Below are 121,896 nucleotides of genomic sequence, written 5' to 3'. Positions count from 1 at the left end.
CCAATTGTGCAGCGTTGATAAGTGTATGTGCAACAAAACAGTAATGCGCTTTACATTTTCTGTGACTTTTTTTCTCTCCCGTTCCATGACATTGTCCTTATAGGTTTTATCAATAACTTTCAAAAGACAACTGTAAGCAATTTTGTATTATAATATAAATGTGTGTATCTTGCTTAAGTTGAACTGACAAGAATTTGTAGTTGTTTCATAACATTTTCTTCAACATTTCATCAGACATTAGTAACTGCGTTGTATAGTTACGTATCCGGTCGCATGAAATGTGTAGTTTCATTTGAATTGACAGAAATTCTTACTTGCCCTTATTGGATTCTTCTCAAAATTTGCACAGCTAATTGAAATGACTTTGTAATTCTTCGTACGTTATTGTAAAACTGCACGTGTTTATACCAATGTATTTCAGTTAACTGGATCACTAAATTACAATAGCGAGCATCTTATTATGCAATGTCTTCTGTATAATGACGAATATGTAAAATGACTTATTGCTGACAGCTTTTTGCACTTGTGTGCATGTATGTAAAGTTACTTGTATTTCAACTTACATACCACATACACTATGTCATCAAAAGTATCCGGACACTTCCAAAAACATGCATTTTTCATATTAGGTGCATTGTGCTGCCACCTACTTCCAAGTACTCCATATCAGCGACCTCAGTAGTTATTAAACATCGTGAGAGAGCAGAATGGTGCGCTCCGCGGAACTCACGGACTTCGAACGTGGTCTGGTGACTGGGTGTCACTTGTGTCACACGTCTGAACCCGAGATTTCCACTGTTTCCGATGTAATAGCGAAGTGGAAACATGAAGGGACACGTACAGCACGAAAGCGTCAAGACCGACCTCGTCTGTTTACCGACAAAGGCTGCCGACAGTTGAAGAGGGTCGTTGAGTGTAATAAGGAGACGTCTATCCAGACGATCACACAGGATTTCCAAACTGCATCAGGATCCACTGCAAGTATGATGACAATTAGGCGAGAGGTAAGAAAACTTGGATTTCATGCCCGAGCGGCTGCTCATAAGCCACACATCACGCCGGTAAATGCCTTACGACGGCTCGTTTGGTGTAAGGAGGATAAACATTGGACGACTGAACAGTGGAAAAACGGTTTGTGGAGTGACAAATCACGCCACACAATGTGGCGATCCGATGGCAGGGTGTGCGTGAGGCGAATACCGATTGAACCTCATCTGCCAGCGTGTCTAGTGCCAACAGTAAAGCCGACCAGAGTGGCCGAGCGGTTCTAGGCGCTACAGTCTGGAACCGCGCGACCGCTACGATCGCAGGTTCGAATCCTGCCTCGGGCATGGATGTGTGTGATGTCCTTAGGTTAGTTAGGCTTAAGTAGTTCTAAGTTCTAGGGGACTGATGATTTCAGAAGTTAAGTCCCATAGTGCTCAGAGCCTTTTGAACCATTTGAACCAACAGTAAAACTCGGAGGCGGTGGTGTTACGGCGCGGTCGTGTTTTTCGTGGAGGGGCTTGCACCCTTTGTTGTTTTGGGTGTTTCTTATCACAGATCAGGCCTTCTTGCTTCCCACTGTTGAAGATCAATTCGGGGATGGCTATTGCTTCATTCAACACGATCGAGCACCTGTTCATAATGCACGGCCTGTGGCAGAATAGTTACATACGAATAACATCCCTGTACTGGACTCGCCTGAATCTTGTAGAACACCTTTGGGATGTTTTGGAATGCCGACTTTGCGCCAGGCCTCATCGACCGACATCGACACGTCTCATCAGCGCAGCACTGCGTGAAGAATGGGCTGCCATTTCCCAAGAAACCTTCCAGTACCTGATTGAGAGCTTATGAGGGTGGGCCAAGACCATACCGAATACCAGCATTACCGATAGAGGGCGCCATGAACTTGTAAGTCATTTCCGGCCAGGTGTCTAGATACTTTTGATCACATAGTGTAGGTATCAAATTGTCACTGTTCACTAATATCTTGTATATATCGTTACCAACCCCAGGTGTTTATAACAACATATTTTGTACCATGCTCTTGTGATTGTTGTTGTGGGGACTCTTTTGAGGGACTCATACTATTGTATCAGCAGAAATCACTTTGCAAAATTCTTGTTTAATAGTAGAGAAGTAATGAAAGATAGCTATAATATTTGCTCTGTAGATTTGTAGGTAGTCGTAGCCAGAAATGTGACAAAATTGTGGATTTGGGAAATACACTCAACCTCTAAAATCTTATATTCTTTGGTCAGAGAGGTTACTTCTTTCAAAGAGAGTAGTAGTGCATGCTATTCAGTCAGGATACGTACTTGGTTTGAAAGGGATGGAAGTTGGCCTACCGTGTAGTAGAAGCAGCATTCTTTAAAAAGGATCTTATGCTACTATGTTTTGAGGAAACAAATTGAGGTTATTTTAATGGAGAATGTTAGAAGGCCAATTTTAAGGTATTCCAGTATTTTTATATTTTTATAACTATATAACTTCTTATTATTAGAACACTGCGCATGGCTGAAGTGTACTGCAAAAATCTTATAATTCAGCATACCGTTTTGTCTTACAGTTGAAACAAGCGTCAAGGAGAATAATTGTACACAGGAAATTATTAAAGCATATTTTTGCTAACTTGTTTAGATCTTTTTGAAAAGGTGTAGTGTTGTCATGGCTTCATTAAGGATATTTCAACTTGGATAATGTTCTCATTTTATCAGTCATTTGGTTTCATGACCGTATTTCCGTACTCGCATTACACATCGCGAGTTCTTCATTGAAAAGAATTTTGGTGAAAATTGGTAAGATACCGTCTTGCATTGCACATCGGAAGTACGGCAAAGGAAACCTAATTTTTAACAGTTACATCATTATTCCTAGTAGCAACCGGTTGCAGGACAGACGAGTGTTCCGTGCGGACAGGTATGATAATAAATTTAACAAAAAAAGATCATGTCACTTGTAAGGCACGGGGATTGTAAGAGTGTATTTGTAAGAATAATTTCAGTCACTTCAGATAATACCAGTACAAAGTTTCAGTAAAGTGCTTTATTGTGAGTTTTCAAACAGTTTTATCAGAAAGTCAGATGCGTTAGTTTTTATATTTATTTGCTCTGTAATTAGAATAACAATTCTTTTACAGTAATTGTTTACAAGACTAAGATAAAGATTAGCTATATTCGGTGACGAAATTTTTATCTGAATCATGTTCCCCCTGGAATGCTCTTCATGAATGATAGCACAAGAGGTCGAATCATCAGACTGAGGTACGAATCTGGAGTCTGGATGGATGGGATAACTACGAAAGTGCTTTTGCTGTATATGAAATTGGACCCCATGTATAGCTGCAGTGTGTCTAGCACGCAGATGGATTGTGTGCAGGCCGTCAACTGGCCGCTTCCTTCTAACCAACACAGGGCAATCACTGGCACCAAAGTAGATCAAGATTTCACCGTAAAATACAACAGACCTCCCCCTGATCACCAGTTAGCTCTCGCTTGGCACCGTTGAAGTCGCAAACGGCGGTGGTTTGGGGTCAGTGGAATACTCGCTACAGGGTGTTTGACTCGGAGCTGTCCTTTAAATAAGTGATTTGTGAGAGTTTTTTGGATCAATGTGGTGACGACTGGTCCTCAAAATGCTGCTGCACATGCAGTATGATGCGTCAGAGCCATATGTCGAACATGATAGTCTGCGCTCTCAGTTGTGCGAAGTGGCCGTATGGAGTCCAGTCTTCTAGCGACCGTACATTCTCGTGACCACAAGTGCCAGCAGTAACGTACAGTGGCTTTGTACTGCCAAGTCTTTCTACAATACCGCATAAAGAAAATACAGCTTCTCCGAACCCACTTACACGACCTCGTTCAGTCCCAGCGTGTTGTTGATGATGGCGTCTTTGTCGCCTTAAAGGCATTCTTGACTAACAACAGGTCACACGTCCAGACTCAAAGATAACTAACGCTCATGACCATTGGAACGTGTATTTAAGGGAAACCTGATTTCCATCCACACTGTGGTGTTACTAACGCCACTCTTGCACAACTGGCGAGAAATTTGAATAGACATTTTCTTTCAGATGTAGAAACACGTCTACCAGCTTTCGTTAATGTTGCACAACTCCTTGGTGCTGCGATTTTTCTCAGTCAGTGAGTTTTGATACTTATCTATGAAATGTTATAATTTAATGGAGCTACAATGTACGCATAAAAAAGAAGCGTTCTCCACTGCAGTAATCAGCCTCTACTCTCATGTGTGCTCCATAGATGCGCTTTCAGTGTCAAATCTTAGTTCGTGTTATCGAACCTGCTTGTGTACTGATACTCTACTCAGGAATCCACCCAAAGAAAGCAGTTATCTCAGATATTGACACTGTCGTGGCTTCAATATAACTTAGCAAACCCGTGGCCTTCTATGGCAGTTACGTGAACGCAAGAAGGTCTTCCTCTCTCTGCCCGCACTCTCCCGGTGCCAATGAACAAGTTAGCGGCTGACAACCCCGCCATTGAGTGCCCATAAACGACAAGCACCCCATATTAAAGCATTGTTGAGTCGGATGTACATCATGCACGTACTAGTTTTTATGGATGACGCTGTCCGTTATTAAGTGAAGTTTCTGAAAATATTCGAAATGTAACAGGTCAATGACATGATGTGCCTACTTTTCCTTAGACGTTACTGGTGAGCAGCGGTTTGAGAATGACGAAACGCTCATGATCTGGGGAAAAATTGTGGATGCCGTTACTAAAAAGCATCATTTCTCAATCTGGTATTCGCAACCCCACGCAGGTGATGTTAGATGGGGTCGCAAAATAGCCTAAACAATAATGAAATCATTTTGTAAGAAACTTGATTTATTATAAACATTGTGATTAAAAGGACACATATTACGAACCTAAATTAATGTGATGCTTGCAGTTGTTTCTCATTTAAAAGCTTTGCTATAAGTGGATCTACGTTGAAAACATACAAAAGCAAATTGTTTTCGAATGGTAAAAGACGATTCCTGTAATTAGTTCATAGAGCACCCGTAGACAAAAAACCTTTTTTCACGGAGATAAGACGTGGGGAAGGGTATCAATGTTTTCAATAATCCTGTGATAGTGAAGGGCAGTTGAAAGAGCCCAACGCCAGTGGGAGACGACACAGTCGCATGCGTAGAATGGGTTGCCACTGCGTTACCCAGTGAAACCATTATCACAGAAGCCTACAAAGTTTAACATCTCTTGAAGTACATAGTGGAGGACATTTATCAAACGCTCAGTTTGAAGGATTTCACCCCAACCGAGACTTTATCAAGTGATAACAACGCATCGAGGCATTGCTCCAGACAAGAATTTGCCGAAAGACGTTCGACAAACTTACGAATGCCCTACCGTTGCGAGTTGTGGAAGATTTCACGAAATCATAGCACTAATACGGCAATAGTAAAAGGCCGTGACTTCGTGATGTCTGTTAATTTGGAAACGAGACGGCTGTAAGTAGCGCCATTGAATAACGAGTAAAGGTAGAAAGAAGTGGCACCCCTATTTGGATGAGTGGTTCACTGATCATCGGCACCAGTTTCTACAACGCAGACCGTATTCAAGAATGGAGCCCCGGACATGACACTCAACACCCAGGCAACATCGTAGGTTTTCGACGAAACAGCTGCAGTTGGTACCCTCACAAATTTGATAGCCTCCAATAAACACTAACATTTGAAAAAGCGTGAGCAACACTTCGATTTGTTTCCATTGTGAATGCCGTTTCTATAAAGAATCATTTCTGAGCTCGGGTTTCTCCATTCCCACGGGGGAGATATATAAGGGGAGTCGCCAAATACGCTAAACAATAATGAAATCTTTTATGAGAAACATAATCTGTCTTAAACATTATCGTACAATTATTGTGATTGTTAAGAAGAGAAATTAACGTGATGGTTGCATTTGTTTTTCATTTAAAAGCTTTGTCATAAGTGGATCTACGTTAGAAACATACAAAAGCAAATTGTTTTCGAGTGATAAAGGACTATTGAGGTATTTAGTTCATAGGGCAACCATATACGAAAACCTTTTTTCACTGAGATATGACTTGGCGAGAGGGATTAATATTTTCAATGCTTCTGTGACTACATTTCCGTATTCTTTTCGACGAACAAGCCAAAACGTATTTAAATGTCCACATTTAATATGCAGTTGTAGCGTTTAATCAGCAGATACTTCTATGAGCTGGTCGCGAATCTCAATTTATAACCTAATAGCTAAACAGATTCAGTACCCACCTCTTATACTAATCAGTTTTCATTTCGACAAATACTCATCTCATAAGTTTTCTGTCACGCAAAAGCATCCTCGCAGACCAAACTGTCGTGTATAATAGCGTCTTGTTTATTAAAATATGTCTCAGTATAATCCGAAGTGAGTGGGTACATATCTGAATTTTAGCTTTGAAATCGAAAAATGATATATCAAGCCTCTGAATGAAATAATGAACTTGGTCTGTCAGTAATGCAATGTTTTTGTCACATCATTGCAGATGCGCATAAAAGTCTGTGATCTGAGGCTTTCCCGGCTTATATGCGGCTTCCATGAACAAACTTGTTCATGGAGTACTTCGAGAACAGAAAATTGGAAACCGCCGAATTAAAATCTGTTTGTTTCTTTCGGCATGTCAGTGACGTTTTTGTCATTTTGACACATGGATCCGAAAAACCACACAAATTCTTATAGCATTTCAGTTCTATCGATGAAAACATCCATTTTACCATGGAAATAGAAACAGATAACAAACTTCCTTTACTCGACATCCTAGTTCAGCGGATGCCCGATGTATTGCTTGCACACAGTGTATACCGTACGCACACAGTGTATGTAAGCATAAGTATGAGTATCTGCGTGGCTACAGCTGTCACCTTCCCTCGCAGTAGAACAGTGTGGCCATCACGGGGCGTACTCCATTTCATACGAACGAAGTCTGACGGCAGAGCTGCAACACTTGGAATCCGTCTTCAACGAGAATAGATGCAGCAACCAGCATATTCTGACAGACCTGTAAGCAAGAGCGACATGGACGCCGAAAAGATGAAAGAAGATGATAAGAACGATTTTATACGCATATATACAAAAGGAAAGAAACACCAAATAAGAAAAGCTTTTCCTTCGTCACAACGAGGACAATAATTTTGTACCTCTTGCGTTTAAAAAAAAAAGATCACGTTTACAAAATGTATGAGAAATTGCTACTGTCTGCTTGAACGCAAGCACAGCATGGCTCATTGTACGTTGTGTAGTAGTGGCCCCTCCCGGTGAGGGTAGGATCGACAAGCCCAACCACTGCAAGTGCGGCGAAGATTATCATCTGATGACGTCACATGTTCAACATTCGTCAGCACTTTTGGGGTATTATCTACGTCTTTCCGAGGTTTTTCAAATGTTAATAAGAATGTTCCTGTGTTTACTGTTGTGGGCAAGGGGGGGGGGGCGGTGGCGGAGCTAAGAAGGTTGAGAATCGCTGCTATTACGCTGAAAGCAGTCAAAGAACAGGACAATTCCACCTTCTACCGTGCAGTAACAGGACGAAGCCCCACCCCTTGCCATAATTAGGGTCACTCTGCAGCGTTTCGAAGTGCTTCCCCGAAGTCATTCAGTTTTCAGCCGCCCTCCCTGCCGCCGAAATCAGAGAAACTAAATGAGGCATCCATTATGAGCATCTAGACAGAAATTCCTTCATAGAAGACAGTTGTCAAGATGTTTATTACCAAAAAATAAACAGTTTACAAAGATATGCCACTATATATTACAAATGAGGACTATCTGTCAAAGCTGAATGTGTGAGACTTCGAGGGGCAGCGATTATCTTGAGAACCTAACATGAAGGGAGGAGAACAGTGCATGGCATTTACTAGTCTTGGAAGACGAATTCCGCGGGCAAAGAAGAGAGCTGCAGCAAACCTTATGGCCCAGGCAGAAGCATGAAGAACGCAAGGCCCGTTTGGAAAGAGTCGCTTGAGACAGTTCCTATACAAATACATTGATTTCAGTGCAGTATCAGTTTTCACGAGCTGTAATACAGCTACAGAATATCCAGGTACATCATTTTACGCGTCCTTAGAATGAAACTTCAGTGAATTTTTGTGACAGTGTGTGCAAAAGTTATTAACAGAGTAACATCACAGCAAGATTTCCCGTTTCCACAGGTCATAAAAACCTCAATTACAAACACATCTAGCTACAGAGCTTTACAATGTCACAAATTAAATATGATGACTATTAGTGACTAAACTTTCACGTCAATAAAGCTTGTGTTTCTAAGACTTCAGTAAAAACAAGTGCTATCAATCGCAATATCTCATTACAGTACGTTTATACTTGATACGAGAAGTGCTTGTCGTAAACACAAACACAAAAGCCTACTTACAAAGTCCAAGAACAACTATTAAGTGAAAAATCTACATAGTACTCTAGCAGAAACCGCAAAAGTAAGATTAGATTAGTTAGGGAGGATTAAATCAACTGTTTTTCACGCTATGCATACGCGGTAGGAACGGGGAGATATCTTAACATGTAGTTGTTACAAAGTACCGTCTGTCTTGCTCTTCACAATGGTTTTCAGCATATTAATATAGATATAACTATTATTATTTTGTATGGCAGAATGGATAGTGCTAACGTACAGTTTGTGAACAGAAGTGAGTTGATTCAGACAGCACTACTAAAAATTATACGGCAGGTTATGAAATTGGTGGACGTCATAAAGAGCGATAGGAAACGTCAGAGTACACATACTGTTTATATTAACACGGAAAAGTTTTGTGTATGTTTCGTGGGTCTTAACTATCTCCGAAGAACTTGCCACTTACATTTTAGGCTAGTGATGAGCGTTGAAAGATGCGCATATTTATATCTTACGTCCCATCCTTTTACTTGGATATTTTATATTAACTTAATGATAAATTTGAATCATTGTTTATTTTTATAATTTGCGAAGTAGTCTAAAAATGGGCCTCAGTGCTCTCCTCCTACGCAGTGAACTATCGCTGGACAAGGAAAATTATCATTATTAAAACTAGTGTCAGCTCCTGGAGGAGGGGCGCAACTTATTGGGACAAGGGCGACAATGCGATTGTCATGCTGAGTTAGCGAAGCATTTAATTTATTTTTGAATCAGTTTTCACTTCTACTTCTGCACAAGGATGGTGATACTGTGGAAATTACAATAATTTTAACTTATCGAATGACTTCACTCCTGGAAATCAATTCTCTGAGCAAGTGCCGAAATTAACTTTCTAGTAAAACGAATCACGTCTTTAACTGACTTACAGGATTAATTGTACAGTTCTGTTTCCTGGTCATGTTCAACACAGTTTGAGAAACAGAAAACGTGATGTGATCCAACCAACCATCTAAATTCAGATTTTATAAGTGACACATGTTTATATCTCGATGGAAGACTGTTCTTGTTCTTGTCGTAGCACTGAGCTTTGTGCTTACAGAAAATAGATCGCTGCTTGAACTGTGGATAAGCCATCTCTCTGCAACATCAGTCCCTCAGAACTAATACAGCCCTGCAGCCTAGGGTTTGGACCATTTTCTATGTACAGAACAATGGGCACTAAATTTAGTGTATGGAATTGCCTAAGTTCTTCAGTAGTCACTGAAAATGGACAACTCAAATTGTTCCTGTCTAAAAACAGCACAGCGTCCCTACGCAAAAAACGAAATCACTAGTAGACACTTTCTTGGTCTGCAGAGCAAAATGGAAATTTCCTCATGGTATAGTTGACAGTGGTGTACGGTTTCGGTGAATACGCAAATGTTTCCGAATATTTGTCAGTAGCACATTGTGGCTAAAGCTGTACATAAACATCGATACGCCCAATACATTGTCTATTAATATGACAGAGAACGCAGAAAACACCTTCCGCCGGGTGAACATATGTGTGCTTTCTTCTACGGAACCCCTATTCCGCACACGTATACAGCGGCGTAGGAAACATTCAACTTATTCGTTTTTTTCGGTATTTGAAGGGTATGATCTGTGTCCTAACAAAAATTTACAGCAGGTAGCCTGCGTCAAAACTAGCATGTTGATCTGTACTTTTGCAGTAAGTAAGTAATGCCATTTCCGTTTTTAAAGCAGTAAATTTTACATATTTCATGCAACAGCTGGAGGCTAATATACTTGTAGCTCTGCAAAATGACTAGCGTCAATAATGTAGGCATATCTAAACACCCAAAGAGAGCCTCTCACAACTCAAAAGGTGTTATACCGTTGTTTTACTTAACGCGAAAATACAGATAGCCCTTACCTTAATGGAGTGTACAAAACAGTCTCGATTTTCTTTCCGCGTCAAAGCTTTTCGAAGATGTTTTCTAGTCGACAGGTGATATAGTATCATAAAAACAGGAAAAAAAATCACGTGACACATATTTACTAAAAGAGAAAAAAAATGGAAAATTTGCGCACCGTAGAAAGAATGGGATAAAAATTTCTAAGAAATCTTATAAAAGTTAAGATTTGCGCCTGCATGAGGTATCTCTTGAGTCTTCTGTCAGCATCTGGTGTTTATTAAAAGACATTACGTTTTCCTATTCGTACTGTCCTTTCTCAGCTCAGTAGCGTGTCACGTATCAGATAAATAACACAGGCCTGGTAGGCTATCTAATCACGCTATAGCCACTTCAAGCCGATGTCCATATAAGAGGTGCTGTCACTGAGCGACTTCACTGATCGCCCCCTGACAATACCCAGTTTTGCAACGGTTGCTGTCCTCATCCGTGGGGAGCTCATACAGCCATGGAGCCGAGCCGTCTGTCGTGCATATCGTTAATGTTCCTTACTTTAGCAGTACTTGTCAAGGTAAAACACCAGTATCTCTATTTGTCAAGTCGCAACGACTATCAGTTCACAAAGTGAACTATGGGATGTTTTCATTTTATATGGACTTCTAGGGGTGTTTGTTTAGATGTTCGTGCAGAAGCTGAATAACAAAAAATAGTGAGAAGACGGGTTTTGTTTTAGGAATATATTGGTATATTCTTCGTACTGTTACAAACATAGAGCATGTCAATGAAACTGAAAACAGTTTTGTTTTAGATGGTGAATGATTCAACCAGGCACAAATATTTTTTGAGTGGTTTATTTTAGTGCCATAAGGGGTTTCTGTTATTTTCTGTTACATACATGTTTCGATCAACAGCATGTCGTCTGCTCCCACACTACACAAGATTATTTGAGTATTCATTGCTACTATATAACTTGGTTCATTAATATAAATACTTTAAAATGATTGCATTTATTTAGATATGATGTGAAACAGTTGTGTTCAGCTACATAAGTTTCAGTAGATGGCGATCTGTTTTGTTGTGGTCTGTGTCACTTACGCACGTGTACATAACTATATTGCTTTATATTTAAATAAATGCAAGCACATCAGCGTATTATTATTAATGAAACAACTTATAAAGTGGCTCTAAATGCTCAGATATTCTCTTGCAGTGTGGGAGCAGATAACATGCTACTGATAAAAACGTATACGTAACAGAAAAATATCCATCTGAAGATGGGCATCGTAGTCGAAACCGGTTGGTCATTGACCAACCTTCATTAATAAGGTTATGTTGTTCACAAGATTCAACATCGATAGTATGATACTTTTGTTTCGCAAGAGATCGGTTCACTTTCATTTTCGAGAATGCTTAACAACGTTTTTCAAATTTTGCTACTTTCGCATATCGTCTCAACGATGTTAAACTGTTTGCAAGGGTTACACGTAACAGTATAAACAAACATTTTGTGAAGTCAAGCCTTAACAGTCATTAGTTGAGATAACTTCAGTTTTCTTCTGTGGTTTAAAGGAAGCATTTCAAGAAGGAACGACTAGGCAGGCGTACAGAGAGAGATGGACAAGGTCCTTGATATATCCAATAATAATATCGACCAGACTGCATTCTAGCTGTAATTATCGAGTATGCCAGGTAAAATCTGCCCATTGCTTATCCCCGTCATCATGGTCCTGCGAAGGTAATGTACTGGATGGGTCGACCAACAGTTTTCTTTAATGAACTTGAGCCTAGTGTGATTGATAATCAACATAAAGCAAAAATCATATGACGAAGCAAATCTTTAAATTGTTCAAAAATCGATGCAACGTGATCACTGCTACTTCACTGACCACCTCATTCATTCAACAATAGTACCAGTGCAGCTTATCTGCTGCAGTAGTCTATGATTAATGACGTATATCAACTACTTGTACCTACTGTAGTTTAGCATCCCACTGCCAGTCGCACCACTGAACTGCGACGATACTGTTAAACCAATAACAGCGGCGTTCTTAAAGGAATCATAAACGTCCAGCACCGTGTCTTGTACTACTGGTTTCAAAATAACCTACATATTCCACCCGATAGTATTGACGACAGTATCTCATAATTGACTATCGATGCAAAGCCATTCGCGACAAAAAACAACAGTCTTATTGACCCTAACTATAAATTTACATCACTCGAATTCCATTTCTCTTAACATAAGACATGCATGTGACAATAGTTCAGTATTACTCATCGCTTGGTAACTCCATTGATGCAGTACCATCCTTCCGAAATTGTGTTATAGATTCCTCAAAGGCATCCGTTTTTCTTGAATGCTGAAACCACTTTAATGCATTACCCCACACTATACTACCATGAACTGAGTCTTCATAGCAACTAAAGACCATTTTAGTGTAATGGGTTTCATCGGGGGAGGCAATTCATTTCGATAATTCCAAAACTATATCGCATATGAACCACAGAAGTCATTGTGTAATATTCATATTCAATGAAATAATAGAAGAAAGAAAAATATTCAGTTGATGTTGGAGGCGAAAAGATCATGATTTACACATGTAGCTGTAATCCAAACGCATAAAACTGAATTAGTGTAACTGAAACATAAATCATAATTTTAAATCCTCTATAACTTCTAAAATATTCTTTTAAATTTCAGGAAAGTCTTACTAATTCTGTATTATAAGAAGGCAGACAGGTTTCAGGGTGTAATACTGGATTCAACTCTGGTTACTACCACATTAAAACACATTCAAATTTCATATGCGGCAGACACAGAAACTCTTCTACGTTAACTATAATATATAAAAAGAGGAAGAGCTAGCTTCCAAGAAGTGTAGTTCTATTGTTGTAATTATTTCTCTACTTCCTTTTATCACGCCACAGGAAGTTATAGATTTCTGCACATTTAGTGTAGTTGTGCTAACTGGGTATGTTCTCATAGACCTATAATGCTTTGAGTTTTGCGAAATGTAGAGTGATAGTGTGAGAACATATCAGAAGACACTCTTTTGCGACTGCGATTAGTTGTTTCGAAAATAAATACTGAGCTACGAAGAAAAGTTTTATTTCTGTACCTTCCATGCACATGGCTATAAAACTTATCAGCACAGTTCAACTTCACGATCCGGAACTTGGAATCAGTTGTAGCCATTAATGTCATCTCATTTCATTGAAGTAATGTACAAGTTCGATCTATACAGTGGTGCTGCTATGCTGACGAGTATTCAAATTTATTAATCGACCCTGAGCTTGCATAACTCTACAACCTGGACATCTGACCGAGTCACCGTTTCTGTGATAGTTGTTTTCAGTCGGCTGATCGTCACAATTTGCGAGTCTGCAGCATGCTATTGGTTCTAAATAGGTCCGTAACTTCTGTTATAATTAAAATAAATGGATGTAGTTCCGTCGTCAGTTGTATTGAGAAGTATCATAATTTTTTCACGATTGTGATTGGTTTCGGATAAAAGTCTCTATTTTCAAACCATCCCTATCATAAGTAGGACAATACAAGCGATAGCCTGTATACAAAAACTGTCCCTGGAGTGTTGACCAAAGTGCGACTACAGCCGACTCAACAACAGTATTCTGACTACATAGGACGGATATTAGAAAAGCAGTTCTCTAACGTCCGTTTTATGAGTATGTTGTTGAGTCGGCCATAGTGCCGCTTTGATTATCACTGATGGGAGAGTTTTGTGCGGCCTATCGTCTGTATTGTTCTACTTACGATAAGGAGTAAGTGTCCGAAACTATTAAGCATTAAGAAATAAAAAAGATACTTCTCAGTGCAGCTTATGACGGAGCTGCAACCATTTAGAAACAAAAAGATAGTTCTTAGTGCAACCATTTATCCCATCACAGTTTGCTTTTGGTTTAAGAAGCATCAGTCAATGTTCTTAGCAAACATAATTTATTAGAGCTGCAGTAAGAGTGCAACTCAACGATCTGCTGTGAACGAAGAAACGATTACATCACCGTCTCCATACTCAGATTAGACTTAAACATTTTACCCTGGAACACAAAGTATGTTGAAAGCGTCCTATCATTAAGAGATATTTGACTTTTATTTCAGTCCATCATCAAACTCTGAGAGAAACGGTGCTTATCATAAACAACCTCAAAAAACAATAATTTCAAATCTCAGGCAGGTTACTTTTAAAAATGCACATGAGATATGAAGGCAAATTTGTTGTTCTACTGATGAGGATACTGAAATTATTTGTTCGCATGCAACGAAGAGAACCAAGAACTGCGGAGGTAAAATGCTTCGGAAAGATAGTAGTTTGGGGAATGAGATTTTTTATTTTATCGAAGTCTTTTGATGACGCAAAATTTTAGAAGACGGCCAAGTTTTAAAGAGTAATCATCTTCCCCTTATTGTCTCTCGCATGGATTCTATTAAATTCCACCTTTGTTTCAGGCACAGGAAGTGTTGGTGACAGTCGAGCAGGGCAATCTACGAGGTACCACAGCCACGAGCGTCTACAACACCTCCTACACTGCGTTTCTGGGCATCCCGTACGCCACTCCGCCGTTAGGGAGACTGCGGTTCCAGGTAACTGTTCAGGTCACTGGCAGCACAGATGGATGTTTATCGAAACTACATCGGTCTCAATATATCACGGAATCTTAACGTAAATAGCGATAGTCAAATAACAAAGGTAGACAAGTTGTGAAACTTGGCTACGTCGTAGCGAATTAGTGAAAATGAAATTTCAAAAACACAGTTTCATACAAGGAATTCGTGTTATACATTAGAAAATATTTCAAACATATCAAATCGGGTTCGTCAGTTTGGCACAGTACAAGTAATATCAGTACGAAGAGCGACTATCCTGCACATTTCTGTACGTTCTGTGATGTACGATACTATTGAAAGACGGTGTGCAAAGTACTTTTTTCAAATAAGTTGTACATTGTTCCAGTTCGGTGGTGATAAAAATGTAGTTATTAATATGACAGAGATATTCGTTAAGTTAGTTACATTATCGCTAATATTTCATTGTAGACAGAGAAAAAATGACAAAAATCAATTCTTTTAAGCACTAAATATAAAAGTAGCCCAAGACACAAAACACACGAATTTCTAAAATAAAAGAAATTAAATGAAATAAAACACAGCCGTCATAGCCCCATTCACATTTCAAGTTACTCAGCACAGAAGAATGCATCTTACTGAACACTGATCGCCCAGCATACTCGCCTGTACTTAACAAAATTAAGCTACCTATGCAACAAAACATAAACAAAAATGCATGTAGATGAGGTGGTTACGGTATTAACTTCACTGGTAATAAAGAAAGGTGTTACAGCTGCTATAGAAGTTGCAGAAACAGGAACGTAACTGCTTCCACATGGTCATTTGTTACAGGTATTGGTAAACCTGTTCACATCCACAACATAAGAATTTCCCTATTAAGTAAAGGCAAGTGCACAGAAAAACAACTCATATAAGCAAATATACGTACACTGATGTTATCGAAATAACATGTTTCAACAGGAAGCCATTCTACGAAGCGTAGACAGCGACAACTTTCAGGACATGGTGTAATAAACCCATAAATTACTTCAGTCTCGGTGCCACACACAGCCTGTCATCGTTACCCATTTTAACAAATCCTGACCTTGAAATACTTCATGAACTGAATGACGAATGTAGAATAAATCTCTACGAAAATCCTTACTCCTGGAACTTTAACAAGCAGTTTTCTACATAAACCTTCTCTCTTAGTTAATAACTGACATTTGAGGTGGTGCCTATATACGTGAATACAGTGTTGTATATTTTCGCAGGTTTACTTATTCCACAGTTTTTAGTATACTTAGTGCTTTCAAGGCTCTAAACCTTTTTTTTAATAAGTAATTATGTCATGCACAATATATTTCTGTTTTTATTGTCAGTGGTGAAAAGTTGTGACAGCAGCAGGTTATTCATTTTCTGAGAAAATTCATGGTTAATACGACTGTCCCCGATATATTCAGTCTACACATTGAGCAAGCAGTAAACAACACAAAGCAAGTAGGAATACGAAGCGACATTGCATCGTTTTTAGTCACTGACCATCAAGTTGTGTGATATTTCCCCACAAAAATATTATATGTAGTCAGAACAATGGTAGACTTCATTCTGCCTCAGAATAATATTGTTGTCACGTGGGGAAAATCACAACGGCTGCAGTGGAAGTCTGTTCAGCTTTCATATAAGATATAATCTTAACAAGTTCCCGCTGTAACTGACTCTGGACAGTTTACTATTGTTCTTACCGTTGTTCTGAAACTAAGGGTTGATATCGCTGTATGAGAGTGACAAGTTGAGTGATGGTTGATCGTGTTAAAATATAGCACAATGGCATGAAGTATGTCGCGGTGCGCAGCAAGATTAATCGGACTCCGAGTAACAAACAATTTAGACTGCAGGTGCTAAGAAAAAGGAAGCAAATATGCATATAGTACCACGCTGATGGCGCGTAATCGTATAGTACTTAAATAAACGGCAAAAATTGTTTTATCACCATTGCCTACACCCAGGGGCAGGAGCAAACTCATAGCTTCATGCCATTTTTTTTTTTTTTTTTTTTTTTTTTTGGTTTGATGCGGCCCGCCACGAATTCCTTTCCGGTGCTAACCCCTTCATCTCAGAGTAGCACTTGCAACCTACGTCCTCAATTATTTGCTTGACGTATTCCAATCTCTGTCTTCCTCTACAGTTTTTGCCCTCTACAGCTCCCTCTAGTACCATGGAAGTCATTCCCTCATGTCTTAGCAGATGTCCTATTATCCTGTCCCTTCTCCTTATCAGTGTTTTCCACATATTCCTTTCCTCTCCGATTCTGCGTAGAACCTCCTCATTCCTTACCTTATCAGTCCACCTAATTTTCAACATTCGTCTATAGCACCACATCTCAAATGCTTCGATTCTCTTCTGTTCCGGTTTTCCCACAGTCCATGTTTCACTACCATACAATGCTGTACTCCAGACGTACATCCTCAGAAATTTCTTCCTCAAATTAAGGCCGGTATTTGATATTAGTAGACTTCTCTTGGCCATAGCCATCTTCTAATCCTTGCCCTCTTCCTAAACACCGATCTTCCGCATCCTACCCCCGTCCCCATCCACCAATCCATCCCGCCGCCTCCCACTCCACTTTCTAAGCTACATTCTCTTTTTCGTAGACCATGCGTTCCCAATTTTTGGAAGTAAGCCAGTCAGTGATTATTACCCGACACAATGACTTAGCTAAACCAGCAGCAGTTCAGTTACCTTACAAAAGCCCCCGCTTCTCCATTTATTGCACGTATGCCAATCGGAGAGCATCTAAGCTAATTAGCTTATACATTTAGAACTGTGCTAACAGTTCAGTAATTTACTATTCATTCTCATTTCTCAAATGCATATTAAGACCTCATATCCTTTTCTTGGATACAGGACAAGCAGAGGGTTTCCTATGGCAAGGATGAGGGGAATAGAACATCGTTCTCGTCCAGTGGAGTCGGCAATTGCATTATGTATTCATGCCACTTGACATGTCCACGCCATCGCCAATTGTTAGTTCGTTTCTCGTAGCAGGGGGAGGGCGTCCTAAAACGGTGAACATTACACTATGAAAAGCTGTAAATGATATTAGTGGCCAAAGATTTCCAAATGGATTCAGTTTGGGACTCTAGCCACGCCGTTCCATTTAAGGAATGTTATTATTCACAGTCCATTGCCTTGAACAATTATGTCATGCCTACACAGTCATCGTCTCTGAATTGTTTCTCAAATGTACGCAATAAACTGCTGTAAAATGTGTTCGTATGTATCCTCATTTAGCGTTTTCTGAAGCAAAATATGGGGTCCATATCCTAAGAACGAAAACCACCCGTACACTGTAACGCTACCTCTTCTGTACGTTACTGCAAGTAACACATGATGGCAAGTAGTGTTCTCCAGAAATTCACCAAGCCCAAAATCTTCTATCAGATTTCCACAGGGTATAGCGTAAGTCATCATTCTAAGTCACTCGCCTCTAGTCATCATTCGTCCAGCGGTGTCGCTCCTTTCAGTACCTTAAGCACCCCTCAGAGCTACCTGTACAAATGTGTGGTTTATGAGGAGCAGCACGAGCATTGCACTCCCTTCCTTTCAACTTCCTATTCACAGCATTGTGCTAGTTGGACTGTTGGTTGGACATTGGAAAGCAGAAGTGATCCCTTTCGCCGATGTCAAGAGGTTTTTTGCAACTACCCTCCGCAATGTTCGACAGTCCCTATCCGGCAGTAAATGAGGTCTACCTGGCCTTGATTTATCTGTGTTTAATCCTTCGCGTTTCCGCTTTGGAAGGTCCCTGATGGATTGGTTACTCAGGTGACACACGGTGACTGGTCCACGTCTGAAGCTACTGATCTCTACCGACTAACCAATTCTGCTGTTGCTGCTTCTCTACTGACAACACAACACTCCTCGCTTCCTTTTATATCGGTTGGTCCCCCTCTCTTCACAACTACTGCACAATTTCGCATTACAAAGGGTGTCAGCATACTTTTAACCAGATAGTGTATTTGAGTTATTTGACAAATGAAATAAATCTAACAGAGCTTCCGCATTGTCTTTTATTCTATTAGGACTTAACAAAAATGCATTCTCTTCAGTGAAAATGACCTGACAAGCTTAAACAACGAAAGGAAATCGAGATCTATCGTCTCTTCAATATTTTTATGCCAGTCGTTGCAGTTCCGCTTCCCTGAAACGTTTCATTACGTAAAGCTTAAGTTTGTAAGTAGGCTGTTGAGGGTTTTATGTTGGTAACGCCATGTAGTGCTGTGTATGAAAATCGCTGACTGCGCTGTGTGCAGTCTGTGGCTGGTAGGACTCGTTGTTGGAATACTCCTTTGTGTAGTGTTGGGCAGTTGGAAGTGAACAGCACGTAGCGTTGTGCAGTTGGAGGTAAGCCGCCAGCAGTGGTGGATGTAGAGACAGAGATGACAGAGTTTTGAGAGGATAATATAAACGGACGATTTGGACGTGTGTGCGCCAGAAAAAGGAAATTTTTAAAGATGGATGTTATGAATTGATAGATATATATATATGATGACTTTTAAACATTATTAAGGTAAATACATTGTTTGTTCTCTATCAAAATCTTTCATTTGCTTACTATGCCTATCAGTAGTCAGTGCCTTCAGTAGTTAGAATCTTTTATTTAGCTGGCAGTAGTGGTGCCCGCTGTATTGCAGTAGTTCGAGTAACAAAGATTTTTGTGAGGTACGTGATTCATGAAAGGTATAGGTTATTGTTAGTTAGGGCCATTCTTTTGTAGGGATTATTGAATGTCAGATTGCGTTGAGCTAAAAATCTTGTGTGTCAGTTTAGTGATAATCAGAATAAGTAAAGAGAGAACTGTCTGAGTATGTTGTGTATTACTCAGCTGTTTCTGTATCAAATAACGTAAGAGTTTTTCCTGCACTGTCACTCAGTAATTTTTTAAAGGGGAGGTTTCAAGCTCCACTAACGAATTAAAAATTACTGCTTTGCAGGCTCCACAGCCGGCTGAAAACTGGGAAGGAGTGCGTAATGCCACCCAGTATGGCAGTGACTGTATCCAACCTGACGGCAGCGGCTCCGAGGACTGCCTCTACCTGAACGTGTACGTACCTGGTGTTCCGGAGGAGGGCGCGCAGCTGCCTGTCATGTTCTGGGTGTACGGCGGTGGGTTCAGAGGTGGCAGTGGTTCTGACGAGGAATACGGCCCAGACTTCCTCGTCTCCTACGGAGTCATACTCGTCACTATTAATTATCGCCTAGGACAACTTGGTAAGTATTGTTTCCTGATATTCTGCATTAGTTGCTGCCAATGATCCCAGCTTTGAGTGCAGCCACTGCTTACACATCGTATAAAGTCATCAACAATCGAGGCCGAGGGTAACTGCTTATAAGAGTTACCTTTACTCTCTTAACGGCCTTATCAAAGAGGGAAAAGCAATGGATGGAATTTTAGGGCCTCAGCTGCTCTTGGGAGGGGGGGGGGGGGGGGGGGGCGGGGGTAAGGGGGTTGGAGGTGAACTGCCACTAATGATTGAAAAATCGTCAATAAGAGAGTGGTGAAGCCGATTGAAACCACTGCATTATGGACTTAATTTAACGAAATAATTAGGCAAAATAATTCACGTGAGGAAGGCCGGACGTCATTGGCCAACGGGAACAATATTTCGGCATGTGAACCCAATGCCATCTTCAGGTGGGCTGAGGATGTGAACGCCTTTTCAGCCAGTCACCCGTTGTCTAGTTTGCCATGACTTACACCAGGACAATTTGAAGAATCATAACATGTAATTTGTATCTGTAGGATTTATGGTCACTAATTTACAAATCGCCATGACAATCTCTCCATTGTCAAAAATTTCCGGGTTAGTCCTCTATCTGGATCTCTCAGACGAGACTGCAGAGAGTGAGATGATCTTGGCAGAAAGACTGACAAACCAACAAAACTTCGACTTGTCGGAGTGTGGAACGCCAGAAGTCTGAATGTGGCAGGGAAGCTTTAAAGTCTGAAACTGATATGAAATAGTTGAATCTAGTTGTGGAAGGTGTCTGTGAATAGAACTGTAAAGAAGGTAAGGGTTTTCGCTGAGATGAAAGTGGAATACAAGCGCAAGCTGAAAATGGTGAAATGGTAACAGCATATGTTAAGAATAGGAAGGTCAGCAAAGAGTGAGTCACTGTGCTGAGCTAAGTAATATTATTTAAAAAGATATTCTCATCGCCTTTCTTAGCTTGTTCATTTATAAAATCCACAATTTCATTTACGACTGGTAGCCATATTCATGTAGGAAAAAGGGAGAAATTAATGTTCCAATAAAGTTTCGCTATGAAATTTTCGATCTATTCCACCTATAATTTTCCTAACATGGAAGTGAAGTTGCGGAATTTATAAATAAATAAGTTACGTAAAATGACGATAATATCCTTTAAATGTTTTACGTAACAATGAACTAATTCGAAGAAAGACTAATTCTGTTCATTGATAGGGCTGTTCCCACAAGAGTAACAACCAAACGGGAACCACAATTATATGTCATGCATACACGCCGGCGTCACAAGCAGACATGAAATGCTTTCGTAGTCACGAATATGGACAACCATGAGGTGTGTAATTGAACAACGATAATGAAAATTTGTACCAAACCAGGACTCGAACCCCCCTCGCTTATCGCGAGCAGTCGCCCAACCATTAGAGTACCCAAGCGCGTCTCACGACCAGACTTAAACTTCCACATATCGTCAACCATGCGTTTACAACCCATAAACCGAGCGAGGTGTCTCAGCGGTTAGAACACTGGACTCGTATTCGGGAGGACGACGGTTCAAACACCCGTCCGGCCATCTTCATGAAGGTTTTTCGTGATTTCCCTAAATCACTTCAGACAAATGCTGGGATGATTCCAGTGAAAGGGTACGGTGAATTGCTTCCCTGTCCTTCCCTAATTCGATGGGAGCGATGGCCTCGCTGTTTGCTCTCCTCCCCCCCCCCCCCCAAATCAACCAATTAACCAACCCGTACACGTACATCCATTACGAATATTCCTCGTACATCTATTATATATGATCCTGTACATGGAAGAAATTTTAATTGAAAGTCGCTTGCCTAGTGTCAAGCAGAAGATGGAAAACGTGGAGCATGTTAGGGAAGTGAATGGGAAACTCTGTGTGTAAAGGGAGATGAAACCTGATATATACAATACAGAAATAGATTTAAATGGTCGTAGCGCGCAATAAGTTAACCATTGATGAAACAAGTTGCATAAGATTTCCATAGTGCTTGGTCTAGGGTCGCTAGTCTATCATCCAGTACATGGAGACATCACGTCTAGGTTCACTTTAATGTCATTTCAGGTAAACTCTACCGTTTTGTTACCTTATAGTCAAGGGAAGGCAATATTCGGTTACGATTGTGGACAGGGCCGTAATCATTTACTACTGGTTGCCTTCTACAGCTACACGCATTTATTCTTAAAACAGTAATTCCAGATTCGACAATAAACAAAAAATACCACACCTTAGTAATGAAGAAATAAACAACTGTGTAAATAATAGTGTTGTCAGTGGGATGCAATTTAGCAAATCACCATAAAATACAGATACAGACAATGTTTAAAAAAAAAAACAAGCCACTGTGATCACGGCTGAAGGCCTTACATGCCGAGAATTACCATAAATTAAGAATGTTTAAGAAATCGCAGCAATTACAACTTACAGGTATTAAAATATAAAAAAGTAAGTGGCCACAAACACAGCAGAAGGTACCAGACGCCAGGAATGACAGTAAATACGGTTTTAAGACTTACTGCTAAAATACAAATATCAATTTTTTTTTCAATGCAAATGACCACAATCGCGGCTGAAGGCCTTACACACCAGAAACGGCAATTAAATAAAAAAATTTGACACCTGCTGTAAAACAGCAAATACAAGCCGAGGTTATTTAAAAGGAACAAGCAACTGAGCACAAAACGGTGAAATAAGATGATGGTTACCTTGTAACACAACGCTTACACTACTAGATTGATTCCAGAAGGCGGCCGGAACTATTAACTAGACGTACATAACCTTTAATGTAGGCATTACAAGGTATGGTAATAAATAATATAATATTAAAACACAAGGACCAGTCACAGACGATGCTCCAGGAATCAACCATTGAGAAGGTCCGGCAACAAACACTTTTCCGAGCGATGAGATAGGCAGCCAAGAGTTGCATTCACTTCACAAGATGGTAACTCAGATTAGTGGCAGTCTAACGAATGACTAATGACAATCTTGGTGAAGCTACCTGACGTCCAATACATCAAATGCAGGAATGGAACAACACGCCAAAGCCGGAACCGGCGGACTGCACTACTCCCCAGAATACTGTGCTTAGAGCGCCCGGAACGGGAAAGGGATCATTACCACCAGAATGTAAGAATCACAAACGGGCTACAATCAAGAAAGCTATCAAAACTACGCGCCTTACCGGACAGCGGCGGCAAGGCGAGGAAACGTACACCGCCGTTACATACACTAACACCCAGGGCAGGAAACAGTGGCGTTAGCGGCCACCAGGCAGAAAAAAACATCGCTGGTTGAACTTAACAAAGCCTAACAAGCTGAACACAGTAAATAGTGATAAAATCGAGGAAGGCTAATCAGATCCGCCTTCCCCAAGCACTCCAGTCGCTGCTCTTCGCGTCGGCGACACTACGAGCAGCAACACGAACCCAAGTCACTGGAGAAGCGCGGGATATCACAATGGTGGAGGTTTCTCTACTTGAACTGAAATGCACTCATCTTAAAGCCTGCAGGATCTGGTTTACGACGACGTCGTGCGCCCTCGTGACCACATCCCCTCCATCCCGCAGTCCATACGCGCCGCCATAGGTGCCGGCGTGTTCTCGCACTGCGCGGACCTGGCTCCTCCTGAGTCCCCAACCGAACTGCCACACTCGGAAAAAAACGACGCCCCAAAGATAGGGCATCAGTTATTACATGTCGATAACCGACACTGCTGCCACTAACGGACAGGCAACGCTTGCGAAACGAGTGGTGCCAGTCAAGACGAGAAGAAGACAAACAACCGGAATCATGCCAAGTAAAGGACATATGGATATGATGATTGTAAAGGTAGTATGGTGGAAAAGCATTTATTAACGTATGCTTGGGACAGCCAATAGAACTAATGAAAACAGTCTCACTGTCAGATCATCTTCAAGTATCTTAGGTGATCTGGCGATAAGAAGCATAATACAGTTAATTCCGTCAACAGCAAGTGTATGTTTCCTGACAAACAGCGCAATATCTGTACAGATTGTGGGTGACGAGTCCGCACCGAGTAACGTACATTTGGTGTCAACCATGTCCTTAATTCGTAATTTTTATGTAATACTTACATGTTTCATACGTGCCTAACGCTCCCAGAAACTCATAAACGGTATTTTCTTCCCTTAGCAAGCCACCATATCACCACACTCAATACTCGGTAGTTATTTTCTTTTCTTTTGAAAGCAGCTGGAAACTTGGCAGTGTAAATGAACTAGGAAGTACATACATGGGAGACACCAAAAAGACAGAAGCTCAGACCATCCTTGTGCATTATACTGCTGTCATTGAGACTTTTCATTGTTTTTCTCCAACAGCCTTAACTGCGTAAATAAAATGGCGCTTCGCTTCAAGAAATGTCACAAGAATGAGGAATTACGAGGAACGTTTAATAATTAATGCAACAAAATATTTTTATTGGCCAGTTACGGTTGAGTAATACGGAATTGCTAGTGGAGTGTCGTGGAATATTCTCACTTCAGCCCCTATAATTTCATGAAATTCCGATAGGTGGCGGCACTATACGTAGCCTTCACAATGCTTTCTGCAGCGGAGATGCGTTCCAAGCAGAAAGTAGTCACTGACTTTCGTTTGGTGGAAAACCAGAAGGTCGTAAATATTCGTATGCTGTTGCAGAACGTCTACGGGGACCTTACAATGAACAAAAACTTAGTGAGCCGTTGGGAGATGCACCTGGTATCATCCCAACAAAGTCGCACAAACCTGTCCGATCAGCCGCGTGCTGCTTGGCCCCATACAGCTGTGAGTGGTGCAATGTTGGAAAGTGCGGACATACTCATTCAAGGTGATCCACGGATCTTAGTCAATCACCTCGCTCCGCAACTGGACTTCTTTTTCGATAGACACACTCGTCCACCAGTTGGGGTACCCAAAGGTGTTTTCCCACTTGGTTGTTCCACCTTCCGACTTTCATCTGTCTGGCCTAATTAGTCCGTGGGAAGTAGCACGTGGATGATTGGGAGATTACTCACGAGGCGAAACATTGCCCCAGATATCGACAAGTAGAGTGGTACTATGCAGTATACCGGCCCATCCAGTGAGGTGGTGTCAGGCTGTCGCATTGAACGAAGATTTTGTTTGAAAATAGTGTTTTGTAGCCGAAAATATGTGCAGTGATATAATGTATTTGAATTCTAAATAAAACTGGCCTGCTTCCAGAAAAAAGTGTTGCATTATAACTGCGATTAAACGTCATTTTTCGGCACTCCGTGTTACATAGGAATATCTTGATCAAAAATTTTACCTTAATATTCACACCAAGTTTCAAAAACATCATATTGATGCCTGTGCTATAGAAATATACTTTTACATATAAAACACATCCGCTACATGAATCTCTACATTTTATTTGTTAAGGTGATTTGGTAACGAACCGCCTTCTAGTGCTTGTTAAGATTTTTTTTAGGGATCTCACAACACTGCCAGCCGATCAGAACTTGTTTTCCATGTTTACGTACATGTTTCTCTATTCTTGTCATTCGACTACCGTGTTGGATACACCAGGCTTTTCATTTTATATTATGAAATATTGTATTCTAATTATTTTTCGGAATGTTGCATTCTGCGACGATATTTCTTGCTTGATCTTGCTTTGTGTATGGTGCATGAATAGTTCAAGTACTTTTGGACAACATCACAGATCTTAGACTGCGACAATCCTGTCATCGATGGGTCAGTAGACATCCCTGCCTAAATTCCATCAGTCTCTTTCACGATTATTCAGATTAATCATAGATGTTGGTATTGTATAACTGAAACCACTGCAAATGGTCATAGACACCAAATGCAATAGGCAAGTGTAGTATTTACAAGTGAAGACAATAGATTTTTATACAGTCCTGTTTTAACCTTTTGTTGTTTGAAATATCGATCAAAATGCTCAAACTCGTGAAGACATTATGTAATAACAACAGCTGAAACCTGTATGCAGCAGTAAGAGCGACCTCTGGCACTCAGCAGAGTTTTCCCCAGCTATGTGGCCGAACTTTTCGTACATCTGGCTTACGCCTCTCCCTCTCTCTCTTTCTCTCTGTGACACCCGATCGCTCACATCCTGAACACACGTACCTGAAAAACCCCTTCCTCTCTTCTCGGAACTGCCATCCACTGCAAACGACAACTACATTTCAAGTAATTACTGGAAACAGATCTTAGAGGCTGGATTGTTATGTGAATAATCAACAAAAGAACTGCAATAAGGACATTTCCATGCGTCAGTAACTATCAGTCAGCAATGTGGGTTTCTGCTGTGAATTACGTTCTCATGTCATGAATCTCATGGCTGATTCCAGGTTTCCTGAGCACGGGAGACGCTGTCGCCCCTGGCAACGCGGGCCTCAAGGACCAGAGGCTGGCGCTGACCTGGGTACAGAGAAACATCGCCAGCTTTGGCGGCGACCCACAGCAGATCACGATATTCGGACACAGTGCCGGTGGGATGTCTATCTCTCTGCACTTCGTCTCACCGATGTCCGCAGGTCAGGAGAACTTCTAGCAGCGTCTCTTTCCACCTTTACAGAGTTTCGTCTGAAGATTTCACAACAGGTGTTCCTTTGATGTGGTTCTAAATTCCGAATACGAACTCTAGATAAAGGAGCATGCTACGTATCAATCATAGCAACATGCCGACACTGGGTCAACAAAAAATGCCGGAATAGCATGAAGATATGCAGTATCGACAGCCATCCTGTTGAACTAGATATTGGGTTAGGTTGTTGCTACGGCAGTTTTACGTGCACATAGCGCACAGTATACGTTTCGTACAGTAATATTATGCAAGATTAAATGTGTGTGAATTCGTAAGGGACTAAACTGCTTAGGTCTTTGGTCCATAGACTTACACACTGCTTAAACTAACTTTTTCTAAGGACAACACACACACCCATGCCCGAGGGAGGACTCGAACCCCCGGCGGGAATGCAAGATTATCGACAGTCCAAGAGTGATTGGATAGGAGTAGCATAGAACCCGTAGCTTCGTCTCATGATTCTGAACAATATTCCAAGAAATCGGAAACATTCAGCAGTCGAACGTCTACGGCCGACTTCATGTGACAATGCAATGGAAAGCCATACCCGTTGCCTTAAATGCCCGAAGACGTCCAACCAGCACAACACGTCCTACGACCAGAGACCAAGCAGCCAACTACGGATCACACATTGCAAACTTACCACTGTCAAAGGCTTGAAAGTGCTGTCACCTTGATTCTTATGTAATAGTTCACATGGGGTGGTGCAGAATGTAGCACTGATACACGTCACATGTGCTTTCCCACTCTCGTCGAATCTTGCAAATTAGTTTGTCCCTTATAGCAAAGCAGAGAGTGATCCTAGGTCCTTCTATGTGTCAGTAGTGTATCTATCGAGGATATTACTGGCTCCCTTTGCCCTCATATGCGGTACAGAAATGCCACTGACTTTAAATGTAAGTGTCAATGCGAGTTTCCTACAGGTAGGACAATGACGTCACAATCCAAGATTGTGTAGCAATGACTTCACCATCATCAAATAACAAACCTAGATCTTACCTTCCCCTCCCCCTCCCTCCGCCTCCCACTTCCCATCTCGTCTTTATCTATTCTCCCATAGTATTAAAACTAAACAACCAATCATCCTACGGCATTTCACTGTAAATCAAAATTAAATCAAAATGTAGCCCTAGAGTAGCCATCCAAAGCAGCTGCCAGTCTACTTTTTTTTTTAAACGTTGCATATTTAAAATACATTAGCTACACACACACACACACACACACACACACACACACACACACACACACACACCTGTCAAACTTAGCATATAACATGATTGTAGCTCTGAAATTATGTGCCCAATGCTGTTTTCATGCCTAAATAAAACAATTTAAGTAATTCAGCTTTTTAGGCTCACACATGATGTAAGATACAGTGCACCCTCAAATTATATATTTCTACATCTGAGTGGTTCTATGATGCTTTTCAAGTCTGACAACAGTATCTGCACGTCCAAAACATGTAAAGGGTGTCATTTAAATGTGAGTAGGTAATTGGTGGTTCATAGAAGGAAATCATATCACGCAGCGTTTTTACAAGATTTTGAGTAATGCTACACCTTAGCGAACACCATCTTAGCGAGTACTACAGTAGAAAATATAAGCGATGCTATTAACACAATAAGACTGTCTTTTATTTGCAATTAAAGTAAATGTAACAGAGGTTATGTACAAATCGAAAATTTGAAGTATTCTGCGACATTTACCAATCAGCAGAACAGTGCAGAACTCTCTGAATCGTTTACACACTGCATTTTCTACCAAATAACACCAAAATCTAAACAAAATATTCAATGTAAGAAAAAGATAAAAATAAAAATAAAAGCACATTCAAAGTAGCCAAAAGCGAAACGAAATGACTAAACAATAATTTAGGAAGGAAGATAGAGTTGTTTTGATGTGCTTTTAACTATGATACAGCACTTAAACTGCATCGATTCGTAATACGCTAGGAGACCTCTTTTAATAAGTACATTAATCACAACTCGACAGAAGACAGTGATGGAACAAGACAGAGGTTAAACATAGCCGAAGATGATGGTGCAACAAGGCACCGATCAGATATGCTTGCAACCAATATATGTAAAATTTTGAGTTCAAACCACATGTGGCACTGTTGTCATAAATTAATTATTCCATAAGGTTTTCGAGAAATACACATGGCTTCTGTATTGTTTTAGTGACAAAAATTATAGATAAGCAGAACGTGTTGATGACTAAAGTTTGATTGTAGTACCAGATGTCGCAATCGCAAAGGCCTTCCAAATTGAATATTCCCACATTTAAATTGTTTGTAGTACATGTGGCTTATTTATTGCCAGTACTGAAATATACTCACGTGAAAAAGGCATGGAATGCCTCCTAATATTGTGTCGGAAGTCCTTTTGCCTGGCGTATTGCAGCAGCTCGATGAGGTACGGACTGAACAAATGCAGGAAGTCCACTGCAGGAATATTGAGCGATGCTGTCTCTATAGCCGTCCTTTTCAGTTGCCGCTATCCGCCTCTGGAACAAACTGCCCCTTACCTTGCGCAAAATTCGATCTGCTTTTAAGAAGAAGTTGAAGCATTTCCTACTATCATCCTCACAAAGTTCTCCACAAAATTAATGTACAAGGACAATCCTCTCATCTGTTAAATAGCAAAGCTAGCGTCTCCTATCTTGCTCCTGAGATGCCTTCCTCTTTCATCTATCTCTATTAGCCACGCAATCTTCTTTTCCTTTATATTTCCTTAATTATGTTTCATCATGTCTCTATTCTTCTCCTCCCTTGACCATGAGTCTCCCTCATACTCCCCGCTGCTAGCACTCCTATCTAAAATCTGTCTCTTCAATAATGTCTAATTATAACAGTACTTGTGACCTAAGAATATAAACTCTATATGTATGTATTTTTCCAGGTGTACCTTTCAAATTGTTTATTTCACTTTTTGTAGTAGATGTAGTTTAACATGCCTACTAAAACATATGAATGTAAAATAAGTAGAATGCCTGGTTAGATGTAAGAGAGGGCCTGATGGCCCTAATCTTGCCAGGTTAAATAAATCAATAAATAAATAAATAAATAATTGCGAGTGTTGTCGATGTTCTCTCGAGGAGACATCGACTTAAAGTAGCACTCTGCCTGCGGGCAAGAAGGTTCGCATGATTCAATGAAGCAGAGAGAAATATTGGTAATAGCGTAGCTTATGGTAGGGTCTCGTATGCCAGACAAGCCTCTTGCAGAGGATTCAGGCAAAGAGTGTCACACAACGTCTCGTATTTCTCTTTACCCAACCCTATGTTTTCCCTTCTTGAACTGGTAACATAGTACAGGGGGTACAGCCTCTCCAATGGAGTAAGCACTGAGGGAAAATCCCGGTACTCCAGGTTGTGGGTTTGCCGTGGGTTTGACATCCTACCTCAGAATAAACAGCTTTTGCTATGTTTCCCAAATAAAATAAAAAGCCTGACAGATCAAAAGGCATCAGTTCTGGTTAAGAACAAGGACTGATTCGTGGGACATGGAATAAACAGGGGTTAGCAGGAGAAATTAAGAAATTCATTAAAGAAATGGAAGTACTGCAAATGTATATCCTGGTAACGACAAAAAGAAAAAAAGAAAAGATCTGGACAAGAAGTAATTGGTAATTATATTCTACTTTGGATTGATGTGGAAAAAACTGACAGAGCAGAAGCAGCCATTGCAGTTCTAATTAGAAGAAAATGGAAACAAAGAATAGTTAATTGGAAATGAATGAGTGAAACGACAATAAGTCTAAAAATAAAAATTCATTGAAGAAAACTGGAATTAATTTGGGATGTACATCCCTATCGACGATGTGCCTGATAAGGAGAGGGATTTCTTAGATGATTTACAAGACATAATTGATGAATGTCTAGAGGAATAGTAATTTTTAGTAAAACTGGACTGAAATGGACAAATTGGTAAAAGATTAAATGATGATGATCTATGACCATAGGGAGAGGATGGAGTAAAGCCGATTCTGGTGCACTCGTGATATCAGATTGATATGCTAACTAATTAAACTGATAAATCAAACCACCCCTCCATCTCTCAGTCCCATTAACCTACCAGCCTACTAAGTGAAGTTATGATCCATTAGGGACGATCAGTCCTCAGGTACCCCCACCCCTCCCTCTCCCACTCCTCTCCCACTGTCACTCTGTGAAAAGGCGCACTTGTTCAGTTCTGAGCCACCAGTCCTAGGAAATCCCACAGCCATCCCCTCCCCTCCCTCACTTCACCCTCCAAACTCCATCTGGAAACTGATGCAGAAAGACTCAGTCTGTGCTAGCGAGGAAGGATCTCACGACAGAAAATTCAAATCAATGTCAATAGCATATTACTCCATATTCAGTTTGTGGGAGATAAGGCTCCTCCCTGGTAGGAAATAATTCAGTTGCAGTACCTCCCCTAATATGATGTCATCCGGCATCCTACTTCTGATAATAGTGCAGTTATGTCAGAATCCTTACTGTATTGATGCCAATGTTTTCCAAAACTATTGAGGTCCATTTGATTGATCGCTTGCATATTTGGCAGGACCTATCTCATCAAAATGATTGATTGTGCGAAATAATGTAATTTGCAGGACAAACACTCGTCATACGTCCGAGCTTTTATGTGGACTGCCTAGTGTTTACACAAGCACCCCTCCCTCCCACCACTGTCCATATCTGGCGAAAAAAAGCCTTCCAATCACATCTTTACACCACAGGGCAAACAAACCAGGAATCTCAGCCGCGCTGGACACGTCGGTTTCCCGTGGGCACAGGTTGGGAGACTTAGCCGCACACAGGGCTGGCTCATGTGGAGCACAGACCAAAAGTTGTGCTAATCCAAAAACAAAGCATCAGGAGACAGAAACCACTTGCGCAGTTGTGCCAACAGGGAAGAGGTTGTACGAATTATTAGCTTTCCACTGCCACAAATATCAGGCGTGATGTCCTGCCCTGGTTACAGTGCAACCGTTTGATGGTGGGAATAACTCTAACAAAGGCCTAAACATTTCAAATTCCACCCTGTTTAGCATGAATACCTCAAACAGACTCTATAAAATACACACACATTAACAGCTTCAAGGGGATGCTAGGTGCTAGAAAAATAAGTCCCTTCCTGGACTTCACTGGAACCATCGCGACAACATGTCTGCTTGCCACAGTGTCCATAAGCCTTGCGTCCAGGTCCACGGACGAGTAGCAAAGGATCCCAGCACCCCACGTGACATCGGTGATCATATTACAATGACTGACATGGTCCACACCTATGTACGTACGAAGACAAAAGCAAATCAAGTAATTAAATTTCCGTCACAAGTAGATCGTAGCAGTAAATTTATTCGAGGTCTTTTGTGCACTGACATTTGAGAACACAAGCACCGTTCTCCACCGCAACGTTGTCACCTTACGTGAAACATATCTGGAGAAAAATGCCTCCTGATTGCACACACTCATGATCACGAAGCTTGAGCTGCTTCAGGCTTGCAGGGAACCATGGAGGCCAAGACACAAACCAGACTGTGGGAATTCCAAGCAGAACAATTTACATGGTGGGTGGGGGGAAATAATCGTGCAGTGCAGACACTCGTCATTTTGAATTTTCTAATGAAACGCGTACTTTCGCTTCTGTCACAGCTCAAGCAGTATACTGGCTACTTCGCTATTCAGCCAACATAACTGCCATGTCCTACATAACAGGACTAGAGTACTAAACTCATTTTTGCCGCATCACGAAGTGCTACGGGCACGCTCTCCCTCTCTCACAGGATCACTCCTCACTTTCGAACTCACTTAAACTAACCAAATGCTTTGTCACATATGAAGTCTCTGAGGTAACAGAACATAGGAGTTGCAAATATCACGTTTATAGTGTGTACGACTTAATAAAGTCAGTAATATAGCTGTCTTTATTACGATGGTCATTTCCCCCTGTGTAGCTTGGGGACTGAAATTTCGTTAAAAGATAACGCCACAACGAAAAAACGCCTGTAGCCGCTCAACTCGTGGATCATGTCCATGTTCTCTAGCCCTAACTTCCACCCACCAGGCATGTCATTGATGTCAAATTCATTGACAAATTAACGAAACTGATCGTGACAGCTACTTCGCATGCTTTGTAAAGGAAAGAAAATGACTAGTATTAGTACAAAGTACCCTCCACCACGCACCGTGCTGTGACTTGCTGAGTATCTTAGTAGATGTAGGACCGGGAAATTTCGGTGTATGGATCAAATAATCTTCACCAATAGCAGCCGAAGACATCCGCCACAAGAAATCACCGTCTTTGCTGGCCGGAGTGGCCGTGCGGTTCTGGGCGTTACAGGTTGGAACCCAGCGACCGCTACGGTCGCAGGTTCGAATCCTGCTTCGTGCATGGATGTGTGTGATGTCCTTAGGTTAGTTAGGTTTAATTAGTTCTAAGTTCTAGGCGACTGATGACCTCAGAAGTTAAGTCGCATAGTGCTCAGAGCGAGCCATTCACATTCGTTGTGCCAACGGCCTTGTCTAAGAAGGCGGAGCACCATACAGACCTTCAGCTCACTCTATTGGCCTTGGTGAGCGAAACTGTCTTTCAGGAATCAGCAATGATCACTAGCATTAGGGTGCAGAAGAGAATGGAAATCACTGAATTGAAGACACACAAAGTCTATCCACAGGGCTTCTCGCCTGAAACTGAGAAGTGTCCTGATGACCTCTTTACCAAAATATTCCGGTTGGCTCCCCCACTGATCTGTGGAAGGGTTCTGCTAGTGGGAGGCGACCGTCAGAAGAAGATAAAACTACCAAAGACGTGCCGGCCGAAGTGGCCGTGCGGTTAAAGGCGCTGCAGTCTGGAACCGCAAGGCCGCTACGGTCGCAGGTTCGAATCCTGCCTCGGGCATGGATGTTTGTGATGTCCTTAGGTTAGTTAGGTTTAACTAGTTCTAAGTTCTAGGGGACTAATGACCTCAGCAGTTGAGTCCCATAGTGCTCAGAGCCATTTGAACCAACCAAAGACGTAATAACATCCTACGAGTTGGAGCATGCTATGTCAGAAGCTTCAACGCAACAGGTACAAATGGCTTTGAGCACTATGGGACTTAATATCTGAGGTCATCAGTACCCTAGAACTTAGAACTACTTAAACCTAACTGACCTAAGGACATCGCACATATTCATGCCCGAGGCGGGATTCGAACCTGCGACCGTTGCGGTCGCGCGGTTCCAGACTGAAGCGCCTAGAACGCAACAGGAAATATAGAAAACCGGCAAGGGGGAATGCAAAGGCTCAGTCTAGACACATAGGAGATCAGTGAAGTGAAATGAAATGAGGATAAGGATTTCCGGTCAGGCGAATATAGAATAATATCAATAACGGCATATTGTGGTATAACAGAAGTAGTACTCGCTATGAGAACATTTTAATGGTAGGGCTGTTCTCATCAGATTCCATAACAAAACCAACGGCGACAACGATACTTCAGGTATACATGCCAACGTCGCAAGCAGAAACGAAGCGATGCCAAAAGTATATTAGGATATTAAATGGATAATTCAATACGTAACCGGAAATTGTAATAATTGTCGGGGGATTGGAACACGATTCTAGGGAAGGAACAGAAGACAGAATTACGGGCAGCTATGGGCTTGGCAGTAGTAATGATAGGGTAGAAGGACTAATTGAGTTCTGCAATAAATTTCAGAATCTGATAGAGATTGCTCTGTTCAAGAATCACAAGGGGAGAAGGTGTACTTCGAGAAGACACGGAGGCAGGGAAATATTCCAGCTAGATTACATCGTAGTCACACAGTGATTCCGAAATCAGATACGGCATTCTACGGTGTACACGGTTGCAGATACAGATTCAGGTTACGATTTACTAATGATGAAGATTAGTCTAAGGTTTAAGAGAGTTACCCGGAAGAATCAGTGAGGAAGGAAGAGTGCTGACGACTGATGGGACACGTTTGTAGTTCGCTAAGGATGTGAATACTGCGATAAGAAATACCAGAGTACACAGTTCTGTTGAAGAGTAGGGGACGTCTGAAAAGGGCAGTCACGGATGTTGGCCAGACATGCGTGCAAGGAAGGTAACTGCCAAGAAAGCTTCGGTAACAGAAGAAATATTTCCACTGATACACAAAAGAAAGAAGTACAAAAATGTTAATGGAAAGAGGAGAATACAGCAATATAAGTCATTTAGGAATGAAATAGATAGAGGGCCAACACAGCAAAGACGAAATAGGTACAGGAAAGATGAGAAGAAATCTAAAAAGAAATCATCTTCGGGAAGACTGGGTCAGAATGCAGAAAAGACGAAACAGCCTTTGGTGAAATTAAAAGAACCAGCGATAGCGTTAAGAGTGCAATGGGAATTCCACTGTTAACCGCAGAAGAGTTCTGTAGGAACAATGCAGTGAAGGCCTCTACGGAGAGGAGAATTTGTCTGATGACGTGACAGAAGAAGAAGTTGGTGTCAATATCGCAGACATAGGTGATCCAATGTCAGAATTAAAAAGACCTTTGGAAGAACTGATGTCAAATAAATCAGAAGGGACAGATTACATTCCATCGGAATTTCTAAAAGCTTTGGGGGAAGTGTGAGCTACACAACTATTCAGGTTGGTGTGTAGAATCTATGAGACTGGCGATATACCATCCAACTTTTGGAAAAATGTCATTCACACAATTCCGAAGAACTAAAGGGTAGGTAAGCCGAGATTTATCTGACAGTCAGCATAACTGCTCATCCATCCAGGCTGATGAGAAGAATAAAATAGAGAAGGATGAAAAAGAAAACTTAGGATCTGTTAGATAACAATGAGTTTTGCTTTAGGAAAGTTAACGTCACCATAGAGGTAGTGTTGACATTGCGCTTGATAGTAGCGGTAGGGCTGAGGAATAATCGAGACACCTTCACAAAATATGTCTATCAGGAAAAAGCATTCGACAATGTAAAATATAGCAAGATATTCGAAATACTGAGAAAAATAGGAATAAGCCATTAGGGAAAGACAGGCAATGAACAATGTGTACTAGAGCCCAGAGGGGAAAGTAAGATTGGAAGACAAAAAACGAAGAGCTCGGATTAACAGTGATGTAGTCAGGGATGCAGTCTTTCGCTCTTACTACTTAACCTATTCGTCAAAGAAGCAGTGATGAAAATGAAACAGAGATTCAGGAGTGGAATAAATATTCTCCGTTAAATGATATCAATAAGTATCGCTGATGACATTACTATCTTCACCGAAAGTGAAGAAGAATTATAAGATAGGTTGGACAGAATTAGCTGTGTGATGAGTACAGAATGTGGACTGACAATAAAGCGGAATCATACAAAGGTGTTGAGATGTAGCAGATATGAGAGTAGCGAGTAACTTAACATCAAAATTGATGATCACGAAATAGATGGAGGTATGGAATTCTGCTACGTAGGAAGCAAAATAACCCATGGAGGACGAAGCAAAGAGGAAATAAAAAGCAGACTATCACAGGCGAAGAGGGTGTTTCTGGTCCAGAGGAGTCTATTGGCGTGAAATATACGCCTTTATTTTAGGAAAAAATTTCTGAGGCTGTGTGTTTGCAGTACAGCATTACATGGCAGTAAATCATGGACAGTGAGATACGGGAAATAGAGAATCGAAGCGTCCGAGATGTGGATTGAAAAAATAATAAATGACGTTCTTCACAGAATCGTGGAAGAGAGGAACACATGGAATACGCTGACAACAAGAAGGGATAGAGAGTTTGTTTATCTTCGCTAGTGTGAAACACATTTCTGCCGAATAAGTGCTCGTAGCACTTAAAGTATGGTATTCAGAGCCCAAGTTTACTAACCAATTTTTTCTAGTTTTGGTGCATACTGTCTCCTCCCAAAATATGGAAGCAAAGACCTTTCGGCTGAAGAGGTCCACCATCAGAGGTATCCGAACGCTTTTTGCTTATAACTTTATACTCGATCGTTTCCGGACGAGGGCCCCATATCGCAAATGGGTACAGTTACCCTTCTCATCATCCCTGAAAGATCATAACATAGTCACGGAATCACCCTGCATGCTAAATAAACTCTGGAGAGGTTAGGGCACTCACTCCATTCTACGTATGCAAGTATAGCAGAATCTAGAGTGCCATGGTACAGCCTGCATTGTCTGGCCATGATAATCAGCTGTATGTTACCCGTTTGACAAACTAACGGTCTGTTTGTTTACCTTTTTTATCTTTTTCTTAGCAAAATTTGAAAATAAATTGTAAATAACCTTTAAGCTTCCTTTTATTTCGACTTTAACGTGACATCTCTCGTTAATGTTCTTTGAAAATAATACTTCGTTCCTGCTAGTAGCAATAGGTAAACGTTAGCTTCCTTTCTTGGAAATAATGTACCCAACAATGGTTTTAAGCTTGTAGCAAAATCGTTTTGTTTTCTCAATGCGTAATCGCCATGACCTTGTGTTGGGTTAATCTTCTGGATAACGTATGACTACTGTCACGCTATTGATTAAATTATGTGGTACTGCTGTAGCATAATCTTAGAAGTAATGTGGAGTTATATCTGATTCTCTTCGCTGGGCTCCGTAGCTTCCTTCACTACATAATAGGGTTTTGTACGTTGAAATCCTCTCACGCTTGCTATTGGTCTATAAATAAGCGTTTCTTGATTGATTTCTAGAAAGTAGAAGAGTGGACTCTACTGTGGAAATATACAACAGAAAAAACAATAATGTAGTTCGGGCCCTATACCTACTAATTACATACTCACAAACGAGCTGTTACTACCATGAGGCTACGTATCTAAATTTTATTCCTCATCACTACCACCATGATCCTGACATTTCAAATGGTTCAAATGGCTCTGAGCACTATGGGACTCAACTGCTGTGGTCATTAGTCCCCTAGAAGTTAGAACTACTTAAACCTAACCAACCTAAGGACATCACACACATCCATGCCAGAGGCAGGATTCGAACCTGCGACCGTAGCAGTCGCACAGTTCCGGACTGCGCGCCTAGAACCGCGAGACCACCGCGGCCGGCGATCCTGACATTTCCTCGGTTTCTTATGACCTCTTCATTTTGGTGTTAGAGGACTGTAGCAACAGTTACGCGGCTGCTTGGTTATTATGATGCTGCGATCTGTCTTCCCAAGAATGATGACGGATATATTGTGTCGGTGGCGCGTCATTTCCCTCTGGTGACGGCGTGTTACACTTTCTCTGCGCGCCGCTATCGTTAGGATCGTTTCGTCATTCCGTATTCACTCAAAATTATGCCAAACTTCTAAGTTCTTGTTGTTGCCAGCCAGTCCATCTAACTGATCCAGTGTTCATGTTAACATTAGTTTTACACGTTTCAGTTAATTTTTTTACCCGTAATGTCGTCATAATGATGTAGATCAAATAGGTTTCCTGAAGAAGATCTTGCAAGTACAGGTTGTATTACAAATAAGTTAGGAAAAACTCTTCATAGCTGCTGCTGTTTTTTACGTTGCTGTACCTGTATTCATTTTGGTTTCATAAGTTGTACATTGTGACCCTATTCTCATCACCCTCGACAGAGCTCCTTGTAATCTGCTGTGACATAGACAGTACGCTTTTTGTCATCACATACTTCAGGTAGTAGTTTGCCATGAGATTGTTTAGCAAATGCAACAACGTCTGTTCCTCTGATCGAGAAGCTATGACATTTGCTAATTCTGAGATAATTGCAAAAATTTTCTAAGTTGTCGTATCGTCCCCTCAGTGCATACCAAACTTCAAGCCGATGCTTGATTTCTGCCTTCGTCTGCTTTTCATAATTAGTCGCTGTTTCTGTGGAATGAAACCAGTTTACTGTTAATTGATTTTAATTCCCAAACTACTCTGCTTTCAGTTTTGCCCCAAATTGCGTTCAGTTCGAGATGAATGTCACCCACATCCTCGTTGCATTTAGTTTCCCGTTGCACTACTTTAGAGCTTTATGTGACTTTTGACTATATTCTCTGTTTCAGAATCCAGTAGCTTGTGACTAGAATCACATTTTAATAATTAATTTAATAATTTGTTTATGTTTAACTGAACTCCATTGGATGCCATACACTTTGTCTTAATTTCACGAGCTCCTAATGTCTGCTCAGCATTAGACGATTCTTTAAGCGCTGCACCATTTACCGATTTTGGCTGTGTTCACATTCATTAATTAACTTTCAGATTTCTATATGGATTTCCGGTTTGAATGTAACTAATTTTTGATTGGTTTTCTTAGTAAACTTACTGATATTTTGATTAATGTATTATATTTTAGTTGGGCCTGACTGATAGCTCATTTGTAACTCTTTGTTATCTTTTCACGTTGCATATTGGAATATTAGATGTATTTTTGTACACTTCCAACGTATTTTGACTCGTTGCACAGAAATCCCTCTGGAACATTGTCTAATGATCTTGACTTTTAGTAGCACTTACATTTGATATTTTACTGTCGCTGTCCATATCGACTGTATCTGCTGACACAGAAGCATGAGTTTAAAAAGTTATATTTGGGGAAACGTCAATAACATCTTGTGAAATACCATGTGAAATGACATCAAACAGTTGTTCCTCTAGTTCACTGGCACCAACTTCGCAGTTCCGGAAGTATTTTTTGTGGTGATACTTCGTTATGTAAGTCGACGCGTGGTCATCACCATCTCTTCCTAGCAAGTACTGTACAAATCGGTTCCTCAAAACCACTAGTCTCATCATTCAAGATGATAATTATTTGTAAAATTTAACAAAAATGCAAAGTACAACAACAACCTAACTGCCTACAAGTTGCAACTCTAAAACACATTGCGCTGTAAACAGGCATAGCGCTATATTACAAGTGCTGTATATTGCTGTTGACACTAAAGAAATGTTATGTTTACTGTAGTTTCTCTCTGTTTAGGGCCTCGGAAAACTGTGGAAGCTGTGGCAACGTGTAGTGGAGGGAGACGGAAGCCTGTTTAATGTGACAGACAGGAAACAAAAGGTGGCGACTCTAATGGACTGTCTGCATCTTGTGCTTTGGGAAGCAGCGGAACTCTTGTTCCATAAACAAAATGCGCGACTCGTAGAAATATTGCTGTGAAGCGAGTTTCTCTTCCCTGGCAGTCAGTTCAGTTCACATGAGTATTTCACGTAAATTTCCGTTTCGAAACGTTCGACACACGTGACTTTCATTATCATATCAGCATCACTTAAGTTTATCAGCGTGTTGCAACACATTCTCTTTCAAGTTATTGGTTTTAAGATCGCTGTTTCTCGCTAGTAACCTCACAGCTTTGTACTATGTCTTGGCGTTAGAATTTTATAAGTCACACAAACCAATAAGGTTCAATTGGTTCAAATGGCTCTGAGCACTATGGGACTTAACATCTGAGGTCATCAGTCACCTAGAACTTAGAACTACCTAAACCTAACTAACCTAAGGATATCACACTATCCATGCACGAGGCAGGATTCGAACCTGTGACCGTAGCAGCCGCGCGGTTCCGGAATGTAGCGCCTAGAACCGTTCGGCCCCCGCAGCCGACAACAAATAAGGAAGGCGCATATCAAAAATTCGTTATTATCGATCTTTGGATAGACTGAAAACATCAGCTAAATTAGTTGCAAATAAAGGTTTATTGGAACCTTTTACCTAGGTTTCAACAATACGAAAATTTTCGTCTTCAGAAGGTGTAATGAACCCTAAAAATTAAATTAATCATTACCAAACTATTTTAAACACAGCAAAATAATAACTGTAGGCAAATGATCATATAATATTGTTGTTCACTTGTTACATCAGACGCTCATTGTGTACACTGAATAAAGCCAAACGGCTCTTGCCATATTCGATTTCCATCTTAAGAACACAAAGAAGGATGTCGAATATAACAACAGCCGTTTAGCTTTATTCAATGTACATAATCAGCATATCATGTAAAAAGTGAGTACTTCAAATATGTGACAGGAGAATAACACCGAAACACTAATAATCAAGAAAAAAATGCAGAAAAGGAGCATGTAATGATCCGATGAGCTGTACATTTCTCAAAAATCTTGAAATAAATCTTTTAATTTTACTGAGGTGATTAAAGTAATGAACTAGCAATATGCCCATGTGCAGATGGCTGGTTGTACCGCGTGCACAAGGCACAAAACGGCGGTGCATTGGTGGAGCTCTCATGTATGCTCACGAGATGTTGTTATATCCACACGACGGGATTTAACAGACACTGAACATGGAATGGCAGTTGGAGCTAGACGAATGGGGGATCAAATTTCGGAACATGGTTGAGGAACTCAGTACTCCTAGATCCACAGTCTCAAGACTATGCCTACAACACCAAATTTCAGGCATTATCTCTCCCCACGGACAACGCAGTGGCCAGTGGCCTTCACTTAACGACCGAGAGAAGCGGCGTTTGCATAGAGTTTTCAGTGCTAATAGACAAATAACGGCCGGCCGGAGAGGCCATGCGGTTCTAGGCGCTACAGTCTGGAACCGAACGACCGCTACGGTCGCAGGTTCGAATCCTGCCTCGGGCATGCATGTGTGTGATGTCCTTTGGTTAGTTAGGTTTAAGTAGTTCTAAGTTCTAGGGTACTGATGACCTCAGCAGTTAAGTCCCACAGTCCTCAGAGCCATTTGAACCATTTTACAAATAACACTGGGTGAACTAACCGTAGAAATGAATGTGGGACTTAAGACGAACTTACCTGAGGACAGTGTGGCAAAATTTGGCTTTAATGCGACGTGGCAGCAGACGACCGACGCGATTGCCTTTGTTAAATGCACGACATGGGCTGCAGCGCCTTTCCTGGTCTCGTGACCTTATTGGATGGACCCTAGGCGACTGGAAAACCGTGACCTCAGCTGAATCTCGATGTCAGTTGGTAAAAGCTGATGGTAGGATTCGAGAGTGGCTCTGACCCACGAAACCATGAATGTAAGTTGTCAACAAGTCACAGTGAAAGCTGGTGGTATAGGCTGTGATTATATGAAATGACTGGGTCCGCTGGTCCAACTAAACCGATCAATGACTGGAAATCGCTATGCCCGACTACTTGGAGACCATCCCCATTGTTAGAACTGTTTAACCGGACACCAGCAAGGAATCGATTTGTGCCGAGTACAACAGACCATTTTTCTCGTTACGTGGAGATAGTGGCGAGTTTGGACCAGAAAGCAGTCACAGTCATGCAAGCATTGGTGAATAGATCGTTATTGAAGTTTGGGATGCAAGAGACGAGAATAATGGATCAAGAGAAGTTTGGGAAGCAAGATAATAACGGATCAAGAAATGAACTTCATGTCAGACCTGATGAAGGACTTGTGTACTTCATGCTCAGTCAAACAGAAGGACGGAGCGGATTCATCGATCAAGAGGACGCTTAGTTATTATGTCAACTCCCCCCATTTGGACTGGGATATGTGTTTATCTTATGTGCTGAGTGCTTATAATCCGAAAGTGCAGTCGAGCACAGTGTTGTACCAGCACAGAGTTCACACCATTCGAGGCGGTTATAGTAAAACGGTGCCATCGCCATACGATCTGATTAAGCTGAAATGGTGCCGGAGTGGAGAGTGGGTCTGAGAGTTTGCGAGAACTGTGAGAGGAGTTTGGAAGAGAGTCCAAAATACAAACACCAAAGCAATGGAGATACAGGATAGTGCAGCAAAGCGCACATGAACTTTACCTTAATACAATGTGAGTCAGTCGTGGCTGCTGTTGTGAATCCATATACTGAGAAAGAGAGAAAAAAAAAGAGCTTTTGACACAATACCAGGGCTTCAGCCAAGAGACTGAAACCACGTCACCTGTGAATGTGAAGCTACAGTTATCAATAACTTCAACGATCGTACATGTCTGACCCTTACGGCCATTCAAGAGTGCACCAGAATAGATCTGAGGGGGAATGTCGGTAAGACCAAAGAAGAGAGTAAAAGACAAAGAGGAAAATGAGCAACAGGAAAAGGAAGACCATACACTTGGTATAACCGGTTCTATAATTCCTAGGAGGCAGTCAATGGTTGTATTATTATTCTTGCGACCGTATTGTGTAAATCGTTTTGGGTAGGATCATATGTGCATGTTATGGTAAGGATTATCTTGATTTATTGTGTGAGAGATGCTGATCAGAGACAACATGTTTCTAGGAGGAGGGGAATGGTAATGGTTCCAGTCCTCAGAGCGACATTCAGCGAGGGTGAGGAAGTGAGGATGCCAGTTTTGGCAGTGCTGTACCTCTTCTCCTGGAACAATCACCTGGGTGGAGGAGTTTCGTTATCAGGCAGCATGTTGTGGTATCATCTAGCCACAAGTGGACATTGTTCGCTATTTAGTCTGTGGGAACTACAAAACAAATTAAAGGGCTTGGAAGAGGTACTCTCGGGTTTGAAACAGTTAACGAGCAGTAATGGAGCATTTAATGATGTGTCAAATCGTTAAAAGAAGTGGCTCGTGGCATATGCGTGATTGAGAAAGCAAATGCATGCAGCAGTAAGGGGTAGCGTCACATGAACTGCTGAGGGAGAGAAAGGGATGCATAGATGCCAGAGCAGCGGATGCAGATGTCGTAAGTGAGTTAAATAGGACAGTGGAAGGCGCGAGAGCAGATTGTGAGTTTGGAGAGCGGCATGCTGAATAACACATGTATGCGTCGACAACTAATTAGAGTGGTAATGGACTATGGCAGAGCAACAGCTAGAATTCTAAACCAGTATTTGGAGGTCGTCCAAACACTAATGCAAGTGGTGGATTGGAGAATAAATTTAACATTACTTCTGCTGTCAGTAGGGAATACCGTAGTATTTGAGATGTAAGAGTGGCGTTAAAGGGCTTCCAAGAAGCTAATCGTGACAGAATTCATGGTTAATTGGGTCTGATCCTATTGTCACCTGAGCAACATCTGGATAGACTGAGGAAAGTACAGCAAGAACTACCGCCACAACTGCAGTTCATAGCCGAGCCTAACAGTCAAAACGTGACTTTCTACTGTCATTGAGCAACTGTGGAACGCAGCATGAATGCAGCCAGTTGTGCACGTTATGAAAGTTTCCAGTGGTGGAAAAACATGCATTCTATAATAATGCATGACATTACCAACAACTTTAATCTTTGCACAATTCAGTGCACCCTTAAACCATACGGACACAGAGTCTGATTCATTTACTTTACGACGATTCCTCGGCCTAAGAACCAACGGCATTGTAGACATATAGTAAGATGTAGCACAATCTCTGTAAGGTTAAAATTTAGTGGGAAAGTTTATGCAAATGAAGGAGTTTTGTTACTGATAGCAGAAAATAGGAATCAGCATACACCAGTCACCGAGGGAGAGATACAGCAGTGTCAAAGTGGGGTGGTCACCATATATTCTGCACGTGAGATCCAGACGGGAGAAAGGGCATTTGCCATGCATATGTTCAGGGGCAAAACAGAGGGTCAACCATGTCAAAAGGAGGTGATGAAACCGAACCTATACTTCCAGCGAGCAGTTCTACGTTGGGTGTACACATTGTATGACAATGTAACTGTGGCGGAGAACTGGTATGAACGAGGGAAGCCCACACGAGGAAGATACTTACGGCTAAGAGGTTGTGGGTTATTAACTAACGGAATCATGTGTGATATTATGGGGCCAACATTTCATTTACCAGTTACAGTGACGGGAGCTGTTCTTTTAAATATAACACAACTGCATCTATATTGACGAGACAAACCTTTGGTTTCCTAATCAAAACCTCACCTTCCGAAATGATACCTAGGAACCAAGTGTACATCATTCACTGAATCAGAGGCAAATCACGGCAGAGAAACTACTGTAGTATGTAGAACAGGAATGGAATGATAGATGATGGGTGACTCTGACCTTCTGTGTCACTATTCCCACCACCATTGTGAGTCTGATTTTGCTTTGCATAGCTTTTATCTATTAGACACAGCGACCTGTTCAAGAGCCCGATTCATTAGTGGTACAGGTTCGAGTGAACTGGATCCCCCTTGCATGGGATAGTCAGTATTTTTCTAAAACATGAATTCGTTACACTTTAGGAAGACTAGAAGCATATAAAAAGCCGTGTAGGGACGAAGATGTGGCAGTGTGGTGAGATACAATAGTCGGATTGAGTAACTATCTACTTTCCTAATGTCTTAAGGGTAGTGTCACTTCGTGCCTACTTTCTGTAAGCCAGAAGGAAGGTGATTAACTCACATTATTCTGACTGCAGTGCTTTCTCAGCGTAGACCCTAAATTTCAGAGTGCAATTCTTCATTTTGCAGGTCTATTCTCACGAGCCATCATTCAGAGTGGGAACTTCATCACCGTACGTCCGCGCACAAGTGAAGAAGCTCGGACTCATACTCTTAGACTAGGGGCCGCACTCGGCTACGCAACGAATGATTCGCAACATCTGCTCGACTTCCTACAATCTGTGAACTCTACTGATCTTCTGGTAGACGATTCACTCATCCAGACAGATGAGGTATGTAGAATCGCCGCTTCTTCTATTTAATGGTATTGATTTTGGAATAAAATTATCGGTTTTGGCTGTGCAATAGCCATCTTCAGAGTCTGAAACGGAAGGAAAATAAAATACATTACTAGTTATTACACTAAGAGATTATAGTAAAAACACGATACAGTTTTCATTCTGCTGCACTGTAACAAGTCGTAACATGTAAAAATGGCAGGATTCAAATCTGCCACGCGTACTTCAGCCAGTTATACAGGGTGTTACAAAAAGGTACGGCCAAACTTTCAGGAAACATACCTCACGCCCAAAGAAAGAAAATATGTTATGTGGACATGTGTCCGGAAACGCTTACTTTCCATGTTAGAGCTCATTTTATTACTTCTCTTCAAATCACATTAGTGATGGAATGGAAACACATAACAACAGAACGTACCAGCGTGACTTCAAACACTTTGTTAAAGGAAATGTTCAAAATGTCCTCCGTTAGCGAGGATACATGTATCCACCCTCCGTCGCATGGAATCCCTGATGCGCTGATGCAGCCCTGGAGAATGGCGTATTGTACCACAGCCGTCCACAATACGAGCACGAAGAGTCTCTACATTTGATACCGGGGGTAAGAGCTTTCAAATGCCCCCATAAATGAAAGTCAAGAGTGTTGAGGTCAAGAGAGCGTGGAGGTCATGGAATTGGTCCGCCTCTACCAATCCATTGGTCACCGAATCTGTTGTTGAGAAGGGTACGAACACTTCAACTGAAATGTGCACGAGCTCCATCGTGCATGAACCAGATGTTGTGTCGTACTTGTAAAGACACATGTTCTAGCAGCACAGGTAGAGTATCCCGTATGAAATCATGATAACGTGCTCCATTGTGCGTAGGTGGAAGCGTAGGTGACGAAACTAAAATGAGCTCTAACATGGAAATAAGCGTTTCCGGACACATGTCCACATAACATCTTTTCTTTATTTGTGTGTGAGGAATGTTTCCTGAAAGTTTGGCCGTACCTTTTTGTAACACCCTGTATATGGGATGCAAAGCTATCCAAGAGTTTCTTGATTCGTGCATAATGAACAAATAATCTTATAAAGTAATTAAAATGAATTCCAGTTAAAAGCACAGTTTTTAAAATTATTCTAATCGTATGAAAAGAAATATTTTTAGAAATGTTTAACCAAATGAAAAATGTATTCGTCTGCTGACAGACTGAAGTTGATCAGAATTTAACCAAGTGTTCAAAGAACATAAATTGAGTACAGAAATCATTCTAAAATTGAATAAATTGTGGTGGCTATAAAATTAGTCTTATAGAGGCGGAAGACGATTACACTTCTATAATACGTATAACGTCCTGTTTCTCATATTATATTTTATGTTTTGGTTAGAACAGCAAGTAATTAAAATGAAAATTAAATTGGAACGGACGTAAATTATATAAATGAAGTCTTACATAAGAGTGTTTCAATAAAATATATAACAAATAGCATAATTTTTAGTGAAAAGTTAGTGAAGAGCAGCGGTCGTTGCTAGATGGCGTAGGGCGGTTAACGGTAACACTTCTCACTAGGAACTCAAATGTGACGAAATGATTTCTTCAAAGACAGTAGCCTAGTGTGGAGTAATTTCTTGAGTCACAACACCTATTAACACACAGAGCTGACCTACGACAAGTCTGTTTCCTCAGCTTCTTAAACATAATCGTATGACTAATGCCTGACAGCTCATAGTGTGTCCTGACATCTGCTACTGCGTAGTACTTATTTTTCTTGATCTACTTATAATCTGTGCAACAATGACATGAAGTTGTTCCCAGCCAGCAGGGAAAACCAAATGCAAGCGTAAACTCAAATGTTAACCAGTGACCTGATGGAGAAAAACATTACCCAGCGTCCAGATTCCTTGTATTTCAGAATAATTAGATGCAATAAACACTCTCTATAATCAAACAAGCGCATTCGCGCTACTGATTGTTTCTACATGACAAAATTGTCTTAGTAACACGTGAGTAACGACAAGTAGCTTTTGCTGCTAAGCAGAGCATTGACAAATCTCTTAAGTTTATAGAATGCCGATAGGTAACTGGCACTGGTCATGGTGTCCAACAAAAGTTCATGCTCTAAGATTTTAAATGAGAACTACAATTTGGTTTTCGGTTTTAGGAGAAGAAACACATTATAAGCGTTCTCTGGGCGCCAAACATTGAGCCCGACATGGAGGGTGCTTTCCTCTCTGACTCCCCTATCCAGATGCTCATCGACGGCCGTTTCAGCAAAGTGCCCGTCATGACAGGCACTACTTCTGCGGAGTCTGGTACGTATTCTGTGCATGATTTATCTTAACAGCTTTAGCTGACAAAGCATCTGCTGCCCTACCTGTGCGTTATTGATCAATGTTGTACGAGTATTAAACTCACGTAGGAAACGTAGCCGGGAAAGCCAGTACATTATTTTTATACTGTGAGACATGAAAAATCTACCGAGTCTTATATGTCTTTTGAGGTATTATGGGACTTACAGCAAACTTATCGGCCTAGTACATTAATGCTTACACACTTACTAGTTCTAAATAAACCACGGATTATAATACAGTTGTCACCAACAGTATCTTCCCCTTAATAAAGCAGGATGATCGATGTAATCTATTTAATAATTTTCGATCAGTATTAAGCGTTCCTTAAAAGTTCCCTTCTGAAATTGGATCATCATTCCTAAAAGCCAACTTAAATACACAATGCACTTGAGAGCAAAGGGCTCAAAATATACACCATATATTCACAATAATCAGATATATATTGGATAGTACGTGAAACAGATATAAAGAAATGGAATGCACATCACCGCAGGTACACTACTGGCCATTAAAATTGCTACAACACGAAGATAACGTGCTACAGACGCGAAATTAAACCGACAGGAAGAAGATGCTGTGATATGCAAATGATTACCTTTTCAGAGCATTCACACAAGGTTGGCGGCGGTGGCGACACCTACAACATGCTGACATGAGGAAAGTTTCCAACCGATTTCTCATACACAAACAGCAGTTGACCGGCGTTGCCTGGTGAAACGTTGTTGTGATGCCTCGTGTAAGGAGGAGAAATGCGTACTATCACTTTGAAAAAGGTCGGATTGTAGCCGATCGCGATTGCGGTTTATCGTATCGCGACATTGCTGCTCGCGTTGGTCGAGATCCAATGACTGTTAGCAGAATATGGAATCGGTGGGTTCAGGAGGGCAATACGGAACGCCGTGCTGGATCCACACGGAATTGTATCACTAGCAGTCGAGATAACAGGCATCTAATCCGCATGACTGTAACGGATCGTGCAGCCACATCTCGATCCCTGAGTCAACAGATGGGGACGTTTGCAAGACGACAACCATCTGCACGAACAGTTCGACAACGTTTGCAGCAGCATGGACTATCAGCTCGGAGACCATAGCTGCGGTTACCCTTGACGCTCCATCACAGACAGGAGCGCATGCGATGGTGTACTCAAAGACGAATCTGGGTGCACGAATGGCGAAACGTCATTTTTTCGGATGAATCCTGGTTCTGCTTACTGTATCATGATGGTCGCATCCGTGTTTGGCGACATCGCGGTGAACGCACATTGGAAGCGTGTATTCCTCATCGCCATACTGGCGTATCACCCGGCGTGATGGTATGGGGTGCCATTGGTTACACGTCTCGGTCACCTCTTGTTCGCATTGACGGCACTTTGGACAGTGGACGTTACATTTAAGATGTGTTACGACCCGTGGCTCTACCCTTCATTCGATCCCTGCGAAACCCTACATTTCAGCAGGATAATGCACGACCGCATGTTGCAGGTCCTGTACGGGTCTTTCTGGATACAGAAAACGTTCGACTGCTGCCGTGGCCACCACATTCTCCAGATCTCTCACCAATTGAAAACGCCTGGTCAATGGTGGCCGAGCAACTGTTCGTCACACTACGCCAGTCACTACTCTTGATGAACTGTGGTATCGTGTTGATGCTGCATGGGCAGCTATACCTGTACACGCCATCCAAGCTCTGTTTGACTCAATGTCCAGGCGTATCAAGGCCGTTATTATGGCCAGAGGTGGTTGTTCTGGGTACTGATTTCTCAGGATCTATGCACTCAATTTGCGTGAAAATGTAATCGCATGTCAGTTCTAGTATAATATATTTGTCCAATGGATACCCGTTTATCATCCGCATTTCTTCTTGGTGTAGCAATTTTAATGGCCAGTATTCTATAACTAGACTAGTCTTCATTTGTCTCTATAGATGAAACAGATGCAGTGTTACCGGTGTGATTCTTAGAGACGTGACCAAGCCTCATTTTATTACACACAAAATAGCCCAGTTGTCTTTAAGTTCTCCAAAATACAGTAGTATCCTCGATCATTTTCAACTACGTTTCTACTTAATGAATCACAACGGTTCCGCAGACAGATAAACTTAAGCTACAGAAGTCACATATCACGAGAGAGTGGACAAGTCATTTCCCCTTACGCTGCTAAACAACACCGAGAGACCTGCTGTCCACTAATGCCACAAGATTATTACCGTCGCTTTCTTTTGCACATTGACTAGGCTTCCGGGGATATTCACATCTGCTGCGGGCAAATTATTAAAACGTTTTGAAAGGTAACTAAAAGAACATAATTTCTTGCATATTTTTAGTACCATATCCCACTGCCAAACGTAATTAATAGCAAATATTGCAGCTTATTAATTTGATTCTCATAAATAAGTGCTTTGTAAAATATATCTTCCAGATTCTGTGATAGAGAATGCGATTCATTTGCTTTAACATTGAAATATATCTGATACCCTGTGCTATCCTACACACCACCCATTGGAGGTTTTCGCTCTAACTCATGGCTCATTGTTCTGTCACAGGATCTGGCGTACTTGAGAACTCGGAGCTCATTGCCAATCTAAACGAAGACTTTGCAGGCGTGGTGGGTCCCAGTCTGCACCTGCCTAATGTGGAACAGCAGACAGAAGCCGCCTACGAGTTGAAGGGCTTTTACTTCGGAAACAACAATATTTCAGCCGATAATCCTGACCCTCTGGTCTATGTGAGCTGATTATTGCTAACATTGCTTTCTAGTTATCTTAGTAGTCTATTAAATGTCAATACGCTCATTGTGATGTAAGGCTAGACTTCTGAGTATATAATTGCCACATCACTATAGATGTGTTTCCAGTCAGACTGTCGAAGGGAAGGCTACATAATCAAAGAAAGTTTCATCATACATTTACAGAAAGCCAAAACGTTGTCGACAAACAAAAGCTCAATGAAACCAAACTGAACTGAAGCACTCCAATACGAAAATCACCGAGTGTAATCAAACGCCATATTCCTACTACCGATGTGTCGAACAACCATATGATGTCTTTGTGGTGTCACCTCCAGACACCACACTTGCTAGGTGGTAGCTTTAAATCGGCCGCGGTCCATTAGTACATGTCGGACCCGCGTGTCGCCACTGTGTGATCGCAGACCGAGCGCCACCACAAGGCAGGTCTCGAGATACGGAATAGCACTCGCCCCAGTTGTACGGACGACGTAGCTAGCGACTACACTGACGAAGCCTCGCTCATTTGCAGTGCAGATAGTTAGAATAGCCTTCAGCTAAGTCAATGGCTACGACCTAGCAAGGCGCCATTAGTAACATTGCATGTATCTAAAGAGTCTCACTTGTATCGCCACAATCTCCAGATGTACCAAAAGGATGGATTAAAGTTGTAAGTAGGCTGTTTATGTTTTCTCTATGTAAGTAGGCTGTTTAGCTGTTTATGTTTTCTCTATGTAAGTAGGCTGTTTATGTTTTCTTATTGGCAACATTACGTAGCGCTCAATATGAAAATCACTGGCTGTGCTGTGTGCAGTCTGTGGCTGCTTTGCATTGTTGTAATACTCGCCATTCTAGTGTTAGGCAGCTGGCTGTGAACAGCGTGTAGCGTTGCGCAGTTGGAGGTGAGCCGCCAGCAGTGGTGGATGTGGGGAGAGAGATGGCGGAGGTTTGTAATTTGTCATGAACTGATATATATATTATGACTTGTGATGATATCAAGGTAAATACATTGTTCGTTCTCTATTAATATCTTTCATTTGCTAACTATCCCTATCAGTAGTTAGTGCCTTCCATAGTTTGAATCTTTTATTTAGCTGGCAGTAGTGGCGCTCGCTGTATTGCAGTAGCTTGAGCAGCGAAGATTTTTGTGAGGTAAGTGATTTGTGAAAGGTATAGTTAAATGTTAGTCAGGGCCATTGTTTTGTAGGGAATTTTGAAAGTCAGATTGCGTTGCGCTAAAAATATTGTGTGTCAGTTTAAGCACAGTCCTATATAAATTGTTCAAAGGGTACGTTTCAAAGTTAAGTATTCCAGAAGCTACGTACTTTTCTTTATAGCATTCATTACGTATCCTGTTTCAGACCTCACGCCATACTGCTTTAACTTAGCGCGTGCCTTTCGGCTTCCTCTCATTGTGTCTAGGCTGTCTTGTCTAGACACAACAGTTTTCATCTCACGTAAAGACAGCAAATGTATCAGAATCATCTATAAAGTCACTCACTGAGATGGAAAATGACGCAGGTAAAGTCATGGAACACGTCCAAGTATCTACGTAGACTAGGAAAAAAGAAGTTGTATCCCCTCTAGGAGTAGGTGGGTTACCTCGCTGGAACATAGATTGTACCAAACTATTACAATGAGGTTCGTTCTCTAAGAACGGTTATTTGCCTGATACGTCCGTGTGCGTAAACCAGAATCGCTAATGACAGTCTGCTGTAGAATTATGGAACGAATTTTATGATCCCGCGTTACGATATTCTGGAAGATCGATAATTTTTCTGTTCGGATATTCCTGGATTCCACAAATAACCATCTTGCAAAACTGTGTTCGCTATTTTCGTAGGTGAAATCTAAAAGGCAATTAACAGCGATGTTTGGAAGATATTGCATACGATTACACGCTGCCTTAGTGAATAAAACACTATCTTACGGAACACCTGAGCAGCTTAGTAACCGGTTACAGAAATTTCTGCCATACGGTAGTCAACACGTTGTTCCTAAAGGGGCACAACCGTCAGGTCTAAAAGTAACATCAGACGTAGCCTAAGGGAGTGTTATGTGAACCTTAATTTTCACTTCATATATTTATATATACATATATTTCATTTGACGGACATCGTTGAATTTCCGTGAGGCTGTGCGGTGAGGATATTGTAGTATAGAGGAGGGTTGCAACACTAGTGCTTATAGGACAGCGGAAGGTAACAGTTAATCCTCAATAAAAGAAATTCATTGCACGCAGTTTTTCGATTATGCACTGAGAGGCCAAAAGTGACAGCCGAATAAGAAAGACAATGTTCCCGGCGCAGTGCAGCATCTCGACGTGGCATGCCCTCAATAAGTATTTGTAAGTCACCTGCAGACACATTGAGCCATGCTGCTTCTTTAGCCGTCATGACTGCGGATGTCTTCCCGGTGCGAGATTTTGTACATCAACTGACCGCTCGACTCTTTCCCATAAAAGTTCGATGAGATTCATGTTGGCCTATCTGGGTAGCCATATTATTCGCTCGATTTTCCAGAATATTCTTCAAATCTATCTAGTACAACTGCAGCCTGGAGACAATTCCTTCGTTTTATGGGAAGACGAAGTCCACGAATAGCTACAGGTGGTCTCCAACTAGAGCCAAACACAAACATTTCCAGCTAATGAACGGTTCAAAACCCCTGGCGTGCCACAGGGGAGTGTTATGGGACCATTGCTTTTCACAATATATATAAATGACCTAGTAGAGAGTGTCGGAAGTTCCATGCCGCTTTTCGTGGATAATGCTGTAGTACACAGAGAAGTTGCAGCATTAGAAAATTGCAGCGAAATGCAGGATGATCTACGGCGGATAGGCACTTGGTGCAAGGAGTGGCAAGTGACCCATAACATAGACAAATATAATGTATTGCGCATACATAGAAACAAGGATCCTTTATTGTATGATTATATGATAGCGGAACAAACTCTGGTAGCGGTTACTTCTGTAAAATATCTGGGAGTATGCGTACGGAACGATATGAAGTTGAATGAGCATATAAAATTAACTGTTGGTAAGGCGGGTGCCAGGTTGAGATACATTGGGAGAGTCCTTAGAAAATGTGGCGTACAAAACACTCGTGCGACCTATACTTGAGTACTGCTCATCAGTGTGGGATCCGCACCAGGTCGGGTTGACAGAGGAAATAGAGAAAATCCAAATAAGAGCGGCGCGCTTCGTCACAGGATTATTTGGTAAGCGTGATAGCGTTACGGAGATGTTTAGCAAACTCAAGTGGCAGACTCTGCAAGAGAGGCGCTCTGCATCGCGGTGTAGCTTTCGAGAGGGTGCGTTTCTGGATGAGGTATCGAATATATTGCTTCCCTCTACTTATACATCTCGAGGAGATCACGAATGTAAAACTAGAGAGATTCGAGCACGCATGGAGGCTTTCCGGCAGTCGCTCTTCCCGCGAACCATACGCGACTGGAACAGGAAAGGGAGGTAACGACAGTGGCACGTGAAGTGCCCTCCGCCAAACAGCGTTGGGTGGCTTGTAGAGTATGAATATAGATGTAGATTTAGTACGCTATTTACGACAAGAAAGTCGACGTGAGGATCCTCACACAACGGGAAAGAAAACTTTCCATTCAACTTCGCATCATGAAATTCTTATCGCCCACTTGCTCAGCAAGTAATTACTCCGGATATTATTCTTCACTTTGATTGATCGATCATGGCCATGGATTACTCATAGTACTTTCGAACCTTGATACTATTCAGTCACATAGCACGGGGTATCATTGTCAACTTGGCTGTAAACATTGTGCACGAAAGGTTGAACGTTTCTCCAAGTAACAATGTCGACCATAGACCGCAGATAAATTACAAGTTCCAACTTGAGCCACAGCTTTGAATTAAAGCATTGTCCTGATTCCCTACAAGGGATGGGAATTCCCTGTAAAAGATAGTGATCATTGAACTTCACTGCGTATTTTATAACAGAAAAATGAGAAAACAGATGTAATACTTTACTACTAAACACCTTTTCATATTTTTATGTACTAAATATTGAGAGTGAATGTTCTCGCTGCTTCACATCAATTAATGTACTCTCGCGTTGTTTTTTCACATGCTTGCGATTTAATGTTTGATTTGCAGTTAGTACACCAATATAAATTTGATAGTGGCGCCGCCTAACAGCTTGTAGTTGGCACCGCGGCCAGTTGTTACCATGCTCAATCGGGCATTTAACACTTTAACATTCAGTACATTTGTTGACGAGATAAATGGCATCTTTTATTGCGTTTTCTTACTAGTTCCAACGTGTTATGTGCTAAATCTTTCGATTATAACCACACAATAGAAATACTAAAAATTCTAGACAGTATAGTTGAAGCAGCAAGTGAGAATCTATTCATTGAGACTTGGCACAGTAGAAGCACATTGATATACTCGTGTTGATAATAATTGGTGAAATGAGAAAATATAAAAACACAACAAATGACACTAATGGGAAGCGCAGAATGGCAAAGCAGTAATGGCTAGAGGTGAAATCCAAAGCTATTTATCAGTGAATAGCACGCATGACTTAGGCAGAGATAGGTACCAATAATAAGGTATAAAAGAGATCCTTTGAGAAAAGACAAGGATACTATCAAGAGGTAGAAACCAAGTACCAGGCAAAGAAGGGAAGACCCAACATGTGGTAGGATGTATAAAATGGTTATACAAAAGAATTGAAGGCAATTTTTAGAAAATGACAGAAGTGTACGTTGAGGGTGTAGGAAATGTAGTATTGCAAAAAGAGTTTGCAATATCATTGAACGACTTAAGTCTAAACACTGTAGCTGGAGTCATAGACATTCCCCTGGAATTACTGGTATTTTGCGAGAATATCCCAAGACAAAAGTTTTCCACCTATATTCAACATATATGAACCTGAAGAAATACCTTCACAATTCAAGAAGAGTGGAATAAAATCGATTCCAAAGAAGGTAGGAGCTAAAAGAGATAAATATTACCGAACTATTAGTTTAACAACGCATGGTAGCATAGTACAAGAATTATTTACAAAATAACCTAGAGGAAGGTCAGTATGGTTTCAAGAACAATACAGGAACGCGTGAGGTAATGTAGACCCTACGCCTTATCTTAGAAGACAGACTTGGACGCTAAATACGAGTTGGTATTAATCTTAGAAGATAGATTAAAGGAAGGTGCATATGCATTTACAGCATTTTCCTGGTTCGAGCATGATTCTGAGAGTGTTGACTGGAGTACACCCTTTGAAATTCTGAAAGTAGCAGCCGTAAGTTACAGAGAGGGAACGTTTATCTACAACTTTTACAGAAATCAGTCTACAGTCTTAAAAAATTGAAGGTCACCAGAACCAGCGTGTAACTGGAGCCAAATTCGGCTATAAATAGTGCCACGACACTAACCATACTTCACAGTTTGGTATGAATTCAGAAAGTGAGTAGGTGTGTCACCGTAGTTCGCACTATCTGAAGAATATAACTAGGTCTGTCGCCGAAATATAGTGCGTAAAAATGCATCAGTATCTCGGCTGAACATCAACACCATTAATCTACCACGTATAGAAAAAACTGTAGCTCTCACAGAGAGGACAAAGGATAGCAGTTGAACGGTAATGATGGTGCCTTGAAAGGAGGAACATATATAAGATAAGTGGTAATGTGATGTAGTCGAATTAAATCAGAAGATGCAGAGCGAATTAGATTAGGAACTGGGGCACTTAGATAGCATATGAGTACTGCTGCTCGGGCAGCAAAATAACAGACAGGGACTGAAGCAGAGAGGATACAAATTGCATATCGGCAGTAGCTGGAAAATATTTCTGTAAAACAGAACATCCTCAAAATTCAGTATAAATTTAAGTGTCAGGACGTCTTTTCTGAAGACTTTATCTTGAGTGCAGTTTTGTACAGAAGTGAAACGTAGACTATTACGAGTAAAGTTTAGCCAAGAAGAGGGTGAGTTATACAGAAATTTTGTGCTACATGAGACTTCTAAGGACTAGATGAGTAGATATAACAAAATCTGATGAGGTAACGAATCGAATTGCTGTGGAAAAGACATGTAGCACAACGTGAATAAAAGAAGGGACCGCTCGACAGAACACATCCTTAGGCCTAAAACAATAGTACTGGAAGGAATGATGTTTAGTGACAGCAATAGAGGGTGACCAAGGCTTGGCTACAATAGGCCTTTTTGAAAGGTTTGTAGATTCCATAATTTATTCTGAGATGAAGAGACTTGCACAGAATAGACGAGCGTGGAGAACTGCATAAAACCGGTCTTCAAAGAAAAAGCTCAGTTTTATTTTCGCACTTTTATAGAATCATATAAAACCCAGTCTTGGCAATTTATCTCGACTGGGGTGATCGTTATCAATGTATTAGTATTACGTTCGTTTCTAGATGACGTATCATTTTTTATATCCATTTGTCAGGTATTCATCAGAATGAAAACATTGAAATGTTTAACTTTTGCTACTGGTGAGTTTTCTGAGTTGCATTTTCATGGTCCAAGAAATATTTATGTTGCTAAAGTTTCCTCCAGACCTGCGTTGGACATTTTATGAGGTACTCCTGCTTCCAACAATTCTTGCCGACTAACTCTTCGGACGTCGAAGAGCAACAAGAATAATGTAAAACAGGGGCATGGTGGATGTTTGCACGTTGTAACAAATTCTTGTCAAAAGTAAAATTAACCTTTCGAATTGTCGTGTGGAAATTATGAATCTTACCTGTCGATTCTGTAGAGCTACTCTCTACGTATCAGTAAGTTTCCACGAGCAGGTCTGAGGATGTCCAAAGCAACTCTGGACGGAACATCACCAACAAATACGTTTTGAGGACCATAACAATACAATTAGGAATATTTATCACTAGCTAAGAACCACTTGTGAAAGACTTCAGTGTATGATTTTTGACTTTACAGGACAGGTAAATGAGACAGAGTCAGGTCAATATTTTAGACTACTACTGGGAAGAACTGCGTTGATTAATAAAAGCAAAGTGACGCTAGACCCGTAATGATCCTTTGGTTTCAATCAGCAAATTCCATAAATATTTTTTCCCAAATTTATTTATTATCTTTTCTGTCCTTCTGCTATGAAAGATATTCGCAGCTCATTCATCGTGATTATTTGTGTTTTTCGATGTGAATATAAAAAAGACTGTTTCATTGTCGCAGTTCAACGAAGACCTCTCCTTTTGCGACCCCAATGATGCCTTCATTAGAAAAGTCGTCGAGGTCTCCAACCTGACAGTCTATTATTATGTAGTGGACTACAGAGGAGACATCATGCTCACTAACCCATATGGTAAGTAAACGAATAGTTATGTTACCTGTAACTGCCTATTGTATTGATGATGTCGGTTTTTACCCCTAATACTGTTTAACACTGAAGATAGTTTTGCCAATCCTCTGTACATGTGGTCAAAATTATTTCGGGTTTGCAGCCGGTCGTCGTAAACTTCACGACGACCGGCTGCAAACCCGAAATCTTTTTGACCAGTTGATTCGCGGGGAAAATTTCAAATTTTACCTCTGTACACGTTTCACTCACAGAAGACTACTATTCGTTCAAGTTGCCGTCTATGTATCGATTACAACAATCAGCTCAAGGATGGTTTAAGAGATCATCTATGTATAAATGGACTAATAGTGTCGGCTGTTGACGGCTTTGCTCAGAACTTCTGCTTCTCCTGCCCCTCTCACTTCCTTCAGAAATCACATGGTTACTAGTATCTTTGTTTAGCTGCACACCAAAATGTAAACAATGTTTCGCTGTCCTCCTCATAGATAGTTCTCCGTTAGTTACGTTATTAGGTCTTAGTTACGTTATTAGTTTCCACAAGCTGGCAAGACACCTTAAACTTCCATACTCTCACGACTCTTTTATCACACTGAAATCTTAATTGGCTATCCTGGCTTGGATTTATAACACTGATGAACACAAGTGTTGGAACAGTTCTATTGAAGTGGACACAACTGATATAATTTCTCAACCGTCTTCACTCAAATGAAGACTTGTGTGGCTAACGATGGGACATTAAACCCAATCTGCCATATCTACACCGGTGTTATCCATGTAAATAATAACATTGACAGGAATGCAATGGCGACTCAGGATTAAATTCAGCCATGAATACGATCATTGACACTGAATATATACGTCACAATACACCCAACCCTCCTGATAGCCCCTTTAATCCCTCCTCTTCCCTCATCTCCTCCCTCCCCCCCCCTTCCCACAAATAGAGCACAATATTTGACCAAGCATTAAAACGAAGAAAACAATCAAAGCCTAGTATTACGAGGGCCATCAGTATGTTGCCACCACATTGACCAAGTTCAGAAGTATGCGAATGATGTGAATTTTTCGCCAAGTTCTAAATTATTCGATTCTTTATTAAAGATACGCAATAAACTGACAACGATGATGTAACTTAGAGCTTGTACTTGCCTAAAAATTCTTATGTCCAACAATGTTTATAATATTAAGCTTGGTCTATAACTTTTATCTCACATGTGTGCACTCAGCGTCAGAATATATACTGGGTGTAACTCAGAGTATTTCCATAGCAAAAATGCAAATAAACATCTAAAATTCTGCATTGTCTGAAAATTTCATCTCTCATGTGTGCACGCACCACAGAAGACACGTTATTGAAGTAACTTATTACTATTACTATTATGTAAACACTTAAAATTTCGCCTCCTCAGTAAATTTTACACACACACACACACACACACATACGAGCAAACACACACAAGCTTGCATACATCTGAGAAAGATATTATGCTCCCATTTCCAGACTTGCAATCAAGTGGGACGCTGGCTGAAGAGAAGGCCTTCTTCTTAAGTGCCTTGACCATTTCAGAATTAAGTAATACATATGTCTAAAGGCCCTTATAACTTAGTGAAAGAACAGCTCAGTATTCTCATACAAAAAATGTACTAATGTGTGGTACTTCACAGCGTTGACATCATGACATTTCACTGAACTGCAGTAATATTGTTGTTGTTGTTGTGGCCTTCAGTCATGAGACTGGTTTGATGCAGCTCTCCAGGCTACTCTATCCTGTGCAAGCTGCTTCATCTCCCTGTACGTACTGCAGCCTACATCCTTCTGAATCTGTTTAGTGTACTCATCTCTTGGTCTGCCTCTACGATTTTTACCCTCCACGCTGCCTTCTAATACTAAATTGATGATCCCTTGATGCCTCAGAACATGTCCTACCAACCGATCCTTTATTCAAGGTGTGCCACAAACTCCTCTTGTCCCCAATTCTATTCAATACCTCCTCATTAGTTATGTGATCTACCCATCTAATCTTCAGCATTCTTCTATAGGACCGCATTACTAAAGCTTCTATTCCCTTCTTGTCCGAACTATGTATCGTCCTTGTTTCACTTCCATACGTGGCTACACTCCATACAAGTACTCTCAGAAACGACTTCCTGTCAGACCTATACTCGATGTTAACAAATTTCTCTTCTTCAGAAACGCTTTCCTTGCCATTGCCAGTCTACATTTTATATCCTCTCTACTTCGACCATTATCAGTTATTTTGCTCCCTAAATAGCAAAACTCCTTTACTACTTTAAGTGTCTCATTTGCTAATCCGATTCCCTCAGCATCACCCGACTTAATTCGACTACATTCCATGATCCTCGTTTTGCTTTTGTTGGTGTTCATCTTGTATCCTCCTTTCAAGACACTGTCCATTCCGTTCAACTGCTCTTGCAAGTCCTTTGCTGTCTCTGACAGAATTACGATGTCATCATCGAACCTCAACGTTTTTATTTCTCCTCTATGGATTTTAATACCTACTCCGAATTATCCTTTTGTTTCCTTCACTGCTTGCTCAATATACAGATTGAATAACATCGGGGACGGGCTACAACCCTGTCTCACTCCCTTCCCAACCGCTGCTTCCCTTTCTTGCTCCTCGACTCTCATAACTGCCATCTGGTTTCTGTACAAATTGTAAATAGCCTTTCGCTCCCTGATTTTACTCCTGCCACCTTTAGAATTTGAAAGAGAGTATTCCAGTCAACATTGCCAAAAACTTTCTCTAAGTCTACATATGCTAGAAATGTAGGTTTGCCTTTCCTTAATGTATTTTCTAAGATAAGTCGTAGGGTCAGTATTCCCTCACGTGTTCCAACATTTCTGCGGAATCCAAACTGATCTTCGCCGAGGTCGGCTTCTACCAATTTTTCCATTCGTCTGTAAAGAATTCGCGTTAGTATTTTGCAGCTGTGACTTATTAAACTGATAGTTCGGTAATTTTAACATCTGTCCTCATCTGCTTTCTTTGATATTGGAATAATTATATTCTTCTTGAAGTCCGAGGGTACTTCGACTGTCTCATACATCTTGCTCACCAGATAATAGAGTTTCGTCAGGGTTGGCTCACCCAAGGCTGTCAGTAGTCCTAATGGAATGTTGTCTACTCCCGAGGCCTTGTTTCGAATCAGGTCTTACAGTGCTCTGTCAAACTCTTCATGCAGTATCATATCTCCCATTTCATCTGCATCCTCTTCCATTTTCATAATATTGCCCTCAAGTTCCTCGCCCTTCTATAGACCCTGTACATACTCCTTCCACTTTTCTGCTTTCCCTTATTTGCTTAGAACTGGGTTTTCCATCTGAGCTCTTGATATTCAAGTGGTTCTCTTTTCTCCAAAGGTCTCATTAATTTTCCTGTAGGCAGTATCTATCTTACCTCTAGTGAGATAAGCCTCAACATCCTTACATTTGTTCTCTAGCCATGCCTGCTTAGCCATTTTGCACTTCCTGTCGTTCTAATTTTTGAGACGTTTGTGTTACTTTTTGCCTGCTTCATTTTTATATTTTCTCCTTTCATCAATTAAATTCAATATTTCTTCTGTCACCCAAGGTTTGCTACTAGCCCTCGTCTTTTTACCTACTTGAACCTCTCCTGCCTTCACTACTTCATCCCCCAAAACTACACATTCTTCGTCTATTGTATTCCTTCCCCCATTCTTGTCAATTGTTCCATTATGCTCTCCCTGAAACTCTGTACAACCTCTTGTTTAGTCAGTTTATCCAGGTCCTATCTCCTTAAATTCCCACCTTTTTGCAGTTTCTTCAGTTTTAATCTACAGTTCATAACCAATAGATTGTGGTCAAAGTCCATATCTGCCTCTGGAAATGTCTTTCAATTTAAAACCTAATTCCTAAATCTCTGCCTTACCATTATATAATCTATCTGAAACCTATCAGTATCTCCAGGCTTCTTCCATGTATACAACTTTCTTTTATGATTCTTGAGCCAAGTGTGAGCTATGATTAAGTTATGCTCTCATTATATAATCTATCTGAAACCTGTCAGTATCTCCAGGCTTCTTCCATGTATACAACTTTCTTTTATGATTCTTGAGCCAAGTGTGAGCTATGATTTTAAGTTATGCTCTGTGCAAAATTCTACTATTCGGCTTCCGCTTTCATTTCTTACCCCCAATCCATATTCACCTACTACGTTACCTTCTGTTCCTCTTCTTGCTATCGAATTCCAGTCACCCATGACTATTAAATTTTCGTCTCCCTTCACTATCTGAATAATTTCTTTTAACTTATCATACATTTCATCAATTCCTTCGTAATTTGCAGAGCTAGTTGGCGTATAAACTTGTATTACTGTAGTAGGCGTGGGCTTCGTGTCTATCTTGGCCACAATAATGCGTTCGCTATGCTGTTTGTAGTAGCTTAACCGCACTTCTATTTTTTTATTCATTATTAAACCTACTCCTGCATTACCCCTATTTGATTTTGTATTTATAACCCTGTATTCACCTGACCAGAAGTCTTGTTCCTCCTGCCACCGAACTTCGCTAATTCTCACTATATCTAACTTTAACCTATCCATTTCCCTTTTAAATTTTCTAACCTACCTGTCCGATTAAGGGATCTGACATTCCACAGTCCGATCCGTAGAACGCCAGTTTTCTTAATCCTGATAAGGACGTCCTCTTAGGTAGTCCCCAAGCCCGAGATCCGAATGGTGGACTATTTTACCTCCGGAATATTTTACCCAAGAGGACGCCGTCATCATTTAACAATACAGTAAAGCTGCATGCCCTCGGGAGAAATTACGGATGTAGTTTCCACTTGCTTTCAGCCGTTCGCAGTAGCAGCACAGCAAGGCCGTTTTGGATAGTGTTACAAGACCAGATCCGTCAATCATCCAGACTGTTTCCCCCGTAACTACTGAAAAGTCTGCTGCCCCTCTCCAGGAACCACACGTTTGTCTGGCCTCTCAGCAGATACCCCTCCGTTGTGGTTGCACCTACGGTGCGGCTATCTATATCGCTGGGGTACGCAAGCCTCCTCACCAACTGCAAGGTCTATGGTTCTTTGGGGGGACTGCAGTAATAAACATTCATATTGGTAATCACGAGGGTTGCTTTGCATTCAGAGTCAGTTCACGACAGCAGGGATCAATGCTATGTTACTAACTTTATCTTGCGTTACAAAAATGATTATTGTCATCTACTGATAACGCTGACCTGTGCAATCACACAGCGGCGACTACATGATGCTCTGACACACATCACCATGTTACAGAAAAGCTATTGCAAATTGCTCGTGATACGACAAAATTGTAGCAAAGTGTCCTATGGTCAGCAAATTTTATCAAATTTGTCACATATTACAGCAAAATGTTAACAAACTGCCCCACTTTACAGCAAAATTGTAACCAACTGTCCAATTTTGAAGAAACATTGAATGAAATTGCCCCAGATTACAGCAAAATAGTAATAAAATGCCTAATGGTAGATCAAAATCGTAAGAAATTATCCACATTTACAGTAAAATTCTATCATATTGCCTCTTTTTACAACAAAATTTTAGCAAATTGCCACATGGATCAACAGCTTACAGCAAACTGTTACAAACTGCCCCACGTTACAGCAAAATTGTCGCAAATTACGCTGTACACTAACATTGTTACACAAAATTGTGCCACATCGCGTCCCATACATCGCTGTTATTTATTTGGTTACGTATAAATACCGTCAAATGGGTTGATGATGACCAAGATTGGAGTTTAATCTTAAACATTTCTGAAATCAATGAAATTAACGTAGTGGTTTTTCTTTCAGAGCATGGGTACTTAGCTGTGGTAATAAAATTTTGGGTCTTTGTTACCCATTGCTCTAACATGTTGCTTCAGTCCGCTTCACATCGCTTGGGGTTTGAATTTTACCGATTATATTTTATATGATAATTATGGATTCTTTACGACTACAGGGAGGCTTTAATTGTTCTGAAACTTTATCAGTAATTGAAAAATAAATGTAGAATAATAATTATATTTGAAAACTGGTTGGTTATAATTAATGTTCTGCTACTCACGGAGGTGCAGTGTGTGCCGTAATTATCGTATGACAGCCAAACTTTGTAGATATGCTAATGTATTAATGTTGAACTGATTAACACTGGAAAACAAATTAGTTCCAATTTTGGCCACCAGATGTAAATCTGGCGTTGTGTACTGTTTCTATGACGGTGTGACATCCATGCTATCATCTGACAAGCCATAACGTGAGTGAAGAGTATGGCCATCGAGATGATATACTTTGCTCCATTAGAGACTCTGTTTCATTTAAATGGCAGCAATTAGAGTGCTGCATTGAGAGAGTATCGCCAACTGAAAGTTCTGAACAAAGCCCCAATGCCGTTAAATGGTTTAAAGGAGACGATAATAAATTTGAAAACGTGGTTGAGATTAGTGTGGCACCTGGAAGAGGAACGCATCCGCTCCTGCTCTAAGTTACTAAAGAGGTGCTGCTGTGACTAGCCATGCAGCACAAGCAGTGTCACGAGCCTTGTCCACCCCATAGTCAACAGCACAGAAAGTTTTGCTGTCTATTTTACACTGTTACCCATACAAGATCAAGAAGATGCAGGAACGGAAACGTCACAGTTTGCAACAATGTTCTGAATTTTCTCTTCAGGTTCTGCCATGAATCGAAGTTCATGACATGTGGCTGAGCAATATTCTATGCAGTACCAAGGCGCATTTTATACTATTCGGAGTAGTGAACACACAGAATTGCCAATTCTGGGTACTGTTGCATCTGAAGCACCGTTGTCGTATGGTACTGTGTTGGTATGGATTCACAACCATATTTATTCTCACTCTGTTCTTCTTTGAAGAGTATACGTCAGACGGTCTGACAGGAGAGCTATGATGTGAGCATGTTACCGAGGCCTCCTCGTCCAGCATGAGATTCCTGATTTGGAAGACAGCAACTGTATGGAAGCCACTGTTATTACATGAGACGTAGAATACCTCATGTAACTTCCCCCCTCTGCTTAATGTAACCTTCTATGAACATTTATCTCCAGATGTTTTCCAGATACATGGCACAATCTCAATCCATGCAATTTTTGGCTTTTCACATATCTAGAAGAATGCATCAACATGTTGCTCAGATTTGACAGGAACTGCTGGAGAAAGTGTTAATAATCTAATTTTACAGAAGTAGCTTCTAGTCAACATCTCTGGTGCTCATACTGAACAAGTTGTGTAAATGTCAATTAATAGTAAAGTCAACATTATGCCTTTTCTCTTGTTTTTATTTTTCTGCCCATGTTCCATTCCTAGTCCATCATAATATGCAAATATTGCTCTACGTGTTTCTTGCATTCACTGCAATAGATCTGCACCTGGTGGCCACAACTGGAACTGTTTTTTCAGTGCAAGTCGTTTTTGTAGTAACACATTAGAACATCTACCAAACTTCACTGTCAAATGATATTTAAATCCAAAAGAGGACATCTGGTACTAGCAGCACTCTAATTATAATCATCTGGTACAAATTTTAGAGTATCACACAAATAAAGTTTAAGCACTAATTTGCTGTATGAAATTCCAAAGAATCGAACACAAAAAATGTCTTCCCTGTACTTTGAACGCCGACGTGTCACCATAGAAATAAATAAATCCCTCTTCTTCTAATTGGCAGTATGTTTGCTACATCTGGAACCTTTTTCTAACTTTTCAATCAGCTTCATACCAGCGGTCAACCTCAGTTTGACAGGAACTTGTAATAAAAATCCAGGCTATATATCTTCAACTCACCTGATTCATATTTGCACGCATTTACAGCATTTGTACTCTGACAACTTTTATGTTCTGAATTGTTTCGTGGAACAAACTGCAGCATTTATGACAAATTCGTAAGTTAATATACAGACACCTCAACGATGACTCCCTCACTCTGTCACTAGGCTGTTATAAACAAGTGCTGCTGCATATACTGCGAGGGGTCAATGCACGACTCACATAAGACTTAGTTACAATAGCTGTTTTACGTCAGTCAGGCGAATAAAAGTCTTAGCTAACAAAAAAGTTAAAAAATAAGTCCTCTGAACATGAAGTTTTTTAAACTTTTCAGTCAACTTCTGCCCAGTTGTCAACTTCATCCTATTTGACCATATCTAACAAAACTGTAACAAATTGCCACATACGTCACCACTGTTATACAAAATTGTAACAAATTGCTACCATAGATTGCTATCTCATATTCAGTTACACATGAGCATCAACAAAATTGTAACAAATTGCCGACAGAAAAAAAATTTCCTGTTCCAGACATTAGGTAGGGTGAGGGTTTGTGCATCCAGTAACAATATACAATATTTTCAGATGGTAACAGGCAAACGAATAGAGAAAAAATCGTACTTCAATATACCTCAGAATACAAGGGGCGCACCTGACGTAGGCGAACAGGGGATCAGCTACTAATAGGAGCAACCACAGCTGGTTTACGATTCACGGAAGTCCAAAGAATGGGACAGGAGAGGAAAAGAAGTGCATATTGTGGGGTTGGCAGTCAAATCAATAATCCCCAAAGGCACATTGACGTCTCTCCCAGATTTCTATTGGGTGCTGGAGGCGACATTGGTAAAGGGTCCCTAATTAGCAGTATCTGGCCAGTATGGACTACTTTGCTTCTGCGACATCGGCTGACCCCAGTTCGAAAGTCTTGCGGCTGGTCTTGCAAGTATAAGTCAACTCTGACGCTGAGAGAAGGGAAATCTGGTAATCCAAATATGAATAAAACACTCTAAACAGTAGATAACATGCACAACCCTCCCCTTCAAGCGGAATGGTGACTGAGGAAATATTGAAAAGGTAGACAAATGCTCCCTTTGAAAGATGGGTTGCACGGATAGGGGACTTAGCGGCTAAAGGAGGGTTAGTGTTAAACAATGGGAAAATTTTTTTGTTTTGAAACAGGGACGTAAATTCACAATGTACACAAGTGGAAAATTTAGGGGGTTGTAACTGTTGACAGGGTGCTTCTGTCTCTTCAGCGCATACATATGTGGAGAAATTAGTCCTTTTCAGAAATGCTTTTCTTGTTATTATCAGTCTGCATTTTATTACTACTGTGCTTCTGTCACAATCAGTTATGTTGCTGCCCAAATAACGAAACTTATATACTGCATTTACTGTCTTATTTCCTAATACCCTCGGTATCGTCTAAATTACTTTGACTAAAGTCCATTACCTTTTTTATATTTTTATCGATGTCCTTATTATAAACACTTTTTAACGCACTATCCATTCCGTTTAACTGTTCTTCCAAGTTCTTCGCTGTCTCTAACAGAATTACTATGTCACTCGCAAACATCAAAGCGTTTGTCTCTTCTCTTTGAACTTTAATTGCTTCCGTAAAGATGTCTTTGGTTCTCCTTGCTGCTTGCTCAGTGTACAGTCTGGATAACATCGAGGATAGGCTAAACCCTTGTCTCACTCCTTTCTCAAATACTACTTCCCTTTCATCTCTTTCGATTCTTACACTTGCAGTATGGTTTCTATGCCGCACGGTTGGGTGCGCCATGTCACGGATTTCGGGACCACTCCCGCCGGACGTTCGAGTTCTCCGTCGGGCATGGTTGCGTGTGTTGTCCTCAGCATAGGTTAGTTTAAGTAGTCTGTAAGTCTAAGGATCGATACTCTCAGCAGTTTAGTCCCCTAGCAATTCACACACGTGGTTTCTGTAAAAGGTGCAAATAACCTTTCTGTCCCTATATTTTATCCCTGCTGCCTTTAAAATTTCAAAGACTGTAGTGCAGTCCACATAGTCAAAACTGTTCCCTACATCCACAAATGCTATAAACTTAGGTTTGACTTTCGTTAACCTATCTTCAACGACAAATGAATATCGGCCGTTTCTACATTTCTCCGGATCCCAAACTCATCTTCTCCAAGGTCAGCCTCTACCAATTTTTCCATTTTGCAATAAATAACTGTATCAACATTTTGCAACCGTGAATTACAGATAGCTAGTATTCACACCTGTAAGCACCTATCTTCTTGGAATTATATTATACATCCAAAGGTCCGAGGACATTTCCCCTGTCTCACATACGTTGCACATAAGGTAAAATAATTCTGTCATGGATGGTTCTCCCAAGAATTTTATTAATTCTAAGGAAATGTTTCAGTTGCCATGTTTCCACTTTGCTATTTCAGTGTTGTAGTAATACCACAACTCGTAGGAGATCTGTTCAGACATCAGGAACTAGAGAGAGCTGTAGAGAGCAAAAACTGTAGAGGAAGACAGACACTGGAATACATCCAGTAAAACCTTCAGGATCTAGGTTGTAAGTGCTACTCTGAGATGAAAGGAATTGGTATGGGAGAGGAATTCGAAGTGGGTCGCATCAAACCAGTCAGAAGACTGATGATGACTGGAAGAAAAAATCGTAACACCCGCATCAACTTTATGTACTTCTCTTCCGTTTTCACAATACTGGTTACACGTTATTTCCCTTGCAGGGCCTCTCTATACAAGGTGAGTCACATCAGATGTAAACACCCATTATATTTTGTGAACGGTTGCACATACCGAAATTCAGTTTTTAGCTAATGTTAGAGTTTCGACGGACACTTATGTTTTTGCTCGAATAGTCCACGGGTATACTGCCGGTTCATAGTGTCCAACGGGCTGGTGTCGACAGGTGTGAAAATAACCGAACTGACAGTTTAATGAGTCATGGGTGCAAAATACTAACACGAATTCTTTACAGACGAATGGAAAACCTGGCAGAAGCCGACCTCGGGAATGATCTGTTTGGATTCCGTAGAAATGTTGGAACACGTGAGCCAATACTGGCCCTACGACGTAACGTAGGAGATTGATTAAGGAAAGACAAACCTACGCTACTAGCATATGTGGACTTGGAGAAAGCTTTTGACAATGTTGACTGGAATACACTCTTTCCAATTCTGAAGTTGGAAGGGGTAAAATACAGGGAGCGAAAGGCTATTTACAATTTATACAGAAACTATATGGCAGTTATAAGAGTCGAGGGGCACGAAATGGCAGCAGTGGTTGAGGAGGGAGTGCGACAGGGTTGTAGCCTATCCCCGATGTTATTCAGTCTGTATATTGAGCAAGCAGTAAAGGAAACAAAAGAAAAATTCGGAGTAGGTATTAAAATCCATGGTGAAGAAATAAAAACTTTGAGGTTCGCAGATGACGTTGTAACTGTGTCAGAGACAGCAAAGGAGCGGGATGAGCAGTTGAACTGAATGGACAGTGTCTTGACAGGAGGATATAAGATGAACATCAACAAAAGCAAAACGAGTATAATGAAAGAATTAAGTCGGATGATGCTGACGGAATTAGATTTCGAAATGAGACACTTAAAGTAGTACATGAGTTTTCCTATTTTGGAAGCAAAATAACATGATAGTCGAAGTAGAGAGGATAAAATGTAGACTGGCTATGGCAAGTAAAGCGTTTCTGAAGAAGAGAAATTTGCTAACATCGAGTATAAAGTGAAACGTGGACGGTAAATAGTTTAGACAAGAAGAGAATTGAAGCCTTCGAAATGTTGTGCTACAGAAGAATGATGAAGATTAGATGGGTAGATCACGTAAGTAATGAGGTGGTACTGAATAGAATTCAGAAGAGGAAATTGCGATACAACCTGACTGAAAGAAGGGACCAACTCGACAACGGCAAGATCTAAACCATAATAAAACTCAGAATCCATTAAAATTCGACATAAAAACAGAACAGGATGTATTCATTAACAATTAATTCATGTTCACTGACACTGCAACGCTGTGGACAAGCTATCTGTAGTAATTTTTAAGAACTGAAAATCGTACAAGTCTTTATCGCAAAAAAATTTTACTGTGTTTACTAGTTTCAGTTAAACATCCTTAGATGTAGGATATATAATTACACTTTAGAATATGGCAACGTACAACAGCTTACAGGAATCAAAATTACAGATGCAAAATACAAATCTGTACATAAAATCGTAGAAAAGTTCTAAAGTATACAAAAAGTAATTACAGGTTACATTCGATAAAACATCCTTTATTAGTGCAACTGCCCCAAAGGCTTAACACACAGTTAAAATATTTTTTTTTAGAAATGACGATATCCATACAGAACATATAGGTAAAATAGCTTTACATCGTTTGTAGCCAGTCAAGTAGAACGAAGGTGCTATGACTGAAAAACGAACATTACCATGAGGAAATGATAGTGGGTCAGAGAAACCATATTTACATAAATGAAAACGATCCACTAGAATGAATATGTATGTAAATGGTATCGTCTTACCAAAGGCGTTGAGTGACACAGCTTCCCAGTATTTGCGTTGTCTCACAACAGTGATCATCACAGGTATCTTTTTACAGTGTGGTGTATGAGAATAGTATTGCAGTCGATGACCATTACAACGACCAAGAAACACAATATTTTAAATACACATCGCGTAAACATGTGTGGCCAGTACTGCAGTGAAGGGCTGACGGCCACTAAGATTGATAAGGTGCTTGAGGCCACGATCGATAGATGTCGCTAGCAGTCGACTATGTAACGTACGTAAAATATTAACATTCTAATCAAATTTAAAGGAAATACAGAATGTAAACGTATTTATAAGCAAATAATTAACATCAGTAAAGTTCATCTTATAACTGAACGAACAGGGCTTTAACGGGTAAAAACATGACATGACAATAAGAGCCTACTGAAATATAAGCGAAGGGATCCAATTTTCACGTAAAATTCTATCAAACTGGAAATTTACAAAGGTTTATCGGCCTTAGCCGATATCTCACTATTTTTAAGAAAGTAAACTACAAATCTTCATAACAAACTGAAGCACAAGAAAGATCGTTTACATACAACATTATATACCATAACTGAGGTCTAAATAACGGTAAACGATTTTCATCATAATGGTGGTAGTAAGAAATAAGAGATTAGTCAATTATTAAAAAGGATATATATACGGAATTTGCGATAGTTCTACATTTATTGTTGCAACAGTGCGTATGGAGTATAAGAAATTACCACATCAATAGCTTCAATAACATCAATAGTATCAATAGCACAAGTGGTTATGAGGTACTGGGTATCGATTCATGCTGAAACACGGATGGAAATGCAGGCGCTGACTCCAGATAATAGCACAGATAACGAACACTGTCCTGGGATGCGTTATGTCACACCTACGCGACCTGTTCACGTAGTTCTGCAAGAGTTATTCGAAGGACAGACTCATGAGTCTCACCTTATTCTACACGTTCTCGACTGGCGACAGGTCTGGTGAATCTTGCTGTCTAGGGAAGCTTCAGCACGTAGGAAAGCGTCAGCACGTCTTTCAGAGCACATTGTGTTTCGAGAACAGTCAACGGGAGAGCATTATTCTGTGGAAACAACACCTGTTGCAAGAACAGTAGAAAAACCTTCCGAGGTGTGGGGTTAATCTGTTATTCTGCGCAACAGATTAATCTGAGATGTACCCTTTAGCCTGTGGCTCCTGCAAGATGCAATTTCCATCCCCACACTACTACAGAAGGCAGACAGACGCTCCTAACGTTCTAAAGAGAAATACCTGAAAAACTTTCCGCAATAAATATCTTCTGGAGTCGTCCGCTATAAGGAAATGACACAAAAATTCACAAAATTTCTTACGTAACTAGTGGGATACTTGGGTACTGGAGTAGTGCTAATTAGTGTAAGAAAAACATGAAACTAACGAAAGTTATTATTTATTTTGCAAAAAGTCTGAGAAATCACAATAGCACTTTTAGTTATGAATTGAAAAAGCTATATCCTGGTTCTTTTCTGAATGTGAAGTTACCTCTCAAGGATAGGATTCGCTAATGAAATTTCTATACAAAGTTTAAGATGGTTGTTGACTCGGCAGATTGGCTGAGAGGCGCGCCTACTCAACTTGAATAATTATCCTTTAGAATGTTGCTAGGTAGGGTTGAGGCCGTCGTGTGTGAAATGCAGTGAAGTGTACTGTTGTGGAGGAAATATGGAGCTCGCAATAGCTGTAGCGCACAATACCATAAGCTGCAATGACTGTTGTCTGCGCCACTCGCTGCTGACAAATAAGATAACTCTCGTTCTATCTGGATTGACCTTCGCCAATCACTCTCCCTATGCCTTGATGAAGTCAAGGATTCCTATTCACCCCTGGTATAATTATTGGCATGGTACACTGGTCAGATAACCAGTCCGCCGCGATGCCACTCAAAAATTCACTCGCAGACGTTTAACTATAACTCTGTCCATTCACACCGCACAATAAGTGTGTTGGCCAACACAGTGAACAACGCTTAATTGCAACGACTCAATATAGAGTAGCACTTCGATTCGCTCTCGACAGAGGAGCTCTCCCAGTAAAGTACTGAGGAGAGACTTGTTCCTCACTCCAAGAGCGACAACGGAACGCCGCCTCTCCACGCCAGATGTGAAGGGGTATATCTTTCAGTCTCATCCATTATTCCTTCAGCTCAAGGCGTCAGAAATATCGTCTACCAATCAGCATTGCTCTTCTAAAACGGGAGAATGACGTTTCGTTTAAGGCGACCAATCCGGAACCCTGTAGCTTTGGCGTTTGGCGTTTGCTGTCTCCCTGTGAAAATCTCTGAAACTGCGTGCTATGTGTAAAGAATTCATAGGCTGGCCGCTCCCACACAATGTAGCGGAATTTGCTTTTAAACCAAACATGGGATTGTTCCTCCCTTTCACTCGGGCCCACGCTGTCTGCTACACAGGCGGTCACCGGCCAACATAGGCTGGGTCGTCCTCTGAAGGAACCGGCGTCCCGTTGTGCGGTTTCTTTCCCGAACTAAAAGCTACTGTGACTGTCGTGTCTGGAATGTATGTGTGTATGCCAGCCTCGAGTATTTCAACCACGGTGATCTTATTTGTTAATTACATATCGTTTACATGAATTCATACAACACTGACTTTATCTTATCGAGTTTGGGCTCGAATGAAGTGTCTTGATGTGTGGAATATGATTGTGAGGGCGGATTACGTAAGGAATGAAGGTCAGGAGACCACAACGTCTTACAAACCTTCTAACAACTTCTGCACATACCGAATCCTGGTTAGCATCCCCTCTAGAAACTCTAAAGCTGGCGAGAGTTGTAGTGTATGGTACCCCAGACCATAAGACCTGAGATGGGGACTGTGTGTCTTTGACAGGACTCAGGAGGTCTGTGGTATACGCATGCAGACTGAATCTACTTTCACTTATGAAGACTACGGCACGCCATTCCGTTTTACAAGTTGTCCTCTGATGGCACCAGTCGAACCATGCACGTTGATGCTGCGGCGTGAATGTAAGACAGGCTACAGGTGTGCGTGCCTGTAGCCCCACTGCTAATATCCAGTTTGCAATGATAAGTATTGACATGTGTGGGCTCAAAAGCCGTCTTATGTATTTTGCAACTGCCGTCTGTGCTGCGTGGACGTCCAGAACTTCACCTGTGGGTATGAGAATGTTCACGTGACCACTGGTACTAGCATAGTTGCACCACTGATGCAACTCTTCCAACTTGCATGACAGTTCTCCAAAAGGACCACCCCTCCATTCTGAACACCACAGTCTGACTTCTTTCAAACTTGCTTAGGTGGCATGGTTAGTTGTCCGCTTCACAAGTTTGCACCACACTGAGCGCAGGGCTAGTAGATTTCGTATTACCCTACGTCCAGCCACTGCAATGTACTTTTCTGCAATCAGCGTGGCGGGTGGAATAATTGTTAATGTTCCTATCATTTTTTTAATGCTGTTGTTTGCCGTTCTCAACACTGGCTCTCTAACTACAATATTGGCAACCAGAAAGTGATTAGCAAATCGTGAAGCCTGTAATTAGAATTCCTAGTGCCCACTTCATCTGAGAAATACGTTTATAGCTTCAGCTTATAGCTCTGGGGAATTAGGAGATTGTCTGGGATTCATAATCAAAAACCATTCTCTCTAAAATGTTCAATACATTCTGAAAGTCACAGACCAAAAAGAATCCACACAATCCAACTACCAGAGCAGTTCAGAGCCTAATGCGCTGATGCAACTATAACTGTCCAAATTAAATGTTTAAGTGAATGCTCGCCATAATTTGATGATAATGTTCTTCAAACGCCACGCTAAATAATGGTAGATTGTCTGTCCTGCGGCGGCACATGAAAATACGACATACGCAAACTAAAGATAGATTATTAACGTCATCCCAAAATTAACACTTCACTCGAAAATGATTTCATGGTTACGCGTATCCTGAGTAACTTATTACTGCATTCGAGGCTGTTTATATCAACGATTCCGACGCGACTCCCAGCACAGGTGGTGCGCTAATCAGCGTCAGGAAAGAACTGGGGCCTTTCTTTTTTCTCGCGCAGCGTTCTTACATATAAAGCCGCGGTGCGGATGGCTAAGGGAATGCCTGATCAAATCTAGTAGTAATGCACCACTTAAAGTTATTGAATAAGTCATTGCTTCCTTTGCTGATGGCCAATGAAGCTTTCAATTTAATTGTGCAATCATCACACAAGTAAGTAATCATAATAAAAGTCTGACGTGGCTAAGTCAAATATTTTTGGCGAGAGAATTAATTTAATTACACTACACGCAGTAGACGAGCTCTGAACTTGCTCTTTGGAGATATGCTATAGCTATAGTTTTATAGTTATTCTGTTGAAACTTCTCACATTTTTATTATTATAGCGGATCTCCCTTCTACTTAAATTTAAACATCCTAGTTTTATTTATTCGCCTACTTAATTTATCTTGTTTCATTAATTTCTAAGACAAAAACCAGAAAATCATGAATTTCAACTAAAATTTTAATTTGTGAGATCCAGAATACTGTTTCTACTAAATTATTATGCAAAAGGAATCTAAATATAAATTTTTAAGTTTCTAGCTCTTTTCTGTTGCACCAATGATTTTTACAGAAAACATCCAAATTTCAAAAATGGTTAAAGTTATTGAACTGATATCCAACACATATTGATTTAGTATTACTCCTGACGTACTAGAAACGTTTCAGGTTCTTTACTTCATTTTAAAGTATTGCCCAATATTTATGACGCCAGCGCTAGTTACAGCGGATTAGGCTGGCACACAATGGAAGGACTGATGTGAATTTTATAAGGCGTGAGTAGGCTGCTTCCCTACATCACCCTCTACTTAATTTTTTTGAATGTAAATGAAAAAAAATTAATTACAAAAAGGGAAGCAAGAGTACAGCTTAACTCCCTATGAAAAATTAGAATTGAAATGTAAACATATTGAAATATTAAAAGAAAACTTATTAACTACTTCACTTATTTAAATTGCTGGGATGTTCACTGCCTCTTAAGCAACATTATCACTCAAAATTTAAGCAAAAATCAATGAAACACTTTGGCCTACATATTACCTTAGACAGACAAACACATAAAAATATGTAAAATTATGAAAATCTTAAATTCATTAAATTGTCTGTAAACATTTTTTTACATACATAAATTCAAAGAAAATAACACAGTTATTCATGATACATAAACAGATAATTATATCTTAGCAGTCTTTTCTAAACCTGAAAGAAAATTTCACAAATCATGACAATTTCATTTTTAGACACGTGGTTATAGCCACTTGGGCTGGCGTTCTACACTTCCATTCACAAGGGTAGAGGAGGGGAAGTTGCTATGGTGTGCGTCCTTCACATTCACTCTAAATTACATGGGGAGAGGGGAGGGGTCACTTTGAGTTGTGTCCAAGTCACTCCACGCTTTCACGCAGCTACCAGGCTGCCATTTTCTGGTTTGTCCTGTAGGACAAACAAAAAGAATGCCTCAGACTCTGTTCACTTAATAGCTAAGGGTGGGTCACAATGAAATGGGGATATATACATTTTATCTTTCAGTATGTTACTGGAACAAAGTTAACAGAACTTTTTCAATTTTACTCTCACGGTTACTTAACTGTCATAAAATCGGTAAAAAAAATTGCTCACAACGCCATTAGTCACATACTAGAGAAAATTTATGTTCAAAGCATACAATCATGAATCCTATTTAATCTCAATTTATTATTTCTAGGCCAGAACACTGAACCAATGCTCGGTAATTTCTTGATACATTCGTATTTTATTTACTTAGCTGACTCATCTTCGATTACCTTATTCTTAGAGATAGTATGAGTATATTTCATTAGCAGTTGTCTTCTCAGCCTCTTTGTACATGTGGGTAACTTGTGGTAATAGTACAGTTCTGAGTGTTCAAAACACACTACGTTTAGTTGACTACTAAATCCACTTATTGGTCTTCTGCTGCTGTGTCAGTTCCACATCTGCATTTATGTACTTACTTAGTTTGCTAGTGTATGAAGTTAAGTAATACTCACTCCATTAAAATTTAAAGCATAGGATAGCACATTTATTTCATATCTATAGTGTATTGCAGCTGATCAGTTTGCTCACGTGGCAATCCATTTCCACTCGATCGGACGCTGAAACCACAGGTAATCTCTCTCGACCTACCACTAAAGTGCATTAAGTAATTATGGACGAGCGTAATGCTAAATTCCTTACTACCTATAGGACATCATGAACTGCTCTGTCGCATCTAACATAAGGGTACCTATGGTCGCATTCACGCCTCCAGCTCATAACCTCAATACACGTAGGTGTGTCACCGCACACCCAACACCAAAATAATGGCCAGCTCCAACCTTATAAATACTTCAGGGACGTGTCCTTCACGTCTCAACCACAAATTCTACTCAGTTCTATTACACTGCTATTCCTTGCTACACAAGGTGAGTTCATTTTCACAACTTATCTGTCTATTTTTCATAACACTAAGCACTCTCTCTTACTATTTATTAGTTAGCTCTAATGCATACACTAGGTCTCATTGCCACTTCAGATCCTGCTTATAAACGAACTTGTATATCTTTTTTAATATTATTGTGGGACCATTTCCAATAAAACAACACTTTATACTTACCATATTACCAGGGTTGTATACATACTTGTTACTCAAATACATTTGTATCTTAATTACATCATACTTCTCTGTTGTTTATGTCACTGTTAGGTTTGTCACATTAGGTATTTTCTTCACTAATCGGTGGATAGAATGGTTACAGAACTCATGGCTTGCTAGCCATGACGGAAAATTTTTTGTATTGCAAAGAAGGAGTCGAAATTTTGGTGGATACGAAAGATGAAGACAGAGTGAGACCTGAAAAGGGAAAGAAGATCTCACCCAGCTGAGACTGCACAGCTGCCACACTGTGTAGAGGTTACAGAACAACCTCCTCCCTACAGAATTCATTAGCTTTATGCTGGCTTGATAGTCATAGTATTTGAGAGTAAGAGCCGAAATTTTGGTGGATAGGAAACATGAAGAATGAGTGAGACCTGAAAAGGAAACAAGATCTCACACAGCTGGGACTGCACAGTTACCATACTGTGTAGAGGTTACAGAACAACCTCCTCCCTACAGAATTCATTCACTACCTATGAACTTCTTTAGGTCGATCACGTTCCTGAGACCGAATAGCTTTTTACTCTTAGGGTACTCTAGCCTATATGCATTGGTATGTGGTTTTCCTATGATCCTGAAAGGTCCTTGGTATACGAACATGAATTTCTTTGTTTCTGCATTTATTTTCTTTGATTTTTCCTTGGTTTTGACAAGGACTAACTGACCTATTTCAAAACTGGTGGGTACAGGTTTTGCGTCATGACGCTTCTTTCTTTCTAATGTTCTTTTCCTTATATTTGCCCTAGCCCTTAACTTCTCGTCTGTGGATATTAGCGTTAGAATACGGAATTCTACCAAATCTGCAATCACATTGTGCGGTTCTTGGCCAAACATCAATTCGCAAGGCGCAAAACCAGTTGCATCATGCCTTAAGTTGTTAATTACATTCTCAAAATACTTCATGTGCTCTGCCCAACTTGACTGTTTCCGAGCACAATAAGTCCAGAAAAGCCTATTCAATTCTCTCATAATACGTTCACTCGTATTTCCATGGGGGAAATACGCAGATAATTTCACGTTCACGAAGAAATCTTTTTCCAACTTTTCTACCACGTTTTTGCATTTGCTCTTTTAGTTGGGTATAGCTTAACATATTTACTAAATCCATCCACAACAACAAAAACATAGGTTCACCCACCTCTGGAAGCAGGAAGAGGGCCAAACAAATCACAAGCCAGTAATTCTAGGGTTTCAGTTGGCTCTACTGAATGCATATCCCCTTGTATTCTGGTGTTAGCAGCACGGACTCTCTGGCACACTACACAAGATGCTAGACGCTTGACAACACGGTGGTACATGTTGTCAAACACAAGCTTCTCTTTTAATTCGGCAATGCACTTCTCTGCACCGTAGTGCCCATACCTCAGGTGCACACAGTCGATTAGTAAGTCTACATGTTGTGAGGGAAAGCACAGCTTCCACTCTGAAACTCCTACATTTTTCCATCTAAACAGAATACCTTTATGCAGACAATAGTATTGCAAAACCTTAGGATATTCGCATTTCCTAAATAGCTCTTCACTAATTTCAGCTGGTCATCTGCATTCTGCTCACGTCTCAAGTTCTTAATCACCCTCTTTAATGCACTTTCTTACTTTACTTCGTGCAACGTAAACATTCGCATTTCACTTAGGTCAGTTGCTATAACTCCCACGTCATTACATAGCTCCGAACTTCTAGATAACCCATCAGCTACCAGATTGTCTTTCCCTTGAATATATCTAACCTCAACGTCAAACTGCTGGAGATACAATGACCATCTTACCAAACGAGCATTCCTCAACTTACAGGTCTTTAAAAAGGTCAACGCCTTATGGTCACTGTAAACAATTATCTTGTGACTTAATAGATACTGCTTAAATTTCTGTACCCCAAATACAATTGCCAATGCTTCCAGTTCTGAGATGCCATAATTTCTCTCTGCTGCCTGTAAAGATCGACTTGCGAAAGCTATAGTCTTGTGCACTTCTTGTTCGTTCTCTATTTCTACTTGGAATATCTCCACAGCTATACCATAGCCACTAGCATCAACAGACACAAGGAATGGTTTTTCAAAATCAGGATGGTGTAAACTAGGACAATTAATTAAAGATTGTTTAAGCACCTAGAACGCCTGTTCGCATTCTGCTGTCCGAACCCAAGGGGAATTCTTTTTCAGCAGGAGGTGAAGACAGGGCGCATTAAAAGCCTGATCACTAACAAAACGCCTATAGAAGCCGAAAAGACCGAACATCGATCTCAGCTGCTTCTTGCTTCTTCTTCTATGGTTAGCTTACTTTTACTAAGATTAACACCTTCGTCCCAATATCTCCTATTTTTCAGAACTCGTATAGGCAGCTCCCAAGTTTCATCATTAGTTACTACATGTTTATCAATAAAAGGTACCGTAATTACTCCGGTTATCGGCAAGACCATTTTTAACTGGCTTCTTTCAAAGTCAACAACACACTGATATTTTGACAAGAAATCTATGCGAGTTAAAACCTCAATAGTGAGATTATTTAGAATTAAGCATGGATGATCAATTAAATTACCATTAATGTTAAAAGGCAGCAAAGCTTCTTGTTTTACCGTTTTTGACACCTTGCCAGTAGCACCAATTATTCTTAGTCCTGATACCCTCATTATGGTAAGCTTCTCTTTACTAGGTAATGCATCAAAGAAGGACTGAGATATCGCTCTCACCTCACTTCCACTGTCTAAGAGACAACGTACATTGATACCCAACATATTCACTATTATTAAAGTGATCGACATCTGTCTTCATTACATTTAGGTCAAAGTGTGTAGGGGTTTCCTGAATTACATTTTCAGCTGCCTTTTCCAGTCGGTCTATTAATTTTAAATCGAAACACCGCACGACTTCATTACATTTAGTTTGCTGAACATGACCAAAATTACTGTAGTCTGAGCGATTCTGCGCCTCCAGACCGGGCATAACACTAGTTACAGCTAAACCACTTTTACTATTATCGTCGGGATCCTTCTCAAGTGACAACTGGTCACAGCTACTGGGTTCATCGATCCACAACTGCCTATCCTCTACATTCTCACTTACCTCCTGTCCTAAATCTATTAGTACAGTATCAACATCCTGCACAGGCACTGTTGATAAGAGCACATCATCCTTATCGTAAATATAAGCATGAATTTCTACTGCTTCTTCGCCTGACAATTCAGTATTTTGTAGCTCTCCCCTACCGTTACGCTGCTGCGCCTTCTCTTTCTCTTCCCACTTAGAAAGCGTCTCTAACATGGCATCTATTAAATACTGTGAGTGATCTAATATTTCTGCTGTATCCTTAGATGTTACCGACCCCTCATCCACATGTTTAGTCTGAGTATTCAGATCTGTCTTACCAATTACTTTAATTACTGGCTTAGGAAAAGTAACCGCCTGGTGAGCGCCAGTGTTTTCATAGACGGGAACTAGTTTTCCTGCCTCGGCCTACTACTGTTTCCTTTATTTCCATTATAGTTAACTGGCACAGCATTGATTTACACACTGCATAATTTTGTTCGGAACAAACTTCTCACATTTTTATGATTATAGCGGATCTCCCTTCTACTTAAATTTAAACATCCTAGCTTTATTTATTTGCCTACTTAATTTATCTCGTTTCATTAATTTCTAAGACAAAAACCAGAAAATCATGAATTTCAACTAAAATTTTAATTTGTGAGATCCAGAATACTGTTTCTACTAAATTATTACGCAAAAGGAATCTAAATATAAATTTTTAAGTTTCTAGCTCTTTTCTATTGCGACAATGATTTTTACAGAAAACATCCAAATTTCAAAAATGGTTAAAGTTATTGAACTGATATCCTACACATATTGATTTTGTATTACTCCTGATATGTTAGAAACGTTTCAGGTTATTTACTTCATTTTAAAGTATTGCGCAATATTTATGACGTCAGAGCTAGTTACAACGGGCTAGGCTGGCACACAATGGAAAGACTGATGTGAATTTTATAAGGCGTGTGTAGGCTGCTTCCCTACAACAGCACTCTCGACCAGAAGGTTCACACTATCGGTCTTAAAAGCAAAAACAAGTAGAGTACGTAATTATGTGTTATGTATGTTATGCAGAATGTAGTTCTCAATAATGAGTCGTTGTAGTTATTTAATTCTATATGGTAATGTTGTCCGAAACCTAGATTAAAAGGAGTATAACACAGGAAATGATATGCTCACATGTCTGGTTAAGACAAAGTATAATACTATATCCCTGTCTCTCCATATTGTATGTAATATATACATTTTTGAAAAAAACTATAGAAATTGGTTCCTCGATGGCTGGATGTGAAGAAGCGAGACCTGAGTTATTCGGAGTTATTGACTAATAAATCGTAGAACAATTATATTACTGTTACTTTTATTTACATTTCTGAACATCCACAAGCATATAAAGAGTACAAAATAAAAAGCCCTGAAAGCAACTAGCATTCGTAAAGATCGAATTAAGTTGTCATTCACTCAGTTGTAAATAGGTTTATGCCCCTATTTATTTTAGATTTTGTTAGACTATTATGTTACACTATTCTGTTAGACTATTTGATTTTATGTAAGTTATGTAGTCGTCTGCCAGTGCTGTCTAGCTATCGTCGCCTCAAGTAACTTATCGAACGTAGTGGTCGTCAATTTCGTTTCAAATCAGTAATGGCCATACTTACTTACTGTTGTGGCTAGGAATCCTGCCAACTCGCTTCGCTAGACAAACAATCAAACAACTTTTATTAGTGAGTTTTATTAAAATAGAAAAATTACAATACTTAATTTTGACCAATGTGTCGCAAGCAAACGGCGTCAAACAAAATAATTTCTCTTCTTCAGAATAGAGAAATACAAGTCTGTGGCACGTAGAGCTAGCTAACGAAGTGTCTGTCATTGGCACTGCTACCGAATTGCCTAGCACTGAAGCTGCTAGTCAAGTGGCTAATCTTGAAGCTGCTATTGCCAATCGTTGACGCTCCTACTTAGGTGGGGCGTCACCAGTCGGGCACGGCGCTTATGTCCTCTTCACCTAGGTGCCGTTGCTGTGCCGCTGTGTTCTGGAAGGGAGGTCGGTTAGCGTATGATTGGCTGTTGACTGACTTCTTCTCACAGCCGTCTTTTCCCTGTGGTTACCGACTGGCGTGCCGGTGCTGACTTTACGCCGTAACACTTACACATTGTCTATTTGAAATGCTGTGTTTCCTGATCGTTCTATTGACTAGTGACAGCAATACTTCCCTCATACACTTCCCCCCATGAACCATGGACCTTGCCGTTAGTGGGGAGGCTTGCGTGCCTCAGCAGTACAGATAGCCGTACCGTAGGTGCAACCACAACGGAGGGGTATCTGTTAAGAGGCCAGACAAAGGTGTGGTTCCTGAAGAGGGGCAGCAGCCTTTTCAGTAGTTGCAAGGGCAACAGTCTGTATGATTGACTGATCTGGCCTTGTAACAATAACCAAAACGGCCAGGCTGTGCTGGTACTGCAAACGGCTGAAAGCAAGGGGAAACTACGGCCGTAATTTTTCCCGAGGGCATGCAGCTTTACTGTATGATTAAGTGATGATAGCGTCCTCTTGGGTAAAATATTCCGGAGGTAAAATAGTCCCTCATTCGGATCTCCGGTCGGGGACTACTCAAGAGGATGTCATGATCAGGAGAAAGAAAACTGGTGTTCTACGGATCGGAGCGTGGAATGTCAGATCCCTTAATCGGACACGTAGGTTAGAAAATTTAAAAAGGGAAATGGAAAGGTTAAAGTTAGATATAGTGGGAATTAGTGAAGTTCGGTGGCAGGAGGAACAAGACTTCTGGTCAGGTGACTACACGGTTATAAACACAAAATCAAATAGGGGTAATGCAGGAGTAGGTTTAATAATGAATAGGAAAATAAGAATGCGGGTAAGCTACTACAAACAGCATAGTGAATGCATTATTGTGGCCAAGATAGATACGAAGCCCACACCTACTACAGTAGTACAAGTTTATATACCAACTAGCTCTGCAGATGACGAAGAAATTGTAGAAATGTATGATGAAATAAAAGAAATTATTCAGATAGTGAAGGGTGACGAAAATTTAATAGTCATGGGTGACTAGAATTCGGTAGTAGGAAAAGGGAGAGAAGGAAACGTAGTAGGTGAATATGGATTGGGGCTAAGAAATGAAAGTGGAAGCCGCTTGGTAGAATTTTGCACAAGCACAAATTAATCATAGCTAACACTTGGCTCAAGAATCATAACAGAAGGCTGTATACATGGAAGAAGCCTGGAGATACTGACAGGAGATAATAGAAAGTTTAAGATTGATTATATAATGGTAAGACACAGATTTAGGAATCAGGTTTTAAATTGTAAGACATTTCCAGGGGCAGATGTGGACTCTGACCACAATCTGTTGGTTATGACCTGTAGATTAAAACTGAAGAAACTGCAAAAAGGTGGGAATTTAAGGAGGTAGGACCTAGATAAACTGAAAGAACCAGATGTTGTACAGAGTTTCAGGGAGAGCATAAGAGAACAATTGACAGGAATTGGGGAACGAAATGCAGTACAAGAAGAATGGGTAGCTTTGAGGGATGAAGTAGTGAAGGCAGCTGAGGATCAAGTAGGTAAAAAGACGAGGGCTAGTAGAAATCCTTGGGTAACAGAAGAAATATTGAATTTAATTGATGAAAGGAGAAAATATAAAAATGCAGTAAATGAAGCAGGCAATGAGATCGGCAGGAAGTGCAAAATGGCTACGCAGGGATGGCTAGAGGACAAATGTAAAGATGTAGAGGCTTATCTCGCTAGGGGTAAGATAAATACTGCCTACAGGAAAATTAGAGAGACCTTTGGAGATAAGAGAACTACTTGTATGAACATCAAGAGCTCAGAAGGAAACCCAGTTCTAAGCAAAGAAGGGAAAGCAGAAAGGTGGAAGGAGTATATAGAGGGTCTATACAAGGGCGATGTACTTGAGGATAATATTATGGAAATGGAAGAGGATGTAGATGAAGGTGAAATGGGAGATACGATACTGCGTGAAGAGTTTGACAGAGCACTGAAAGACCTTAATCGAAACAAGGCCCCTGGAGTAGACAACATTCCATTGGAACTACTGACGGCCTTGGGAGAGCCAGTCCCGACAAAACTCTACAATCTGGTGAGCAAGATTTATGAAACAGGCGAAGTACCCTCAGACTTCGAGAAGAATATAATAATTCCAATCCCAAAGAAAGCAGGTGTTGACAGATGTCAAAATTACCGAACTATCAGTTTAATAAGTCACAGCTGCAAAATACTAACGCGAATTCTTTACAGACAAATGGAAAAACTAGTAGAAGCCGACCTCGGGGAAGATCAGTTTGGATTCCATAGAAATGTTGGAACACGTGAGGCAAAACTGACCCTACGACTTACCTTAGAAGTTGGATTAAGGAAGGGCAAACCCACGTTTCTAGCATTTGTAGACTTGGAGAAAGCTTTTGACAATGTTGACTGGAATACTCTCTTTCAAATTCTGAAGGTGGCAGGGGTAAAATACAGGGAGCTAAAGGCTATTTACAATTTGTACAGAAACCAGATGGCAGTTATAAGAGTCAACGGGTATGAAAGTGAAGCAGTGGTTGGGAAGGGAGTGAGACAGGGATGTAGCCTCTGCCCGATGTTATTCAATCTGTATATTGAGCAAGCAGTGATGGAAACAAAAGAAAAATTCGGAGTAGATATTAAAATCCTTGGAGAAGAAATAAAAACTTTGAAGTTCGCCGATGACATTGTAATTCTGTCAGAGACAGCGAAGGACTTGGAAGAGCAGTTGAACGGAATGGAGAATGTCTTTAAGGGAGAATATAAGATGAACATGAACAAAAGCAAAACGAGGATAATGGAATGTAGTCGAATTAGGTTTAGTGATGCTGAGGGAATTAGATTAGGAAATGAGACACTTAAAGTAGTAAAGGAGTTTTGCTGTTTGGCGAGCAAAATAACTGATAATGGTCGAAATAGAGGGATATAAAATGTAGACTGGCAATGGCAAGGGAAGCATTTCTGAAGAAGAGTAATTTGTTAACATCGAGTATAGATTTAAGTGTCAGGAAGTCGTTTCTGAAAGTATTTGTATGGAGTGTAGCCATGTATGGAAGGGAAACATGGACGATAAATAGTTTGGACAAGAGGAGAATAGAAGCTTTCGAAATGTGATGCTACAGAAGAATGCTGAATATTGGATGGGTAGATCACATAACTAATGAGGAAGTATTGAATAGGATTGGGGAGAAGAGAAGTTTGTGGCACAACTTGTCTAGAAGAAGGGATCGGTTGGTAGGACATGTTCTGAGGCATCAAGGGATCACCAATTTAGTATTGGAGGGCAGCGTGGAGGGTAAAAATCGTAGAGGGAGACCAAGAGATGAATACACTAAGCAGATTCAGAAGGATGTAGGTTGCAGTAGGTACTGGGAGATGAAGAAGCTTGCACAGGATTGAGTAGCATGGAGAGCTGCATCAAACCAGTCTCAGGACTGAAGACCACAACAACAACAACACTTCGTTATAAGGTACCTATGATGATAGCCGTTATTAGATAACACGAATATTAAATAAAATGTGTCAAGTACTGAGTTTTAACGACTTGACGCCTTTGGTAACACGATACCTTTTATATGCATATTCATTCTAGTGGGTTGTTTTGAATTATGTCAATAAGTTTTCCTCCTTAACTTAAAGTACATTTTTCAGTTTTAAGACCTCCGTTCTACTTGACTGGTTACAAACGATATAAAGCTAATATACGTATACATTCTATATAGATGGTATCATTTATAAAAATATTCCAAGAATATGTTATGCCATTACAGCAATTGCACTACTCAAGAACTTTTTATAGTATGTATCCGGTAATTACAATTTCGTATTTATTTTTGAACTCTGCTAAAATTTTATTTACAATTTTTTATTTAGGATCTGTAATTTAGTTTCCTGTAAGCAGTTGTACATTGCTACATTCTTATGTGCAGTTATATACCCGAGGCCTGAAGACGGCTCAGTGTGAAGCTAAGTAACTGAAGTAAAATTTATTTGCGAACTTGTGTTCGAGGATTTTTAATCCTTAATACAAATATTAATACATAGGGATCGACGATCGTTCTTTTAGCGGTCGACTGCTGGTTCGTTCTGTATTCTTTGTCGGCGCGGAGTTTCAGCATAGCAGGATGCCACTAACTTCGAACTGTTGTACAAAACTGCAGTAGATGGAAGGGCGGAGTTTCCGTCCCTCCATCTACAACAATAATTGGTGAACAGTGTTGGGTGACATCTGTTTCCCTTTATCGTGAGGAACGCCGTGTACATTTTGGCATATTACATTTCATGTTACTTATGGCAATGAACTGATCCCTCTCGAAGTCCGATACATGACGACAAGCTTCATATCCTGCCCTCTGTACACGCACTGTTGCTATTTTCACATAAAAATGGAAGCACGTTAGACACAGAATAGCCATAACGTACCCACATTATTCCCCATCGATAGAAATTGCTTTTTTCTGTAACAAAAATAGAAAAAAAGCAAATAAGCGTGTGCAAAGATCAAATTTTAATCAACATGTCCCACAGACTTCGAAATGCGTGAATTTCAGTAAGATAGTGTTGGACACAGAAAAAATTTTCATGGTCCTACACTGTCCATTCTCGTCAGTGTATTTTCGTATATGACGTAATTAATGGACCCTCTTTAGTTTCCCCAAGTCAAATCTAGCCTCTCCATAGAGTGGTAAAACACCTTTTTATACCACGTGGAATAGGGGCCACGGTATTTTCTTCTACTTTAGCTTAAAAATAGTTCGGTTAAAGCAAGTACATTAAATTCTGTCTCAGAGTATGTCATTACTCTACTCGTTAAGTAAAATTATCTGAAATCTCACAATTAGAACTCTTCTGTAAGAAAAATATTTTTAAAAAGACAAAAGGTGCGGGATACGTTTTTCAGTACCGAAGCGTTGGATGGTCTGTTTGTGATCCATCCCAAGGTAGAAACTGTTTCTTTATAAGCAAATTCCAGCGAGGTAGGAATAACGCCGAAGGGTTTCCTTGTATCAATGGTAACCCCCTGAACACTTTTGTAAGATCATGGGGGACAAATTTTTAATTTGTTTCTGTGGAAAGAGAGAGAAAAATTTGAAAGTCTAATGTTTGTTTCTGTCATTCTATGTCAGAATACTGCCATATCCAGTACACTAGTTTCAATGTGAACATAACCGTACCTTTTCTGTGTGTCATTTTACTTTTTTTCTTTTCAGGAGTTTCACACGGAGCAGAGTTAGCTCTTCTTTTCATGAGAAAAGATAAAGACTATAACTTTGATCCTGAATCAGAAGAAGACAAAGTGCGCAGGAATACACTGCGTGTTTGGACGAACTTTGCAAAATATGGGTAAGTGTTTTTGTTGATTAAAATTGGGAATCTGAAAACTAAAATCGGGTAATCAGAGTGAACTTTTTCAACATTAATTCACTAGCAATAACATACTGGCAGAATTGGAGGATGCAACTGAATTTGAGTTTAATAACATCACCAGTCTGAACGCAGCAAGTCTATGGTTCAGAGCAGTGAATTTGTCCCCCATATCGACTCATTTCACCGATGGAATACGATGATTGTATTTTAGACAAGAAATTAACATCATCCCAGCATGCACTCGCTTGATACCTGGAACTTCGTACCCAAAAATCACATTGGCAGTAATAAAATAAAGATGGAGGACAGAAAAGTTGGGAACATTGCTTGGAAAGCAAAAGCTTCATAAGTGGCACAATGTAAAAAAGAAGTCCTTTACTGTAACGGTATTCCGTCAGCTGCTTGGAAGGATACTTCTTACTGTACCAAATAATTTGGAACAAAAGATATTTACAAACGCCATTCACGTTGAAACGTATGTGCTAAGGTCTGGTCAGGGTAGATCCAGAAAATAAAGTCGATAGTTGCCAATGGAAAGGTGGAATGATTATAATATCTTTGTGTAGGAGGATCTTTGATGGTTAAGGGAGCCGAATGCGTGCAGTAGAAAACAGAGGAGTCGCAGCCAGGTGCCCGGAGGAAGTCGACGTGTGGTCACAGCTTTAAGGTATGATTCGCAATGCGCAGCTTACACTGAGCAAATTTTAGCAGGTTAATGGGAGAAGCTATATATTAAATTCAAAATGGTTTTTGTTGGATAACGTTTAGAGTTAGGATTTGTATGTGCAAGGTTTGACGCAGTAAGCATTTTGTAAAATTTTTTGAAAGAGTGATTAGTGCTTCAAAAATGTTGGAAATGGTACGTTTGTGCACAACTTAAAATTTTAACGATATATATATTGAGATCAACATTGTGTTTAAATCTAACAGGACCAATCATAATCCACATGCTTTGCTTGTATCGAATATGAAAATGAGTAGTAAAGTTAAGTTACCCACCAAACAAAGAACGTAAAGAAAATGAGGCCTCTAAGCAATATATGCGTGCAGTTCATTGTTTGAAATCGATTTTGGTATAACTGAAGTTAGCAGAGCAAAGTTATTTCAAATAAATATTTTGTACCATTCCACAACTGGCATTATTCAAGTCAAAATATAATTTCATTATGTAAACTTCAGTGCCAAAAGTAAATTTTTCAGTACCATCTTAATGCCATTGCACAAACGGCATTATTCTGTTAAACTTGATTGCTGAGTCAAATACATGTTTCATTACTGGCAAAATGGAGGAGTGCACGAAACACGTTCACAGATGCAGTCACATACGGGTTTGTTGAATAATTATTTAAAGATAATTATATCTTTGACACTTTCAACGAGTTGTACGTCCCCCTGAATACATACCTTACAGTTTAGAAACGCAACATGTATTAAAACTAGAAGGAAGTCACTCCAGTTTACGATTTTGTATTTTACTCCATGAAAAATAACAACGATTCCAATTTTACGAAGACATTATTATATTACATACCCAAAAATTTCTCTGTGATTCAGGAAATACTTCTGGTTGCAAAACGACAGATTACAGAAGCATTTTTAAATAGGTAACTAGTGGCAAAGAGCAAAGGAAAACCACAGTAATGCACACAGAACAATTATGAGGACGACAAACTTGAAAATTTAGAAATTACAGGAAAGGAACCGCCATGTGAAGTAGTTACACTCTGTAAAAAGCATGTAAAGACTCGTCCTAAGAAATAATTCCCTGTAAATGCACAAATATAGGAAAGTAATGTGTACTGCCGGGTTATTAAAAACGAGAGAGAATGCAAAAAAAAGGTTTAGTAACTTCGAATTATATAATATTTATAAAATTATTTGAAGAAGTAAATTAGAAAATGAAAGCTGTTAATGGTGTGTCAGTGAGACTGTCCCAAGTAGCTATCAGTTGGTGTGAGACTACCAGAGACTTACAATATTGAGTAATGGGATTAGATGGTACTATAAATGAGGTTAATCAGCAACACATAATCAATAATTAAATTATTCCTTTCTGCTAGATTAACTACATACTGTCGTTAGTTACTACTTGTAAAAGCATCAATACCAAGTAATTAATGTTACTGTAACAGCAACTTCGTTGCACAGCCTGGGTAAGGAGTTATAGAGTGATGGTGCTACCCATTGAGGAACTGCTACCTTGCAGATTATGGCAAGATTATCTCTGGCTTTCAGAATTTGTCTCCATAAGTAGATAGCGGTCTGGTCACCATTCAATGCAGCATTCGGACACAAACTTGTTTACATCTTCCTACTGACCAATTAGGATCACGTAACAACTTCATTTCGTCGTCTTCCCTGTTTTCTGTTTTTCCAGTACTCCTTCGCGTTGTCCCCATGTTCTCTTACTGCTTACTTCTAATGGCTTGAACGTCTTTTAAAATCAGTACTTCGTTTTTAAAAATTTCTTTCTGCTGTTTCCGAGCCTTTACTGTTTTTCTTCAGTGCTTTCATTATCTGTGCTACTGTCGATGTATATGGTGTCCAATGATGAATGGTCAATACTCAGGGATATGACAGGAACGATCATGTGAAGCAAAAAATTCTAGTAAACTTTGGCTCTAAAACACATGTCTTGAAAGCTATCGGTACTTCTTCACCTTCGATACCGACAAAGAAATGTCTTCTACTGCAAGCTCTTTGCCTTCCACGTTTTGAGAGGTTGTATTACAGAGCAAAACAAGAAAAAGTGTCCAGTAAACATGGTCTCTTGAGCGCATACCTCCAGGGCTATGAGAACTTGTTCGCCTTCGCTACTGTGAAACACACCTCTTCAAACTGAACAAGAGCTCATAACTCTTAAGTTATGTATTCCAGAGTCCCTGTCTATTACACTCTTTTGCTTCGAATGAAGGTTCCTGTCACAAAGTTGGATATTGACCATTCCTCCTGGGGTACCCCGTTTACAAACACTCTGGTCATACCGAAGTGGTGCAGTGTTTTACTTTTCTTTTTCTGAATAAGCCTTTCTTGTTGGAGATATCTTTTTTCTGACCTTACGCTTTTTCCCTTTTATTAACTGTCATCCCTACTGACAATTTTTCCAGTCAGTTCTACTGTAATATTCCTCCCAGATACGTAAATCAACTAGATCGCTTTATTTTACTTGTTTCTCTGTGTGTGTTCTTTCCTAGATTTTTTATGCGTATTATGAATCGTTCCCACTGATATTTTGAGAACAGTTCTATTAGCCGTTTTTTCAAGAAGATGAACTGAAAGTATAGCAAAATCGTCTGCAAAAACCAGGTAGTATACTTTAATTACATTTTTTTCCTTCCCAGAATTATTGGCTGAGTTTCAGTGAGTTTTAGCCCCAAATTGCAGATCGTTATGTACAATGTTTTACAGATCTCCTTGTTTTTCTAAAACGCAGTTGAATGTTAAAGGTGTTAAGCCATCCACTGTCTATCACTAAATTGTGTTCCAGTGATTGAGATACTTATCCCATAGATTTAACTTTAGGTGTCGTATTTCTTAGAGTTTCACGTATTAGTTCGTTAACTTTGCTTTAACACCAAATTTTCTAATGGTTTAATTTACTGATTCTCTGTTTACTGAACCAATATTTTCGAGAATTCAGTAAAGATGACACTGTTATAGGTATGCTTCTAAATAAAAACGCTGTCCTGTGCTACATCTTTGTTTCTAAAATTACCCTGATCTTCTCCCACTTGTTTGTATTAAGTTCCTGTCCAGGGTAATTTTTGGTAATATTGTCCGTCTGCTTGGCTGGTTGGAAACGTGCTCGCCTTCTGTGCAGCGGGCCATGTTCGATCCGTGGCCGGGTTGGAGATTTTCTCCGCTCAGAGACTGGGTGTTGTGTTGTCCTCATCATCATTTCATCCTCATCACCTGCTCGCAAGTCACCCAATGTGGCGTCGACTGAAATAAGACTTGCACTTGGCGGCCGAACTTCCCTGGACGGGGCCTTCCGGCCACCGACACCATACGCTCATCTCATCTCTTTGATAGTATTTTGTACATTACTGGCAGAGCTGACATAGTTTTGTAACTGGTGAAATTTGGCTGTCTCCCTTTTTAAGTAATGGGTGGAGCACTGCTATTTTCGAAGTTTCTGGCATTTTTTCTGATTTTGCAATTGTTCTCAAAAACAAGTGTAGTACATTTATAATCTTGTTTCAGACTACTTCAGTCATTCTGCTGTAAGGAGTTTTCCACCTGCTTTGTTGTTCAAAATGTTCAAATGTGTGAAAATTCCTAGGGGACCAAACTGCTTTAGTCATCGGTCCCTAGACTTAAACACAATGTAAACTAACTTAAACGAACTTATGCTAAGAACAACACACACACCCATGTCCGAGGGAGGAGTCGAAACCCGGGGGGAGGGGCCGCGCCGATTGTGACATGACGCCTCAAACAGCACGGCCACTGCGCTCGGGGTGATTTGTTGTCTTTGAGTGTTCTTATGGATTAATGAGTTTCTATCCCTGTTGGTGGAAAATCTTCCTCATGCTTTTTTGGTGTTGAAGGATGTTTCAGTTAAATTGTTGTAGCTGGAGAGTTTACAAGAACTTGTCAAAAATTAGCTAACATTTCACGCACCCACTTGTTATTTAATCCTACCTTCCCTTCTTCTTCTTTGAAAGAAATCCTTCGTACTTAACTCCCCTTATGTACGTGCTTAAAAGACTGATACAAATTTATTGTACAATTTTCGATGTAATTTTTCATATGCATTTTGATTCGTGGGATTATATTTTATGTTTATTTTCTTTGTTGACTGAGTTGTTCTAGTGTTTCTTTAACATCTGCGTTTCCTCCATTTTTGGGCTGTTTGTTCTAGTGTTTCTTCATGTGCGCTCTTTTATAGTTGGTCAATACTAGTCTTTTCTCTGTTGCTCCAGTACCTTGTTTCATTTGACTCGTTTACTGGTCTCAGTTTCGTCTTTAAATGTTTACCTAATTTCTGTTGTAATATTGATACTGTCTGATTGTACCTGATTACTTTCTGAGTTTTCTTTTTTGTTTCGAATGGGAGAAATCGTATTTTTACCTTACAGAGACAAAAGAAATTCTTCCAATCCATCTGTGGCATGAATTGGTAAACCAGTGTTTAATAGTATTAGTTGAAAACAGTCTTCGTTGCAATTTTAGTTTTCTGTATTTACCAGCTACGAGTTTCCCCTTATTTAGACATTTTCAGGCTTATATACATAAAAAACAGAGAACAAATACATCTATTTAGAGATCGCGGTCTCGTTGTGCAGACTTGGATAACCTAAAAGCATGTATAAACAGATCAAATACGGAAAGAGCAAATACCTTAATTCGGTATTTCTTAGGACGATCTTTTAGACAGATCTTAGAAACGGATAAGAGAATTGATCAATGATAGAACACTCAGAATGTAATCATATTGCTGAAGCCTTCTGATAAGGCCTTACCTTTCTAGATGGACGTGAGTGACTCCAAAACCGCATACCGCGTACACATTCACAGGAGCAAATAATAGAATAAGATGAGGCTAGTATTGGGACACGGCCGGCACCATTCCAAAATACCGAATGTATCCGGTACGTGTTGCCTCTCTAGTCGTTATTACCGTAGCGGGTTGCGACATAGAGAGAGTCCTTTCCTAAGCATCGTTAGTAGACAGCAACAAGGTCGCACGCAGTGTATCCGCCAAGTGTTGACTCTCTAGTCGTTATTACCGGCGCGGGGTTGTGACATAGAGAGAGAAACCCTTTCTGGAACTCGAACCCTGCTCCTCCTGGGTGGAAAGGCCAAGTGCTCCCACCTAACACAATTAAACCACCAGACACACATGGAATTGATGGGAAATTAAAAATGCCGGAGCCTTTTCTGGGACTCGAACCCTGGTGCTCCTGGACGGAATGCTCAAGTGCACCCCCAACACATGAAACCTGTCTAGATGCGGGAGAGGAAGGTTAGGTTAGTGTACTTTATTTATTTTGGTCGAGAAACTGACGCAAAGATCGATCCTAATTGCGTAATTAATCACAAAGATAGGTCCTAATCACACAACTGTATGCAAAGCACTACAGAAGGACGGCATAAAATCGCAATACGCCGCGGAAACTGACGATACCATACAACTGGTGTTATCCTGCCAAGAAAAAAATTCGCAGAACCACTCGAAACCAGCGACAGAATCATCGAAACTCTACCCTACACCTACAAGCTGCCAGAGTCGATATTAGCTAACTTTGAGACGGGTGTATTTCCTGCTTTTCATGTATGCGTGTTTCTACTGCATTACAGAGAAGTTATTATCAGAGTTTTTTTTTTCTTTGTATACGTCTACGGCATTGCATGTTTCGAATTCTTTAAGTTCAATGGGCCCCATGTACAATTAATCTTAAATAGAGTGATGGTAGAACTGCTGTCTGGACGCTTCCATATGAGGTCTACTTTTTTCGTATTTGGTCTTCGTGGTCCTTATGCGCAATTAATGTTAGCTGCAATAGAGTCGTTTGGTAGTTACCTTGAAATGAGGGTCTCTAAATTTAGTGTTTACAGTTCCTAGGAAAGAACACCGTCCTCCAAGGACTTCTGTTTGAGTTCTGAAAGCAGCTCCATGGCACTTACAGGTAACAAATCTAGAAGCCATTCGCCGAAATTCTTCAACATGACCTGGAACGGATCAATCCCACCAGTGAAGTAAGCAGGACGATAGTAATACTTCACCTGAAAGTTACTGGTTTATTATTCCTACTCATCAGCATTAACTTGCATTTTTTCCGCATTTAAGGCTAGCGACCATTCATCACACCAAATGGAAATTTTGTCTAAATCGTCTTGTGTCCTCCTACAGTCACTCAGCTTTGATGACTTATCGTAGACCGCTGCATCGTCGGCAGACTATTGACCCGCCAAATCATTTAAGTATAAAGAGAACAGCAGCTATCCAATTGCACTGGGCTGCATATTGGATATAGCCACTCTCTTATCTCTGAGCCTGTTAAATATGCTCGTGCCTTCGTTAATGGGCTGCGATGGGAGATCGTGTCATATACCTTCCTGAAATCTAGAATATGTAATCCACCTGTTACCTTCCTTTATAGTTCTAGATATATCATGTGAAATAAAGGCATGCCGAGTTTTGAACGAATGATGCTTTCTAAAATCAGGCTGATTCATCAACATAAACAGCTTAGCCTCAAGAATGTTTATTATATTCGAACTGAGAATACGTACAAAGATTCGGGAGCAGTCCGAAGTTAGGGATATTGGTCTGTAATTTTGCGGTCTGTTCCTTCACCTTTCTTGTATACTGGAGTGAGCCGCGCTTTCTTTCTTTCCTTTATACCATTCGTTTCGATCTTCGTGTTGGACGAGAAAGAAAGAGAGAGGGAGAGAGAGAGAGGCGGGGTGATGGACCAATTCCCTGGAGTACTCCTTCTAAAATCTAACAGGAATGCCATCCGGACCAGATGATTTGTCTGTTTTTCAAATCTTGACGGTACTTCCTTATGTCAGTTACACATCTTCCATACGGAGGTCCGTCCGAAGGTCAAGAGACTGCATGTTTGTACGGTTTTCATGCTTGAACGATGTCTTAAACGTGAAATTTTAAACTTAGGTTCGGCTTTTGCTATCTTCAACTGCCGCACCAGACTGGTCAACAAGGAACTGATTGGAATCCTTAGACTCGCTTACCGATTTTACACACGGCCCGAAAGTTCTCGGCTTCCTGCCAAATCTTTCGCTAAGTTGTGACGGTGGCAGTTACGTGCTTCACGCATTAATATTTCGGCAGCCGGCTAATGGCTTACGAGGCCTCGATTCAATCTATTAAACGTGCTTGATTCGATTATTCTATTCCCTACAGCTTACAGCCATGAAATATCGGTCAAATTATACATCATCTTCGTTTTCCATTAATGTCGATGGTACTTCATTCCTAAATATACGGCTTACAAGTAGTATTGTTTAGTGCTCGTCGCAGTTATGAGTACCGGTAACTACAAGCGAGGTTCATTACAAAAGCGATTCATTACAAAAGCGATACTGTCTGACTCGAAATAACCAGGTATCTATGACAGGGTATGCTAATACACAGAAAATTCGGTGCATAACTGTTCTTTGTCTATGTGATGCACAAAACTAATTTCATTTTGTTTTGATGTTATTTATTTATTTATTGATTTTAGTTTCAGAAGCTATCCCCGATAGGTCCGCATCGCCGTCACCACTACCATCACTGCCAAGATGGTACTTACTTCCGGAGGAGGGGTATGGAAAAGATGATAATGATGACGATGACGACGATGTAATATTTCTCTGTGAAATAATAAATATCGACTAAAAGCACTACATATTTTGGAACACAACCTACGAGCAGCTTAGAGACAGAAGTGATGACACTTTCTGCGGGACCTGACCATCATTTTGCAGAACAATGCTCAAGCACGTAGAGTGCAAACTGTTACTGATTTGTTTGACTGATGGGACTGCTGAGTGGTGTACCACCTACTGCAGTCCCCTGACGTAAGTCCTCGTGAGTTCAACTCGATTTCTGACTGAAGGAAACACTTCACGGCATTTGCTTGACGACTGCTGCAACTCATCGATTAACAGACCGCGCCACTCTAATTGTCGACACATGTGACACTGCTAAGAGCATCACTGGCAAGGGTTATACACTATGCTGGAGACTACTTTGAAGGTCAATAAACCTTTGAAAGACATATTTATTTTGTACGAGCTGTAAGTAAATAGTTTTTCCACTGTTAAATTTCCAATCCTCGTATATAAACTCTCTCCTAGTATCCACCATCTTCTACAAGACGAGTCCCTTACAACAGAGTATACCACAGAGGTGCATGTGTGTTTGATGCTTTAGAAATACGCAGTGTGTTGCCTCTACTGTTGCTAAATTCATCATAGCATCCACAGTGAGTAAATGATACACTGTCACTGTTGCGGCCAAAGATGTCAATACAGAGATAGAATGTATTGTACTTAAACTGCCAACAGCCTTGTTCAGTCTATTTCAGTAATGTCCAGCCTCGTACCTATCCATATATCCTCAATTTACACTATAACTTTGATGCCACTGGCTGATCTCCATGACAGCAGCAATATCTCCCTCCCTGTAATACTATTACTTGGAGTGCAATAAGACTCTCTTCACCAACTGTTCGGTGTTGTAATCAACGAAGAAATTAACCACATATTTACCTTCTCAGAGGAACCGAAAGTATAGGACCACTCGGATTACGTTTCGCAGACTCATCCATCATTCAATTTGATTTCGTTTGGCTCCCATACAGCTCAGCTGATGACGCCATTCTTACGTGCTCTCCGTCCCACTCAGCAACTTGTGTGATGAAGACGCTCGATCTGCTCACCACACAACGAATTCAACCACTGATGGTGTTAAAGATTAATATGTTTTAGAACAGTTAGTCTAATTCTGAAGACGACGCTAGTTTGACTGATTATGGCATTGGTCTTCCGATTTTGATGTTTGCTGGCTCCTATTACTCGTTGTGAAGGGAACCCCTTAGCCTCACACACAACCTTCACACAAAAACACTTACCTTATGCGACTGCGTTCCAAGTTGTATGCGCATATGATTGTAAACTTAATAGCTATCAGTCTTACGTAGGGGGCGATCCAGCGGTTTGGCTTCTCACTGAGCTTGGAAAACTTTCATGGCAAGTTCACAAGCTCTACAGCATCAATATTCCCATGACCAAATCAAAGGAAAATGATGACTTGTATGAAAAGGCTGTTAATTGTCATATTTGCGGGCTGGCCTTAGATAGAAAAGCTGAGACTCCTCGTAGAGACCATTGTCATCTTACGGGTAAGTTCCGCGGTGCAGCCCACAAAGCATGCAACTTGAAGAAACAATACGAAGTGACGCGATAATAGAGGACAAACATTAGCCGCCACAGGAACGTAGGTGGAACCAGGGTAATAATAACTGGAAAGCAACCAATAAAAATGGAAGGGATCAACCAGTGCAGAACGCGGTGCAGCCCACAAAGCATGCAACTTGAAGAAACAATCCGAAGTGACGCGATAATAGAGGACAAACATTATCCGCCACAGGAACGTAGGTGGAACCAGGGTAATAATAACTGGAAACCAACCAATAAAAATGGAAGGGATCAACCAGTGCAGAACTGGAGAGCGAGTGAAGACCGCAATCCAGAACCTACACAAATAATCAAAATACGTCCGGCGAACCCTGGCCGTATACAAACTGCGCAAAACAGACAAGAATGACTAGGGCGGCACACTCGGCAGCGGAAGAGCGCGGCCGGGAACAAAGTAGTGTATAATTAGATTAGATTTTTGTGATTTGTTGGCGATGTTTATTTGTATTAGTATAGGCACTGTTTTATTTGTGTTTTGTGATTATTTGTTTTATGTTGTGTGTATTTATTTTCCTATTTTCATGTGCTTGTCTTATTTTGGCATGGATTGTGTGTATATTATGTGTTTGATGTTAAATTTTGTTGTATGGGGACCACTGGGTCGCTTAGTATAGAAAATTTGCTTCAGCTATGACACAAACAATATTTAGAAGTATTAGATTAATTATAGAAGGGGTTATCTTATGTAGATAACTTCCTATACAAAATTTTATGGCAAGGCTATTGGACAGGAGAGCTTTCAGGATAAAATCTGGCTCTGTGGTGGATGGATTTGGGCTGTGTTGAGCGTGTTGTGATGTGGTAGGTGGATATTGCGTCCCACCGAATGTGTTGCGTTTCTTGAGACGAGTGCAGGGTATGACGTCCGATGCGGTAGTGTTCAGGACCCACCCGTTGCGTTATCGGCGTATGGTGATTGTGGGTGTTTCGGGTGATAATTATGAGGTGGTCTGTCCGACGCAGTAGTGTTCGAGACGCACCTGTTATCTCAATTGTGTTGATAGTGTGAGTACGGTGATCAAAACGACTATCCGGTGGCCAGTCAATCGAAATTAGGCGATAGGGACGCATCAAACATGGATAATTCGTAATCGGTGCGATGAGGATGTTGTGTGAAAAGACGAGTTTTGAGCCGTCATAGAAAGACGTAAATCAGGTGGCTGGTCGCACGCAATAGCGTGATCGACAGAGCTTATTGATGATTTGGGCCGTAGGAGTGTTGTAGAGACGTATTAGCGACGCTAGCCGAGTCTAGGCTTAACTATTTGAGTTAAGCAGAGACGCTAAAACAACACGCCAGTCAGTTTAAAGGATGATAATGAAGGTCACCACAAAAGATAGATGCTCTCAAGTCCAGCCATGAACCTTGACCACTATCACTGATTTTTACTTGTTGTAGCGTGTAAAACTAACTCTTGTTTTGTTCAACAGATAAGCATGACGTTGAATTGAGCCTGCCGTTACAGACAGAAGCAGACTAGGAGCGGAAGACCAATGCCATAATCAGTCAAACTAGCGTCGTCTTCAGAATTAGACTAACTGTTCTAAAACATATTAATCTTTAACACCATCAGTGGTTGAATTCGTTGTGTGGTGAGCAGATCGAGCGTCTTCATCACACAAGTTGCTGAGTGGGACGGAGAGCACGTAAGAATGGCGTCATCAGCTGAGCTGTATGGGAGCCAAACGAAATCAAATTGAATGATGGATGAGTCTGCGAAACGTACTCCGAGTGGTCCTATACTTTCGGTTCCTCTGAGAAGGTAAATATGCGGTTAATTTCTTCGTTGATTACAACACCGAACAGTTGGTGAAGAGAGTCTTATTGCACTCCAAGTAATAGTATTACAGGGAGGGAGATATTGCTGCTGTCATGGAGATCAGCCAGTGGCATCAAAGTTATAGTGTAAATTGAGGATATATGGATAGGTACGAGGCTGGACATTACTGAAATAGACTGAACAAGGCTGTTGGCAGTTTAAGTACAATACATTCTATCTCTGTATTGACATCTTTGGCCGCAACAGTGACAGTGTATCATTTACTCACTGTGGATGCTATGATGAATTTAGCAACTGTAGAGGCAACACACTGCGTATTTCTAAAGCATCAAACACACATGCACCTCTGTGGTATACTCTGTTGTAAGGGACTCGTCTTGTAGAAGATAGTGGATACTAGGAGAGAGTTTATATACGAGGATTGGAAATTTAACAGTGGAAAACCTATTTACTTACAGCTCGTACAAAATAAATATGTCTTTCAAAGTTTTATTGACCTTCAAAGTAGTCTCCAGCATAGTGTATAACCCTTGCCAGTGATGCTCTTAGCAGTGTCACATGTGTCGACAGTTCGAGTGGCGCGGTCTGTTAATCGATGAGTTGCAGCAGTCGTCAAGCAAATGCCGTGAAGTGTTTCCTTCAGTTAGAAATCGAGTTGAACTCACGGGGACTTACGTCAGGGGACCGCAGTAGGTGGTACAGCACTCAGCAGTCCCATCAGTCAAACAAATCAGTAACAGTTTGCACTCTATGTGCTTGAGCATTGTTCTGCAAAATGATGGTCAGGTCCCGCAGAAAGTGTCATCACTTCTGTCTCTAAGCTGCTCGTAGGTTGTGTTCCAAAATATGTAGTGCTTTTAGTCGATATTTATTATTTCACAGAGAAATATTACATCGTCGTCATCGTCATCATTATCATCTTTTCCATACCCCTCCTCCGGAAGTAAGTACCATCTTGGCAGTGATGGTAGAGGTGACGGCGATGCGGACCTATCGGGGATAGCTTCTGATACTGAAATCAATAAATAAATAAATAACATCAAAACAAAATGAAATTAGTTTTGTGCATCACATAGACAAAGAATCAGTTATGCACCGAATTTTCTGTGTATTAGCATACCCTGTCATAGATACCTGGCTATTTCGAGTCAGACAGTATCGCTTTTGTAATGAATCGCTTTTGTAATGAACCTCGCTTGTAGTTACCGGTACTCATAACTGCGACGAGCACTAAACAATACTACTTGTAAGCCGTATATTTAGGAATGAAGTACCATCGACATTAATGGAAAACGAAGATGATGTATAATTTGACCGATATTTCATGGCTGTAAGCTGTAGGGAATAGAATAATCGAATCAAGCACGTTTAATAGATTGAATCGAGGCCTCGTAAGCCATTAGCCGGCTGCCGAAATATTAATGCGTGAAGCACGTAACTGCCACCGTCACAACTTAGCAAAAGATTTGGCAGGGAGCCGAGAACTTTCAGGCCGTGTGTAAAATCGGTAAGCGAGTCTAAGGATTCCAATCAGTTCCTTGTTGGCCAGTCTGGTGCGGCAGTTGAAGATAGCAAAAGCCGAACCTAAGTTTAAAATTTCACGTTTAAGACATCGTTCAAGCATGAAAACCGTACAAACATGCAGTCTCTTGACCTTCGGACGGACCCCCGTATGGAAGATGTGTAACTGACATAAGGAAGTACCGTCAAGATTTGAAAAACAGACAAATCATCTGGTCCGGATGGCATTCCTGTTAGATTTTAGAAGGAGTACTCCAGGGAATTGGTCCATCACCCCGCCTCTCTCTCTCTCCCTCTCTCTTTCTTTCTCGTCCAACACGAAGATCGAAACGAATGGTATAAAGGAAAGAAAAAAAGCGCGGGTCACTCCAGTATACAAGAAAGATGAAGGAACAGACCGCAAAATTACAGACCAATATCCCTAACTTCGGACTGCTCCCGAATCTTTGTACGTATTCTCAGTTCGAATATAATAAACATTCTTGAGGCTAAGCTGTTTATGTTGATGAATCAGCCTGATTTTAGAAAGCATCATTCGTTCAAAACTCGGCATGCCTTTATTTCACATGATATATCTAGAACTATAAAGGAAGGTAACAGGTGGATTACATATTCTAGATTTCAGGAAGGTATATGACACGATCTCCCATCGCAGCCCATTAACGAAGGCACGAGCATATTTAACAGGCTCAGAGATAAGAGAGTGGCTATATCCAATATGCAGCCCAGTGCAATTGGATAGCTGCTGTTCTCTTTATACTTAAATGATTTGGCGGGTCAATAGTCTGCCGACGATGCAGCGGTCTACGATAAGTCATCAAAGCTGAGTGACTGTAGGAGGACACAAGACGATTTAGACAAAATTTCCATTTGGTGTGATGAATGGTCGCTAGCCTTAAATGCGGAAAAAATGCAAGTTAATGCTGATGAGTAGGAATAATAAACCAGTAACTTTCAGGTGAAGTATTACTATCGTCCTGCTTACTTCACTGGTGGGATTGATCCGTTCCAGGTCATGTTGAAGAATTTCGGCGAATGGCTTCTAGATTTGTTACCTGTAAGTGCCATGGAGCTGCTTTCAGAACTCAAACAGAAGTCCTTGGAGGACGGTGTTCTTTCCTAGGAACTGTAAACACTAAATTTAGAGACCCTCATTTCAAGGTAACTACCAAACGACTCTACTGCAGCTAACATTAATTGCGCATAAGGACCACGAAGACCAAATACGAAAAAAGTAGACCTCATATGGAAGCGTCCAGACAGCAGTTCTACCATCACTCTATTTAAGATTAATTGTACATGGGGCCCATTGAACTTAAAGAATTCGAAACATGCAATGCCGTAGACGTATACAAAGAAAAAAAAACTCTGATAATAACTTCTCTGTAATGCAGTAGAAACACGCATACATGAAAAGCAGGAAATACACCCGTCTCAAAGTTAGCTAATATCGACTCTGGCAGCTTGTAGGTGTAGGGTAGAGTTTCGATGATTCTGTCGCTGGTTTCGAGTGGTTCTGCGAATTTTTTTCTTGGCAGGATAACACCAGTTGTATGGTATCGTCAGTTTCCGCGGCGTATTGCGATTTTATGCCGTCCTTCTGTAGTGCTTTGCATACAGTTGTGTGATTAGGACCTATCTTTGTGATTAATTACGCAATTAGGATCGATCTTTGCGTCAGTTTCTCGACCAAAATAAATAAAGTACACTAACCTAACCTTCCTCTCCCGCATCTAGACAGGTTTCATGTGTTGGGGGTGCACTTGAGCATTCCGTCCAGGAGCACCAGGGTTCGAGTCCCAGAAAAGGCTCCGGCATTTTTAATTTCCCATCAATTCCATGTGTGTCTGGTGGTTTAATTGTGTTAGGTGGGAGCACTTGGCCTTTCCACCCAGGAGGAGCAGGGTTCGAGTTCCAGAAAGGGTTTCTCTCTCTATGTCACAACCCCGCGCCGGTAATAACGACTAGAGAGTCAACACTTGGCGGATACACTGCGTGCGACCTTGTTGCTGTCTACTAACGATGCTTAGGAAAGGACTCTCTCTATGTCGCAACCCGCTACGGTAATAACGACTAGAGAGGCAACACGTACCGGATACATTCGGTATTTTGGAATGGTGCCGGCCGTGTCCCAATACTGAGGCTTAAGTAGTTAGCATAATGCACCACAGCGTCGTGTGCTAGTACTGACGCCTAATACAGAATGACCTCATTAGATGGCGCTGCCACGCCGCTGCTGGTAAGAATGAGAGATCGTAAACAGGATACACGCTGCCACTAAGAACTTTATAAATATAATGCACATAAAACATTTATAAGATATAATTACTAGAAGTAACACCTGTGCATCAATTTATACAAAAATTATGACAGAGTAAAAATACAAAAGAAGGCGGCACAGCATCTGCGTGTTGTATTATACATCCTGGAATTGTGTTTTAAATGTCAGATATTTGGTTTGATATATTGAGTTTGATATACCTCATTATGCCTGGGCTCTGAATGTGTTCCAGGATTATGTAAGAGGTAGATCTAAATGAGAGTGGACATAAGCTTTCCGGATCACCTCTGCTACCAATCTTGCATGGTCTGTAAGAGTATATACCCGTACGATCTGTCGAATTTTACCTTACCATCTTTGCTGGCTCAAGATCATAGGTGGCACGGGGATGCCCTTTCGGCTAGGCAGTGAGGTGCAGTTTTGTCGCCTGCAACTAGGGCAAGTACACAACTCGCGGAATCAGTTCACGGAATGAACAAGTATGAGTAGAAGCTCAGAAACGTTGTCGCGAATACTGCGAGATTTATTTGCTGCTTATGTTTTTCAATACGGAACAGCATACTTTTATTTATGACGTACATAGGAAATCTTAAGCGGGAGTGGCTAACCCAACTTAAATGGTGAATGCTTGTGTGCTCATGTATTCTGTACGGACTAGAGATGGACATTGAGACATTTTATCAACACAAGGCAGAAAACTTAGTGTTTATCATGAATTGTTTAATATTAATTTTACGATCGTTTCTCATCAAAGTATGTTTAGAAAGTCATGCTAAAGAGTCACAGTAGCAGACTGAGAGGCCACGTGTCACATAGGTGTACAGGTATGGAAGTTACTGCAGTGATATGTATATCTCGGGAGTAAGTTTTCCACTAACGCTGTCTACAAATAGTCCTATGCAAGATCAGTGCGATAGCTAACAATTGATCAAAAGTCTTACTGAGCCAATAAACAGTTCATACAATCGTCAAACGAATGTGCAGCTCGGAATGGTTACGACCTGAGATTTCTTCCAGTTACTGGACACTGCTCTACGGTGTACTACAGAGCTTAGATCTCTTTTCTTACGTTAACATATGAATTGCAACACCCATATCTCTTGACGCGAACTCAGTTTGTGTTTCCTGTTTAAAAACATGAATATACAAAGTCATATCTCATAATTTGATTATGCATGGGATAATATATAATTATACTGCTCAATATCTTTGGATTAAACATATTAGAGATATACCTTAATGTAATAACTCTTGAATATGTTATGAGTACATTATTTTTTGTCTTATTTGCGTTTACTTCTGAGGACGTGCTATCGTGCATCTATTGTGTGTCTGAATAGGAATCCCACCCCTGAGGCGGACCCTGTGGTGTGGGAGCCGTACGACCTGAGCAGCCGCAGCTACCTGCTGATGCAGGCCAACTTCTCGCTCGCACACGACAGGCTTGGCGAGCGCATGGACTTCTGGCGTGAGAACGTGCCACTGCTGCCGTTTCCCGACGCCTTGTGATACACCACAAGAGGTAAAAACCGACATGGATAAAAAATCTTTCTGGCGAACTGTTAACGGTGGGTGAAACCGTTTGGTCGTGTGTCGGAACAATTATAGTCGAAGATCCTAGCGGGAACAATTAGGAAGAAGTCTTGACAAAACCGCTAAATCAAAGAATCAGCGGAAGTACTCGTACAATTGGCGGTGTATTATTACGTATGCTTGGGATGTACTCATCATCGAAATTTTCATTATGTGTTAGAATTTGACTTTGATGCGAACTTACAGGAACTACAGTAAATCATTCCATCTAATTTTGGGTTTAGCTGTGTTTCTTCGTCCTCTAGGTTTATATTTTTGTAGTATTTTTGGTACTGTCTCGCCCTCCATACTAGTGATGTGTTTTATCTGTTTCCTTCTTTGTAGTTATCCTTATTCTCATTCAGAGGCATTTATCAATATTCTCATCGTACTTCCCGATTCCCATAACGATCTTGACTTGTGTATCTGGCAACGTCTGAGGAATCTGATCACCATACTCCACGTTCTTAATGCATCCTGCTCCATTACTTTCCCATTTTTAGACCTAATTTTACTTTTCCGATAAAATTCCACCGCCTTTTTATGTTGGCAGACAGCGAAAATTTGTTTAAAGCACAGATTCTTTGATACTGATGCAGTGTTCGCTGAAAATCATTTTCTGTTAAAAATAATTACGTCATCTGCAATACCACTGCGAGTATATAGTCTGGATTTTCTGGAATAAAGCTTAAATGATAGTTTATTCATTCATTTCAATAGGATTTCGGCTATGTATATATCCACAGTTAGTTATGAAAAACACCGCCTTTGCCTTAAACCTAGATGGATTGATGCTCTCTCCATTAGTTTTGCCGCCGGAAGACGTATGTGACTTTTCGTACTTACTCTTCATGACGTCTGTTAAATGTTTAGGAAAAATTCATGCTTTCAAGTGTTTGGAAGAAACTGCATCTTTTAACACAATTATAATCTTCAATGAAATCGACGAAGATTATACGTCTTTGCTTACAGTACTACATACGTTTTTCATCAATTTCATCACGCTAGTTGTGTCATGAACAGCTCTTCCCTCTCATGAATCCGGATTGCTCCTTGAAAGCGTATTAAGAATTTTTCTTGACTCTTGTTTTAAAAATTTTGCAGTTTTCTTTGTCTGTTCTATTCAGTATGTTCAGATGAAGATCGCTCTCACAAATCATTTCGACCCGCCTTCTGTCTTGACTACAAAGAGTCTCATTCTATGCTTCCACTACAGTGGAATGTGCTATCCAAAACTTATTTATAAGTATTGTGAATCCACCGATTATTTTATTTGATAGGCCGACGTTGCCGTAAATCCAATTAATTTTCACCACATATTTATATACTATTTTTGTTTCCTTTTGCAGACATTCGCTAACACAGAAGAAGAGGAAAAAACAGCACACTATGGGTGAATAATAACTGTTAAAATGGATTTCTCAAAGAATTTGATTCAAAATTTGTGATGCGTATATACTGAATCGGGAATATCGTACTTTTAAGTCTGTCAAAAATGTGGATGTAGACATTTCTACGTGTAATTCACACCTTCATCTCAAAAATGCAAAGAAATTTCGGAGGACACCAACAAGTGAAGCTGAATACTTACACCTGCCAAAAACCTATTGGCCTCAGATTTGTTTTCAGTTCCTCAATGTCTGAACTTGAAGAAATTATTAATAAAAACACTATGCATTAATTTACAGTGTCAGTTCTTATTTACTGTTACACGATACAGCTGAAATGAGTTGTCTGTGAACAACCTTTGCAGACGACAGCCCAAGATGATTGATAATTAATTTACAGCGCTGTCAACACAGGAACAATAAATAGGTCTACACGGCCAATGATTGTGCAGATAGTTTCTTCCTTTGTTGGAGATACGACATACCTCAGCACTCGTCGCTGGCGGTCTTATGCAGTGTTTTAATGCTGCTCGTCAGAGTAACTTCCTAAATTAGAGTTAGCAATTTATTGAAAATGTAGTCTCATTTCTTGTTTTAATTAAATAGTTACTTAGTTACCAGTGGACGACAAGATTATAGAATGGAAGGCAGAAAAGGTTGATTACATTGACCACCAAGTATTCTCGAATGGTGAAGAACAACTGCATTATTAAAGTTAATGTATGAATTTAAAAAAGAAATGTGGTGCCGAAATACCTGAGAGAAGTGAAGTGTAGAAACGTTTTGACATACTTTCCAGCATATACAGACATAATAAACAAGGTAAATGAAAATTTGCTAATATGTTTTAAAGTGATCTAATTCTTTCTGTATGTTCAACGTACGCTCAGTGTCCTTTTCAAATTAGGCTCGAGATTTGTCTAAACCATTTAGTACGAATGAAGTTACAGTTGAGGGGAGCCAGGTTTATTGACGGATGCTCTCCATTTTGAAACCTGCTACTATTGTCGGTTCAGACAATACAAACAACGGTAGGCATCTGGAACATTCGCGAGTAGCTCATGAACATGTCAAATTCTGTCAACACTATAAATACTTAGGCATGCAATTCTCTGATACTGGGTGTCAGTCCATACAGAAATGTGGATGGCGGCAAGGAGAAAATGTTTTCACTGATTCGTTCTTCACAAAAATGCTCATTTAGATTGCATATCTTTGTAAAAGTATCAGGAGCTACTTTTATTGATATCGCTGTTCTCAGCGATAAAAAACATGTCGATTCTCTGTGTATCAACAAAATTGATTCCTCAGGACCATGTTCAACTCTTCTATGAAATAAAGGACATTATAGTTTTATTTGAAAGTGACTCCTAACACCATTTGTAGTTATTATCATACTCTTAATCACAATGCCTCTGTCCAAGTAACAGGTAAGCTACTATGGATTTTCATTCTAATTGGCTTCATCCGGACGATCTCAATTCACTCTATTCTCTGTTGTGATACCGTGTACACAGGCTTGGGTAAAGCAAAACATTCTTCTTAGAACCTCAGCTACTCATTACACGCTTGGAATTTCTTATCTTCGTATTCATTCTAGTTTACTTTCTTAGTAGCAACAGTGGACCATTACAGAGCAATTTACATTCATGTGAATCGTAATCATAATCTTACTATAGCAACTACTGCATAAATATATTATACTAGTTCTAATACTAAACTTCTAACATAACGGCTTGTCTTCATATATACTCAGAGCAAAGACAAATAGGAAATTCTTTTGGATCATTATACACATTCTCTCCTCACTATAGACTGAGACTGAAATTTACTGTCATTGTTGTGGTGTCTGTTGACTATAGCTACTGCTGCTTTTTCTGAGACGTCTTCGACAAGTCGATTTATAATAACGGCAGTTACTTGAAAATTTGTAACATAGAATACTGTGCCATTATCAAACCTCAATTACATTTAACATATTTTTAAAATCTCTTCTCTCACAAACTATTAACGGTGGTTGGTGGATATGAAATTTTTTCCCATCACTGCAGTAGAGCAGCATTTCTAAATCTTCCAACATTTGTTACTCTATTTTCAGTCATAATCTTAATCCCTCCCATTTTCCAAATACAATATAATTCGACGTTAAAGCTAGAAAGTTGCTAATTTTGAAACTTACCAAAATAAGCAAATTTGTTGCCATTTCACAATATCTATCCGCTACAATGTCAAAAACAGAATCGATGGCACTATATTGCTCTCTCTCTCGCAGAGGCAGCACGCGAACATACTCCCGAAGGTCTCTCACCTGCTCAAGACTGAATTTTGGGGAGGGTGGATTGATGAGCTTTGGGCACTGAAAACATGAGCATTTCGTATGCTATCACGATGCGTTGGCTGCTTTTAAGAAAAATAAAAATCTCAGCTAATTATCAAAAGACAACTTACAGTGTTTATTCCTATATTCAGCCCTTCCTTCGAAAAGCTTTGCCTGGCAACCCAGACCCAAGGGAGCCGCTAATAATTGTAAAAGATGTTTTTTAAATAGTGGTGAAGAGCTATTTATTAGATATGATAAGCAGTACTGATACAGTAAGATTTATAAGCGCATTATATCCATGTAAATGCAAATTTTAATGTTTCATTTTGTCCGAACGTATTTTGCCTTACTTATCTTTCAGTAAGTTGATCAATTTTTTAATTAATTTTTGTTTTGTGCCGGCGTCTCTATTTTTATTCGGGACACTCTTTCCTCACAGGATACTATTTTTGGTGTTGAAATACTACTAACAATTGGCTTCCTTTTTGCTTCTCTCCGGCAGTTCCTGTTGCTGGCTTATGCAGGATTTCGATTGTTAATGACTTTCTATCCAAGGCTTTTCACACTTCGCGCTTAAGCCTCCCTCGAAAGAGCCTTCTAAAAATGGTTCAAATGGCTCTGAGCACTATGGGACTTAACATCTGAGGTCATCAATCCCCTAGACTTATAACTATTTAAACCCAACTAACCTAAGGACTTCCCACACATCCATGCCTGAGGCAGGATTCGAACCTGCGACCGTAGCAGCAGCGTGGTTCTGGACTGAAGGGCCTCAGCCACTCGGCCGCTCGGCCACAGCTACCGGCAAAGCGCCTTCTCTTTCTGTTGAATTTTGCAGTGCGGAGCTCACTCTGTGGGTCCGTCTTCGTGTCTTGAAGCACTTTTCACTCCGCGTATGAGGTTTTCTTACTACTGTTGAAATCATACTAGAGAGTCCCCGCCTTCTAATGCCTAACTGCCATCCTTGATCCGTCTTCATTTGAATACGCTTGCCAAGAACCCACAGGCTTCCGAGGCATAACTAATTGCGGCTCTATTTTCCTTGAAAAAGTCTCGAGCCACCAACGCGTCAAACGGAAGATCTTCTTACCACTTAAGAGAAAGCACTGCTTCACTTGCATTCCACTCCCCATTCATAATCAGAGGGTTACGGTGTCCTCTGTCCTCGCAACCATATTAGCGATTCCCCGAATCCTAGTACATTCAGCTGGATTACGCTTTCCAACGCTTCTCAGACAAGTTCTACGAAGGAGGCTTATTTGCACTCCCCTATCCACGAGAAATTTTAGCGCATTGTTGGTGCCTTCCTGACAGTCTGGTTTTATACTCGTTTTTGTTTCCACAATCAACTGTTAATATCTTTCCAGGTAAGGCTGTTTTCTTTTGCCCTTACTTAGTTTTCCTGTCTTTTACTTTCATATGCATGGAATGCGCTCTCTGGGCACTCTTTTGCTTTATAAAGGCTTCGTTTGCATTTAAAGCGCGTTATCGAGTTACGCTCCACACATGGGACTCTGTGAACTGGTAAATTTCATTGTGAGCGCGTCACTAATCGCTGTCGATCAGTTTCCTTGTTGTTTATTTCTGCAACAAGAACTACTTTCTTAAGTCCTTTATCTGTGCGACAGTCTCACATCATATTACCTGGTTCTCCTCATGTGAAGCACTTCATGTCCTGCAGCACACCACCACTGCCTCTACCATCTTTTCTCTGGCTGAGGCTATAGCGCTTTCCTCTGTCAGAGCGATCTCTATAGCCTCTGCTAGCGTTAACTGTTCACGGCGCACTCACACTGTGGTCTTTACCCTGCTGTCGTAAAAGCCTTGGATAAACTTCAAATGAGCGCAAGGCTGCCTTCCAAGTCGAAGTTCTCATATGGTGCCATTGATAGCTTCTCTGGCGTGGCGTTGCACTGCATTGAACCTTGAACCCTACTGTTCTGTACATTGCCCTCATTACTGCTGTCTTCCAAACATCTGACAAGCATAGAAGTCAAATGGTCTTTTGGCGGCATAGTTATCTACTAATATGGCACGCACGTCTCACCAAACAGCACCTAGATCTCTGACCAACAACATGCTGCTTGCTGAGCCTACTGTCTTAGTTTTAACAAATTTCAAAATGGTATCATGCTGCCCTGAGTCAAAAAGTTCGAATCAAGATCGCAGACGTCGAGGAACTTAGTTGAAGCGTTCCTCAGGCCATTGAATGATTTTGGTGTTAAATTTCCACTTCTGACAAAGTAACGAATTGCGTAGTGGGTTGCTCATATCCGTCACTGTTGGTCTTCAAACATTATCGCCATCATATTGTAAGAGGTCCATGACTAAGGAATTTATTGCTAGCGCACTTGAACAGATGTTATTTCGATGGATTGCTCAAGCGCTGCCTGCGATATGTAAGCCATAAGAGAATCTGTATGGCAGTAGGAGTAAGTAGTAGCGAGCAAGTCTGGTGTATCGAGTTGGCTGGGCCGGTCGTAGGGATCGACGGCGGTGCCTGAGCGATGTAGTATAAGGTAAAGGCAGCTTCGCGCATGTGTACTATTATTATATCAAGTCCCATGTAAATGTGTTTAAAAAAATCTCTTAGTAATAATCTTTCTTATAAACAGTAACTTTTGACAATTATTCATCTCAGTGTAAAGTATTTACTAATTTCTCCAATCCATGGTCATCCCGATTATTGTAAAGAAAAATAAGTTGTTTCTTTTTATACTTGACAAATCTATCGGCCAGCATTGCACAGGGCTGTGCCAGATAAGTTTCTTATAGGAGCAGATATATATGCGTTATCCGGCGACTTCATTGAGGTAAGAATTTTCAAGTTATTCAGTACGATCTTTCTGGACCATGACGCAGCATTGCTGACGTCTAAAATTTACCAGTTTAAATTTACAGTCAGTTAATTATTGAAAGTTTGTATATGAGTCACATTTTTTATTGGGAGGTTAGATTTTATCGGCAGGCTACATGAGTAAACTGTTGGGAGGTTACACTGAATGTGAATGTTATACATATTTTAAACTGCTGGGAGGTTACAATTGTCGACAACCGGCCAGAATCGTATTTCTGTGAATTTCTGAGAAGTAGTCAGTTATATGTCTGCTCTTATTTACTTAATGTTAAATGTAGTTTTCATTTGGCGCAACGCATTTACTAATTTGTCACTCTTTCTTTCACAGATCATCGGCAATTTATTGCTCTTTGTTGTTAATGTATTTGTTTCATTTTTGCTTTGTCTTTGATTTTGTGCCTATTTTTGACTTGTGAAAATACCACGAAAAACTGGCAACAGTACATCGCAATGCGCAATGAGTGAAAAAGCCGACTCGAATAATTTGACCGATAATACTAGCGACACTCAGAGTCATACTGTAAATCCTCTAATTAGCGATAATCAATACGTACCGACCACTAGTAATGATTCTAACCTAAATGATGAGCAAATAAATCCAATTACGTCCACACTAAATTTAACGACAATTGATGACGCGGCACGTTCCGTTACAATGAACGCTGCCCAGTTTGACACACCCGACTTGCAAAATTTACACAGTGAACAGATAAATGTTTCTCACGAAGGTGAACAATGTAGTCAAAATATGTCAGATTTATTTAATTCCGATGTATTGACCAACAGTGCACATCCAATTGGCAAACCTTTTCTAGAATCAGAGAATAACGAAATGGTTACACAAAACGTGACAGATGCAGATACACCATCACACAGCACAGAGAATAGAGTAGCTAATTTTGGCATGGATCAAGTTATGGCTGTATTGCTGCAACTTAATGAATCTGGCGAACAACTTAATGAAAATCTCAAACAGTTGAATGAAAAACACGACAACAATTTCAAACAACTTAATGAAAGACAAGACAACAATTATAAACAACTTAATGAAAGTTTCAATCAGTCGAATGAAAACCACGACAGGTCGCTGAAACAAATTAATGAAAAACTTGACACCGCTATTGAACAGCTTACTGAATAGATTGCGGCCGTTGACGAGCAATGTAATGAAACTAAAAAACACTTACGTGAGGAAATTCAGGCCTGTGCCAGGAATAATAGTGAAGAGATACGCAATACACATACTGCCACAACTAAATTACTTAGAGATGAAATTAGTGCAGTTGTTAAACAATATTCAGAAAACGCAACACAGTTACGCGTCGAGTTTAAATTAATGTCAGCAAAACTTTCACGCACACTGGATGTGAAAGTAGGCACGAAATTTGACCAACAGAACAGCCAAATTGACGAACGTTTTAATCACCACCTACAAAACAGTGAAACACGTTACCGTAAATTCATACAGGAACAGAACAAAGTAAAGAAACAAGTCATGCAAACAATTACTCAACTACTACACAGAGACAGGAAGATAAGCGTAAGTTATTTACGAAAGCAAAAACATACGTAGGCAACAACATTGCTACAGTTCAGACGAAATCAAACAGTTCAACACCGAATTGCATGATGAAACCTCCGATCTTAAAACAAAATCAGATACACACACAGTAGACTTTTAGACAATGACCAGCAGACTTGAACAATTGGAATTAATACAAGATCCCGATGTCATTAAAGCAGACGTTAAGGAACTGAACAAAACAACACGTAAAATCCAAAAACCAATTAATGCTCGTGACACTAAAAATGACGATCAGGTAAAAGCACCGACTGAAAAAATTGATGAACTGGCCAGTCGTATTGATGTTATCGAAAATAACAATGACACCAAATTAGACGATACGCCACCAGTTTCGTTTAATCAAACACCCGAATCCCAAAACTTCAGTGAGATAGGTTCGTCCAATAATACATTGCGTAGAAAAGTGTCATCTTTAGAGCAAGAAGTGACAGAAATGAAAAATGTTTCAGCCTTTAACACGTCACCGCATACGCCACTTTCCGAACTTTTCTCACACTCACACAGCCAGTATAATTTAGGTAATTTACCGAGAGTACGTGACTTAGATTCAGAACAGTGACAGACAAACAGATTATCATACAATTCCGAACCTGTTCAGACATTCAGAGACGATAATTTTGATTAAAAGCACTTTCTGTTCGGGAGAAAATTTAAGGTGTTTAAGAATGACAGAACACAGATTCACCCTTCGGATTGGATACAACATATGATTTGCTTTTCCATCAACTTGGCCCGTAGCACATAAACTTGAATTTATTTGCAATTTTTTCGAAGGCGAACCGGCAACAGGTATGAGACCGATCGCGAGACAATGTTATTCTGTAGAAGAATTTCAGAATGCTTTTCTGTCGGCATATTGGTCGAAGACGACACAGCGCGGAATCAAGGATCAGTTAATTAACTTACCGAATTATGAGAACTCAAATTTTCCCACTGTGACGCAATTTTTTGAACATATGGTACAACGAAACCAATATTTCTGTGAGGCAGCACTTATTCAATTATGTATTTCAAAATTACCACGATCGTTAGGAGCGTCACTTTTAACAGGACAGCAAAAAGAAAATATTTCGGCCTTTAGAGATCTGCTACAGCTTTCGGAAGTTTAGCAATCAGACTATTCCTTCATAAACAAAAAATTTTCACAACGTAACCAAGGCCAACAAGCATACAGTAATTACGATCAGCCACGCTATTTTAATAGCAAAGGTGATAGACGCTCCAGAAATGACGACTATCAGAATTTTAATAACAGACAAAATTTTAATTATCAGTATGATCAAAATTACCAGCAACAGGAAACTCATTTTGGTAACAATAGTCGTTTTTCCCCACAACAACAATAAAACAAGCCGGTTAGCATACCTAACCAACAATGTAATGTACAAGGTCAACCAAGCTTTGATGTTTCGCCGCCTACACGTATAGCTTCGGCCCCATCAAATAGTAACGCACAGCAACAAAGAAATCACTACGTACAGAAAACATATCATTTCAACTCCAATCGGAATGCGCCGTATAGCACTGATTATTATGACAGATGTAAAAGTAATGAGCACAATTTTTAGCGTAACAGTCGATTTTATCAGCAGCAGAATCATCCTCAACAACAGATTATCATGAATGAACCAGACAGTCGGTATCATCCCGAACCTAATACGTCAGGAAGAAATAACAGAACAGTACAAATAGTCGAAATGCCACAGCATCCTCCCGCAAATAACAGCACGTCAGAAAGAATTTGACTAGATACAGTACAGGTTGCATCTTCCAGCAACGTAAGCAATACTTTTGACCTACAGAATCTTGTTCACGAAAATGTTATTACTTTTGACGACATCCGAGACACTCTTTTACATGGAAAACCAGTTATACAAAAAACCATTTCTCACCCTGTCATTGAAGTAAAGATTGGATCATCCAAATTTTCAGCAGTAATCCATTCTGGATCACCTATGTCAGTCATAAATGAAGAAACTTTCAGCATTAGGCAAAACTAAAGTAAAGGAGTATATGTAAAATTACAGACACACATATCATTTTGTATTGCAGGTCATACGTTCCACTCAAATTTTTGGATTGTTCCCTTACTGACAACAGACGTTATTTTACGTGCGAGTTTTTTGGTACAACACGACGCCGTTATTGACTTCCAAAATTCCTATCTAATGTTAAAGGATGAAAAGGTACAACTGGAATTAGAATTTCAGCACGCTTTATCTGCAGAAAAAAAGCAATTAATCGGACAGAGGGCATTTCTACAACGTGTAACACTGACTGTCATTCCACATTGTTTACAGATACGTACGTACACAATTATAATACACCAGACGAGGCGACTATGACGTTATGCAAATAATTTCTGAGAAGGTAAAACAGAGCAGTGTAAATACAGATGATGAACGCAAAGTTATTTTACAGCAAGCTCCAGTTTTTGACAACATCCCTGGTACTATGTCCGGTTTTATGTATGAATTTCAAGTTAAACAGCATGACACATTTAAAGCCAGCCAAACATTATCCTATTCCTTACACCCAAAGAGAACAAATTAAGAAAGAATTGCAAACTATGCTTGACCAAGGAATTATTGAACCGGCAGTTAGTCCGCACATAGATCCGCTCCATATTGTTAAGAAAAAAGGATGGATCACTTCGCCTCGTACTTAATTTGCGTCATGTCAACGAGATTATTACTGATGAAACAGATCGCCCACAGACGCTTGAAGAACTTTAACAGAAATTTCATGGTACTGCTGTTTATTGCACATTAGATTTGAAATCGGGATTTTGGCAAATTCAGCTCCATCCGAACTGCAGAAAGTGCACAGCATTTCTCTAATTTGGTGATTGTTATCAATTTTGCAAATTACCGTTCGGTTTAACAATTTCTTCAGCAGCATTTATTCGCGGTTTGAATAATATACTTCCGACAGAACTGAAAGACAGAATCACAACATATGTAGATGACATGTCTGAACACAGTTTCATTCTTGAAGAACTATTACAAACTTTTCGTGCACAAGGACTCACAGACTATCTTAGCAAATCACACTTTGGCAAAACTTCTATAAAATTTCTTGGACATGTAATTTCAGCAGAAGGCATTGCGCCTGAACCGGAAAAACTTCAATCTTTACGTGACATTACTGTTCCAACTACGAAGAAACAACTACGCAGCTTTCTGGGATTAATTAACTTTTTCCGTAAATTTATTCATTACTCTGCTTTAGACACCCCTAGATTATGCCACTTGACGGGTAAAATTGCTATTTGGTCCTGAGATAGCGAAGCCGAGTCTGTGTTTGTTCATCTGAAACATGCCTTGTTGAATGCACCACTTTTATCACACCCAGATCCTACCAGTAATTTTTCCATTGCCACCGACAGCTCTAACACCGCTTTAGGCGTACACATTTTTCAGGAAATTGAAGAAGACGGTTCTACAGTAATTAAAAACATCGCCTTTGCATTCTGTCACCTGCTGAGCGCAATTATTCTGTTACAGAACTTGAAACATTATGTGTTGTATGAGCATTTACCAGATTTAGGCATTTTCTTTATGGAAGACATACTACCGTCTACACAGATCATAGAGCTATACAGTTTTTACTTTCCGCTAAGTTTACACATGGCAGGTTAAGCATATGGAAACTTTATTTACAGGAATTTAATTTTACAACTGTTCACATTTCCGGTACACAAAATATTGTAGCAGACGCACATCCCGTTCTCTCAGCAACAATCAGCAAGACATCGCAACCAACTTCCGCCAAGCAAATTTTAACGTCATGTATATTCCACAAGTTGCATTTGAAAATTTCATCTCGTCGTCATTACGAGATATGACACAGGAGCAAAGCAAAGACGACGTATGGAAAGAAATTAAACACCTTTGGCAAGATAGGAATAAAGTTACCATTAGAAACCATTATACTGTACGCAAAACCATTCTGTTTCGCCGCTGTCACCCTGACGGCAACAAATGGTTATTATGTATTCCTGACGAGCAGGTTAACAAATTAATTTCGTATACTCATTTAAGTTAAGCACATTACGGAGGCAGAAAATGTTATCTTACACTGAGACAGAGCTGTTATTTTGCCAACATGGAGAAACGTATTCCACGAGTTTTAGCGACATATAAAATCTGCCAGAAAGCTAAATCAGACACGACTTCACATATTCCTCCGTTACATCCCATTGTACCCGTTAAATTGAGACATATGGCCGATGTAGACATTTTTGATCCGATTCCCAGATCTAATAGAGGTTCTTGTTACATCTTCGTTGCTGTTGAACTCACTTCGAAATTTGTTACCTTTACTCCTTTACGTAAAGATTCTGCTACATCTATTTCGAATGCATTTGTAAAACATTTTCTATTTCATGTAGGGCATCTATTGAAAGTAATTTCCGACAATGGACCATAATTTCTATCTGTAAAATGGACACGTATGTTACGAGCTAGAAACATTTCTCCGACCTATTACGCTTCTTCGAACCCATCTGAACGACTAATGAAAGAAACTGGTAAACTATGTAGAATATACAGCCATAAAAACATATGGATTGGGATACACGCATACTCTCATTCCAGGATGTAATTATCTCCATACCAAATGAAATTACTGTGCTATCTCAGACTGTTATATTGAAAAATATTGAACCACCCAACAAAATTTGTATCTTTTCCTACATCTCGTCGACTACGCCACCATGAAATAATTGCATTGCGCTCAACAACATCAAACGTGCCACAGAACGCCGGAGAAGACAGCACACGCCTTGAATTCCACATAGGACAGAAGATATTAGTACACATACATTATTTATCCAACAGAGGAAAAAGTAGTTGCAGTAAATTTGAGATTCTATACGCTGGTCCATATAGAAAACGAAGCATTCCTCACCCCAATGTAGTACACGTCGAAACTTTGAGAACCAGAAAAAGCAAGGGCAATCATCATACTTCCAATATTAAACCCATTTTTGAGTGAACATACTTTATGATTTATGACACTGTAGTGCCATTTCCAGATATTCATAAGACCACTTACTGATGATGATCATACTTTTTCTTGGTAAGTGCCCGGCAAGGTAATGTTAGCTGGTCGCTTTTCTTGTCGCTATATATCGGACCGTGCACATTTTCTGTTCTTTTTAAGTATATATGATGACTTTCCTATTGAATGTAAAATTTTCTCTGTATACAGTATGAGATCTTTAAGATGTAACAAACACCAGTTACATTAACATTTTTGCCTTATGATATCTCAATATCTTGCCTAGTCTACATTTTTTTTGCTACTAGATTATGTTATTGTATGCACATTTTCGCACTTAAAAAAGTCTATGTTTTGACCTAATATGTTTTGTGTCATGCTATGCTGTATGCTTAGTTATATCACTAGAAACACGTTTTTATTTAATGGGTATATGATTTAAATGTAAGATATTAATCCTTATTCATCATTTTCAGAAAGCAATACCATGCAAGAGAAATAAATTATACAACCACAGTGTTCTACTATTAAATGGACTTTTCACCATCGGAATGAACGAAAGAAAATACAATTCTTGTCATGAAGAGTTACTGGATCAGAATTAACAGGCATTAACAAGAATATACTATACACACTGCATAATAGCAGTCTTAAATAATTATTTTTCTTTCAGAATACGAGGCGATTATTGCAGGCTGTCTGACAGAACTACGCACGTTAATTGTAGTGACGAAATATGCTTGAAGTAAGAAACTCTATAATACATGAAGTAATAAATGATAATGAATAGTTGTATGAGGAGAATGGTAATATATGAATAATGAATAATGATGTGTCTGTTTTTTGCAGATGATAATAAATGATGATGCATAGTTATATGAAGAATATGGAAATATGAATAATGAGGTTTTCCTTTGCAGATGATGATGATGAAGTTATGGTAATATGAATAACGAAGTTTTTCTTTGCATATGATGATAATGATGAAGTTCATATATTTTCTATTAGTTATGAAATGCTATGTAGTTATTTAAGTACGTGTTGCAGTTCCCGTTGACAGTATGTCTTATGTCACATAGTATAATGACTGAATGTTTTGGAAAGACAGCTAGAGTACATAATATTAAGTCCACGTTTTATTACCTGTTAATTCGAAGTTTACTACTTTTCAACATAATATGCATTTTTTCTTTGAGGTCAATAATCCATTTTGTATTTTTTCCAGGAGAAGCTTTTCATGATATTAATATCCTATGAACAGTTAGTTATGAAATCTGTTCTAATACTTGCATTTTTTACCCAGTTATATCATTTATGAATGTGATCACATATACTCTACGTGTTTCATAAACCTTGCTACAGCTGACTCATGGCGAACGACGTTAAAAATCCTTAATTCCAGCAATAAGTCAAATGCAAATATTTTCATGCCCCAGCAATTAATTATCGATCCCAACGCAATGCTTTGCTAGCACAACAAAAAAAAAAAATATTATCAGTCCCAACTATTACCAGTATACAACTAAATAATGCTACCAGTTTAATATATATTTCTAGTCCTAAATATAATGCGTATTTCTCTGATGTACTGATTCCATTATGTGTATGTATTATTGGACTAAACGCCTTGAATACTAGTTCCAATGTATTACATTTTAAATATGTCTTATGTCACTTGCATGATATCATATATAATCACTAGCAGCTTGATGCTACGCGCAATAAATCTTGTTTTTAATGATGGCTTCTGAGTAATACTTAAATATTCTTTGCAATCCTGTATAGATGCAATGTCAATAATTACTGTAATGAGATGACTTATGAATGGTGTTCTGTAATACTCCATACATACTACATAAATGTTTAGTAACTGGCCATTGAATGCCAATGATTACTGTAATGAGATGACTTATCCATTAATGCTGTGCCAATAATTACTGTAATGAGATGACTTATGAATAATGTTCTGTAATACTCCATACATACAACATAAATATTTAGTAACTGGCCAATGAATGCCAATGATTACTGTAATGAGATGACTTATGCATAAATGCTATGCCAATAATTACTGTTATGAGGTGACTTATGCCATAAATATTATGCCAATAATTACTGTAATGAGATGACTTATGAATAATGTTCTGTAATACTCCATACATACTACATAAATATTTAGTAACTAGCCACTGAGTGCTAATAATTATTCAAATCAGTTGATACACTAGTGTAATTCTGAATGATGACTAGCATAAGATTTAATATCCTTCACCTCCTGACCTAATTACCAGCAATTACTGCAATATCCGTATGTCCTGTCCATCTGCATGATCATGGAGTGCTATATTTGGTTTTTGCACTAATTCTACGTTGATGTAACAGTATGGGTTCTACTAGAATGTGGTGTTGACATATTAAGCTGTCCACCACTCTGACTGAAGGATATGTTATTATAGTCCGACAGTTTGGTGTACCTAATGTACTACCAAAATGATAACATACAATATTAATACAACATTTAAGTCTCTTGGTTAAACTAATAAATACTTCAGGGAAGAGAACTTCCGATTGTCTCACTTGATGTTGTGCTTCTGTAGAAAGATATGGACTTTTAGTGCAGCTATGTGCAATCGACTGTGCTACAACCTTGATGCTATCCTTCCCATTCCTTTCCTAGTCCTTATAAAATGCTAAACACTTTTACAGTGTGTATGCACTTTATTTCATTTCTTAATGCGTTCAGTTCATGTAAAAATGCTGAAGACTTATACAGTGCGTGTGCACCCTATTTCATTTCTTTATATGTTCTGTACTTATATTATTTATCAATAATGTTATATATATATATATATATATATATATATATATATATATATATATATATATATATATATATGTATGTATATACTCTGTGACTGTAGACTTAGTAAACTAAATAGATTATAGAAAAATATGTTCCTCATATCAAGTCCAATTGACTCATCATCGCTGCCAAATGTTTGCTCCCTACCCCCCCCCCCCCCCTCCCCCAGTGGAGGGTTTAATAACAGGACCATGACTAAGGAATTTAATGCTAACACACTCGAGCAGATGTAATATCGATGGATTGCTCACGCACTGCCTGCTGCCTGCGATATGTAAGCTACAAGAGAATCTCAGACCAGAGAGCAGTGTTGTATACGTTAGGAACTGTGTGGCAGTAGGAGTAAGTAGTAGAGAGCAGTTCAGGTATATCGAGTTGGCTGGGCCGGTCGTGGGGAGCGATGGCGGTGGCTGAGAGATGTAGTATAAGGTAAAGACAGCCTCGCGCATATGTACTATGATTATATCAAGTCCCATGTAAATGTTTTTAAAATATCTCTTAATAGTAATCTTTCTTATAAAAAGTAACTTTTAACAATCATTCATATCAATGTAAAGAATATACTAATTTCTCCAATCCATGGTCATCCTGATTATTGTAAAGAAAAATTAATTGTTTCTTTTTATACATGACAAATCTATCGGCCAGCATTGAACAGGGCTGTGCCAGATAAATTTCTTATAGGAGCAGATATAAATGCGTTATCCGGTGACTTCACTGAGGTAAGAATTTTCAAGCTATTCAGTATGATCTTTCAGGGCCATGACACAGCACTGCTGACGTCTAAATTTACCGGTTTAAATTCACAGACAGTTGATTATTGAAAGGTTATATGAGTCGCATTTTTTATTGGGAGGTTAGTCAGATATTATCGGCAGGTTACATCAGTACACTGTTAGGAGGTTACACTGAATGTGAATGTTATACATATTTTAAACTGTTGGGAGGTTACAATATGAAATGCCTGCGAATTCCTTGTTTTTAACTCTCTGTGCAATTTCTTACTGCTCCAATTGCTGCTGTGCGTCATCCGCAACTAAGCGTTGCCCTGTGTGCTGCCGTCCGTCGCCTCCGTTGCCGCTGCCGCTGCTGCTGACGTGTGCCTTCCTCTGTTCTGCACCGCCGTCAGCAACATGAGGCGGCTGTCTGCGCTGCTTCTGCTGCTGCCGATGCTGGCAGCCTCGCGCCGTGTCTGACCCGCAGCGCTGTCTCTCATCGCCGGTGTCGCTGCACTGTCTGTGTCGTCTGCGACCCCATGCTCAGTGGCGCATTTGCATATAGGCCGACTAGGCACGGCCCTGGGGGCGGCACTGTAAGGGGAGCGGCATTTTTTGCTCTGTACTCATTTTAACCTTGTATGTTTTAAAATTATTGCACTTACAGACGACAAAAAATTTTAATATTGTTGAACAACTTGCGAGTTTAAATAAGCCTTAAGAACGAAATTCGGCAATACAGGCTTTGAAGTATACGTAGTTTACTTGGTGGCTGAATGGAAATTAACACTGGGTATCTGTCTGATATGATCCTCATGATTGTTCAACATTTTTTGAGGTAAACTATCAGGGCAGCAATCACCAATACAATGTTTGAAACGTTATTATTCCGAGAATTTTGTCGGCTTCTACTTAACCCTACCATATTTTGCCCGGGAATATACTAACACCCATGAAAAGCTGTGATAAACTAACCACCAGTTTCTCAAATACTGTAACATGTGCGGGCATCAGTATGTAAAAACCGACTCTACTTAAATTTCTTGTAGAAATTACGGGGAAGTATCAAGTCACCCCTCCATTACCGT

General features: G+C 40.1%; 1 protein-coding gene across 1 annotated transcript; it reads left to right on the top strand.

Moving 5' to 3' along the window:
• The first annotated feature begins 10,755 nt into the window (after positions 1-10,755).
• On the top strand, positions 10,756-104,012 carry LOC124788808 (cholinesterase-like). Its single transcript, XM_047256088.1, has 10 exons — positions 10,756-10,818; positions 14,716-14,850; positions 19,812-20,088; positions 26,442-26,627; positions 44,925-45,127; positions 47,278-47,428; positions 50,012-50,193; positions 57,381-57,510; positions 86,831-86,963; positions 103,844-104,012. Exons 1-10 carry the CDS (start codon positions 10,756-10,758, stop codon positions 104,010-104,012), a joined length of 1,629 nt encoding a protein of 542 aa, XP_047112044.1.
• Positions 104,013-121,896: the final 17,884 nt, after the last annotated feature.

This window comes from Schistocerca piceifrons, chromosome 3 (assembly GCF_021461385.2).
Source record: "Schistocerca piceifrons isolate TAMUIC-IGC-003096 chromosome 3, iqSchPice1.1, whole genome shotgun sequence".
In the NCBI taxonomy this organism is placed as follows: Eukaryota; Metazoa; Arthropoda; class Insecta; order Orthoptera; family Acrididae; genus Schistocerca; species Schistocerca piceifrons.
This window is presented reverse-complemented; position numbering and strand designations above follow the sequence as displayed.

What these genes read in the sequence shown, in the direction of transcription:
- LOC124788808 (XM_047256088.1), top strand. Translation starts at nt 10,756, where the DNA reads ATGGAGCCGAGCCGTCTGTCGTGCATATCGTTAATGTTCCTTACTTTA. An exon ending in TTATCGCCTAGGACAACTTG is followed by an intron (nt 20,089 to 26,441) that starts GTAAGTATTGTT and finishes GGCTGATTCCAG; the next exon opens with GTTTCCTGAGCACGGGAGAC. An exon ending in CATGCTCACTAACCCATATG is followed by an intron (nt 57,511 to 86,830) that starts GTAAGTAAACGA and finishes TTTTCTTTTCAG; the next exon opens with GAGTTTCACACGGAGCAGAG.